General features: G+C 40.7%; 3 protein-coding genes, 1 long non-coding RNA gene and 1 pseudogene across 6 annotated transcripts; 3 read left to right on the top strand and 2 right to left on the bottom strand.

Annotated features, from left to right (window-relative positions):
• Positions 1-15,972: 15,972 nt before the first annotated feature.
• Positions 15,973-17,029, bottom strand: LOC140527899 (uncharacterized). Its single transcript, XR_011974965.1, has 2 exons — positions 16,865-17,029; positions 15,973-16,248 (listed from the first exon to the last, which is right to left on the bottom strand). It is a non-coding gene; the product is annotated as an uncharacterized lncRNA (long non-coding RNA).
• A 7,041-nt stretch (positions 17,030-24,070) lies between these two features.
• On the top strand, positions 24,071-25,303 carry LOC140527903 (vacuolar protein-sorting-associated protein 36-like; annotated as a pseudogene).
• Positions 25,304-38,448: 13,145 nt separating this feature from the next.
• SNRNP200 (small nuclear ribonucleoprotein U5 subunit 200) lies at positions 38,449-79,108 on the top strand. Its single transcript, XM_072634776.1, has 45 exons — positions 38,449-39,531; positions 40,158-40,321; positions 43,514-43,685; positions 44,192-44,384; positions 46,416-46,471; positions 50,312-50,410; positions 50,790-50,942; positions 51,626-51,725; positions 51,900-52,036; positions 52,453-52,536; positions 52,642-52,815; positions 53,239-53,376; positions 53,823-53,978; positions 54,798-54,968; positions 55,961-56,154; positions 57,300-57,423; positions 57,903-58,052; positions 58,393-58,503; positions 60,771-60,902; positions 61,065-61,253; positions 61,508-61,705; positions 62,109-62,261; positions 62,381-62,461; positions 62,724-62,807; positions 63,441-63,547; positions 63,854-63,972; positions 64,308-64,462; positions 65,147-65,336; positions 65,577-65,750; positions 66,937-67,097; positions 67,549-67,776; positions 68,410-68,601; positions 68,699-68,877; positions 69,170-69,321; positions 69,810-69,918; positions 71,236-71,344; positions 71,784-71,973; positions 73,576-73,740; positions 73,933-74,054; positions 74,272-74,415; positions 74,502-74,678; positions 75,031-75,191; positions 75,326-75,407; positions 78,450-78,542; positions 78,665-79,108. Exons 1-45 carry the CDS (start codon positions 39,487-39,489, stop codon positions 78,806-78,808), a joined length of 6,411 nt encoding a protein of 2,136 aa, XP_072490877.1. The 5' UTR covers positions 38,449-39,486; the 3' UTR covers positions 78,809-79,108.
• A 1,180-nt stretch (positions 79,109-80,288) lies between these two features.
• On the bottom strand, positions 80,289-83,973 carry CIAO1 (cytosolic iron-sulfur assembly component 1). The gene is made up of 7 exons (XM_072634778.1): positions 83,565-83,973; positions 82,980-83,128; positions 82,535-82,646; positions 82,335-82,423; positions 81,645-81,846; positions 81,426-81,513; positions 80,289-80,778 (listed from the first exon to the last, which is right to left on the bottom strand). The coding sequence occupies exons 1-7, from the start codon at positions 83,701-83,703 to the stop codon at positions 80,538-80,540; spliced, it is 1,020 nt and encodes a 339-aa protein (XP_072490879.1). The 5' UTR covers positions 83,704-83,973; the 3' UTR covers positions 80,289-80,537.
• A 105-nt stretch (positions 83,974-84,078) lies between these two features.
• TMEM127 (transmembrane protein 127) lies at positions 84,079-99,819 on the top strand. Of its 3 annotated transcripts, none has more exons than XM_072634779.1 (4): positions 84,079-84,328; positions 84,531-84,860; positions 97,087-97,251; positions 97,536-99,819. In XM_072634779.1, exons 2-4 carry the CDS (start codon positions 84,617-84,619, stop codon positions 97,841-97,843), a joined length of 717 nt encoding a protein of 238 aa, XP_072490880.1. In that variant the 5' UTR covers positions 84,079-84,328; positions 84,531-84,616; the 3' UTR covers positions 97,844-99,819. The 3 variants fall into 3 exon arrangements, with proteins under 3 accessions (XP_072490880.1, XP_072490882.1, XP_072490881.1); XM_072634781.1 differs by having other exon boundaries at positions 84,168-84,321; XM_072634780.1 differs by lacking the exons at positions 84,079-84,328; positions 84,531-84,860 and adding an exon at positions 96,733-96,923 and having other exon boundaries at positions 97,536-98,125.
• Positions 99,820-107,350: the final 7,531 nt, after the last annotated feature.

Below are 107,350 nucleotides of genomic sequence, written 5' to 3'. Positions count from 1 at the left end.
CAGTTCAGACTTTCCCTACAGGCATCAAGTTTGAAAGTATCAAAGGTACAGCATGGTACCTAACTCATTAGGCCTATTTCCTCAGGCAAAATCTTCAAGTTCTCTTGGTTGCTGTTCTGTCATTCATGGACATTTGCAATGAGCATAGTTATGAACTTTAAAATAATATTTAATTTTTAGAAGTTTGAGATTGGGTTTGTAGTGCATTACCCATTTCAAGTTTACTTCTCAGGAAGAGTGTAGAGAAACATTTTGGTGAACATTCAAAGGATCTTCTCTTACATATTCACAAGGCAATATGAAATGTGAAAGAGTTTTGGAGGCAAAATATGAGGCAGATAGTGAAGAGTTTTTGTATCCTTTGAATTTTCCTTGCCTTAAAATAGTATAAATGACTCCTTAGAAAATGATTATTTGGTTGAAATGACATTAATTTTCAAAACTCCCTGTAATCCAAAGTTTTGTGTATTTTTAGGTTTGTGTATATTTTAAAATAATTTTTCTATAAATGACATTGTATGCTACAAGGTATCCCAGAAGTCTTAGTTCTGTTTTTAAGCTATTAAAATTTATTTTTACTTTAGTAAGTAAAGCCCAAGTTATTAAAGGTTAAAACTGAACTAAGACTTCGGGGATTCCCTGTATATTTGAATTCTACTTAAATACATTTTTAAACCATAAACCTATTATTGACAAGATAAAATTGTTCACCATAATGTAAACATATGATTTTACATACATGAAGCCGCCTTCATTTCCTGAGTTGTTAGATCTTCATCCTTTATTGTTCATCATGGGTGATGTCTTGACTTAAGTTGGATTGAAATAAGGCAGAATTGCACAGTCATCAACTTTACTCTCTCTTCCAGAGTCATCTAAGTCCAGTGACAAGACAAAAATCAAGATGACTGACAATGGCCTGGGATGCAGTGGAGGATGTTGGCATCTTTGATGTCTGATTAAGCTCTGAGTGCTTCACAGAGTCTGCTTCAGTCACCTTCATGGGTATTGGAATAAATTGTTCTTCCCTGACCTTTCTGCTGGAAGAATCTTGTCTTTACATGCTTGGGGTAGACATCCCCCTAACTCACAGATGGATTTGAGGCCTGTCAGTTATCCTCAACCTGCTTTAGCTCATCTGCCAACACAAATTTTACCAGCGTGTTGCCGTTATACATGCTCCAGCTTCTTGGAGTCACAGGTGAGAGTTGGAGGACAGGTAGATGAACAGCCCTGAAAAGGGCTTGGCCATCCCTCACACCAGAGGTGCTAGTCCTCCCTGAATACCCCATATACTCCCGTCAAAGTAGTAAGTCCCAGGATTCCTGAAGGGGCTAAAGGGCTGGATCAAAATGCCTGAGGTCACGTTCCCCTCTCCTTTTGAAAGGAAAGGCTTACTAAAGCCAGTATAGCCAAGTGTTGGTGCTTTTTAAAGTTCATGTGATGGTTATACTCCAAAGCTCCAAAAGATGGGAGATTTGGTACCAAATTAATAAAGTGGTTTTAATACAGCCAAATAAATGAATTATTTGTACCTTGTCCATATTTAGGATCATAGATTTAGAACAGAAACTGATCTTAGAGGTCATATAGTTTTAGCATCTCATTTAAAAAAATTTTTTCCTTTTAATTTTGAACTTAATAGTCATTAACAAACACAAACATTTCCATTTACAAAGAATAAAAGACATTATATCTGAAAAGATGAATTTCTATGACATACAGTATTTTAACATGTTAAATTTAATGAAGAATTAATAAAATGGCCCTTTTTTGTATCCCCTTCTGCACTTTTTTTGCTTTCTTTGGCATACTTTTTCAATGTTTTTGTTTTCTTTTAAAAAACTTTATTATGAACACAATTAAACATAAGCATTTTGATACGTACAAAGAAGAAAAGAAGGTTATTAATTAAATATGAAACCCTGTGTTCCTGTTAAATTGTTTTTTAAATTGTATACTTAATTTTAACAAAGTAATAACAAAGTTGTCTTATTTGTATCCCTTCTAAACTTATTTTTGTTTTCTTCTGGGTATTTTTTAAATGTTGATTGATTCTCTTTCCCTTCTTATTTTTGCATGTCTACTAATCAATCAACAAGTATTTATTTATTAAGTATCAACTATGTATCAGGCATTCTGCTAGGAACTGGGGTTAAAGATGCATTCAGAAAGAAAGCCAGTTTAGGGGACTCTACGGAGCAGAGCGATGGGCAGTGAGTCTGGAAAAAGAGACGGAAGCAAGATTGTGAAGAGTTTTAAAATTGAGACAAAGCTAAACAGAGGTGTTCAGATTCATCTGGGAAGCAACAGGAAGCCATTGCAGTTGGCTGAGTAGGGGGAGACACATGGTCAGATTTATGTCAAATGTATTACTTTGGCAAGAGTGTAGAATATAGGCTATACTGGGGAGAGATTTGAGGCAAGGAGACCAATCTAGGAGTCCACTGAAATCATCTAGGTGAGAGGTGATGAAGGAGGGCCTGGAGTAGAGAGAAAGAGTCAGATAAGAGGTATGCTATGAAGGTAGAAAGATTTGATAACTAATTGGATCTATGGGGTAAAGAGAGAGTGAGGAGCTAGTGTCGGAGGCCAGATGAGGAATATGAGTCTTCCTGACTTTAGGCCTGGTCTTCTCTCCACTATGCCACCTAGCTGCCCAGCAAATAAGTAGAATCAGGCAAAATAGATTTTTTTAAATCTTAAATCTAAAACTTAAAACAAGTTTCATTCAACACTTTCAATCCTCCATCTGTTGGCCAAGAGGCAGGAGTCACTCATCATTATTAGTCTCCTTAAGTTATATTTGATCACATCATTGATCAGAGTTCTAAAATCGTTTAAAGTGGTATTGTTACATTGTTATCATCACTGTGTAAATTGTTCTCTTGATTCTGCTTATTGTATTTTGTATCTGTTCATACAAGTCTTCCGAAGATTCTCTAAATCTTTCATATTCATCATTTCTTATGACATAACATCCCATCGGTTCATATGCCTTATTTGTTCTGCCACTCCCCAACTACTCCAGCAGAACTGCTGCTACAAATTTTTTTGCATATGTATCCTTTCCCTCTAGCTTTGAAATATTTTGGGGTATATGACTATTATCTCTCATTATACAGATAATAGAACAGGAAAAAAAAACATTCCTTACTCAAGGCCACATAGGTAATAATTTGCAGAGCTAGGATCTAAATCCAGAGCTTGTGAATCCAAATCCAGGATACTTTTTCATTGCTTACCTATCTACATATTATACCTTGATGATGAAATAATGGCAATAGTTAACATTTATTTAGACTTTTAAGACTGTAAAGTGTTTTTCATACTTATCTAGCTTGATTAGGGACTATCTCCTTGTCTTGTCTTTGGGTACCTACTTTGGGTACAACAGTGCTTTGTATGCAGTAGGTGCTTAAATGTCAGTTAAATTGAATAGGTCTGAATATTTCATTCACTCTGGTGGTAGATGGCTGATGATCCCTTCTGAATCTCATTCTTTTGTTCACTGTTCGTCCTTAATTTTTGAAAAGAATCATTGACCTTATAGTGTGATGTCTTGACTTGCACATGAATTGGATTTAAGTGACACACAGTTGCATAAAGTCATCAGCCTCACTCTCCCAGAGTCATCCAAGTCCTGTGGCAGGACAAAAGTCAAGATGCCTGGCAATGACCAGGGATGCAATGGATGACCTTGGTGTCTTTGATGCCTGATGAAGCTCTAAGCACTCTAAGCACTCATCCTCTTTCACGGCCATTGGAACACTCTCTTCTCATCCATTCATTCCAACAGGAGGAAGTCTTCACATATTTGGGGTAGACATCCCCCTAACTCACCAGTCGGTTAACCTCAATCTGGTTTAGTCCATCTGCAGAGAACATTTATGGGGTGTAGCTGTTGTGCATGATACAGCATCTTGGAGCCACAGGTGAGAGTTGGATGAAGGTGGACACCAAAGGTGGATGAGCACCCCTGAAAAGGGCTCAGCAAACCTTTGCAACAAAGGTGCTACTCCTCCATACACCCCTCTGAAGCTATTCATAAATAAATAGCTGATAAAATCTTTTTTTTTAATCCAAGTTTGTATGTACAGACCTGTGTGTGGCAGAGGAAAATCCCTCTGCCAAATCAGATTGTGTTCTCTTCTGCAGCTTCTAATCTCATAGGTTTACCTGAATCACAACAGCCAGTATGCATCACAGGCAATACTTGAAACCAGGTTTTTCTGGTTTCCCAATCAGGCTCTTTCTACACTATGCCAAGCTACTTTACTGTTAAGGTAAAAATTTTTCAACCAAAAGAAGGAATCACCAATAGTAGAAATTTAAGTATATACAGCAAGTTTTGAAGATCATAATCCTTTGGTCAGGGGCCCTCCTTGGCAGCCCTCACAACATATCCCATCCCTAGGCATACCTAGGCTTCAGATCAGTCTTGCTCACAAGAAAACAATACCGCTCCACCCAATAGATTTAAATCTTGTTCCTGCTCTGTAGATCTGGCCACATTCTTTCTGGCCTTTCAGATCTTTTCTTTGGATATGAAGAATTTAGAAAGGGGCAAGCATCTTGAGGAAAATGAAAAAGGTATTTCCTTCTCTCCTTGTTCATGTTCTTTCCCTTTTACCTCTGGAAGTAAGTTAGGCGCCCATTGGTACCTTCATCATCAAATAATTACTATTAAAGAAGCTGCCTGGTGCTGTAGCAATATTGAACAAATGCCCTCCAGGAGCTATAAGACAGTCAACGCTGATAACAGTTGTATATCAACAAGTACAAACAGTCCTGGTTTAAGAATAGATTGTGTTTTTAAAACTCCTATTTAAGTTGGTTATTTGGAACTCTTAAGGACATTCCCCCTACTGAAACAATTTTATAGACAGTTAATACGTTTCCAGAAAAAAGAGACTGTGGTTTAGGAGAAAAAACCCTTGTCATGAAATCAGAAGACCCGGATTCGTTTCAGAAGAGCCAAAGAAACAGTAAGGAGAAACTCAGGCCCTACTCTGAGTTGAGTCCTAGTTTCAACATTCATTAGAAGTATAGCATTTACCCACTCCCCTTCTACCTTCCCCCCATTCCAAAATTGCCCAATTCTCCTCCTTCCAAAAAGCTTCCATTTTTCTAGAAGTTAGAAGGAAAACAGACTTGCTTCAAATAATCCACACTAAAAACTAAGGTTTGAATGATTGAGACCTCTGGGAAGAATAAGAAGTCCCTTGCATTTGTAAAAGAGGATTCTTGTTAACCCAAATAAACTTTGGAATTGTAAAATTTTAGGAAGTATGCCAAAGTAAAATTTTGAGAAGGTGTCTGCATACCTCTTACTTCTGATGCCAACACTTCTCTAAAAGCACATATTTGGTTTATTGGGTTTTTTTTTAACATTTCATTTTTTTTTTAACACCTCCCATGGCAGTAGTGGAGGTCATAGTATCATAGATTTAGAATTGCAAGGGACCTTAGGAGTCATCTAATACACTCCCCTCATTTCATAGATATCTACCAGAGAAGTTAAGTGATTTGCCTAAGGTCATACAGGGAATTAGTCGAGGGAATGGGCTGCAACAGATGTGAATGTTTGGATCAGTGACTGGTTTGTGGTGGACTGTTTACATATATGGAACAAGCATAAGACCCACAGCAGCCTGAGCAGATAACAGAATTTAGAACTAAGCTCAAGAATTAGATAAACAAACATGTTTATGGGGGAAAACAAGTATTCCTGGTTTTTATGCCAAGGTATTACTAAGGTAGTAGAATAATATGTAACTGAGATGTGCCAAAGAGCAGAATGACTGCACAACACATTTTTTTAAATGGCAAATCTCAATCTCTCTCTCTCTTTCTCTCTCTCTCTCTCTCTCTCTCTCTCTCTCTCTCTCTCTTTCTCACACACATACGCACACGCACCGCACACACACACACACACACACTTTCTCATCAAGGCGGGATTTTAACCAAACCAATACAGGAATCTCAACAAACTTGTCTTATGTGAATTCTGTATTGTGATATTGTGACTGAGGCTCTGTAGAATACATTTGTGGCTTTGTGCATCACGTCTGCTTATGCAAGCAAGAGAAAGAGAAAACATTGCCTCTTTTCTACTGAGACAAGGAAAGTTTCATGAAAGTGCTGGGGTTTTAAAAGGTTCTTGGGGGACAGGTAATTTAAATAGCAAGAGCAGCTCTAGAGCAGCAAGAGGCACAAAGGGGAAAGGTAGGACAAATACTTGAAGAGAACAGAGGAGGATTGAATGGGCAGAACAGAAAGCAGGACTATGGGAGGAAGAGAAAGAGTTATTCTGCAAACCCTGATGACTCACCTGCTGTGGGGTAGATGCTGAAGGAAATATAAAACGAAGAAAATATAAAAATAGCAGGCCTTCAGGAAACTTACAGTCTAGTAGTAGGGAAATAAGATGTGTACAGAAATAAATATGAAGAAGAATGCAGCAGTGCCTTTTCTTACGTAGCTTTGCACCAAAGGATTACTTACTCTTATTATAGAATGTGACAGGGTTCTTCCTGAAAAGAGGAGTTGTGGTTAAAATGAAGAGAGAAAGATGAGTTGCCCTATCTGGTCAACAAGGCATCGAACTATCTACAGTGGAGTAATGTTGGTGCCCCATTCTTGCCCCCTCCTAATCTCCCAAGGACTGTCGATTCACATAGAGATCTAGTCTGATCCTAGGGACTGACACTCAAAAAAGTCACTTTCTCTTTTTGACTCTTTGCCCTCTATTGGAATTAATCCAGAATCATCTCAAAATAAACACTAGGTTTCATTTTCTTGAATGTGGGTAACATGGTTCCCAACTCCCAAACAGTCATTCAATGTATAATATGAGTTTGGAGCATAGAACAGCCTTTATTTCACCCCACAGAAAATGCATAAGACATTAAGAACTAATAGGAACCTATGAACAGAAACATTAATCAATTAATTAGCCTACTTTTCTTAAGCATTTGTTATGTGAAAGGCACTGTTAGATACTAGCAATAAAACAACCAAAATGAAATTGACCCTGCCCTCCCATTACTATTATCAAGAAAGAATGCCAGAAGTAGCATGGTTTGGTACAGTGGTATCAAACTCAAGTAGAAACAAGACCCACCAGACCATATATAAGGAACCCTATTGACTTAGAGAACCACATATTAATATTATCTATGTTCTCTTGTATTTTGCTTATTTTGTTAAATATTTCTGGATTTCTTTTTAATCCAGTTCAGGTTTGCACTGATGAGTGTTGCAAGTTGTGTATTTGACACCTCAAGTGTAGTGGATAACATGCTTGACCTGAAGTTGGGGAAATCTAGGTTCATATCTAGTCTCTGATATTTACTGGTTGTGTGACCCTGGGCACATCACTTAAACAGAATCTCAGTTTCCTTATCTGTTAAATGGGGTTGGACTAGATTGCCTCTAAAGTCCCTTCCAGCTCCAAATCTATAATCCTATGTACACATATAAGTATATATAAGGTTTGGGCTAGTTGTTTTGTTTTTAATTTGGGGGAGGGGTTGGAGACAAGGAGAAGGAAAACATCCAAATAATTGCTTGGAAGGGAATTGAACTTGGGGTTGCTGTTAGGGCATTTCTCTGTCATTCCAATAAGTGTTTTCCCCACAGAGTTCTGCAGAGTCTCCCCTAGATGCATAGTACCCTGCTGTGGTTTACACACCTTCCTAAAAAAGTAAATCTCTTTTCATTAGTCAACAAGAATTTACAGTATTAAATACCTGCTGTTTTCTGCTTGTGTGGAAGCATAAGAAATGTTATCTGACATGAACTTTGATGGTAACTAAGAATTTGACAAGGCAGAGATGAGATGGGTGTGCATTCCACTCAGAGAGAACAAACAACCTGTATAAATGTATGGGTGGGATGGTGAAGCCCACTATGCTGGAGGACATAACTCCTCCCCCCCAAGGAGACTGACTCAAAGAATGAATGGATTGGGACTATGTTTAAAATGAGAGTTCTAAACCACTTTTGTGGCAAGGATCACTTTGGCAGAGCCTGGTAAAGTTTATGGCCCCTTCTCAGAATAATGTTTTAAAATACATGAAGTACAATCCATAGGATGACAAAGAAAATCAATTTAGAGCCAAGATGATAGAGTAAAAAAAAAAATATTTGGCAGAGTTCTTCCAACATTCCCCTCCAAACAACTTTAAAATAATGTCTTAAATCAAATTCTAAAGTAGCAGAGTGAACACAAGGTCATAAAGAGGAACAATTCGGAACTATGCCCAAAGGGCCATAAAACTGTGCATACCCTTTGATCCAGTAATACCAGGTCTATATCCCAAAAGGTATAGAGACAAGGAGAAGGAAAGCATCCAGATAATTGGTCTATATCCCAAAGAGATCATATAAATGGGAAAAGAATCCACATATATAAAAATATTCGTAGCAGCTCTTTTTGTGTGGTGGCAAAGAATTGGAAATTGAGGGGGTATCCATCAATTGGGGAATGGCTGAACAAGTTGTGGTATATGAATGCAATGGAATACTATTGTTCCATAAGAAATGGTGAATAGGTAGGTTTCAGAAAAACCTGGAAAAAATATTGTAAAAAAAATTTTTATATGTAAATTGGGAAATATTTTTAAAAATTAATAAAAATCTATATAAAATTTATATTGAAATATAATTATCAAAATATTTTTTTAAAACACAATTTTATAGACCCCAGGTCCAAAATCTTCTAATCTCTCAATATTAGAAGCTTGTATAAGATTAGTGGCTCTCTCAAGCCATTATTAGTCACCATCACTGCTCTGGGGAAAAGCAAAGAAAAGAACCCATGGGGTGTGGGGAGGGATGAGTACTCTAATAGTAGGGATAAGGCAAAAGGGACAAGAGAATGATACAAAATTTGACCAGTTTGTTTTTACGTGCCCTGAGTCTTGAGCCAGTCAATTACTTAGTAATTTCCTGTGCCCTTCAGTTGCTTCCAAACAATGGTCCATATCCAGGAAAATTGGGAAATCCGGGTTGACTGGGAACTCCCCTGTTGCTCTCCCTAACACTGCCACTTTACATTGGTTATAGGGATAGAGAGTGCTAACAACCTAGAGTGGAAAGGCTCCAGGCTTGAAGTAGTGTAATGGTAATTTAAAGTTAATGGGGGGGGGAGGGGGGGCCAGGAAGAGTTAAACATCTTCCCCACCCATTAATAGGCCTCAATGCCTTTTGTTAATTTCTATTGAGGCACTGGGTCAGAGGGTCCTATCCTTGGCTCTGAAAAGTGTATAAATACTCTAAGATGAGAGTGTTTTGGGGCTTAGTTTTTGGAAGAAGTTTATGTGCTAGATAAGACTCTGGGAAGCTGCTAAGGAGTCCCTCTGCCTTGAAAACTCAGATGTTGGTGCTTCTTTCTCTGGTAACTATGTATGTGTGGTCAGGCAGTTGGATCTGTCTGTTGAGCTGTGATGTATATATTCCTTATAGTCAGACAGTTGGAAGCCCTGTCTGTTGATCTCTATTTCTCTGAAGCTCAGAGTGTTGACTTTTTCCTCCTGAACTAAGTGAATGATATATATGTGCCTGATTAAAGTAGCTTGTTGACCCCTCAAAAGTTGCTTTCTTTTTAGAAAAGCAGGTCTAATAACCTGTACGGCAGGCCCTCCTGTGTATATTGGGGTCCTTGCTGTTACAAGTAGGCGTTTGGTTTGGCAGGAGAAAGGATGGATCAGGTAGAAACAATATTATAAAGAAGAAAGCAGCAGCATTTGGAGGTAAAGGAGAGAAGAAAAGGCAGTTGAAAAGTGCTCCAAGGCCACTTCTGAGACTCAAAATCTGTTCTGCTCTTCAATCTATAGGCATCTCATCAGCTGCCATGAATGGGTTGAAAAACCAATCCCTGGAGGACTTAACCCTTCTATAGCCTGGGCTGGCCTTTCCTCCTTCCACCCCGCCTTGATTGGTGGCTGCCTCCTAGCTCCAGGTCCCTTCACTGATCTCCCTTCCAACTCCTCCCCTACCCTCAGTTCTCTTCACCAGCTGCCAAGCCATCATACACTTGACCTGTTCTATTCTACCCCTTTCTAGTTCCAGAGCAATAATGAAATCAACTTTATCATTGCTTCTGGAAAGTGTCCTTGTTGTTGGTCCTTCGTTCTTGAAGAGGACCAATGACATCACCAGAGTGATATCTTGACTTACTCATGAGTTGGATACAAGTAAGGCAGAGCTGTGCAAAGTCAGCATCAGCCAGCAAGCATTTATTAAGAATATGTGCCAGACGCTGTGCAGGGGGGATTCAAAGCAGAGCAAAAAACTGCTCCCTGCCCTTAAGGAGCTCATAGTACAACAATGGAGACAACATAGCTGCAGCCCTACAGTGTAAATGGAAGGCAATCTCAGATGGAAGATGCTAGCAGTGGAAGAGAGTATGAAAAACCTCTAGTAGAAGGTGGGCTTTGAGCTGAGTCTTAGAGAAAGCTAGGAGGTAGAGGTGAAGAAGAATATTCTAGGCATGGGGGACAGCCAGGAGAAAGGCAGAGAAGGATGGAGGGTCCTGTGCCAGGAACATTAAGGAGGACAGTATCTCTGCATCACAGAGTATAAGAAGAAAAGTGGGGCCAGTTTATGAGGACTTTAAAAATCAAACAGGGGATTTTATATTTTATCTTGATGTAATAGAAAATTTAATAAACTGGAATTTACTGAGTAAGGTGATGACAGAGTCAGACACAGTTTTCGGAAATAACAGAGATACTTAAGACAAAGGGACCAAATCAGGGTAGGGATAGAGGGAGCTCTCTAGAATTGGCTCAATTTTCTTAGTGGAATCAAGTCAAGTCAACAACATTTATTAAGTACTTTCTATGTGTCAGGTAGTGGCAGCTAGGTGGCACAGTGGATAGAGTGTCAGGCCTGAAGTCAGGAAGACTTGAGTTCAAATCCTTCCTAAGATACTTACCAGTTGTGTGACCCTGAGCAAGTCACTTCACCCTGTTTGCCTCAGTTTCTCATCTGTAAAACAAACTGGAAAAGGAAATGACAAATCACTCCAATACCTTTGGCAAGAAAATCCCAAATAGGGTCACAAAAAATCAGACACTGCTGAAAAGACTGAACAATAAACATGTGCTAGGCATATGGCAAGCAAAGAAAAAAAAAAAAGACAATCTTTGACCTCAAGGACCTTACATTCTAAGGTAGCTGAAAAGGGGAGAAGTACCTGGTGTACAAGGTGTACAAGGACATTGTAAAGAAAGTCCAGGAGTGTCAGGAGTATAGTCTGGAGAAGCATGACTACCTGGCTGTCCTGGGCCTCCTCCTTAAAGGTGGTTCTGGGAGGAACCAGTCTATTAGAGGGAAAGGCCACAGGAATAGAAGGTACTTCCAACACGTGAAGTCCAGGGAATGGAGTAAGCTTTTAGGAGGAAGAGGTTCCTGGAGATTGTAGAGAAAGACCAGGAGAGTCAGGAATGTAGCCTGGGGAGGAATGAAAGCAGGAGGGAGGGGAAGGAAGGAACTAGCATTTATGAAGTACACACTACATGCCAGGCACTCTGATTAACACTTCATGCTAAGTCATTTTTCGGTCATGTCCAACTCTTCGTGACCCCACTTGAGGTGTTCTTGGCAAAGATACTGGAGTGGCTTGCCTTCTCCAGCTCATTTTACAGATAAGGAAACAGAGACAAACAGGGTTAAATGACTTATCCAGGTACGTGAGGCCAGATTTGAACACAGGAAGCTGTCTTCCTAACTTCAGTCCAGGCACCTAGCTGCCCCTAAATACCTCATAATATCATTTAATTTGATCCTCACAACAACTCAGGTTGCTGTTACTATTCCCATTTTACAGCTGAGAGAGACAAAGGTTAAGTGACTTGCTCAGGGCCACAAAATTGGTAAGTGTCCATGACCAGGTTATAATCAGGTTTCCTCACTCTAGGTCCTGCAACCCTAGCTGCCTCTAGGCAAGGTCTTCAGCTGATAAAGTAGGAAAAGGTGATGCCTTAGGAAGTTTGAACAGGGACCACAAGGTTTGGAAATAGTTACTATAGTGAGTGGGATAGTGAATCAGATTAGGAAGATATAAAGGGACTGACTTGCTTCAGTGAGGGCTAAATTAAGATCATATTAACATAAGGTTGTAGTAGACCAACGCAAGACAGTTTCCTGATTTTCTCTAGCTCTGTTTAGCAGCATACAAAAAAGAATGATGGGAGTAATCCAAGTAAAATAAAGCAAATGAAGGGAGTAATCCAATGTCAGAGCTTGGCAAGGCATGATCTTTAATAGGATAAGGGACCAAGGGACTTATTTATAAAGAATAATGTCGAGTTTCACTGATTCACCAAAGGGTAAAGAAAGGGACAGCAGTGTAGACAGTACAGGGATGATGGCCTGGGAAAGAACTATTGGGATTGTAGGTCACAGGGAGGAAAAAAGAACAGGGTGAGGGGTTATAAGGTAAAAGGGAAGATGGAATTTTAAAATGTTATTTTAAAAGGTAATTTCAGTTTGTGACCATGGATGTAAAACACTTGTATGTGTGTGTGGGGGAAGCACGAACCCCCCCTTACTCAAACTGACTGCTCAGAGGCATCTCAAGGTTAAAACAGAAAATCTCCTTTATTCCGCTCTTTCAAGAAACTGGGCGGTCTCTTCACCAGTAAAGCTGGAGTAGGGAGGCGCCTTACAGAAGAAGAATGGCAATTTATATAGACCCTGACTCAGAAATTCCCCCTCCCACCACTGACCATTATTCTCATTGGCTGAGAAGCGCAGTCTTACATTCTAAGTGCGAAATCTAACCAATTCCTTTTGAAACCCGGTTCAAATTTCCTGTTCCTGGACGTTACAAAGCCCGCGAAAATACACGTCATTATATGCAAATTAGACATTGAAAATATACGCAAATGAAGCATTGATGGCTCATGCAAATTGGGCATTGAGAATGTAAGCAAATCGGTGGACCTGTGTGAGGACTGCAGACTGCGTGCGCATATGCAAATTAGGTATTGAGGAGTTAGTGAGTCATATCCAATCATTGATCCTAAAGCAATACATAGCCTTATATGGAAATCACCCGACTTTGGAGGAATGGAAACCTAAGGTCTCTTCCACTCCAGGGAGAAGACTCCATATTCCTGAGAAGTCTTCACTAAATCTGTTCCCATTCATATGTGATGGTAAGATCAAGAGCATGCGTGTCTGAGTGCAGCTGAGATGGAATAGAGGACTAGGTCATGAGAACTGAGTAAAATAAGGAACTAGGAAATTAAGATTTTTACAGGTTTATGTATATTTGAATTCCCCGAAAGGAGAGCAAGAGTTAGGTGGAAAGACTTAACCAGGCAACAAACTCATTGAAAAAGGAAAGAGAGTGTTCTGGGGGTCAGTACTTAACAGCTGCTAGAATCTTGACTGGGTGGTAAATTTGGAATTGAATGAACCTCAAAGGAGGAGGAATTAGAGGGGTGTACTGAAGCCAGCTCATAGTTGTTTGGTTTATGAATTGTTAAATTTCAGCATTTCTGCCTCTGAAAATGACAACTCTGGGCTTAGATTATTGTTTTGGTTGTCTAGACTTAAAGTGTTGGAGAAAATGTTAATAATTCAGATTGAACTTAAAAATGTGGTGGTGTATGTGTGTGTGTGTGTGTGTGTGTGTGTGTGTGTGTGTGTGTGTGTGTGTGTGTGTGTGTGTGTGTGTGTATGTGTACTGACAGCTGACTATTAAACATTTACAAAACACCCCTTACTCAGTGATGGTGATTGTGTCAATGGGGAATAAGGAGAACTCTGTCTCCTCCAACACAACCAGTGAATTGAGGGGTATTACTGAAAGTACAACTGATGGAGTTCAGACTCTGGGAACCTCCCTGAACTCCCCTTGAATTTCCCCCCCTGGCCTTTCGTACTCAAATCTATAGCCAAGTCCTCTTGAATCTTCCCACTTAATCTAGTCTTTCATATTCAAACCTGTTGCCCTTGGCCTAGTCTGGTCTTCCATTGTCTGTTACCTCTGGATTGCCCCACTTGCTTCCCACCCAAACCCTCCATTGTCTGATATCTCTTGACTGCCTCCAGCTGTTTCCAGCCCTTGACCTGTCACCCCAATCCCACTGAGGGCCTCCTTGGATTTCTCCTCCAGACCCTCCCTAAACCCCTCTTCCCATCACCCTAGACTACCACACCACCCCCAGATCCCTCCTACAGTCTTTTCTGTATTTAAGTTCCATCTTGCCTCTATGAAGGCACTCAGATTCAATCCAACTCAGACTCTGTCTAGCTGAGATTCTATCTGACCTGCTTGTGAATACAAGCATTACAAATGCTTAGGCTCCTTAAGAGTCAACCCAATATGGCGAATCTTTAATAAATTTTGTTTTTCTTTGGCTTTAAGAAGACTTGAGTCGAATTCATTTGAGCAGGACTTGGTGTGTTGGTATTTTGGGATCCCCAGCACCCCTGTACCTCAGCACAACCAGTACTAGAAAGGGTGGCTAGGGATGCTGAGTCTTCAGATGAGAATAAGGTCTCAGCAAGAGCCAGAAGATGGAAAGAGTGGGAAAGAAAAAGGTTTGAAATGAAAGCAAGTTTATTAACTATGGAGCAGACATTCCAGGGAACACATTATAAGGGGTGAGTAAATCTGCAGTGGGACATTTCGGGAATAGGGGGAAAGGGGGAAAGGAGCAGAAAATGAGGGTGGAATGTGGGGCTTGTATAGTGGAAGTTCCATATTACTAGGATGGGGAAAGTATTACAGGAGAGGAGTATGCTAACCATTGAGGATGCAGCTAGGTGGTACAGTTGCTAGAGCACTAGACTTGGAGTCAGGAAGACCTGAGTTCAAATTTGACCTCAGAACCTTATTAGCTGTGTGACCCTGAGCAAGTCATTTCACCCTGTTTGCCTCAGTTTCCTCATCTGTAAAATGAGCTAAGGAAGGAAATGGCAAACCACTCCAGTACCATTGCCAAGAAAACCCCAAATGGGGTCACAAAAAGTGGGACAGAACTGAAATGACTGAAACAATTGCTGCCACCAGCACAGTCCAGCAGGTCCGGGGCGGTTACGGGGCTCACAGAGCCAGGATAAAAAAGCAGGCAGGACACAGCAGTCTGAACAAGCTGAGTTTATTCTAGACATACTGAGCCAATAAATTAGGGGGTCAGGGTGCTTAAATAGTAAAAAACCATAGGGGTAGCAACTGAGGCATGAAACAGAACAGATTGTGATAAGGTAGGCCTCAAGGCCTCTTTATCAGAATGTATCCTGTATAGCAGGGGGCCTGATTCCTGGAATTTCAACACCCGAATTCAAGGACGTGCACCTGAGAACAATATATTATTTAACTTCTCAAGTCAGCTACTCTCCCTTGGAGGAGGGGAACTCTTTATAAGGGGCTCTTTCAAATCCCTCAAGGTTCTCTACAAACTATCATTGAGCAATGAGTCCAGGGAGAGCTTCAGTGGCTGAAGAGAGTCCTACTGAGGAAGGCAGATGATTAGACTGTTCAGGGTCCTCCTTTAAGGTCCATGCTTGTAAGCTAATACTTCATTCTACTCTAGTCACCATCTCTTTAACTTTCCAAACCAAAATAGCCTTTCTTGGACACAATTCCTATACATGTATTGTCTCCCACCATTAATTAGCATGTGAACTCTTTGAGATCAGGCACTGTTTTCAATTTTGTTTTTCTAAGTTCCTTATCAACTCTTACCAGGTGTGCCATGTTTAAGCCAATTTCCAGAATACTACAGTAATCACTCCATTGAAGGTCAAGTATATTATATTTCCCTTCTCCATCAGCGTTCTCCAGTACCCTTAAGGGAATTGGTGGTTGTCTAAACTCTCTGCAAATGACTCTAGTCCCCATCAATATTGTTGCGTTAATTGTAGAGGGAGGTTGCCTGCACCCCGTTCCATTTAGCCACTCACAGTCTGGATTAGTTTTTATGAGGAAATACTTACTCAAAGGTATATAATCACAAATATGTAAATTTATTCCCCCAACATTTTGGAGGCATAATCCTCACCCCCTTGAATCACTTCAAGCTCTGGGGAGGCGAAGGGGATCTAGTTTGTAGCTTAGTTAAGTTCCTATAGAACACAGTCCCAGTTCCAAGTCCAAAATTTCTCTCTGGCTCAAATCCCAGGCAGCCTGGCTTGTTGGCTGCACCATCCCACGTAGAATTTTGGCTCAAAGATCACCAGGGCTCCAATTTCCAGTCTAGAAGGGATCATCACCATAGGCACCTAAAAGTGAGAACAAACAAAACAGAACCAAAAGAGATACATTTCTTAAGTCTAAGTGAGAGTCAGAGAGAGAGAGAGAGGAGGAAATACTTCCCTTCTCACCAGTTCAATTCATGGTGCCCCTACTATGAGTGAACTGTGATCTTCACCCTTGAGCCAGAAAAAGACAGCAGAAAGAGCGACTAAAAAAGCAACCTTTGTAGCCTTGCCAGTTTTAAAGACAAAGGCAACTGCACTTGCCCATTTGAGTAGGACATGATGGCCTTCATGTTGGACTATCTAGACATGCCCCAAAGGTCTCTCAGGGTGCCTCCAATTTAGGCAAACTAGGCATGCTCAGACAAGCATGCTTTATATAGATTCCCTACTAAAGAGTTCTCAAGGTATGCTCTGGAGATTACTGGGGGCACCTGATTCTCTTTCAGGAAAATCACTTGGATTTTGCGAAGTCAAAACCATTTTAATAATACTAAGATGTTATTTGTTCATTAAAGGGCTATGCCTATTAAAATACTCATCACTTTTCTAACTATATCCTTTGCAACATCCCTTAAATATGCCCCCTTTGTCCTGTGACACTGCCACCACTGTGGAGCAGGCTTTCCTTACCACATACCTGGATTATTGCAGTAGCCTGCTGGTGGGTCTGCCTGCTTCAAGTCTCTCCTCACTTCAATTCATCTTTCATTCAGTCACCAAAATGATTTTCTTAAAGCTCAGGTCCATTCATGCCATCTCCCTACTCCATAAACTCCATCAGCTCCCTATTGCCTGCAGGATCAAATACAAACCCCTTTGTTTGGCATTCAAAGTCCACCCTCCCCCACCTTTTCAGGCTCCTTAAACCTTACTCCCTACCACATATTCTTTGATCCAGTGACACTAGCTTCCTGGCTGTTTCACAAACAAGACACCGCATCACAAAGGTCTAGGCATTTTTTCTGACTGTGCCTCATACTTGGAATGTTCTTCCCTTACCATCTCCACCTACTCTTTCCTGGCTTCCTCTGAATACCAACTAAAACCCTATCTTTTACAGGAGGCCTTTCCCAACCCCTCCTAGTGACTCTCCTCTCTTACTTATTTCCTATCTGTCCTGTGTATAGCTTGTTTGTACATATTTCTTTTCTTGTTATCTCTTCAATTAGATTGTGAAGGCAGAGACTTTCTTTTGCTTCTTTTTGTAACCCTGGGACTTAATAAAGTATTTCACACATTAAGTAGGAACTTAATAATTGTTTATTAACTGTTTGTTGGTTGACATACTTCAATTAAAGTAACTTATTACAATAGATAGTATACAGAAGCAGATATGAGAATGCAGTTATTTTCTATTAAATCCAACATCAAAGAGATTTGAAAAATACTTAAAACGATGTCTCTTCTCACTTAATTTTGTTTTAGAAAATATTGTAATTTTTCTGAAAAAATACTATTTATGTTAACATCCAATGGATATTTATTATTGTTATTTTAATGAATTAACATATACTTTAAAATTTTATCAATTTTAGATAATCATTAAATATCAATAGATATAACCCTCATAAACAAAAACTCTTTGGGGTTCTCAATAAATTTTAAGAGCATAAAGGAATCCTGAGACCAAAAAGTTTGAGAACCACTGACAGGTTAGGCATTAGCTAGGGACTACTGAACAAAAATGCAAACATTGGAAACAGTCCATACTTAAAAGGAGCTTGAATTTGGTGGGGTTGTGGGAGAGGAGATGGTGGGGAAGAGTGCTATAAAGTAATATGTTACAGATAAGCATATATCAAATATATACAAAGTGATTGGATGATACTTAAACTCCTGAGCCTAGAAAAAAGCTAGGGTCTCTAAGGCAAAGAAAAGAGAGTCCATGCCTTGCATGGGAGACAGCCTGGGGGTCAAGGGTGAGGAATCTGTGGCCTCAAGGCCACATGTGGCCTTCTAGGTCCTTGAGTGAGGTCTTTTGACTGAGTCCAAGTTTTACAGAATAAAACCTTTTATTAAGGGAATTTGTCCTGGGAGATTGAGATTTAGTCAAAGAGCTACACTTGAAGACTTAGAGGACCACATGTGGCCTTGAGGCTGCAGGTTCCCCACCCCCGGCTGGGCAAATGCATAGCACAAGGAATGCCTTATATGAGAACAGCAAGTAGACCAATTTGACTGGAACATAAAGAGCACGAAGAGGAATAATGTGCAATAATCCTGGAAAGGTCAGATAGGATCACATTGTAAGGGACTTTAAATGACAGAGGAGTTTGTGTTCTATCTACAGACCATAAGGTCTAGAGCTTCTTGAGCAGGGAAATGAAATGGCACAAGGTCAGACCTGTGCTTTAGGAATATCAGTTTGGCATCTGTGAGGAGAATGTATTAGACAAGAGAGAGAAGTGGGGCAGGTAAACCAGTTAGGAAGGTATTATAACAGTTAAAGTCAGAAGTGAGAAGAATGTGAACAAGGACAGTGGGTATGTGAGTGGAGAGAAATGAGTGCCAGAAATGTTAGAACTGACAAAATTTGGCAATTTGGATGGATATAGGGAGAAAGGGAGACAGAGAGAGAGACAGAGAGACAGAGATTGAGACAGAGAGACAGAGAGAGAGAAGAAACAGAGAGACAGAGATTGAGACAGAGAAACCAGAAAAATGGTGGTGCCTTCAAAAGAAATAGGAAAATTAGAAAGAAGGATGAGTACATTGTGACATCACTTTTAGTAACAGAGAGGTTGACCTGGCTGGTGGGGGCAGGGAGAGAAGTGATTTAGGAGACTGACAAGAGTCCTACCTATCTCAAATTCCTTTTGAGGTGATAATAGAATAATCTAATCAGACAACCTTAGATAAATGAATCGGCTGGCCAATGTTTATTGGCACTGAAGAGAAAAAAATCATGAGGGTGAATGGTAAAGAAGAAATCTAAATGGTAAAGGAAACTTGGGGAAATTCTCCCCCTCTGTGTTTTGCATCTCAGATCTTTTGGGATTTTTCCCTCTAAAGTACTCAAACATTTAAAAATACCAGTAATTTGAATATAGTCCTTCATTCTTCCCATTGTCTATAACAGGAGTTATAACATTGTCTATAACAGGGTGACACAATTTGCTTATTTTTCTACTCCTTTTACAAGTCAGACAATTTTAATAAATTGAATTGCTATACAAGACCAACAGTAATATATTTCCCCCATATGCTTCCTGATGCTGAGTAATAATAACTTACTTCAACGCCCTGCCTTCTGACATCTCAAAAAGTAACCTTCCAGCAACAGAATGTCAAGTGGGAATGTGGGACAAAGGTGGGACATTAACTGGAAGGAAGCAGTAATTCCACCCTAGGCCTAACAGAGCTCTTATTTGGTGCCACATTTCCCAAACACTTAGCTATATCTGACCTGGTATTTGAAATTGTGAATCCTGGATCCACATTCAATGGATTTTCTAGGTTTTTCTATTTTGTGCATTTAAATTAGACTATAAGCTCCATAAGAACAAAGATTGTGCCTTTCGTTTCTTTGGTAGCCCTCTCAATGGTGCATGGTGCAGTGCTCAATCCATGGCGAGCATTTAATACTGTCCCATGATAATCTGAAGTGAGGTTGTTCTAGAACAAAGGCTGGGAGTCTTTTTTCTTAGGGAAAAAAAGAGTTAAATTTTACATTATCTAATCCCAAGGATTCAATTATTTTTATGTAGATAACTCCAAAATCTATATCCAGACTGTGCTCATCTCCTGAACTCTGGTCCTGCATTACTAATTGCTTGCTGAACACGAGAGATGCATTTCAAAGTCAGTATGTTCAAAATAGAGCTCATTATATTTCTTCCCCTACTCCTAATCCTTACCTCCTCCAATTTTTCCCATTTCTATCAATGATACCACTATGCCAGCTATCCAGATTCTCTTTTTTAAAAAAAAATAGTATTTTTCCAATTACATGTAAAGACAACTTTTAACATTATATTTTTAAAAATTGAGTTCCAAATTTTCTCTCTCCCTCTCTCACCTCCCCCTTCCTAAAATAGTAAGTAATTTGATATAGGCTATGAATGAGTCATCCAGATTTTCAATCTGGAAGTTAACCTTGATTCTTTCTTCTCTCTCAACCTCCATATTCATTCAACTGTTGATTCTAACTTTACATCTTCTCTAGTTTCTGTCCCCTTGTCTCCACTCACATAACCACCACCTTAATTCAGGCCCTAATGTATCTCTAGTCTATATTATTGTAATAATCCTTCCTGCATAGTCTACCAATTCTCCAATCTGTCCTCTACATAGCTGCCAAACTGAAATTTCTTTTTAAAAAATTGATTTAATTTTAGTTTTCAACATTCACTTCTATAAGATTTTGAGTTCCAAATTTTCTCCCCATCCCTCACCTCCCCCCACCCCAACACAGCATGCAGTCCGATATAGGCTCTACATATACATTCATTTTAAGCCTATTTTCACATTAGTCATGTTGTAAAGAACAATTAGAATCAATGGGAGAAACCATGAGAAAGAAGATGCAAACAAAAAAAGAAAAAAAAGAGAGAGAGCAAATAATATACTTAGATCTTCATTCAGACTCCATAGTTCTGTCTCTGGATGTGGACAGCATTGTCCATCCTGAGTCTTTTGGAGATGTCTTAGATCCCTGCATTGCTAAGAAGAGCTAAGTCTGTCAAAGTTAGTCATCACACAATGTGGCTGTTACTGTGTACAATGTTCTCCTGGCTCTGCTCACTTCACTCAGCACCAGTTCATATAAATCTTTCGAAGTTTTTCTGAAGTCTGCGTGCTCATCATTTCTTATAACACGATAATATTCTATTACATTCATATGCCATAACTTGTTCAGCCATTCCCTAATGGATGGGCATCCTCTCAATTTCCAATTCTTGGCCACCAAAAGATGAACTGCTCTAAATATTTTTGTATGTGTGGGTCCTTTTCCCATTTGTATGATCTCTTTGGGATACAGACCTAGTGGTGGTTATTGCTGGGTCAAAAGGTATGCACATTTTTATAGCCCTTTGGGCATAGTTCCAAATTGCTCTCCAGAGTGGTTGGATAAGTTCACAACACCCCCAACAATGCATTAGTGTTCCAATTTTCCCACCTCTTCTGCAGCATTTATCATTATCCTGAGAAAGGATATATCTCTTAGTTTATCAGTGACTGTCAGCTAATAGTCATATTGATAAAAATATGTCTCTAATGAATTGGCTAAAACTTAAAAGTAGATTGTTTTTCTTCCACATTGGTCATTTGTACTCATGTCCACCCATTGGTAGCATAAAAATCTGTGAGAAAGCATCTTCATATTGCAGGACATGTGTGAGAGAGAGATCCTTTCATATCACTTTGTTTTGCTATGCCATCTGATTAAATGTCTAACTGTGAGCAAATGTGTCCACTGGCTGGCTTGTAAAAGTAAACATATCAATGAGTATTTGGGAGCCACAGTTTTGAGAAATACTGACCCACAGAATATCTTAAAACTAGGACACAATTTCTGGGGGTGACCCTACATGCTACCTTTTGAGGGCTCAATTAAGATCTCTATCCTTAGATTTCCTCACACTACAGGGAATAGATTTCTTTGCTGTCTTCATGCCATACAATGGGTACGTACTATGTACCCTTCTCTCCTACCTGTCTCCTCCCACCTCCATACCTGCTCTCTCTTTCCAACTTTGGCTCTGAGAACTGTAACCAGATCAACAATACCATTCCTAGAAAGGATCAATCATTTCCCTTAGAATACCAATCACCATCCCTATGACTTCCCTTTCCAAAACAATTCTCCCTGATTACTGCTCCTCCGTGTGTGTGTGTGTATGTGTGTGTGTGTGTGTGTGTGTGGTCATCCCTTATTAGAATGTCAACTTTTTAAGAGCAAGAACCATCTTGCTTGCTTGCCTTTCTATCCTGAGTGCTTAGCCCAATTCCTGGCACACTGTTACTGTTTTTCAGTTGTGCCCAACTCTACATGACTCCATGGACTTTTTGTCTATGGGGTATTTTTTGGCAAAGATACTGGACTAGTTTGCCACTTCCTTCTCCTGTGTGCTTCCATTTTACAGATAAGGAACTGGGGAAAATAAGGGTTAAGTGATTTGCTAAGGGTCACACAGCTAGTAAGTGTCTGAGGCTAAATTTGAACTCAGATTTTCCTGACTGCAAGCCTGGTGCTCTATCCACTGCATCACTTAGTTACCTACCTGGCATATAGTAAGTACTTAATAAATGCCCTTTCATTAATTCACTCAAGAATTTTCTTTCCTTTTATGTTTTTTATTATTTTTTTCTTTCATAGGCTACGATTGGAGCACAAGATTTTCTGATGCAACTTTTATAAGCCAGACTAGCTGTTCTACTGCAACTATTATATGATTATGCGACCAATATTCACATTTTTTGCATTCCTGTGTTCAACTTGAAAAAGAGATTAGCAAAATGGGTGTTATATCAGTAAGTAACTGTCAACTAGCAGCAGGCTTGGAGCCTCACAATGGACTCAGTTTTAGGGGTGTCCACTGATGAGGACAAAAACATTGAGAATAACATGGTGGAGTTATGAACAATTTAAAGGAGGCATGAAGAGTTTACTCAAGTGTACAAAGAAATAGGTAAAGCCCTGTCTATGTTCTACAAATTAGTTGATCCATCGACATATGCTAGCATTTCTAGAGAGACAGAAATGGAAGATGATATCTAGAAAATGATCACTACAATTTTCATTGAATATGGGTAGTTCTAAAAGGATTTGAAACCCTCAAGATCAGAGAGACTAATTGCCTGTAGACAAACTGCTTGTGGGGAAGGGGAAGAGATTGACATTTGTGCCGAAAGCAACTAAAATTGGAATTTATACTATATTTCTACCAGTGAATGCACCTCACTACCTCAAGCGAAGAAACTTCTTGGGTAACACACATGCCCCATTGTGGAGGAATCATTTGAGTCTGAAGTACTGCATACTACTACCACATCACAGCAATGATCAGGAATGGACATGGAGAAATATGGAGAAATATAGAGGTTCAATATTCAATCTCATTCTCCGCATAGAATTACTGGACCTCTGTATGAGGTCACAGTAATGCAACACTCCAAAGGTTAGAAAGATAATTTGGTAGAGCAGCGAGTCTAGGTCCAATTCATCGACATCTACCTGCATGAAGGGCTTTGTGCTACAAGTGGATAAACTGCTTCAGGTAGTCAAAGGATCAATGAAGATGGAAGAAGTGGATGTTGTCAAAAGTGGGCAGTACATGTAAATTTGTCCAATGTGGACACGGTCATGAAGTGAGCAAAATGTTCTGCTTATGAGAATCTGTCAGTATACCTGGCCATTCATGAAAGGGGACAGAAGGCAGGAGGGATATGGTCAGTTACTACAGAGAAGTTATTCAAGGAAAAAGTCCCAGGATAAGAAGAGAGGTCTGTAACAGGAAAAATTGACTTCAGCTGGCTTTAGCATATCTTCTCATGCAAAGGCCACAGAAAGAAGATAAGTGACGGCCATTGATCACCCAGATTTAAAGACAGGAGCTCATGCAAAGTCTATTGAGAAACAGAATGATGGGAAGAAATTATTCTCCTGGAAATGCAAAGGATCATAGGACCAGAGGTTACAGAAGCCCGATGCCACACACAGAGGACTGGTAGAAAAGCAGAAATATATTCTGTTGAAACCATAGTCTAGAGGGACATGGGCATGATGAATGTATTCAAGAAGCAAAGGAAGACTTGGCAGAAGTTTCTGATAACCACCAAACCAGCATCAGGAAATGGCAACATGGTATAGGGGCAAGGACTGACCCAGACCCCAAGGAACTTAAGTAGTGCAACGACCATTCCTGTCAGGTCTTGCACCAAGATGGAAGAGTATTTCCCAAAGATGGTGAGGATCCTATTTGATGTAGATGATCCTATTTGAGAATGATATTGTGCTAATTGTGTGGATGAATGGCCTCCTGGAGATCAACAAGATGCTGGTGATCTAGCAGCTGCAGGTCTACATCTACAAAGGGTGAGAAGACAAAATTTGATGCTGGAGTTCTTCTCCTTAGTACACACCACCTTGTCTGGAGAGATCAGAAAAGTCATGAATGTTGCATTGCCAGTCCTCTTTCCCAAACTGTATTCATTGAATAGCAACAGCTAGTAATGGAAAAAGTGCCAATATAGTGATTCATCTTCACACAGCTTCTTCCAATAGAGCCTGGCCCTTTCCAAAGCAGCAAGAGCTCCTACATCAAACTTTCTTTCTTAGCGCATGGCCAGATTGAGTTTTATAGGTGTTTATCAGAAGAAATGACTCAGAAGATGGGATAATATGCCAGTGTCCCAATTAATGCTAAAGAAGAGTGGACAAGAGCCAGGAAAAAATAAGAGCCATAGGAATTGTAGGAATTGAAAGGAAGCCAGAAGAAAAAAGAAACTGACAAAAACATTTCTAAGGCTTCTGAAGACCTCAACAAGCTCATGGTCAAGGCAAAGGAAGTGATTGAATTATCCAAATATATAGTTAATAAAATTAAGGATAAACAAGGTGACATCACAGAAGATGAAACTATCAGGTTTAAATCCTACTTGCTGAGCATGGGTAGAGCTAATCCAGTTACCAGAGAAACACCTGGCTCAGTCATCATTACCATATGCAGCTGGCAAAACAACTAGCTGGGATACTGCTGGTGCCTTTAGAGGAACGAGGGGGAATAATGCCTCTCACAGAGGTGTACTGTTTAGTGAACCAAGCTTGAGGAATGGAACTCCTTTCACCAGAGGACTTGGTAAATGCTTATAAGATGTTGGAAGCACTGAAATTACCTCTCAGGTTCCAAATTTTGACAGTGGTGTCATGGTCATTTAGGTTCAATATCAGGAAAGGGATCTCTCACACCTGAAGAATTTGCCAAATCTGTAGGAATGTCTGCTCTTTTAGCCAAAGAAAGGTTGCTTCTTGCTGAAAACATGGACCATCTTTACAGAGATGATTCAGTGGAAGGCTTGAGATTTTATCCAAATTTGTTCATGATCCAGAGTTAAATATTTTGGAATTGTAATATTCTTTACCCATATCCTTTCATCATTCAATGACCGAATGACAGACAACTACGAAATAAACCTTTATTCAATTAGCAATTTTGTAGAATACTGATACAGGGCAGCTTTTTTTTAATGTTTTCCCCCTAAATTTTATGTCATAGGAAAGCTTAGTTAGTATTAATATGAAAAGATACTAAAGAAAAAAATCAGCTGTCATAAAAATTAAATCAGGTTATGTTTATGTTGACCCTTCCCCTTCCCAGGTCAATGTAAAATAAGAATTTCTAACTGAATCCCTTAGTTTACCTACTTTGAAAGAAGGGAGTTTAGTTGCATGAGAATAAATCTGGATTAATCCAGGTAATAGTTATGTTGATAATATAACTGAAATGGATTGAATCACAGTAGGATTCATGTCCATGTCAAACGTTTACCCTTTGGGGATATCTGAAATATGCCATATCTTCAGTGATAAAACTACACCACCATTGGAACATGAGATATTGGATGATGCTGTGTTAGAACCTCCTCTGAGGGCATTTCAGAAGCAGTAATAGGCTGTCTCCTCCAGAGGCCAGACCAAGTATCTTTTTTAGTATTTTATTTGGCTTACTTATGTAGAGACCTGCTACAGTAATTTATTTATTTATTTTTTTACTAAGTGGTGAATTCATGACTGGCATTTAAAGAATGCACCTATGTCATTTTACTTTTAAAATGCATTGGATTTTGAAATTGAATTAAAAAGGTGTTTAGACATGTTGAGAGAGATGATTCCAAATTTGGGAATTAGCCACTCTGGGGATTTTTTAACTCTGCTGTAGAAAACCTTGAACCAGTTATCATGAACCTGGAAACTTGATTATCTGTTTGTTTTTTTGAAGTGGCAAAAGAGAAAAGTTAGAAACACACACACACACACACACACACATCTCAATTCTTTCCTCCTTTTTTTAAAGGATTTCAACAATGCACAATTCTGGTGCATTACTAGTAATTCTTTGTACCATATTCCAGCAATATTTTTTTACTTTTGTTTGCCCTGATTTACTTAATCACATACAAAAAAAGCCTGCTTCTTGGCATTATTGCTCTGTTCAGAAAACTATTACTGAGAAAAATAAAAGTAGATTATCTTAAGACCAAAAAAAATGCTGCCACTAATAAAAATAGTTAGATTCCAGTTTTACAGTTGCACATTGTACCATATAATGGCATAACTTAAAATTCAAGGCATATGCGTATGGTCAGGATGGGGCCCCATCCCCTGCAATAGTTAGCCAAGGAGTTATGGAGTAGGAGAGTCTTCATAGTATGTGTACACCATTTTACAAGAAGATCAGTACCCATACTCCAAGAATCAACATTAGTCACTATATTAGTCAACCTAAGAGGAATCCTCAAGTTTATACTTGAGTATAAGGAACTTCTGAGATGTGTGGCATCCATCTGTGTATCACTGCTAGTTGCCATTCCAGGACCATTGTGTGAAGATCTCAAGGAATTTCCAACCTCACCCTCAGAGTCTATATCCTTCATTTTCAAACATGATGAAAAGTGATGACAACTTGCACTTGACTCTGTTTTGAGTGAGGGAGGGCTATGCAAGGTCACCAACCTCATTTTCTCCTCCTGAGACATTTGGGTCCAGTGACCAGGTATTCATCAATGCATCAGGATGACTGGAGATGGCCCAGGATGCAATGGGAGATACCTCTTGCTAGGCCAGCTAGTCGCTCAGTTTACATAGCTGTCAGTTCCTGGGTATCAGCATTAGCTACTTCATATGGGTAGAGTGCCAGCAGAAGGGCTGACTCTAGAGAACCTTGTTCTAGGCACTGTTCTGCTGACCCACTTTGTTCTGCTAACAGTTCACTGATAAGTGGACTCTCTGTTCTGTCTCCATCATTCAAACCCTTAAGTTTATTCCTAGGCATCTCTGTAGTTTTTGGATCTTGAAAGATGCAAAGGATGCTTTTATACATGACACTCAGAAAGTTTCATTTGTCAAGTTTTTTTTTTTTAGAATTACAATTGTGTCAACTCTGTTCTCTCTTACTGTTGAATAGTAAGCTGTTCCATAGGTTGTAGCTGTACTAGGCAGTGGTTCAATTTAGATCAGTCACAACAAATTAATGTGATTCAGCTATTATGTTTACCTTCATATGACAGCAGCAAAACGTAAATGGGATACCCATAACTAGCAACAAAGTGAAGGAAACTGGAAAAAGAAAGAGGAGAAATCACATATGGTCACTCTTCTGGAGGTAGATCATTTTTTAAAACTCAGCGTCTAGATACTTTAGGAATTGTTGTTTTGCATTATTTTTAAAAGGACACATTATCACTATTTCTTGCCTTTACTTTTTATAACTTTGGACTGTCTCATGGGGGCATCATTTGGGTCTTGCTCTGGGGCTTACGTTGAAATAATAACTATTGGACTCTGACTCCCACCCAAAATGCTGTCTTGGTGCTTTTCATAATTGATATATTTATTATTTAGTGCTTTCATGATTTACCTCTTAGGAGCATTAAGACACAGACTTGTATCCTTAGCTTTACTATAATGGCACTTCTTGAGCCACTTCTTGTCAAGACAGAACTTTATACTTTATGTATGTAAAGATCTTTTCAGGGCTAAATTAAGTGATATATAATATATATTAATAAATCATCATCATAAAAAGAAATTTTTCCTTAAAAAAAAAGAGAATGGCCTAATCTACAGTGATAAGTAGACAAAGATTAGGACTTGTTTAGATCACAACATGCATTTGGATGACCAGCTCATTGAATTATTATATCAATAAATATATTTGGGACCAGGCACTGAAGGTGAACCATGAATTTGTCCCATGAATTAGAGGAAAAGAGCAGATTGGATTACATTTGAGAAATTTTACAGTGGTTTTAATGATCCCAAGGCATTCCCCAGTACAAAGACCCATTTGTTCTATACAACTTCTATCAATGCTCTGTGGTTGTATATCTTGGAACACTACAGTTTCAAAGGAATTAAAGCTATGAGTAAGCTAAAGAACAATGAAGACAGAGCCATACTAAGAATGTGACATGAATCACACCCTCATCTGGGAGGCAAATATGGGATCCTTCTCCTATTGCATGAAGACAGAGGCTGGGACATTGGCCTGAGGCTGAATCTAAGGAGGTTGTGAGGGTGTGGATTGGGGATGGGGCAAAGAATTGACCCATAGGAACTGAGCTTCCTATTTTAACTAGTTGCTTTTACAAACTAGGTAATAAGCTCTGTTGTTTCCATATTGCTAAAGGCTGCAAGTTTTGAGTATCCTCTAAATTGAATCTTCTCCCCAGTTATAGCTCTGGAGTGATACATGGAGAGTTCAAGTTAAGCTACAGCATGTTTATACTATACCATACCATACCAAGAGGTAGCATAAAGGATATCACTGAGGAAATGTATAGGATTTGAAAAATAGATGGGTTGGTCATGGGATACAAGCAACAGATTGCAAAGATCTCTGGTGATAACCTTGAGTTAGAAAAAGATGTAGGGACAGGCCTCCAGCTTGTTGGGTGAATTGTCTGTGGGGATTCTAGGGAAGAATATGGATGAGAATAGCACGTAAGAAGGCATGATGGGTTTCAATCCATACTGATGGAGGAAATGTCTACTTTGATCACAGGAAGGTATCTAAGGCATAGAAAATAGTACAAAACTCAAAAATATGAGCATTCACAAATTCAAAAGCTCTACATCATTTCAATATTTAACTTTTTCTGCATGTTTTAATAGAAGAGGCAACATAACATGTGTATATGCCGATAGATCAATAGATAGATGGATGGATAGGTGGATAGATAGATGTGATAGAACTAACCTTGGAATTAGGATATGAGTTTAAGTTTCCACTTCTGACTTATACTGGCTACACAGATGGAACTCTGGGCATGTAACTTAATATCTTCATACTCTAGGGGCAATTCTCTCAGGTTAAAAGGTACCTGCATAGGTAGATATCTGGAAGTTTCCTATATCAATTAATTTCCAGCTCCATTTCCTAGCCTATGAATTGAAACTCCTTGCCACCCTGTCTTAATTTTTTAAAATTTACTATAAATTTCTATGAGAAATTGAAATTAAATTTACTGGCCTGTAGTTTGAAATGTTTCCCTTTCCATTTTTGAAGATTTTGCCTTTCCCTAGCCCCAAGATACCTCTGCCACTTGGGATGATTCCTCAGAGATCACAGACTTTAGTTCAACAATCATATCTGCAAGTTCTTTCAAAACTCAGAGATGTAATTAGTCTAGGCCAATCTAGAACTCAATCAGGGCTTCTTACTTATTGGGATTCTTTTATCTTTCCTATTCTGGTAGAAAAGACTCATTGAAGAAAAAAAAGAAATGAAATAAAAATTAAGCAGTTCATCGCTTTTCTTGCCATCTACTACAAGGTAAGGATCTTATCATTTCTTGATTCTTCTTGTCTCCCATATAACCCAAAAAAGCTATTTTGGTATCCTAGAGCTTATCACAATCCTCATTATACTGGCCTTTAGCCTTCCTGACACTAATCTTTGTGGACCTTGCCACTCTTATTTTCTTCTACTGTTACCAGCCTCTGCTTTCATCTCTTACATGTATGTCCCTTTAAAAACAATTCATTTTTAAAGGTTTGCAGTGTTTTTCTCAAAACAATCCTATGAGGTAGGTAGAGTAAGTATTTTTATTCCCATTTTGCAGACAAAGAAACTGAGGCTTAGAGGAAGCTATTGTTTGTTCAAGGTCATATAGCTAGCTATTAGTAAATAAACATTAAAGCACTTCATAGATACTAGAAACTGTGCTAGGCATTGGGGATAGAAAGAGGAACATAAAAGTCACTGCCCTTGTTACAATCTATCAAGGAGCCAACATTTTCATATGTACACAAAGATACCCAAAAAAGCTATGAAGCAGTTAAACCATTTTGGAATGTAATTTGGAATTACATAAATACGGTGATTATAATGTCCATACCCTTTGACCCAGAGATTCTATGACTAGTGACTTTATACCAAAAGGAGACCACAGACAAGAAGAAAGTGCCTATATGTACCAAAATATTTATAACAGCATTTTTTGTGATAGCAAAGAATTAGAAACAAAGTAGATGTCCATCAGTTGGGGAATGGCTAAACAAATTATGGTATATGAATGCAAAGGAGTATTACTACGCTAGAAGTGATGAGGTTAATGGTGAGGGGAACCCCAAAATACCGTATTTATGTAATTCTAAGTAAAGTACTACATGTTTGCTATCATTATTGTTGTTAATTATTGTTGTTGTTATTGTAAAGACTTGTAGAAGTAAGAATCCTCTTCTTTATATTGGCACTAAAGTGGAAAAGGTCTAAGGAAGGTAATGCTTATGAACTTAGGACTCCCTTGGACACAGCCCTCAGTCACAAGGGACAATAAACATGAACCCTTCAGCAAGAAGTCACAGCAACATGTCCACTGGAAGAGACCAAGCCAGAGGACCCAACTCCCTACATGTTTCATAAGAAGTGCTCCAATCCAAATTTCCATTAAATAAATAAATCCCAAGTAAGTAATTAATAAAGTAATTTCTGGGGGTAGGAAACTGGTTTAACACGATGGCAATTTGTTAACAAAACAGGTGTTCTGGAAGGCACAATGGAAAAGTAGGGAGGAATTGAATGGGACATCAGAGGGATAAGGTTGACATATGGGGATAAGGAAACAAGGAGTGGTGGCAGAGGATTACAGATAGAGAGGTGAATACTTTGTACTCTTTTTTTAAAGACTACCAACTGAGTCTCAGTGTCCAACCTCTTTGGAATCTGATTCTCCTGCAACTGAAACCTGTCCATGTGAATCCAGAAAAGGAGCCCCTTTCTAGGGTTTCATGAGGCTGAAATGTGATTTTTATATGTGTACATATTGTTTCTCTCAATCAAATATAAGATTCTTGAGTCCAGGAGCCATTTCACTTTGTCTTTGTGTCCCAGGTACCTAGCACAATGTTTGGCCCAGAGTAGGAACTTAGTAAAAGCTTATTGAATTGAATTGACTTATACCTCTCAAGTTCCAAAGTAAAGCAACTCAACACAGAATTCCAGGGAAAAGCAACTTTAAAGTTTGAAGGGTGTTGACCTAAAAACTTGGTTAGAGAAAAGGCAACATGGCTAAATGCATACATTTTATGATTTAATTAATTAATTGATCAATTCCCTATAAAGAAAACAGTTACATAGCGCTATGGAGTCAGAGGTGACTCTGACTATCTAGTACAGAAATCATCTGTCTCAAGTACATTTTGCCATGAGAAAGAAACTCTCCTAATTAAGCAAATCATAAATTCAGTAAGACAGGACAATTAACAAAGCAATGTTAGTCAGGCCTTGGGATTTCAGGCTGGGTAAGCATATGTCTCGGTGATAAGGAAAGAAACCCCACCACTAGTAAGTGGCAGGCTTCCTCCCCTAAACAGATAATTGACATAGGAAAGGGTAAACAATGTTCAATAGAAATTACGACCTAAGATGTCTATATTTTCTTTACCATTAATATGCCATAACATAGTACATGTCTGTAGATAATAAGATTCAAAGGAAAGTCTCATTATTCAAGATATAGTGTCTTAGGTTAAAGGTCTCCTTAAGGAGTGTAGAGTCGGCCTTGGCTGGCTTTTGCTGACATAGGAAGAGGCACTCTCTGAGTTTACTTCAGAGAGAACGAAGAGATTATTCCAAAATTTTATATTAAACATTATCAAGGGGAAGAGGAAAGCTGTTTTCTGGTAGAGAAGCATTGTTTTGTAAACATCTGGAGAAGTGATTAACATTGCCAAGGGTAGCAACAGCTTATTCTGTGCCTATACCCAAAGTTCCCACTTAAGTGTGACAAGAATTATTTAATTCGCACTCTGATATTTCACATTTGCTTCAGAATCTGCTAAGCTTCACTCTGCCTGGCCCTCCTACTCTTCTCTCTTCCATCTCTCATTCTGTTTCTTTAGATTTTGACCTCCCTGTTTTAGTCTTATTCTCCCTTTTTTCTTGCTCTCTCCTTGTTTTTTTTAAACTATCAGCAATTGTAATGACACTAAAGAACATCAGGATACATACTTATAGAGATTGAGAATTAGAAACTAGTAGTGTTGCTGAAAACAAAGGATGGTACAGATACAGAAATGGGCTAACCTTGAGACTGGATCCACAATATCATGGTAAAGGCATGAACATGGAAGAACTGATTGGATCTTTCCTAAGCCTTCTTTTCTATATTCTCTACACTCTCATTTGATAAAGATGGCCAAGTAAGCCATCTTTAATGGGAACATGGCTAACTATCTATTGATCACAATAAAATGTGACAAGTCCTAAAAGAGATGGGGATACCAGACCATCCTACTTGTTCACCTACTTGAGTTCATCCCACCTGATCACCCAACCTTTATATGGGTCAAAAACAACTGTTAGAACTGAACATGGAAGAACTGAACGCTTTAAGATTGGGAAAGTAGTACAACAGGGCTATATAATGCCACCTTATTTATTTAACCAATATGTAGGGTACATCATATGAAATGTCAGGCTGGATGAATCAAAAACCAGAATTAAGGTTGCCCACAGAAAAACAATCTCAGATATGCAGATGATACCATTCTGATGGCAGAAAGTGAAGAAGAATTCAGAAGCCTAGTCGCGAGGATGAAAGAAAAGAGTGTAAAAGTTGGCTTGAAGCTTAACATTAAAAACAAACAAACAAACAAAAACCATGATCATGATAACAAGTACCATCACTTTCTGGCAAATAGAGGGAAAAGAAATGGAAGCAGTATCAGATTTTATATTCCTAGACTCAAAGATCACTGCAGATAATGTCTGCAGACATGAAATGAAAGACACTTGCTCCTTGGAAGAAAAGCTATGCCAAATCTGGACAGCAGACGAAAAAGCAGAGATATCACCGTGTCATCAAAGGTCCATATAGTCAAAGCTATGGTTTTTCTAGTAGTAATTTATGACTGTGAGAGTCAGACTATAAGAAAAGCTAAGCACCACAGAATGGATGCTTTCAAATTGTGGTGCTTTAGAAGACTTTTGAGAGCCCCTTAGACAGCAAGAAGATTAAATCAGTCAATACCTAAAGAAATTAATTCAGACTACTCATGGGAAGAACAGATACTGGAGCTGAAACTAAAATTCTTTGGCTATATAATGTGAAAACAGGAAAAGACACTGATGTCGGGAAAGATTAAAGGCAAAAGGAGAGGCAGAGGAAGAGATGGATAGATAGTATCATGGAAGCAAAGAACATGGTCTTGGATAGACTTTGGGAGATGGTGGAGTATAGAAGGGTTCTATGGTCCATGGGGAAACAGAGTCAGACACGACTAAACAACTGAATAACAAATTTGATACTTGTGAGATCTATATGTATGTGTACACATATGTATGTAAATTTCAACATTCTTCAGCTAATTTTGTAAGGGACTACAAAATTTCTGACCCCAAGGAAAAATGTAACCTGCTTTTTGGACCCACTGAGGCTTTAATACTGAAGACTTGAAGAGTGAGGAATCTTCCAGGTATCGAGGAGTGGTATTTACCCAATTTCCCCAAGTTCCTGGAGTCAAGCCCCTGACTTTGAACCTTAATGAACTTCTTAGAGAAGCCATAGTAGGTGGCAACACAAGGGGAAGCCATTGAGGCCATCTTGCCAAACTATAAAGAATAGATAGTAATCTCAAATGCTTCTGGAGGATCAGGGTTGAGAAACTAAGATGGTCCAATGGAGATCACACATGAGTTGAGGACAGCATGAGCACAAGCATGTAAAAATGGTAGATCCAGACTGGTGAGATGTAAAGCCTGAGCCATAATGCTTCCCTTCTTCTTCTCATTCACAGAGGACATATATACGGGGGGAGGGGAAAACCTATTTCCCATTTACTTCCTGTTTCCATTGTTCCTTTCTAGGCTCTTTTTCCATAGCTTATGTGTGTGTGTGTGTGTGTGTGTGTGTGTGTGTGTGTTTCCCCCTAAATGTTTAATTTGATTTGTAAGTCATTTTAGTTATGATAAATTTGTTTGGCCAGCAAACTCAAGCTATGTGCTGTAGTTATTGAATAAATTACAAAAGAAAGGGAGAGTTCCATTTCTTAAAGATGGGAAATACTTTTTTTGTTAAGTGAAATTGGGGGAGGATGGGGGGAAAGAAAGGGAAGGGAACAGAGAGAGAGAGGGAGAGAGAGAGAGAGGGAGAGGGAGGGAGGGAGAGACACAGAGAAAGAGAGATAGAGAGACAGAGAGAGAGACAGAGTGCACACCATATTGGAGTTCCACAGACTAATAAAGGTACCAGAAATAAAAAACTCAGAAAGTCCATGGATTGGAAAAGAATAGCTGTTTTTAGTCTGAGAGGCTTTGAGTGGCTAGTTCCCTTCTTACATCTCAATATCCCCTTCCCCACCCCCAGTTAAAGCCAAAATTTCTAGTTCCAGGGAAGAAAGGTGAGGATATCCAACTCATATCCTCAGGTGGAGTTGTATTTGTGTCAACTCTACCTGACTGTTAGCTCCTGGGTAGGAGGATACCTATCTTCACTCACAAGCTCCACCTTGTGGTGAGATATATTCTCTCTCAAATCTTTAACTTCCTCCTAGTTACTGGCTCTTAACTTAATGAACTCAAACATGCCCAAGTCTCCCTCCATCCTAAAAACCTTCATGGAACACTACTATTTTCTCAAGATACTACCTTCTATCTCTCATCCCTTTCTTGGTCCAGGTCCAGATCCTCTGTATAAAATGCTGCTTCTACTTCTCTCACCCTAAGCGCTCCACATTACCTGTTTCATCTGTCTTCATGGCCATTGGAACAAATTGCTCTCATCCACACATTCCACCAAAGGAAGTCTTCACATGCTTGGGGTAGACACCCCCCTAACTCACCAATGGGTTTGAGAACCCTTGGTTACCCTCAACCTGGTTTGGCTTGTCTGCCAAAATGGTTTACCAGGGTGTGGCCACTGCATGCTGCAACTTAGAGCCACAGGTGAGAGTTGAGTGGAACAGGTTGACACCAAAGGTGGAAAGAGCCCTGGAAAGGGCTCGGCAGCCATCACACCAAAGGCACTGTTCCTGTAGTGTACTTTACAGGGATATTCACATTGACAATGAGGTTGATGTACTCATTGCCAGAGCTAGCTCAGTATTTGGGAGGCTCCAAAGAAAAGTCTGGGAGAGAAGAGGTATTTGACTACCAAACTGAAGGTCTACAGAGCCGCTGTGCTGACCTCATTGTTGTATGCCTATGAAACATGGAGAGTCTACCAGTGCCATGCCAGGAAACTGAATCACTTCCATTTGAACTGTCTTAGGAAGATTCTGAGGATCACCTGACAGGATAAGGTACCAGACACTGAAGTCCTTGCTTGAGCTGAATTGTCAAGCATTCAAACTATGCTTCAGAGAGCGCAATTCCAATGGGCTGGCCACATTGTTCAAATGCAAAATGTATGCTTGCCAAAAAGACTATTTTATGGAGAACTCACATGGGGCAGGTGATCGCATGGTGTTCAGAAGTGATACAAGGACACTCTCAAGTCTCTCTCAAGAACTTTGAATTTGACTGTGCAACATGGGAGACACTAGCACAGGACCACTCAGCATGGTGTGCCTACATCATAAAGGGTGCTGTGCTCCATGAACAAAGCAGAATTGAGACAGCACAAAATAAACATAGAATGAGCAAATTGGAGCATCCACCCTAAATATTCACATGGACTATCTGTGCCCAACCTGTGGTAGAGCATTCCAAGTTCGCATTTTCTTACAATAACTTAGAGGTGTTCCATTATTAGTCTCTTAGATAAAGATTTAATATTGTTTTTATATCTTCTATTAATCACCTACCATGATTATAGAAATTTGTCATAAAAGGAAAAAGAGGGACATAGCCATAGTAAAGGGGAAAATTCTCCCCTAGCTTGATGTAAATTCCAGGCTAGAGTCATATAGGCCGCCAACTGCATTAATAGAATGTCACAGCCAGGCTCAGAATTAGCCTGGTGGGAAATTTTTCAATTCAAGAGGAAATGTCATACATTCAGGAGAGTCCTACCTTAACTCACATCAAAAGTCACTCTCCTGACTTTTCCCTGAGATAGAACTCCACCAGTGGTAAGTCCCAGATGTCACTCCCATAGGGTAGCTGAAATTATGAATCATTGGCTCAATGACATTTTCTGATTATTATACCTGGAATCAGATTCAGACTACCAATTACAGTCCCATAAGATTCAACTTTAATAGAAAATTTCATTAATCATTGCTTCGGGCTGCATTCAGTTATAATCACTCTCATGTTACTGAGAATAAATATTGTAGACTGACCTCTTAATAAAGACTCTAAGACTACAGACTGTTAAAACTAGGTCAATTCAAGATGTAATTTCAATATATACCACTCCAGGTATAATTTCATAATCACAAATCATCTCACAAACTTTGTAAAAGGATGTTAGTAATACATGAGATCTCATTTTCTCAACAACCATATTCCAGAGTTTCATAGCCTTGTTTGTCTTTCAGTTTTTCAAAGAGGACTGATAGCAACAAAGGCAGAGTTGCATAAAGTCATTAACCACACTCTCTTCCAGAGTCATAGAAGTCCAGTGGTAAGACATAAGTCAAGAAGACTGGGAGTGCCTGGGATGGAGTGGATGGCCTTGGAGTCTTTGATGCCTAAGCTCTAAGCACTCCACAATGCCTACTTCAGCTGTCTTCATGGCCATTGGAACAAGTTATTTTCACTTGCCTGTTTCCGTGGGAGAAGTCTTCACATGTTAGACATCCCTCTAATGCACCAATGGATTTGAGACCTGTCAACCTAGTTTAGGCCATGTGCGGAAACAATTTTACTAATATGTGGCTACTGTGCATACTACAGCTTCTTGAAGACACAGACAGGTGAAGGTGGACACTCAAGATGGATAAACAGCCCTGAAAAGGGCTCAGTAAGTCCTTAAATCAGTAGTGCTACTCCCTCCTGAACAACCCATACACCTGGATTGACTAGAAAACAAAAGCCATTTTAATCAGGCTCTCCCTATTTGTTTTCCCCTTTGATGAAAGAAAAAAGCAAGGATAAGAAATCTGTCCCACTTAGAAGAGGTCCAGTCTAAGCTGGCTAATGAGTAGATAACTTAGGGGCCGGGAATGATCATATTACTTGATCATAGCCCTTTAGGAACTGCTTGGTGAGCTTAAACTGAAACAACTGGGGTCTGACCAAATAGGAAATGGGATGGATTTCAGATTAATATGATACAGAATGATATTAATTTTCCTCAATAGTGACACATGTTTTTTAAGGTGATGTGATCATAGACTGAGAGCTGAAAGGGCTCTTAGAGGCTACTTAATCCAGATTTAAATCCTACAACCCCAAGTCTAGGTTTATTCCTTGTTGGCATTCTATAGGCTATGAAACATATCAGCCCTGGAGCTTCCAGTGTGACTCACCAAGGTCTCTCCTATGCTCTGCATTGATCTACTGAAAGTCTTTTGGAAGCTCACACCACCTCTGGAATATTTTTCCCATTGGAATACCCTCCTACCCTTGCAAGTCTACCTCCCTATTTGGCTGTTTCCTCCCAGATCTTCCATTTTAAAGAGGAGGCCCAGGCCCATCAATCTTTATTCCTCTCCAGGATGTGTTCCTGTTCATTTGCACAGGACTTTCTCTACAAAAGCAACACTTCACTCCTCTTTCCCTTCCCCCTTGTCTTTCTCCATTAGACTATAAACTCCTTGAGGAAGGAGCTTTCTGTCTGTTTATATTTGTACTTCAGGGGCTTGGTGTGGTGCCTGAACACTTAATAAATAACTGAGGGAGCAATGTCCAGGATCCCCCGGGAGAGAGCCATAGCATCTCCATGAGGTGTAGTACAGGTCAGAAAGCTAGCTTGCTTCCTCCCTTCCTTCCACGGCCCAAACTCCACGTGAAGGCTCCTGGGTGATCATCCACAGTAACTGTAGCTCTTTCCCTCCCAGCTGGATTCACTTATTTTTTTCTTTTGCTCATTAAAGGGGACATCCCTGCTTACTTCCTAAAGAGGCCTACTCACTCCTCGGGCCTTCCCTCCCCCTAAGTGAGCACCTGCAGAGACCTAGGCCTAAAGGGCCCCAGGCCTCCCAGTGCATCCTGGGCCGTGGCCAGTCATCCTGGATCCAGACGGCCCAGGGGGGAAGCGAGGCTGGTGAGCTGCACAGCCCTCCCGCCCTCAAATCAAAGTCCAGCGCAAGTCACGTCATCATTTCTCCCGTCATGGTCCTCTGAAAACGAAGGACGAACGCAGATAGAGGACAGTGGAGGCAGGCACAGATACAAAAAGGGCGTCTCCCAGCAAAATCGCTCCAGCGTCATCACCTCCCTGACACGTGACACGCCGCGGGCACTCAGGCCTTTGTGGGCTAACGGGGGGCACACATAGCTTACGAGAATAACAGCCAATAGTTACACAGCTATCCACTTTAGAGAGAAGACTGTCGCAGAGAAGCGGTCACTTGCCCTGGGTCCCGCAGTCATTGTTTTAAGAAATCTAATTTTAATTTTGAGAACATTAAGAACCCGAATTTTAAGAATATTAAGAATTCGAACTGAAGTCTTCCTGATTCCCTATCTAACCATTATGTTGTCCCAGTCATGGCAAAATTGACGATATCGGTCTTGTATAAGGAACGACCCGTTTTATTGATACTTTTATATTTGCCTCTAAGGAGGAAGAAGAGAGAGCAACACTTCACATAGTTCAAACTACTCGGACCTGTCCGCGATTGCTGTTGCACATGCGTACTAGCACGCTGTCGGTCCCGGCGCAAACGAGGCGACCGCGCAGGACGTAACTACCGACAGTAACGTCACGCCGGACGCGCGACTCTCGCGTTGAATAAAAGGAAGCCGGCTTTCTGAGACTTGGGGATTTGTGCACATGCGCATTTCCTTTCCCTCCCCTCAATTGAGGAGGTCGAGTAACCTGGAACCGGAAGTGAGGCGTTTTCAGCTCTTTCCTTCCTTCCTTCCATCGTTGCTTCTATCTAACGTTTCTGTGGTGTGTGCGTAGTACTGGAAGAGTAGATAGAAGGAAAGAAGGGCTTTGAGGAGATAGATTCGACCCCGGGGCACTTGAGCAGGCGCAGCCATGGCGGATGTGACTGCCCGGAGCCTGCAGTATGAGTACAAGGCCGTGAGTGTCGGGCCCGACTCGGCGCGGGGCCGGGGGAGGGGGCGGGAGGAGGGAGGAGTAGAAAGTGGACAGAGGGGTTTAGAGGCGACCACATTCCAAGGAGTCGTGAAGGGCAGCCGCTGAAACAGAGTCCGAGCGCGGAGACCACTAGAGCCCCCCGGGAATCCTGAAGAATGCGCCCGAGAGACCGGGCTGGGAATACGTTGTCTCCCGCCGTCAGGCACCCCTGGTTCATAGACTCCGAGTTGTGTACTTGCTGTGGGTGCTGTTTTCAGGAGGCATCCCCGGGAGTGGGGCATCCTCTTATTACAAGAGTTTGGGCCGCATCTACGTGTATTGTTAGGAAGTGCCCGCTCCTAAGCGCACAACTACGCACTTCATTCTCTCTTTAAGAGATGTTTTACTTATTTTAACATTCATTTTAAAAACTATTTTTGAGTAACAAATTCACTTCCTCCCTATCCTCCCCTCGAAAGGGAAGCATTGCAGTACTCATGTGTACGCGTGAAACCAGGCCCTATTGTCAAGAATTATCATCTAAGTAAGGGGAAACATTTGCAGGAATTGAGTTGCCTGCATTCAGTCCTGCTGTCGTTGTAGCTCTGTTCATATTGTGATTATTCCAGAACTCCAACCTTGTCCTCCAAGCTGACCGTTCTCTGATTGACCGAACACGGCGTGATGAGCCGACAGGGGAGGTCCTTTCACTGGTGGGGAAACTGGAGGGCACTCGAATGGGTGATAAGGCACAAAGGACCAAACCCCAGATGCAGGAGGAGAGAAGAGCCAAGTGAGTATATGGAGAATTCTCTCCTCTTCCTTGAAAATGAAAGTATTGAAGTCCATCCGACATCTGGTTTTCACCTATGTTCTGTTGAAATGCTTGAAGCTTGAGCATAGAACTACTTGACTGGAAATCCCTTTAGGATTTTAGAGATCCTTCTAAACTTAAGGTCACATATGGATACTTTCATAAATGTTGTTTTACGAATGAATGCTGGTACTAAAAGATGTATTAGAGATGTCTACCCTCCTTCATTACACAGAATCAGTTGATAAGCTTTTATTGCCTATTGTAGGACAGGCACTGTTCTGCAGGTGCTGTACCTCTAGCTACTGAAGACCCATAAAAGAAAGTTATTGCCACCAAAGTTCTTGTCAAATGACTTAACAGCTGAAACTGTTATAATTTTATTGGTAGAAATAACATTAAAGAGGAAGCATTAGTTAGGTGCTTTGCTCCTGTACCCAAAAGACCGTGGAACCTTTCTATTTGACTTGAAGCTGAAACTTTTTATGTTTTGTTTCTCTTATCAAAATGAGTTCTTTAAGAGCAAGGACTACCTTTTCTATTTGTATCCCCAGGACTTTATGTAGTACTTCGCACATAGTAAAGCCCTTAATAAATACTACTTAAAATTTACTTACTCATTCACTGGGGACTTAAATTTTAAAAAATAAACTCTACTTAAGTATATATATGAGTATATACAGAATAAATATAAAACTAATAAATAGGAAATAGTTAAATAAAAAGTAGCCTGGGAGGGAAGACAGTGATTAGGAGCTCAGGAAAGGCTTCATGTAGAAAGTGGGACTTGAGCTACATCTTGAAGAAAGAGAAAAATTTTGTGAGGTCAGGAAGGGGTGCATTCTAGGGAGGGGAACAGCAGGTACCAAGGTAGAGACATGCAATGTCTCTTGTGTGAGGAACAGAGAAAAGATGAGTTTGACAGGCTCTCAGAATTCAGAAGAGGGAGTAAAGCCTAGTGAGGTTAAAAAGATAGGTTTAGGCCACTTTGTGAAAGGCTTTAAAAGCTAAACAGAAGTCTTTATGTTTGAAGCTAGAGGCAGTGGGTAACTACTGGAGATGGTTGAGTAGGTGAGTTACATGGTCAGATTTGTGCTGAAGGAAAATCACCTTTCCAGCAGTTAGAGGGTGGACTGCATTTGGGAGAGGTTTTAATCTAGGTGAGGTGATGAGGGCAAATGAAGATGATAACTGAGTGAGTAGAGAGAAGGGCTCATATGCAAAAGGTGTTAAGGAGCGGGAAATGTCAAGATTTGACAACTGATTGGATTTGTGGAGTGATAAAGAGTGAGTAGTCCAGGATTATACCTATTATAAACCTGGGAGACTGGAAGAATGGTGGTGTCTTCAACAAAAACAGGAAAGTTTGGAAGAGGGAAGCATTGAGGAGAAGATAGGTTCCATTTTGGACATGTTGATTATGACATGTCTCCAGGATATAAACTTTGTAACATCCACCAGGTACTGTGAGACTGATGCTCAGAGGAAAGACTACATCTGAACATATAAAGAGAAGAGAAAAGAAGGCCCAGGACAGAGCCTTGACATCCTCAGTTAAGGGCAGTGATGTGGATGATGAGCCAGTGAAGAAGACTTAGACTTAGAATAAATGATTAGACAATAAGAAAATGAGGAGTCGTTTCACAAAAACCCAGAAGAGAGAGTATCCCTCTGGGTAACAGTGTTAGACACAGTAGAGAGGTTGAGAAGGATCAAGACTGGAAAAGGACTGTTAAATTTGGCAATTAAGAGATTGATGGTAACTTTGGAGGGAGCAGTTTCAGTTGAGTGATTAGATCAAAAGTCAAATTGCAGTGATTGAAAAGAGGAAGTAGAAGTATAGGGAGTATGTAGAACTTTTTTATTTACTGGGGGGAAGAGGGAGACTGAAAAGCTTGTCTAAGAAGGGAGGCAATACATTGGATGATAGCTTGAGGGGGTAGTAGGGTCTCGCAAAGATTTTTTAAGGATAGTAGAAACTTAGGACTGTTTGAAAGCAGTAAGGAAAGAACCTGTAGATAAAAAGAGATCGAAGACTGGAAAGATTGGGTATATGATTGAGATTACAGTCTGTTGGAGAAGATGGGAAGGAATGGGATCAAGAGCAAATCTAGAGGGGTTGGTGTTGCCCAGGAGAGGGATCATCTTACTCTCAAACTCGGGGAAAGGAGTAGAGAATTAGGGATGATATCAGAGGGCTTTGAAAAGGAGAGAAATAGGAACTTAAGTCAAATGGCCTCAGTTTTCTTAGTAAAATGATGGAAGGCTCCTCGTCTTGGAGCAGGGGAGGAGGCAACATGGGGGTGTGAGAAGAGAATAGTTGGAGTAGTTTCTAATGATGAATGAAATAGGAACCAGTTAGAGAAGAATAGAAAGATTACCTTGCTGTAATGAGGGCCCATTTCGAATTGGATAACACAAATTTATAAATATACTGTGCTTGTCTATGTGACTTCCTAAGCTTCTTTTCCTTTCAGCTTATCTTCCTCTCAGAAGATTTAACTGATATAGTGACATGCTTATAGAGAGGGAATACTTAATGACAGAGCTGATATGAGAGCCTATATCTTTATCTCTGCTGCTTTGTATTTGGCAGTGAAATGATTTATTGAAAGTGAAGACAAAATAGTTCCCTCCTGTAGCAAATGTTCCTACAACAAACAGTAACCATTAAATTTTTAAAAAATATTAGTATGTTTCTTTTGCAGAACTGGTTCTTTTTTTTCAACACAGTGCCTTCAGATTTTTCTCCTTCCCAAAGAGACTTAAAAGATCATTTACTTAATTTTCTTTTGCTCTCAAGTTCTTTGATTATAAAAAAGAAATTTCTCACATATAGAAAAAAGTGATCCAAATAAGATTACCCCATAACACTGAGAAAAGGGACCAGAAAATATGAGTCATAATCAGGTTTTGAATTCTTAAAATTTTAAAGCATTTGATGAAAAGCTGACATGGGAATTTTCTGGCTGACATTACCATAACAGGATGATTCCTGAAGTGAAGTGAGCCCAGTTTGATTCACTTTGGGAAAACAAATTCCATTGTTTTGTTTCCATAAAAAGAAGCTGAAAGGGAGAAGGGTGTGTTTTTTATTTAGTCTTATTATATGGGTGAGAAGTGCCAGGGATAGGTCTTGATCAACTTACTTTCTTGGTTTACCCCACTCAGACGAAGAAAGCGTGATGAGGACAGGCATGACATCAATAAGATGAAAGGCTATACACTTCTGTCAGAAGGTATTGATGAGATGGTGGGTATCATCTATAAACCCAAAACCAAGGAGACTCGTGAAACCTATGAGGTGCTACTCAGCTTTATCCAGGCAGCACTGGGGGATCAGGTAAGTTTTTAGACAAAGCATCTGAGGGAAGGTGCCATGTTTTTGATGATTGAGTCAAGGCACCTAAAATTCTGTTTTCTGATATAACTTTTTTCTGTATCAAACTGTCCCAAATTAACTGTTAAGATTGGGGGGGGTGGTCCTCATACTTCTTTAAGACAATGCCTTGGAGCAGATGATAAAGTAGTTGCTAATAAGAACTTTGGAGTTTTCTGGGGATTGAGTGTACTTAATCCACTGGGATAAATTGGTTAGGGGAAGCTTCTGTCCAACTTGCCAAGACATTTATCTTTTCCTTTTTAGAAACAGTTTGTGCTTGTCAGAAAGAGCGGTATTCATTTTAGAACTGTGTGTTTATCTTTAACCAAAAGAACCATAACTACTTTATATCCTATGAAGTATAGTTTAATAGAGAAATTAAAAGATGTTGATGTTAAGTTTGTTGTAGCTTGATGACTAATTTAAATATTGTGACTCTAAAATAACGTTTCTTTTTCTTCCATCAGCCACGGGACATTCTTTGTGGTGCGGCAGATGAGGTCTTAGCTGTCTTGAAAAATGAGAAACTCCGGGACAAGGAAAGAAGAAAAGAGATTGATCTGCTCCTGGGCCAGACAGATGATACCCGATACCATGTGTTGGTGAATTTGGGCAAAAAGATCACAGATTATGGTGGAGACAAGGAAATCCAGAATATGGGTAACATAGCTCTTTAAAACTCATGTTCCAGTCTTGTTAGTTGGTTTGCTTGCTAACCCGTGGTAACTGCATTTCTGTGGTCACATATTTTCCTGGGATCTAGTGATGATTCTTTCATCTGGTTGTTCTTGTGATTCCTCTGTATTACAAAATCATTGACTTGTTTATTGTCCCAGAAGTTTTAATGTGATTAAGATGTCAAATATAGTCCAAGTAGTTAGGAAAACTGAGCTTAAAAGCAATTCCACAGCATCGCTATTGTGTGGTTGGAATATAAATGTTTGGGCATAAAAGAAGGCTTGCTTAAGTAAACTGCTATAGCTGTCTTCAAGTATTTGGAGCATTGTTATATGAAAGACTTGTTTTGCTGGATCCTAGAACAGAGGTTCCCAAACTAATTTGGCCTACCACTCCCTTTAAAAAAAAAAAATTACTCAGCACCTCCCTAGACATCTACTTTCTTGAAACCTTTAATGATTCTTTGAAATTGCACTATTTCAAAAAAATACAAAATATTTTCTTTTTAAACGATGCATCTTAAATTTAATAATTTATTATATACTTGTGGGGTTTTTTCCTGACATTGAAATTTTGATGATGCGTTATTGCATATAGTATTATATTGTAAACAAGTCATTACACATATATATTCCTTGAATGTGGACTTCCCAACAATGCTTACCTGCCAACACTTGTTAAGACCTGTTGGCAGATTTGACCACTGATCAGTTATAATTTGTATTTTATGTGTTTATTTGGAAAATAATATAATCACTATGACTTTAACTCTGTTACACAACAGATGAAACATGTACAGTTTTTCCAGATTTTGTTCTCTTCTTTCCTTATACTTCCCCTGTCCTTCTTTTTATTCAATTTACCTCCCCCCTCCCCCCATTGCACCTGATGCTATTACCCCTTCCCTGGATCATTCCATCGTCCCCTGGAGGCAGTTTCACTCACTTTGGGAGCCTCCACCAGGTAGAACTAGGAACACTGTGTAGCAACTGTAGAAAGGCAAATTTCACCCGGATGTAAGAAAAACATTTCTTGATTAAGAATTAGTGCTACCCAAAAGTAAAATGACTGCCTGCAAGGTCATGAATTCTTCTTCATTAGACATCTTCAGGAAAGGTAGTGTAACTTCTTGTTGAGTCGGTTGTATAGAGTATTCTTACTCAAGTGTGGGTGAGACTAACTGATCTTTTACGTCTCTTTAAACCAGCAGTTCTTAGCCTTTCTTGTGTCCTGGACCCTTTTGGCAGACAGATGAAGCATTCTCAGAATAATGTTTTGAAGGCATAAAATAATATACATAGCATTACAAAAGAAACCAATTATATAAAATACATTATTAAAATATTTTTAAAGGCAAATTACTGGATTGCAGGTTAAGAATCCCTGGTTTAAACTCTTAGAGAGGGTGTAGTGTAGGGGTGGGGAACCTGTCGCCTCAAGGCTATGTGTGGCCTTCTAGGTCCTCAAGTGTGATACTTTGACGGAATCCAAGCTGCACAGAACAAATCCCCTTAATAAAAGGATTTGTTCTGCAAAACTTGGACTCAATCAAAAGGCTGCACACACCCAAGGACTTAGAAGGCCACGTATGGCCTTGAGGCTGCAGGTTCCCTACCCCTCGTGTAATGGGAGAAACATGGGAAGGAGTTAGTAAAAGCAAGTCACCTAACCTCTTGAAGCGTGTTTCCTTATCCACAAAATCGAGACAGTATAGCTGTAGTTTTTGTCTGAGTACTTGTGAAAGTTAAATGAGGTAATGTATGTAAGGTATTTTAGAAACTTTAAGCTGTATGTAAAATTGTTGTTAATAACATTTGTGACATTTTGTGACTTTTTTCTTTCTGGTATCTGTAGGGTTGAAGTGTTTACCTTGAAGGTGATACATAGTGATGAATTCCCAAGCCTTGTTCTAGCATTACTGAAGATAATTAGGGGTGCTAGGGAAAGCAGACACTTACTGCCTTAACTCCCTATTTTTCCTTACACTCTTATTTCCTTCATTTTCCTTTTTAGATGATAACATTGATGAGACATATGGTGTGAATGTACAATTTGAGTCAGATGAAGAGGTAAGTGATAAGCTATGAAACTAATAATAATTGCGCACTTTTCTGTCTTTGATAGTATTGGCCTAATGAGGTGGCTAGGTAGTATAGTAGCTAGAGCACTGAATTCAAATTCAGCCTCTGTCTCAATTTTGTCATCAGCAAATGGAGATAAAATTAGCACTTACCTCCCAAAGTTGTGAGAATAAAGTGAGACCATATTTGTAAATTGCTTTGCAAAGCTTAAAGTGCTATATAAATCCTAGCTATTGTTATTACTGCTGCTATTATTAGTATTAGTATTATTAGCTTCCAGTTTTAAGGGAGTCTCCTGCCATGGAATTCTTCTTAAAATTTCAAGCCTACAAACATCTCTTCACCCATCCTCAAAAGACCTCACTTGATCATCTCTATCTTCCCTGTCTCAGGTCTCCCCATTCCAATTCCTCCTTTGACAGTTCATCTGTCAAATTGATCTTCCTCACCATGCCCCATTCAGTAAATCCCATTAGGTCCCTTCGGAGTTTTTTATAATTTGGCCCCTTCCCATGTTTCCACTTTTTTTTAGACTTTACTCCCCCAATGTACTCTGCAGTCCTGTAGCATTTGCCTTTTTGCTCTTCCTTGCTCATGACCCTGCATCTTCCATCTCTGTACATTTTCACTGGCTGTTCCTCATGCCTGTCACTCTTCATTTCTGCCTATTGGTTTCCCTGGCTTCCTTTAAATGCCAACTAAAACCTCACTTTGTGCAAGGAGCCTTTCTTGATCTCCCTTAATGCTAATGCCTTCCCTCTGCTGATTATATCCAGTTTATCCTGCATATATCTTTTTTGTATATAGTAGTTTGCATGTTGTCCCTCATTAGATAGTGAGCTTCTTGAGAGTAGGGATTGTCTTTTGCCTTTGTTTGTATCCCCCAGTACTTAGCACAATGTAGGCACTTAGTAGTTGCTTAATAAATGTTTTTTTGTGTTGGTAATAACTTGCTGCCTATATTCACACTCACATATCTTAACATTGCCTTTTGATTTATTTGAAATTTTGAGTCCTGAGATCATGTTGCCCCATGATTCACAGCCCCAGGACAAATGCTACTGTTAAAAAAGATTGGCTTTTGTGGAATGTAGCAGCTTGGAATCAGTGAAGCATTGTGCTATTGACTGGCTGACTTTCCCAAATGCAGTCCATCTCCCAACTCTTCTATCCCTATCCAGCTTGTTCTTTGGGAGTACTTGTCCAAGATACATTTTTTAATAGGATAATTCAGGGTGCTACCTATTCAACCACATTATCATCTGGACAATATGTTCTTCCACGGATTGCAAAACCATTGTCTTTTGAATGATCATGAATCTCACTAAAGGACGCTGTAGTGTTCTAGGATTCAATGCAACTAGCATATTGTCATCTGCAAAAAAGAATATTAGGTGACTCACCATTTATAAGAAATCTTCTATTTTGTACTTTGTACTGGAAATGTTCCATGACATTCACACCTACTTTTGACAAAAATATACCTCTTGCTTGGTGGTAGTGCTCAGGCTCTTCAAACAAAGTTTTCTCTGTATTATAGACACAGGAAATAATGCATTGGATGAACAGTTGTGTGACTGAGGGTGTCATCTGCTGTAGCAAAGCTTCAGTGAGAACTTGCTGGTTCCTTTTCCCATTGTTTGATGAAGTTTAAACTCAGTGTGTGCATAAAACATTTCCATAAAATTTCATAGTAGTAAGAATGTAGATATATATTAATAGTTGCTGGGGATTTCTTGTTTTTTTGCCAGTAATACTTTGCACAACCCTATCCCATTCTTTTGAAATCATTTCTTTTTTAGACTTTTGAAAATTGATCCGTGTGTTGCCTCTGGCCAGGTTATTTTTCCTCTTCCTCTTTGGTCAGATCTAACTGCTCTTCCTGAGTTAATCTTTAGTGTCATTTTCACTTATTCACACTACCTGGGTTCTACATCTATTTGTTCTTTCCAGTTTTATATATAAAACCTGTCAGAATTGATCTCTAGCTTAGTGGGTTCTCACTTCAAGCTTTATATGGCTTTGCTTTTGTCTCCTCTTTTTTGTCTGTTTTATGAGGCAGTACCACTTATAATCTTCCATCCTCCTTTATAATATTTTGTTTTAGCTTTTATTGCAAACTGGTATTATTCTTGACTGTTATAACTCTCCTTGATGTAGCACCTCATGTCATTAAATGAGGTGACACATTGTGTAGTTCAAGAAACCTATAATTTTGAGCTTGGGGATCTGCTTCCTACTGAACATTGTGTGGGGCAGCAACCCAAAGACCTTCTCTTGGCTTCAGTTTCCTTAACCATACAATGAAGGAATTGAAGCACATAATCTCTAATGTTTATTTCAACTGTAAAATTTTATGATTTTAAGATGAATTAGACCAAAGAATGCCATTGAATTCTAGTGCACATTACTGTCACTGATTTTTTAAGAGATGCCCATCAATAGGGGAATGACTGAAGAAGTTGTGATATATGAATGGAATACTATTGTCCTATAAAAAATGATGAACAGGCAGACTTCAGGAAAACCTGGAAAGACTTATATGAACTGATGCTCAGTGAAATGAGCAGAACCAGAAGAACATTGTACACAGTAGCTGCCATATTATTCAATGACTAACTTTAATAGACTTAACTTTTCTCAGCAAGGCAAGTATCTAAGACTGCTCCAAAAGACTCATGATGGATAGTGCTATCCACATCCAGAGAAAGAACTATGGAGTTTGAATGCAGATGGAAGCATACTAGTTGCTCTCTTTTCTGTTGTTTTGTTTCTTCTTTCTCATGGTTCCTTCCATTAATTCTAATTCCTTTTTACAACACAACTAATGTGAAAATATGTTTCATTTGAATGTATATGTAGGGCCTATATCAGATTGCACTCTGTCTTGGGGAGGGAAGGGGAGAAAAATTAAAACTCAGAATCTTATGGATATAAATGTTGAAAACTGTAAATTAATAAATATTTTAACATTTTTATTAAGTTTTGAGTTCAAAATTCTATCCCTTTCCTCCCCCCTTCCTGAGATAGTAAGCAATCAGATATAGGTTATATATGTGCAGTTATGTGAAACACTTCCATGTTAGTTATTTTGTATAAGGAGACTCAAAAAAAGAAAGTAATCAAATAGCATGCTTCAGTCTGTATTAAGACAATATCAGTTCTTTCTTTGGAGGCAGATAATATGCTTCATCATTAGTACTTTGGGATTGTCTTGGATCATTTATTGCTGAGAATAACTAACTTCTTCACTTAACAGTATTACTGTTACTGTGTACAATGTTCTCCTGGTTTTGTTCACTTCACTATGCTTCAGTTGATATGTCTTTCCAGGTTTTTCTGAAATCCTGCTTGTCATTTCTTATAGCACAGTAATTTTCCACCACAATCATATACCAGTTAGCCATTCCCCAGTTAATAGGCATCCCTCTGATTTCCTAGTCCTTTTCCCCCTTTTTGGATGACTTTGGGATATAGACGTAGTAGTCATTGATTGTTTTGCTCTTCCAAGTGTATTACTGTATGATTTTCATCTCATTTTACCTGCTTATTCTTAAAAGCTTCATTAGTCCAAAATTTTAATATTGGAAGCCCAGACTTTTAGGGACTTTGTTTTTTTCTTCATATTACCCCTTTGAGAAATTAAGAAATTACACCCTATGGATTAAGTCTTAAGTGACCCTGTCTTTTGTGCTTAATATAGTTTTGTTGTTTCAGTATTTTCATTCTAAGTATTCTGTTTTAAAAAATTGATTTTGATTGATTTAGGACTGACATACTTTTATAGAACCACCAGTATTTTCTCTGACTCATTAAATATATCTACAGGAAGGTGATGAGGATGTGTATGGGGAGGTGCGAGAAGAAGCATCTGATGATGATATGGAGGGGGATGAAGCAGTTGTGCGTTGCACCCTCTCAGCCAATGTGAGTACAGCCTTTCTACCCTTTTCACAATCCATGGAATAGATAAGTGAAAGTAGCACTTTTGACCAGTGTATTTCTTGGTGTAGCATGCTGTTTTCACCCCTTAGGTTATAGAGGTAAACTTGTAATGATACTTCTTTGAGGGTGAATCCAAAAGTGAGCAGCTAATCCCTTGATTCTTATAAATTTTCAGGAAAGGGGAAAAAAAAGTGCCTAGAGCCTGGGATTGATGCACTCTTACTTCAGTTGGTCAATGGGGAAAATTACATAACTGTTTTTGAAAAGATGTCAAAGGCAAAGTTGGCTTTGTGGTTGGGAATATGGCTTGATTTCAAACATTGGAGAAGTGTTGAGTTAATGATCAAAGTTATTTTTATAGCTTGTAGCATCAGGTGAGCTGATGAGCTCCAAGAAAAAGGATTTGCATCCTCGGGACATTGATGCCTTTTGGCTACAGCGACAACTTAGCCGTTTCTACGATGATGCCATCGTATCTCAGAAGAAGGCAGATGAAGTGCTAGAGATCTTGAAGGTATTTTGGAGATAGTTGAAGGATAGTGCCATTCCTTTAAACAAGTGGCTGCCAGTCAATAATGCTTTTTATTTGGTGGCATGACTACCTAGGGAAAGTGTATGGGATGTTCAGGGAAGATTAGCACCTCTGGTGTGAAGGCTCACCAAGTCCTTTTCAGGGCTGTTCATCTACCTGATTCACCCAACTCTTACATATGGCTCCAAGAAGCTGTAACATGATCAGCGGCCATGCCTGGGTGAAACAGTCTTGGCAGGTGGGCTAAACCAGGTTGAGGGTATACAAACCTCAAACCCATTGGTGAGTTGGGGGTGTCTGTCTCAAGCATGTGAAGACCTCATCCATTGGAATAAGTGGATGAGAACAGTTTGTTTCAGTGGCCATGAAGATGACTGAAGCTGGTGCTATGGAGCACTTAAAGGTTGGTCATGTATTGAAGGTACTACATCCCAGGCCATTGCCAGTCTGCTACTGGACTTGGATGGCTCTGGAAGAAAGAATGAGGCTGACAACTTGATGCAGCTCTGCCTCCCTTCAATCCTGGTCACGTGCAAGTCAAGGCATCACCCATGATGTCATTGGTTCTCTTCAAAAAGACAAAAGCCAAAACAAGAACCTAGGGAAAGTCATGTGGTATGAAGCAAACTCCTGTGTTGATTCTAATTATACCTCTGTCTGTGTAGACAGCCAGTGATGATCGAGAGTGTGAGAATCAGCTGGTTCTGCTCCTGGGTTTCAACACATTCGATTTTATTAAAGTGCTGAGACAACATAGGATGATGAGTAAGTATGTACAGGGCTCTGTCTCTTCATTTTGTATGTATGTTTGAAGGTATTGTTTTCACCTCTGTGGTTCCTATAACATAGTAACTTGGATTCCCCATTATCCTCTTATTCCTTCTCTACCCTACTTATTTATGGTTTATGTCTCATCTTTTTTTCTTTTCTCTTTGTCAGTCTTATATTGTACTTTGCTGGCAAGTGCACAAAGTGAAGCTGAAAAGGAAAGGATCATGGGAAAGATGGAGTCTGATCCAGAGCTCTCCAAGTTCCTCTACCAACTCCATGAAACTGAGAAGGAGGATCTGATCCGGGTAAGGTTTGGACTATAATTTTTCATCTGCTTTCTGATTTCAATGATTGTCTTTGAAAGAATTAGATCATGAAATGGTTTCTAGAGTGCTGAAATATGGAGTAGAATGTTATTCTGGCCACTTTGAGTACATGTTCATAGGTTCATATTAGAGGTGGTAAGTTAAATAAGCCATAGGAAAAAACCATAAGTGCTTTACTGGCACTATATGACTGCTTTTACTCCAGACTGCCATACTGGCTAGACTGTCCACATGCTCTGATTCTTTTATGGGCACACTATGGCAGGTGTCTGAAATGAGGATATTTGTATTTTGAATTGTTCAGGTTGACCCTTTCCAAGCTAAGTTTGGCTTAAATAGGTGCATTATAAAGTGCCTAAAGTTGAAAGGTGATATTTGTCTTTTATCCACTCTAGGAAGAGCGGTCCCGGAGGGAACGTGTACGTCAGTCCCGAATGGACACAGATCTGGAAACCATGGATCTAGATCAGAGTGGGGAGGTATGTCAGCAAGGCTGTTTGAAATAGCTGACACAATGCAAGTGTTAAAATTTAAGAGAGGGAAAGAAACTTTCTGGTGAGTTGTGCTTTCTTTAATCCTCCCAGGCCCTGGCCCCAAGGCAGGTTCTAGACTTGGAGGATCTGGTCTTCACCCAGGGGAGCCATTTTATGGCTAATAAACGCTGTCAACTTCCTGATGGATCCTTCCGCCGCCAGCGCAAGGGCTATGAAGAGGTACATGTACCTGCTCTAAAGCCCAAACCCTTTGGTGCCGAAGAGGTGAGTTCCTTTATTGTTACCTTAGGCCAACCTCACATTTATTTTTCAGTTTGAATGTTTGGGTCCTTTCTGGGATCTGGGGGTTTTCTCTTAGTTTTGTACCCGAGTTGAAAACTCTGACCCTCTCTCATTTGTATTCTGATCAGCAGACTATGAACTGAGGACACTATTGGGACACTGCATTTTATATGCTTAAGCTCATTAATGTTTATGTTTTGATAGTAATAAAGTCATTTGAAATTTAAACAGTAAATGCCGTATCTGGTGTATTTGCCATTTCTACAATTTTAATATCATCTTTCTGGGATTCAGTGGTTCAAGGAAATTCTGGCATTCTGCAGAGTAAGATTCTCTTTAGCAAGGTAGACTACCAAGTGTTTCAGACTTTTTCAATGTGATGTATATGCCATTTTGTCTTTCTAGCAATTACTACCAGTGGAGAAGCTACAAAAATATGCCCAGGCTGGATTTGAGGGATTTAAAACACTCAATCGGATACAGAGCAAACTCTATCGTGCTGCCTTGGATACTGATGAGAATCTGTTGCTGTGTGCTCCCACGGTATGAACCTCACAGATTCTTCCTCTTCTTTTGAGATCAGCTCTACAGTTTGATCAAGGTGTATTATATTTTATTGGAGAGATTTAGAACCAAAAAAGAATAAGGGCACTTAGGTGGTGCAGTGGCTAGTGCTCTAGGCTTGGAGGCAGGAAAACCTCAGTTCAAATCCAGCCTCATACACTTATTAGCTATGTGATCCTGGGCAAGTCACTTAATCCTATTTGCCTCAGTTTCCTCATTTATAAAACGATCAGAGAAAAAAATGGCAAACCACACCAGTTTCTTTACCAAGAAAGCCCCAAATGGTGTCGTGAATTGTCAGACAGGACTGAAACAACTGAACAACAACAAAATTGAAAGTAGAATACCTCAGATGAGGACAAGGAATGAATTGAGCTTACTTTGCACTCTTACCTCACCTCATCTTTTTTTGCCATTTGTCCTAGGGTGCTGGCAAAACTAATGTGGCATTGATGTGTATGCTCCGGGAGATTGGGAAGCACATCAATGTGGACGGTACCATCAATGTGGATAACTTCAAGATCATCTACATTGCTCCCATGCGTTCGCTGGTGCAGGAGATGGTGGGCAGCTTTGGAAAGGTAGTAGTATAGAGCCTTATAAGAAATTAACTCTGCTCCAGACTCCCCCAAGGCCATTATTGTTAACCTTCAGAGTTACCTTCTCATTCTTTCATTTACTAGCAGTAAGATGTGACTTAGCATTGTTGGCCCTGTCTCAGTCATTGGTGTCAGGGCTGATAGAAATTAGATTCTTGTTTGTGATTTTACGACTGCATCACGAGCTTAGTGTTCTGTGGTATGGATCCTCTCTTGGAAATTTTTGAATGTGAACAATGAAAATTGCTTTTATGACTGATTTTTGCCAAGATTTTTCCCACTTTTCCATACTTAGTCCTGTTTTTCTTTACTAGTTGATTTATTTTCATTACCATAATATTTGTTAAATGCTCATATCACAGAACAGTGAAATAAATGTTATCTAAGCTGTTTATAGGTCCTCAGTTTTTCTCCCCTTTTGATTGAACTGTATATAATGCTTTCAAAGGTTCTACCTTAGTTTTAAATTTGCCATATATAGACTTAGATTTAATAGTGTGAGGGTGTGAGTAGGGTCAGGAAAACTGAGTTCATGCCTTATCTTTATGACAGTGGACAATTCACTTAACCTTGAATTGCTGATCTGTATTGGTGTAGGGAATTTCCATGCCAGGAGTACCTATACTGGTCTGGGCCAAAAATTTAGAGTTAATCTGCTTTTGCTGATAGCTTAGTCAATGGATTAATTAAGTAAGCTGCCTATATCCCAAAGCAAGATTTGCTCTGGGTCATGAAGTACGTAATTATAGATCACCTCTAGATTTTCCTCTCTGCAATTCTTCTTGATTCTTAATTCTTCAGCGTCTTGCAACATATGGTATTAATGTGGCTGAGCTGACAGGTGATCACCAACTGTGCAAAGAAGAAATTAATGCCACTCAGATCATTGTGTGCACCCCCGAGAAGTGGGACATCATTACCCGAAAGGGTGGGGAACGTACCTACACCCAGCTGGTACGCCTCATCATCTTGGTGAGTAGTGAGCCCCTTCTGGGTTTGCGTAGGTTCACGCTTATTTTTTTTGAAGGAATAAGAAACATTCTTTAGTCAGAGAAGATGTGTCTAATATTGTAGCTGATGCAAGCTTTATGCTCTTAGTGCTATTATTAGGAGACTAGGGCTGATAGAAAATCTTGAGCTAAAAGGAGAGCTTTATAGATGTTCAAATTCAGGATACCTCAGAAAATGACAGGGAGAATCAGGAAAAGAGCTCAAAGTGAGGGTGAATGAATTAGAATCGAACCCTTTGACAAGTCCATCCCTGAACCAGAATCTCTTCTTTAGCTTCTCATGACAAGTGGCCTTTCAGCCTTTGCTTAGAGAGTTCCAGAGTAAAGAAAGCTACTTCCTCCAGAGAAAAGTTCTTCTGGACATCAGGTCTAAAACTACTTTTCTGTAGCTTCCCCCTCCCTTTGTCCTCTAGATCATGGAAACCTTTTGTTTCTGATGAGTAGGCATGTTTACCTTTGAAAATACTAACTCCAGGAGTGGAAACATTTGGAGAAACAATATAAAATTTGACATAAAATTGCTTGATTCCCATATCTCCAGTTAAGAAATTTACCTCTTTAAATAAAATAACCTGTTGCCAAGGATATTATCTTACCTCCTGGGAAGTTTGCTTTCTTATAAATAAATGGTAACTTTATCCATGCCTCTCCTAACTTTTGCTGCTCTTTTTGGTTCAGCAAATGTATGTGAAGTACGGATTATGTGCAAGACATTGTGCCATCTACTGTGTACATTTTTTTCTCTTGATAAAAGTTCAAGATTCCCTCTGATGTTACAGAATGATTGATGTCTTTGCTCTTTAGTGAGAGATTGAATAAGATGCCTCTTTTCTCAATACAGGCATTATAAACAATTAGTTGGTAGGTATAATATGTTTATTAAAAAGGAAAAATATAAATCCAAGTGATTATTTTTCTTGTAATGAAGTTAACTGGTTTGCATCTCATCTCTAGGATGAAATCCATCTTCTCCATGATGACAGAGGTCCTGTCCTGGAAGCTTTGGTAGCCAGAGCTATCCGAAACATTGAGATGACCCAAGAACGTGTTCGGCTCATTGGACTCAGTGCTACCCTCCCAAACTATGAGGATGTTGCAACTTTCCTTCGTGTAGACCCTGCCAAAGGCCTTTTTTACTTTGACAATAGGTATGGGATTGGAGAAGATCATGAAGCTGTTAGCCAAGATTTTTCCTTCTACTATTTCCTATACAATTAGGTATTTGAACTGGAGATCTCCTGGATTGGGTCAAGGAGAAACTTTGAGGGGAATTGTGGCATAAATATGGAAGTCATTTTAGGAAGCAAAGTTTTACATTTGTTTTCTGAGAATGAGGGAAAAGACTTCATTTCTCCCCACTCCCCCCCAAAAAACAAAACACTTATGTCACTATTACTTTTTTTGGTTACATTTTAAGTTCCTGTCTCCCTCCCTCCCTTCCTATCCTGCACTAGAGAAGGCCACCATCTAACACAGGAGTGTGTGTGTGTATATAAAACCATACTATGTTTATTTATATTTACCAGTTCTTTCTGTGAACATCTTCATGAGTCGTTTGAAGTTGATTTGGGTATTTATAATACTTATAATAACTTGGTCATTCACAGTTGTTCTATGAACAGTATTGCCATTACTATATACAGCATTCTCTTGTTTCTGCTCATTTCACTCTTCATTGTTTCATGCAAGTCTTTACCAGTTCATCATTGGTGAAAGCAAAGTAATATTCTATCACGAACATATACCCCAACTTATTCCCCAGTTGATGGGGATTCCCATCAATTTCCAGTTCTTTGCTACCACAAAGAGAGCTGCTATAAATCTTACAGATTCTTTTCCTTTATACCTGATCACCTTGTGAAACAGATCTGACAGTGATATTACTTGGTCAAAGGGTGTACACAGTTTTATAATTCTTGGACTTTAATTCCAGATTGCTCTCCAAAATAGTTGGATCAGTTCACAGTTCCATCAACAGTGTTTCAGTGATAAAATTTTTCCATATCCTCTCCAGCATGTCATTTTCCCCTTCTATCTTTTAGCCAATCTAATAGGTGTGAGAAGATATCTCAAAGATGTTTTAAATTGCATTTCTCTAATATTAATGATTTAGAACATTTTTTAATATGACTATCTATAGTTTGATTTCTTCATAGAAAAGCTACCTGTTCAAATTCTTTGACCGTTTATCAATTGAGGAATGACTAATAATCTTATAAATTTGACAAAGTTCTCTCTATATTTGAGATACAAGGCCATTGTCTAAAAAACTGTGTACACTCTTGTTTTTAAGCTTTCGTCCAGTGCCTCTTGAACAGACGTATGTGGGGATCACAGAGAAGAAGGCAATCAAACGTTTCCAGATCATGAATGAGATAGTTTATGAGAAGATCATGGAGCATGCTGGGAAAAACCAGGTCAGTTTCATGTTCCTTTTTAAATCATGTTTGATTTCAGGTGTCTTAAGCATCTTGAGTCCTTTGGGTTTTCTGCAGACCTGTTAATAATTGTAGAGGACTGAGCTGCATTTAATCTTCCTAATTCCTAGATTTTCTGACTCTTCCACATTCTAGGGGCAATTGAATTTCAGTTGACTTCATCTGAGAAGATGCCAGGATAGTAAAAGACAACTGAAACACAGTGGACAGAATGCCAAGTCTGGACTCAGGAAGACCTGAGTTCAAATCAGGCCTCAGACACTTACTAGTTGTTCTCAGATAACTAAGATTATTGCTTTCTCCTTAGCTAGTCCTTGTCAGAAAGCCTTGATTTCTTGTCCTTTTACAGTATTGGGTACTCGATGCTGACTGTGCTACTCAGTAAACTTTCTGGAGGTGGTAAAGGTGGCCCTTGGCACTGCATCTCTTGACATTGACATTATGTAATTTCCTTGTAGGTGCTAGTATTTGTCCATTCTCGAAAGGAAACAGGAAAGACAGCCAGGGCCATTCGGGATATGTGTCTAGAGAAGGATACACTGGGCCTGTTTCTTCGAGAGGGCTCTGCCTCCACTGAGGTTCTTCGGACAGAAGCTGAGCAGTGCAAGGTGAGAAGGGGAAGACAGGCTTCGCTCATGGCTTGTAGGCTTCTGGGCCAGAGCCTGGCTTCCAACAGGCATGTCAGCAGTGTCAGCAGCTATTTCATGTTGTGCTCTAAGAAATTGTGGAGGTGGTGACCTACTTTACTTGTGCTTGGGATCTTGCCCTGAGTGTTGTTCTTTCCAAATGTGGAGTTATTGTGTAGATGGGATCATGAAAACTCAGTAGTCAACTTTGCCTTCATCTCTGTGCAGTGTGTGTTTGGATGTTGCAGAGACAATTTGGTGACATGGAGAACCAGGACAAGAAGATAGGGCTTACCTACTGAGTGTCTTTTTTGTGCCATAGAATTTGGAATTGAAGGACCTCTTACCTTATGGCTTTGCCATTCATCATGCTGGTATGACCAGAGTTGACCGAACACTTGTGGAAGATCTTTTTGCTGACAAACACATTCAGGTGAGAGAAAATATGGCTGACATATATATTTTAGTGGTGACCCAGCCAATTACTTTGTAAAACCCTGTCCTGTTGGACGCGGGGAGGGGAAAGAGAGGTTAGAGTCACTTTTTTAAAGTATCTCACAACCTCATTTTTTTAAAAAAAATTTTTTTATTTTTAACACAGTTTATAACAGATAAAGCAATTCCAACTTTTGGTCAGGTAATACTTCTTTTTAAAGCATTTACAGTATGGACCACAAAAGAAATTTTTTTTTTAAACATTAACCAACTGAGACACAAATAATATTTATGTTGCTAACTTCACAAGCTCTTGACCTAATTGTCTCTACAGTATTACTAAGAATTAAAGGACCCTAACTTATTGTTGTTGGTCTAAAGTCCTATGTCTAATAGCTTAATTTTAGACATCCTCGGATGTTCTTCTACCCATAATCTATCATTGAATAGATCTGGTATTAAGCTTACAAACCTTATGACTATAGGAAATTGCCACCCATAGTAAGGACATTGCAGGGATACAATATCACCCCAACTTCATGTCAGTTCCAGGCAGTATTAGATTATCCACTTGCATTCAGTCATGCTTGAAGTTTGCCAGGTATTAGTGGGGAAATTGAGTCAGGAGAATCCCACCTCAGCCCATGCTGAACAGCCGCTCTCCCACCCTTCCCTTGGGATCACCTATGCAGTTCATACCAGCATCTCATCAGCTTACTGGCATCATGTATTGGAGGCTCAGATTGCCTTTCTTGCTACCCATACCTGAAGTTAGACTCAGAAGAACAGCCACTTAATAGTCCCATAGCATCTAAAAATGGCAAGTGCCAATAACCAGGTTTCAAATATGATTATAGTTTCACTTTGGCTAAGGAACATCTTTTGAGGCACGTCTTAAGTGGCTTATATGCCTTTCTGTACATGTTCTAGTTCCTGATTAAATGGCAATCATAAAATCAAATTTACCCTTAAAACCTTGACTTTTCCATCAATGCCAAATTTTACCTCAGGTTATCTTCCTCTAGGAAATTTAGACTGAAATTCTTTTCTTCAAACTAAAGATGTCATTGATTTATTCTCGGTAATTAATTCAGTCTATTGTTTTAATACTAATTGCTTTTACCTCACTTTGTAACATGTCCAATTTTTCTCTCCATCACTCCCCTCCCCCAGCTTCCTAATACCTTGCATTCTGATTACTCCTTCCCTCAGTGTACCCTCCCCTCCATCACACCCCACCCCTCTTCTATCTCCATCTTCTCTCTTTTCTTGCAGGGCAAAATAAATTTCCATACCCCTATCCCTGTAGTTCTTATTTCCCGATTATATGCAATAAAAATTCTCAACATTCGTTTCTGATATTTTGGATTCCAACTTCTCTCCCTCTCTCCCCTCCCCAGCCCTACTGAAAAGGCAAGCAATTCAATACAGACTAAATATGTGTTGTTTTGCAAAAGACTTCCATAGTAATCATGTTATGTAATACTAATTATATTGCCCTCTGACCTATACTATCCCCCCTTATTTTCCCCCCTACAATTGACCTTGTCCCTTCTCGAAAGTGTTTATTTCTAGTGACTCCCTTCACCCATTTGCCCTCCCTTCTAACATTCCTCTTGCTCCACTTGTCGCCTCCTCTCCTACTTTCCTGTGGTGTATATAAATTTTTATATCAAATTTAGTGAGCATGTTATTCCCTCCTTCAGCCACAAGTGGGGAGAGTAGCTTTATTTTTCCCCCTCTCCCCTTCTCCTTTATCTCCTTCATTGAATAAGATTTTTCTTATCTCTCACAACATCATTTTAACTAGAGACCTGATTGCTCTGGTTCCAGAAGCTATCCATTGCCTGGATATTGTAGGGTGTGTGAGATATGAGAAAAGGATTTCTTCATACTTTTCTCTGGCATCATCCAGGCACATGTTGAAACCTGGCCTGCCTTAAACAGTACAAAGCTCTGTTCCGTCACTTACTAGCTGGTTGATCAAAGGCAAGTTGCTTAACTTCTTTGGGCCTCAGTTTCTTCATGAGTAAAATAGTGGTAGCACTTGTTTTACCTCATAGGAATGTTGTGGAGAAAGTGCTTTGTAAACCACAAAACACTATGTAAATATGACCCTGACGTGTAAGTTACTGTGGTCACTCCTTTCCTAGGACCAGTTCCCAGATATCTAGAGAAGTAAGAGCTGCTGCCTATCTGGTGTTGTTGCTGGTTACTAATAGGACAGCCTTTGATTATCTTTAAAACCTTATCTTGCCCCTGCAGGTTCTTGTCTCTACAGCAACTTTGGCTTGGGGTGTGAACCTCCCTGCGCATACAGTCATCATTAAAGGCACACAGGTGTATAGCCCAGAAAAGGGGCGCTGGACAGAATTGGGAGCATTGGACATTCTGCAGGTACTGGGCCTTCAACTTAGGAGTATTTCTGTTAGAAGAAAAATACTTTGTGCATGGGTGCTAAGAGGATGCCGGGATAGTAAAAGCCCAGAATTTTGAAACCCTTAAGCCAAGCAAGTTTTCTTCCATTCTCAACTCAATTTCTTTTTCTGATTGGTCTAGATGCTGGGTCGTGCTGGACGACCACAGTATGATACAAAAGGAGAAGGCATTCTCATTACATCTCATGGGGAGCTGCAGTACTATTTGTCCCTACTCAATCAGCAGCTACCTATTGAGAGCCAGATGGTATCAAAGCTGCCTGATATGCTCAATGCTGAGATTGTTCTGGGAAATGTCCAGAATGCAAAGGTAGGAGTTGCTCTGCCCACTGGGTTTGACTTTCTCATGTCTATCCTGAACTCAAAATAAAGGGTCAGAAGAATGAGCTAGTAGTACCTTTAATCTTGACCCTGCTGCCCATTTAGCATCCAGTGATGCTTTCTCCTTAACCTCTCTTTTTTTTGTAAGTGCTCATTTAGAAGATTTTGAGGCTGCCAATTCCCTTCATACCTTGGGGATTGGCAACTACTTCTCTTCCTAAGATCATGCTCTTCTGTCTGCAGGATGCAGTAAATTGGCTGGGTTATGCCTACTTATATATCCGAATGCTCCGTTCTCCGACCCTCTACGGCATTTCACATGATGACCTTAAGGGGGATCCCCTACTGGATCAACGCCGGCTAGATTTGGTGCACACTGCAGCTCTCATGCTGGATAAGAACAATTTGGTCAAATATGATAAAAAGACTGGCAACTTCCAAGTGAGTAGGATGGTTCTTAGGTTTGATGGCTTGGGGAGAGGTTCCAGACCCAGGGAAATTTTACTTTATTCAGTATGGATTTTGGGTTGTACAAAATTCCTATACAAAAATACAGAAAGTATGGTAAAGTACAGAAGAGTATTTCAGTAGTGTAGTTGATTCATTGAACTCAGAACCTGATCTCGTGATGACTCCTGAAAATCTTTCCTTTTATATCAGTTGAGGAGATAGGGAGAATTTGTCTTTTCATTGTGGGTACTAGTAATGTGTTTACTTCAATGAGCTAGCTCATGCATGCTGGTGAACTCGCTCTCTGTGCCTGTGGCCCTCTCTGAAAATTAACCTGCCACTAAAAGGGATTTGCACTGTTTACCAACATTAAATTAAACTTTCCTTTTCATAGGTGACAGAGCTGGGCCGTATTGCCAGTCACTATTATATCACCAATGATACGGTGCAGACTTATAACCAGCTATTGAAACCAACTCTGAGTGAAATTGAGCTCTTTAGAGTCTTCTCACTCTCTTCAGAATTCAAAAACATCACAGTGAGAGAGGTGAGTCTGGAAGTCAGTCTGAAAATGATTGGGATTTGGTGCTCTGTACATTGGGACCTAGAAGATTACTTTCTGTGAACATTAGTCTTCTTTCTGATTCATTTTCTGTCCTGTAACAGGAAGAGAAGCTAGAGCTTCAGAAATTACTAGAGAGGGTTCCTATTCCTGTGAAGGAGAGCATTGAGGAACCCAGTGCAAAGGTAAGCCTCTTAACACTTTAACTAGGGCACTTGCCCAACAGATGAGGATCACATGGTTTTCATAGCTTCCAAGAAATATTAAGATATAGGATAACTGTATTGGTAACCTACTGAACTCTAATACCTTCTATCTGTCCCTTTCGTACAAAGTAACTACTATCTAATATTGGGAAGGATGCCCAGAATAGGACTGTAATTCCCTTGATACTGTATATCAGACCACAGGGGTTATACTGCTTTCCTCTGTTTTTTCCTTTTATAGATCAATGTGCTTCTCCAGGCCTTCATTTCACAGCTAAAGCTTGAGGGTTTTGCACTGATGGCAGACATGGTATATGTTACACAGGTGAGTTCAGAGTTGTGCTTTGGTTGTAACAGGTAGAATCAAGCAATTTCTAATTTCCTGGATCTCCTCTGTTGTGGGGTGGGGGTTGTCAGAACTTCCTGGTTGTGGTTCATTGTTGCTGTGATAGCCTAGTTTCTTATGCTTTATTGACCCTGAGCATCATGAAAGGGTGAGGCTGCTGGAGGTGGTGGAAGTGGTAGAGAAAGGCAGAGCGGCAGTCATGTAGCTTTGCCTCTTGAGTTGAGGGCAGTTCCTTCTTGCTAACGTCACAGCATTTATTAATGATCAAAGGATGACCAAAAACCTCTCCAGTTTTATTGTTCCCATCTGTTAAAGTCACTCAGTAGCCTCGGGCTACTGGCAAGAGACATCTTTGCCATATCGAACAGTGAACCTTTGAATTAAGCTACTTAAAGTTTTTATGGATCAGCTTTCACTGAGATCTGTCCTTAATAAGGACCTCAGTAAGCATGGAAAAGGAGTAAGAACTATCTTATAACACAGAGGAGAGAAGTGAGATTTTTTTGTGAGCAGATAAGGGTGGTTGGATCAGAGGATGAGCTCATCCTCACATAAGCCAGCCAAATAGGTCTGGTGCACTGGTAGGAACTAACCACAATTTTCTTTTCCTAGTCTGCTGGTCGGTTAATGCGTGCCATCTTTGAAATTGTCTTAAATCGAGGTTGGGCACAGCTGACAGACAAGACTCTGAATCTCTGCAAGATGATTGACAAACGCATGTAAGGAGCTGGTGGGCTGGAAAATTAGTCATCATAGGTTGTAGTATAGAGTCTGAGGGTACCAGCTGTGATTTCAGTCTATGAATCTGGTATGTGTTGGTTGGAATGGATATGAAACTACACAGTCTCCACCATCTTTGGCTTCTCTGGGCTCATTGGAGCCTGTGGAATTAGGTTTGACTGTTGGGTAGCAAGTGTATTTGGTAGACCTTAGATTTCTTTTGTTAGTTTCTATATATGTCTTCCATAACCTTGCCTTGTCTTTTGGGAATGTGACCCAATGGCTTTCATTTCCTTCCTGGATAGGTGGCAGTCCATGTGTCCCCTGCGTCAGTTCCGGAAGCTCCCTGAGGAGGTGGTAAAGAAGATTGAAAAGAAAAACTTCCCTTTTGAGCGGCTGTATGACCTGAATCACAATGAGATAGGTTTGTAAAATCCTGGTCTTTTTTGCTACATTGGCAGTAAGTATGAATTGAAATGGAAAGTACATTCTTATATCTAAGCCTATCCTAACTCAGACCTCATTTCCTGTACTCTCACCTAACTCTGTCCCTATTTTCTACCTCCCACGTTACTGCTGGGGCTTTGTCTCTGAGCTTTTAAGTGATTAAAGTGCAAATTTGCATTGTGATCAAAAGAACTCAGCCAAGCAACACTTAAGCTATTGAAAATCTACTGTAGTCCTTTGCTCCCTACTTATGTAGTGCATCAGGTTGACTAGGCCTTCAGCCACTGAGCAACTTCTTGCCTCTTTTTATAGGTGAGCTTATCCGCATGCCTAAGATGGGCAAGACCATTCACAAATATGTCCACCTGTTCCCCAAATTGGAACTCTCAGTGCATTTGCAGCCCATCACTCGTTCTACCTTGAAAGTAGAGCTGACCATAACCCCTGATTTTCAGTGGGATGAAAAGGTGAGGTTTTACTTTTGTGTGAGTGATTGTTCCCAGAGTGATTATGAAGAGATTGAATGAATACAAAAACATTTGTTAAGTACCTACTATGTGCCAGTCACTTTGCTAGACTCTAGAAATATAGGGTATCCCAAAAGTTCTAGTGCAGCTACTAAAAGCTTAGAACTGCACTAGGACTTTGGGGATGCCTTGTGTAGCTACAAGTGAGTCAGTCCCTGCCCTTGTGGTTAGAGCTTACATTGTACAGGAGCGGAAAAGACATTAGAGGAGAGAGATGTGGACCAGGAAACCAAATTTTGATCTGGAGAGTCACAGGCTTTGTGAGTGGAGCCCTAGAGCAGTCAGTTGCTATGCTCTTTGCAGTAGTAGTGTTACTGTTGATTTGATTAGTATAGTTGGTGCAAGAGGCTAGAAAAAAGGGTGTGTGTGTGTGCGTGTGTGCATGCATGTGCACACATGTGTACATGTACACAAGCAATGGCAGGGCATATGGCATAGTTTCCGGTCAAGTCAGTAAACATTTGTGTTAAGCAATGGGGATACGAAGGTCAAGGCAGTATCTGCTCTCAAGGAGCTCAGAATCTAAAGGGAGATTACAGTTTCCTGGAGTGGTGACTGGATGGGATACCAGCCAGTGAGTGTAGGGCATTGCCCTCTGCTGACTCTGTATTCCTCTGCTTGAAGGTTCATGGTTCATCCGAGGCATTCTGGATTCTGGTAGAAGATGTCGACAGTGAAGTGATCCTACACCACGAGTATTTCCTGCTCAAGGCCAAATATGCACAGGACGAGCATCTTATCACATTCTTTGTTCCTGTGTTTGAGCCACTTCCTCCACAATATTTTATTCGTGTGGTGTCAGACCGCTGGTTATGTGAGTACTGCTTTCTCCTGAAAGCCAGCTCCTTCAACAAGACTGTCCCCTTATGGCTACTGATCTCACAAGAGTTTTGGGGTTTTTTTTACTGCTCTGGGGAGGATGTGGTATAACATTGTAATAGTACAGAATTACAGACCTGGAGTTTCCTCTGCTGACTACTGGCTTTGAAGGGGGTATGTATTAGAGATTGATAAGATTAATAGAAATTCTAACTTCTGATTTCTCACGTGGTAGCTTGTGAGACCCAGTTGCCTGTCTCCTTCCGTCACTTAATCTTACCTGAGAAGTATCCGCCTCCCACAGAACTTTTAGACTTACAGCCATTGCCTGTGTCTGCCCTAAGGAACAGTGCCTTTGAAAGTCTCTACCAGGATAAATTCCCATTCTTCAATCCTATCCAGACTCAAGGTGGGTATCACATCACTAGACAGTACTTCCCCATTTGTATCCTCTCTTAAGATTAATGCCAAAATAAACCTGGTCTTTTTTTGCCCAAGATAGAAGGCACATTTCTCTTGAAACTTATTATTCAGGAAAGCTAGCTATTGGGAAGATCCAGTAAATTTTCCTTCATGGCAACACTTGAATCCAACATCAAAACTTTTAGTTTCAAAAGCTTTGCCATCTCATTAACTGGAAAACCCTCAAACTTTTGTTGCTTTCTGGATCCAGCTTCAAATGCTTTGTTATTTCTTTGGTTCTCATAGCTAATGCCAAAGACATATGTAACATTCATCATATCTAGTACTTGACCACATGACCAGGGTGCTTGAATGGTTGATCTTGACTGAGGGTTCCTTACCTCCCTATCCAGTGATCCCCAGAACCATTATAAATGGCCCAGGGGCTTAGAAATATAATGATTAGAGCTAGGGATGCAACTTCAAACAGTTGTCCCCTTTTCAGTTAGTAATCTGAGCTAAAGACTGTCAGAAAGGCAGGGTAGAAAAAAGTTTGGTTTTTTTACTTGTGGGGTTCATTGTTAAAATGTCAGAAGCTGTCTTTGGATCTTAAAACTATTTCTCATTCTTGTCCATTGTGTCTCTGGTTACCTGAGTTTTCTCCTCTTTTTCATTAACAATAGCAGCAAAAAAAATGATAGCTAACAGTTATATGGCTCTTTAAGGTTTGCAGAGCACTCTCCATATGTTTTCTCATTTGGCCCTATGAAGTACTTGCTATTATTAGTCTCATTTTACAGATGAGGAAACTGAGGTACCAAAAAGAAGACATGTGACTTTCCCAGTGTAACACAGCTAAAGTGTCTAAGGCATAATTCAAATTCAGGTCTTCCTGAGTTCAGCACTGTATACACTATATCTCCTACCTGCCTAGAGGGGGACAAAAGATGAGAAAAAATGGGGGTGAAGTAAAATGAGTTGATTATTTTTAGTTTAGTACACCATTACCACCTGACACTGAGATTTCTAGCCTATCAATATTGGCAGTGTGCTCCCCCTAGTTTGTGTGTGCAATGAGAACTTAGTAACTTCTCGTTTAGTGAATGAAACAACTTGTCTCATGGGGGCATTAGTCTGCCTGGTGCTCCCTTCTCCTCTCTTGGCCTTGACATTGCCATTCTTTTGGTTTGTAGTGTTTAATACCGTGTACAATAGTGATGACAATGTATTTGTGGGGGCCCCCACGGGCAGCGGGAAGACCATCTGTGCTGAATTTGCCATTTTAAGGATGCTGTTGCAGAACTCGGAAGGTCGCTGTGTCTATATCACCCCCATGGAGGCACTAGCAGAACAGGTAAAAGTATTGCCAACCTTTCTCTGGTCATACCCTCCCCAGAAGCTATTCATAGGATCAGAGAATGACTCTAGAGACCCCTGAGCCTTATTGTGGATAGATGATTAGACATGACTGGCTTGCAGGTATCAAGGATGGGTTTGAAAGTAGATCTTCAGACTCCAAATCCAATATTTCTGTTACTCTGTGGTTTTTCCCTTGTTAATCCACATGAAGGTTCCTTTACTTCTGAAACCATCAACTGATAGTTTCCCCCTTTTATGCTTCATTTTCTTCATTTGTGCACTGTGGGAGAAGGGGTTCTAAAGTGAATTGATGAAGGTTTGTAAAGTACTTGGATATCTGTAGCTAAAAATGTAGTCTTGTGACCTGTTTGTCTTTTGAACTTTGTCTCAGAAGGATTGAAGTGATGGCTTAAAGAGGTTTATTTCTTCTGCTCTTCCCCTGCTAGGTGTATATGGATTGGTATGAAAAGTTCCAGGAGCGACTCAACAAGAAGGTAGTACTGCTGACAGGAGAGACTAGTACAGACCTGAAGCTTTTGGGCAAAGGCAATATCATTATCAGCACCCCTGAAAAGTGGGACATCCTCTCTCGCCGCTGGAAGCAGCGCAAGAACGTCCAGAATGTCAACCTCTTTGTGGTGGATGAGGTCCACCTCATTGGGGGTGAGAATGGGGTATGTACATGGTCTGTTAACAAAAATGAAGGCCGTCTCACTAGGACATTATGGTTTTGGGATATGTATCCCACACAGGCACGGTGATAGTTTCATCTGATTATCTTACTTAGGAGAGTGTTATCTGCCATTTGCTGTTTTAAAAATTCAGTGGAGAGGAGGGGACTTAAATGCTTTTTTGTAGAGGTCATGGAAGATGACCAAGAGCATTTACCTAGTGAAGGATGACTTCTTTTGGGGGATAAATAGTGGAAGACACCCTTAGCTTTGAAGAAATGATTAATAGTAATTGTAGCATACATTTACTTATAAGCTTTGTGTCTACATAAAGCACTTTACATATTCATTCAGACTTGTGATTAACATCATTTAGGTACTGGTAGACTTGTTTTGCAGATGGGAGAATGGGGCTTGGGTTATAGTTTGCTCCAGGTTGTATAGTGAGTAAGTGATGGAGGCAGGGCTGAAATCTAGGTTTTTGCAGCTCTCAGAGCCACTGCTTTGTTTCCCATTTTTTTTCCGTTATGGATGGATTTGAAGCTGTTGTAAATGAAAAGTTGGGTTTCTAGCAAATTGATTAGGGTTGTAAGTTGAAAGCCCTTTCCTGACTTCATTCCCTTGTTTCTCTTACAGCCTGTACTTGAAGTGATCTGCTCTCGTATGCGCTACATCTCCTCCCAGATAGAGCGGCCCATCCGCATTGTGGCACTTAGTTCTTCCCTTTCTAATGCTAAGGATGTTGCCCATTGGTTAGGCTGTAGTGCCACTTCCACCTTTAATTTTCACCCCAATGTACGTCCTGTCCCCTTGGAACTGCATATTCAGGTGAGAACTTCTCCCATCATTCCCACCTGCTCTTACATGTCCAGGGAACAGCAGACTTTATGACATCCGTCTTTTCCCTTTTCCTTTTGGTTCTTAGGGCTTCAACATTAGCCATACACAGACTCGCCTGCTGTCTATGGCTAAACCAGTATACCACGCCATTACAAAGCATTCGCCCAAGAAGCCTGTCATTGTTTTTGTCCCATCACGCAAGCAGACTCGCTTGACTGCTATTGATATCCTCACCACCTGTGCAGCAGACATCCAGCGGCAGAGGTATGCTTCTTAATTGGCAGAGCTCTTGTGGGCAGAGGTTACTTCTACCACCTTGCTTGGGGCCAGCTCTCCATTCCCATCTTGGTACAATGATGTCAAGTTCTACAGAACTCCCAAATTCCCAGGAAGTTTCTATGTCCCTAGAGGTGTGGTAGAGGTGTAGTCAGTCCTTGTATTCCTTTACTGGTGTTGGGCAAAACAACACGTATACTGACCCACTACCAGAGGCAGAGAATGTGAGATTTCATGTCTGAGACATCTTTTGCTTTTTTCCCATTGCTCCTGTGGGCAGGTTTTTGCATTGCACAGAGAAGGATCTAATCCCATATCTGGAGAAGCTGAGTGACAGCACCCTCAAGGAGACACTACTGAATGGCGTGGGCTACCTGCATGAGGGGCTCAGCCCTGCAGAGCGGCGCCTGGTGGAGCAGCTCTTCAGCTCAGGTACGGAACAGGAAGAAATCACCACAGCAACCATCTTGGGACTTGATCAGCCTCACCTTAACCTTGTCTTTGTTCACTTGGTAGTTCGTTGCTGGCTTTGGTTTGACATTTGCTTTTCTTGTTTCTCTATTTAAGTTACTTATTATTTTTTCTTCACAATAGTCCTTGTGGCCTTTTAGGAAGCAGCCTGTTAACTATTCCTTTTTCTTGTCCTTAGAGTCTATTGCTGGCCTCCATTATTTAGTTATGAGATTTCTTCCTTTTCATTCTTCTTCCCCTCCATCAAACCAGGGCAAGGGTGCCTTTGAATTAAATTTCTGTAGTGCTGGGCATATTGCCCTCAAACAGTGGTCAGTTTGTCAAAGAATAATATGTGGCAGGTCTGCCTTGGCATCTGTAGATCCTGGATGTCTTAACCTAGCATGGAAGTCACAAGTACTGCCTCAAGGGACTCCTTGGACTCATCTCTGCTTCTCTCTACTGCTCAGGTGCCATCCAAGTGGTTGTGGCCTCTAGAAGCCTGTGCTGGGGCATGAATGTGGCTGCCCATCTGGTGATCATCATGGACACACAGTACTATAATGGCAAGATTCATGCGTGAGTATAGCACTTCTCCGTATACATGGGTTTTATCTCCCTGCAAAGCAAAGAGAATACAAAATCTATGGATACATACAGATTATGGAAGAAATGTAATTAGTGAAGTGAAAATGCAGCCCATTTAGTATTCATTTTAGTCAAGTTTGAGTGATAATTGTCTCTGTCATTATTTACCCTAAGGGTTGCTTTTATGATAATAGTCACCTCTATTGTGTTCTGAGAAATTGTGGACAAAATTACAAAGGATCAAGACAAAGAAATACTGAGAAGTAGAAATAATATAAACCTTTTTTTAAAAAAGATAGGAAAAATAGAACAGAGAATGTGAGGGAACAATTTTTTTTCTCTAGTTTTGGGGAAATCTGAACACACTTGTAGACTAATATGGACCCAGGGAAAGAGAGATTGAAAATGGATCACTTTTCAGTTCAACTGATAAAATGGTACAAGACAGAAAAGGGGATGATGGCGTAACCAAGATCTCAGAGGAGTCAAGAAGGGAATAGGATTTAAGAGTATGGGCAGAAAAAGGATTAGCTTCAGCAAGGATTAAGAATATCTTATCTTTTGAGACCAGAGAGGAGAGGACAGTTGAACTTTTTGTGGATATTGGAAGTTGAGCAAGCTTTTTTTAGATAGCTTCTATCTTTTGAGTCAAATAGGATTACTTGTTTTGGGAGAGAAGGGTAGTCTCTAAGGGGAAAGACTGTAAGATAGTTACTGTAAGGAATGAGATAGGGAGTTAATGAGATGGCTGAATTCACACCATAGGCATTTTCATTTGCATGTAAAATGGATTAAATAGCACAGTTTTTGTAACTTGTTCCAAAGATCTGTAGCATCCCAGGAATAGAAATGGAGAAAATGGATGATAGGGATTTCTCTAGTGTTTTGAAGTTCTTGGGAATGGAAAAGAATCATGGTATAAAGGATGCTGGGATGGTGTCTAGTGAGTTCTTAAAAATGGCTATCCAAAGGGCCTGGACTGATTGTGAAGTCCTTTAAAGGGAGTTTTGTGACTTTTGGTTTGGAGTAATTTTTGCAACTTTGGTTGAACTCCCTGGGGGCCCTAAGCCATGAAACATTAAACATTTTATCCTTAAGTTGAAAATTGGTAACATAAATTACATGCAGATAAAAGAAACTATAAACTCACAAATAATAGCAGTTTTACCTGTAACTCTCACCCTACTATGGGAACATTTTAAACTCAACTTGGAAATTCAAGGGAGAATGATCAGGATATATTCTTTTTCACATTATCTCTATATTTACACATTATCTTATTTCCCTTCTTGCTTTCTATCCTGTTAGTTATGTGGATTATCCCATCTACGATGTGCTACAAATGGTGGGTCATGCCAATCGACCTCTCCAGGATGATGAGGGACGCTGTGTCATCATGTGTCAGGGCTCCAAAAAAGTAAGTCCTGGGGATATGAAGAACTCTGGACAGAGGTCTCAGAGCATCCAGTCTCTTCTGGGTGATGACTTTAGTCACATCCCAGATATCTCTGGCATTGCCTACTCTCCAAACTAATTGAGTTCAGTTCCGTGAAATCAGAGCAAGATGTTGGATTCTTGCATCTCATGTTTTCTGCTGCTGTTCAGTGCTCTCTCATATTTGACTCTTAGCTCTAGTTGGTTCTGGCTGGTTCTATCCCTCATCATCTGTTTCTCAGTGCCTTGAATGATGCTGCCTTCTCCTTCCCTAAGAAGGAGATGGTTGAGTCAGAGATTGCTTCTTGCAATTTTAGTTTCTTCTGGTCTCCCTTATCACTGTCTCACCAGCAGAGTCTGTGCCATACATATCAGCCCAGTAGGGTTCTTACTTTTTATTCTACTGTTGCTTTTCCTCATAGGACTTCTTTAAGAAATTTCTATATGAGCCATTGCCAGTAGAGTCTCATCTGGACCACTGCATGCATGACCACTTCAATGCTGAGATTGTCACCAAGACCATTGAGAACAAGCAGGATGCAGTAGATTACCTTACCTGGACATTCCTGTACCGGCGCATGACCCAGAACCCCAACTACTACAACCTACAGGGTGAGCTCAGTGTTTTGAAGCTATCTTCACCATGATATTTCTAGCTTTAGTTCTGGGCATTTAGCTCTTTAGCCCTTCTACACATCTTTTTTTTTCTACTTGACATATCTTTTGTTTTTATATTACCTAAGTTTTCCCTGATAATGGTCCGTGTCCTGTTCCTCCCCCACAAAAAAATAGAATTTAAAAAGAGAAATTCAAGAGAACTGATCGGTACATTGAAAAAAATCTGACATCATATGCAATATTCCATACCTGTGATGTCATTCTTCTCCTCACCCCACCCCCTCCCCACCACAATTTCTACAGAGGGGAGGAGTATCTTATCATACCTCTTCTTTAGGGCCAAGCATGTTCTTTATAATTTTGTAGTAATCATTTTAAATTTTTCATTGATATCTTTTGTTATTCTTACTTCACCATAAATTCCCCCACTATCCCTCCTGTTCCCCCTCCCAGAGTGCCATCTAGATCACAAATAATGTTTTTAAAAGAAAAAAAGGTAAAGAAGAGGAAAATTACTGTAACTGATGAGTATTTTTAAAAAAACTTGGGCATCTCCCGCCTCTTCAGAAATCAGAATATCTTTTTATATTTCTTTGAGCCACACTTGTTCTTTAAAATTTTGCCTCATTTACTTTTGATTTGTGTATGTGTGTTTGTTCTTTCTGTTAACATTGTAGGCATGCATATTATTTTCTTGGCCCTGCTTGTTTGACTCTGCGGATCAGTTCATGTTTCTCTGTATTCATCACTTCTGAAAAAAATTCATCATTTCTTTTATAGCAAAATAATATTCCATTCCATTCCTTTACCACAGTTTGTTTAACTGTACCCTGATCAGTGTGTATATGCTTTGTTTCTAATTCTTTGCTATTACAAAAAGTGCTGTTGTAAATATTTTGGTTTACATGGGGGCTTTATTTATATGACCTCCTTGGAGTAAAGCCTGGGAGTAGAATCTCTTTGGTAAGTGCGAGGTGAAACCTCAAAAATTGTTTTGATTTACATCTCTTATTAGTTTTTTGGGACATTTGTTCATGTGGTTGTTAGTAACTCAGTTCTTTTGAGAGCTTTCTATTCATATCTTTTGACCACTTAACTAAACTATAGTATTCCATTTCTATTGTTTTACAATTATTTTTTTCTATTTACATTGTTGTAGTCATAGTGTGTATTATTTTTCTGTCTCTACTCACTTCATTTCGCATGAGTTCATTTTAACTCTTTCCATGCTTTTCTGTGGTCATCATTTCCTACAGCAGAGTAATATTCATGTTCTACAATTTGTTTAGCCATTCTCCAGTTGGTGGGCCTCTGATTTGTTCCCAGTTCTTTGCTACTGCCAAAGAAAAATGCTACTATAAATACTTTGCTGTTTGTGGTGTCCTTTTTTTTTTTAATAGTAATCTTGAGGTATATACCTAGCAGTGAAATTTCTTTTCAAAGGGTGTAAATCTTTTCTGCCATTTTATTTATATAATTCCAGTTGCTTTCTGGAATGACTTTACCTATACATAGCTCCACCAGCAATGTGTTAGTATAATGTTGTTCAACACAATGCCTCCAGCATTGACTCCAACTGATCTCTTAAATCTGTAGGCATCTCCCATCGTCACTTGTCAGATCACTTGTCAGAACTGGTAGAACAGACATTAAGTGACCTGGAGCAGTCTAAATGTATCAGTATTGAGGATGAGATGGATGTGGCACCCCTGAACTTGGGCATGATTGCTGCTTACTACTACATCAACTATACTACCATTGGTAAGGAAACCTAGAGTCATCTGAGGGACAATTGTGCAGGAAAAACCTTACATAAGGAAAACAGGTGGCCACAGGTGCCTTTCCCTAGACCTTTAGGTGTGATAAATTATGTGAAATATCATTGTAGTTCCAGGGTGTTGGGCTTTTCTCTTCTATTCCCTTTGACTTTCTACCGACCTCTTCTCTCCCCAGAGCTCTTCAGTATGTCTTTGAATGCTAAGACCAAGGTGCGTGGGCTCATTGAGATCATCTCCAATGCAGCAGAGTATGAGAACATTCCCATCCGACATCATGAAGACAACCTGCTACGGCAGGTGAGGATATAGAGGACACTAGTCATAGCTCTGAGGGTGTTCAGACCAAGCACTTGAAGTCCATAATAACCTATCATAGAAAAATTCTATTTCTCGTTATTAATATAAATGTGAGGCTTCAACATTTAACCATAGGGCTGAATGTTTCTATGTGGCTACTTTGAGTAAGGAGCAGTGACACTTAAACCTCACAGTATTTCTTTTTTCCTCTTACCAGTTGGCTCAGAAGGTGCCTCATAAGCTGAACAACCCCAAGTTCAATGACCCCCATGTTAAGACCAACCTGTTGCTCCAGGCCCATTTGTCCCGTATGCAGCTAAGTGCTGAATTGCAATCTGACACTGAGGAGATCCTTAGTAAGGTACTGTGTGATTGGAGGGTGTGGGGAGTGGAGGGAAGTAAGGCACCAGTTCTTTGTCTGATGTGCTTTTGTTTGTCCTTCTGTAGGCAATCCGGCTCATTCAAGCCTGTGTTGATGTCCTCTCTAGCAATGGCTGGCTGAGCCCTGCTCTGGCAGCCATGGAACTGGCTCAGATGGTGACCCAAGCCATGTGGTCCAAAGACTCCTATCTGAAGCAGCTGCCACACTTCACCTCTGACCATATCAAACGGTGCACAGACAAGGTAATCTGAGTCTCAGACTGGAAGCATCAGGGAGATGCCTGAGGAGGGAAGCACCTGACATCCTAGCTAAATTTTCTGGACTTAAGCCTTATCTAAGGGCCGAGAGAACCCAGCTGTAATCTGAGAAAACCTCTGATCATCACTTAGCAATGAAAGGGTCACATATTAAGATCTCAGACGAGGAGAGGTAACATATCTACCTCCCAACTGTGGGCAGTGTTTCCTCTGGTTAAGGAGTTAGAGTTGGTGCTGTTAGTGAAATTAATGAGTTCCTACGGCAAGTTTTCCTTTTCATTGGTATTTTTCCTTCTTTCCTCCTGGATCTCTCTGAACTATCATTGTTCTGTTACAGGGAGTGGAGAGTGTCTTTGACATTATGGAGATGGAAGATGAAGAGCGCAACACACTGCTTCAACTGTCAGACAACCAGATTGCTGATGTAGCCCGCTTTTGTAATCGCTATCCCAATATTGAATTGTCTTATGAGGTGGTGGAGAAAGAGAGCATCCGCAGGTGAGCTGGGAGGGTCTAACCCCTGACCCCAGAAATGCTAAGAAAGAATACACAGTCCAGATGGGTGGGAGGCATCCTTTGCATTTTCTCTGAGCGCACTGCCTGGGTGGTGATGTCCTGTTTCTTTCTTGCAGCGGTGGGCCGGTTGTTGTGCTGGTGCAACTGGAACGAGAAGAGGAAGTCACAGGCCCTGTCATTGCTCCTCTTTTCCCACAGGTAAGCTTTTCAGGTTTTGCTAACATACAGGTTTGAATCCTTTTTTAACTAGCTAGAGTCATTGAGAAAGAGGATATTTAGACTTAGTTATATTGCTCTAAGAAGCAAGACTACCTAGTGTTTAGAGAACCATCCCTTAAGCCAATATGTCATTTTGGGTTCAGGTCTCACCTTTCACATATACTGTGTCGACCTTGAGTAAGTCACATAACCTTAGCTTTTCTAAAACTTTAAGTTAGAGAATAGATACCAGTCTGTGTTGGCAGAGGTATTTTCTTACCAGGAATGCAAGACAAATACAGATTTATGGTGCTAGAAGTCCTGTGGGGCCATTGTAAGCCACCCCATGGCATTATTCTGCCTCTTGCAGCTAGGACTGGTCTGGGGAGAAATGAGAAGGGAGTTCCATTTTCTTCTATCTTTCCTTCAGCCACATTTCTAGAGCTGGTTTCAGGACCAAATTCTGAGTGGTTGACTGATTGATTGTACAATTGCAAAGTGCCACAGGAACCAGATTAAGATATGACTGGGATGTGTTTAGCAAAAATGAAAATACAACACAATATAGACCCTGTTAGTGTGTGGTTTTGTAGGTCATTATATAGGAACATATTTCTGTTTGAATTTGATACCCTGGCTCAACATGACAGTTTGCCTCATCAGGAAGCTTTTTCTTGTATCTGATTTAATATCTTCCTGTAGTTTATGTTCATTTTTTAAGTCGATATGGAAAGTAGGTAGATGATTCCTGTTTTCTTCGCTAATACTTCAATTACCTGGCAATGTTAGAAACTAAAATATTCTGGATTCACGAATGTCTGAATAACTGAATTAAATAAATTCAGTTCAAACATTAAATTTTTCAAGACACTGTGCTAGATATTGGGGTTCTCTCTTTTAGGCAACAAAAACTATTTTAATGGTTTTTGATGAAAGTTTGAAAGTGATTTAAAAAAAGGAGGGGGTTGCACACTTTACTGCCTTGAACACTTGCATTAACTGTAAATGTTATCATACTTTAATATACATGGATACTTTGGAGCTATTAAGATATCTTGAATCTCAGCCTCTTCATACCTTATTAAGAGTCTTTGAGTTTTTGTGGCCAAAGCAACTCTTCATCTGGCAACCACACTACTCAATAAACCTCTCTGAACTTTAGCTAGCCCTTAGACTATACACCCAGTCCATTGTTAGACCCCTATCTAAAACCATTTTCACCTTCAGTGCCATTTTCTTCACCTTTGAGAACCCAGTCATCTCCATCCCATTGATTCACTAGAGTAGAACTTGAGTGGAGGACTATAATAGTAGATTTCTATACCCAACTGAGTGTGTATGTTATTCCCTGGTTGAGCTAAATCTGATGAGAATACGATTCAAACAATGCTCTCCCCACTGTCCTTTCCCTCAACTGTAATAGGTCTTTTGTGCCTCTTCATGTGATATAATTTATCCTATTCTGTCTCTCTTCTCTTTTCTCCCAGTGCTGTCCTCTTTTCTCACCCCTTAACTTTTTTTTATGTATATTCTTTCTAACTGCCCTAATAGAGATACAGTTCTTAAGAGTTACAAGTATCATCTTCCCATGTAGGGATTTAAAGTTTAACCTTATTGAATAACTTAGGTTGTTTATTTCCTTTTTATGCTTCTCTTGAGTCTTGTATTTAAAAATCACATTTTCTTTTCAGCTCTGGTCTTTTCATTAGCAATGTTTGAAAGTCCTGTATTTCATTGAATTTCCATTTTTTTTTCCCCTGAAAGATTATGCTCATTTTTTCTTGGTGGTTGATTCTTGGTTATAATCCAAGCTCTTTTGCCTTCTGGAATTTCTTATTTCAAGCCCTCCAATTCTTGAATGTAGGTGGTGTTAAATCCTGTGAAATCCTGACTTCTTGATATTTAAATTGTTTCTTTCTGACTGCTTACAGCATTCTCTTTGATCTGCTGGAATTTTGCTCTAATATTCCTGGGAGTTTTCATTTTGGGATCTTTCAGAAGGTGATTTTTTTGAATTACTAACTCTGAGTCTAGGATATCAGGACAGTTTTCTTTGATAATTTCTTGAAAGATGCTGTCCAGGCTCTTTTTTTGATCATGGCTTTCAGGTAGTACAGTAATTCTTAAATTACCTCTTTTGGATCTCTTGTATCAGGTCAGTTATTTGTCCAATGAGATATTTTACATTTTCTTCTATTTTTCATTATTTTGATTGATTCTTGGTATCTCTTGATTAGCTCCCATTTGCCCAATTTTAACTTTTAAGGAATTATTTTCTTCAGTTACCTTTTTGTACCTCCTTTTCCATTTGTCCAATTCTACTTTTTAAAGGGAGATGTTTTCTTCAGTGAATTTTTCTCCATTTTTTTTTCATTTTTTTTGTTTACTTAATCAAGCTGCATGATTCTCTTGCATAACTCTCATTACTTGAACCAATTTTTCTGCTAACTCTTACTTGATTTTTTAAAAATCTTTTTTTGAGCATTTCTAAGAGGACTTTTTGGGCCTGAGACCAATTCATATTTCTCTTATGAGGTGTTGCATATAGGTCTGTTGACATTGTTGCCCTCTTACGAGTTTGTGTTTTGATCTTCACTGTCACCATAGTAGCTCACTGTGTGGTGGAGGGGAGGGGATTGGGCTAGCAGCTCACCTGCTGGTCCTAGAGGCCTCACAGCTGGCCTGCTGAACCCCAGGAGGCTCCAGAATTCATTTTGAGGTTTGATTTAAAGTTGTATTGAGGGAAACTGGGGATAGCTTAGGCAACTTCCTGCCTTTTCTCTGACACACTCAGTTGCCCTCATTTATATGTCACTTTAAAGAGCTATGTAAGTCTTCCTTTTAACAAACTTGTGAGGTGAGTGGTACAAGTATTATCTCTTTCGTAGAAAAACTGAGATTTAAAAGACATGAAGTGCCTCATCTAGTTATGGTTAGTAGATATAAAGAGATGGGATTCAAACTCCATGTTTCTTTCCATTACAGTGGTGAATACTGAATTATCTTTGTTTATTAAGGTCCTTATTTTGTTCACTTTTATAGAAACGTGAGGAGGGCTGGTGGGTGGTGATTGGAGACTCCAAATCCAATAGCCTCATCTCCATCAAAAGATTGACACTACAGCAGAAAGCCAAGGTGAGTGAATTGTTCAGGCATTACCTGGTGGGGAAGGAGCAGTACTGGAGGGAGGTGGAGAGAAAGGGCAGGTTCTCTAAATCCTAGAACTGCTCATCTTCATTCTTTCTTTCCTTCTCTAGGTGAAGCTTGATTTTGTGGCTCCAGCCACTGGTGCCCATAATTACACTCTCTACTTTATGAGTGATGCCTACATGGGATGTGACCAGGAATACAAATTCAGTGTGGATGTGAAGGAAGCAGAAAGTGATAGTGATTCTGACTGAGTCCCAGGGAATTCATTTAGTCTCACAGAAAACTAGGATTTAAAATGTGTAGTTGTCTCAATCCCTGGATTTTCAAAGATCTGATATGTGAGGGAATCATGCTAGTGTTGGCTTAGCTGTCATGATTTTCATCCTTTATATTTTGTTTAGCCCTAAATCCCCTTAGTAATATGAAATGTCTACTGGTTTTTGTTGGCTATGCTGAAGAATGGAACTTGTACAGTTTTTTTTAATGTGGTTCTTTGTAGGTCTTTTTTTGAGTTTTGAATATTCTAGTAAAATTATTTGAAGACTCCCTGACTTGACTATCTTTACTTTTTGAAAGGGTTCTGTTTAGTAGTAAAGGTTCATGGACAGCCCCTTGCCTAAGGTAGGTATTCCATCCTGCTCCATTGGCCAGATGTAACTCCTCAGTACAAGTAAATGCATTATGAGGCCAATTGCTATTCTCAGGTAACCACTCCAGAATTTTTGGTCAGGGTTCAAGTTCTCACTTATTACCTTCCTCATTAACTGAAATGAGGTCAGGTCAGAAACTGGGTTTGTGGTTTAGGGGATGACAGGGGTGGCTAATTCAAATCAGGGTAACATGTTGGCCACTAGTACCCTAGCTTCCTTGGAACAGCCATCCTACAGGCTGGTCAGCATTATGAAGTCCTGCAGTTTCCAAGCACCAGGGGGCAGCATAAATTGCCCAGTGAGCCATATAGTACAGTCATATTATATTATTACATAGAGCTTTACACACAGCTTTCTTCACTTCTTTTCAGCTCATATGCACAGTATTATTTTAAGTAGATGATCCAGGCAGGTTTGAGAAGCCAAAGTTGGATGTGCTAAATCTGTGGATTTCCTTGAATTGCTATCTTCCGCAACTTCTTCGAAAGCATGTGGAGCTGGAAAACATGCTAAATTTGATCTGAAGGAGACTTGAACATTTTTGGTAGTGAGTTATTCCTGGGTTCCATTCAAAACAGGTTGTGGAGTGCAAGGCACACTTGAGTTCTGGCCCTGCTTGCCTTCTGCAAGAAGCCTTTCCTGGTCCCCGATGTTAGTACCTTCTGAGATTATTTCCTAAATTTATCCTTTATATAACTTGTTATATAGATAAATGGACAAGAAGGTGCTAATAAGAATATGAGCCACTCTTATTCCTAAATCTGAGCAGAACCAGCTCTACTGAGCTGGTCCACTCCCAGCTTCCCTGTAGTCGCTGGAAATTTTTCTATGGGTCATGAATACTTACAGTGGTCATAAGGCTGGCAAAAATGGCTTGGGAAACTGAGATACAGAGCTGAAGAGAAGTGATTAAAGGTGTACTGAAAGGTATTTCTAGCATCCAGTACTGTCACTCTCTTTTAAATAGTCAATTTATTCACTTTGGTGGGAATTTCCCAAAATGAAATTGGACATATACATAGTATAGATATTTAAGTAATTAATACTCCATACCCACCTGAATGCAAACAAAAGCTGAGGATAAGATTTTTAAAACATTTTATTTTACACGATTGAACTAGGGGGCAGGCCCCAAGTTGCAGGATGGAAAAATTAGTGATTCTAGCGCAGGGGATTAAGTTCAAACATGAAGAGAGTGAAGTGGGCACTGTGCTTCTTCAGGCTTTTTATGTAGACTGGGAAAACTGATTCTCATTTTTTTCCCCTCTGGGAAAAGTCAATATTATCCCTCTGCTAAAAGTTTCAGAGGATGTGGGTGGCGAAAAGGGCCTTAGAGACCTTCTGGTTGCTGGTATTTCCAGAAGGCCATCTCACCATCATCACTGCAAGAGGCCAGTAGCCCTGGCTCCTTGGGGTTCCAAGCTACGCAGTTCACATCCTGGGAGTGGGCCTGGGGTAGGTGAGCTGTTAGGGAAAATGATGGCTGCTGAGGGTCTGAGCTGGGGTCTTCTTCAAATACCCGGATGGCATCATCACCACAGGCTGTGGCCAGGGCCCCTGTTAGGTGACACCTAGGAAGAAAGATGTTGCTTTTCAATGCATAGGTCAATTCTAAGCAGAAGTGGAATCGTGATGTTGGGGAAGTGGAATCGTGATGTTGGGGGAGGTACTAGTTTTCCCAACCTGGACTCTCAATTCCAGTCTCCCTTAGAATTCAGCCACAAGTTTTACTCACGGTCTTCCTTGAGCAGAATAGAAATCAACCCATATAATCCTAACTTTTCTAAACCTCTATGAACATTATTATATGCAATTTTAGAGGTAGTTTTAGCTTGGCAGAGATTGAAGGAAAGGTCCCCTAAGCTATTTTCAATACAGAGGTCTAGAACTCAACCAGAATTTGTGCTGAAACTACTTTCCAGTCTTTCTTAATATATCATAAGGGAAATAACACCATATACTCCAGACACAGAGGCACTCATTTTTTGATAGTTATAATGACTGAGAAATAGTATTCATATCATCATAGCCCAAATCAAGGTGATCTCCAGGCCTACACACCTTCTTTCTAAATACTCCCAGACTAGAGACTACTGTGCACTTGTTATATCAGGCCAGTACTGGCCACATCTGGCAAAATCAACAATCTGGCTCAATCCCAATGAGCAGAAGGCAGTGCAGCATATGCATGTACCAGCTTTATGAATGAGTGACTTACCAAGAGACATCATAGATGGTTCTAGAATGGAAGCCAGATAAGGTACAGATACACTTCCAGGTAGGGTCAGAGCCATTGCAGACCACTCCTGTTAAAAAAAAAAGTCTCCAATTAGTTTGAAAAACATCCAAGTTACTTCTTGTAGCAGATGTTCTCCAGAGGACTCTAATCCAAGTCTTAAGAGAAACCATTCTCTGCCTTAAGTTTCTGGCAACTCACCCTGCTCATTGCCTGGTAGGTACTGGCGCCAAATGCGCACAGTGCGGTCATCACTGCAAGATGCCAGGCGCTGGCCACTGGGGTCAAAGGACAAGCTCCATACTGTGGACTCATGGCCCTCCAGGGTAGCATAGCATACCCAGTCATCCTCTTCCTCCCGGTATAGCTTTATCGTGTCATCATAGCTGGCTGATGCCAACAGCTAGAAGGAGCATACACAGGACATATCAACATTGCTAGGGATGTTAGAATAGCATCTGTATAGTGCTTTCAGATTTGCAAACATCACAGGTGTCACATTTACACATCTCTCTTGATCTTGACAGGTATCGTCACTCCTGTTTTACAGATGAGAAAATTAAGGCAGATCACAAAGCTAGTAAAGGTCTGAGACAGCTTTGAACTCAAGTCTTCTGACTCCAAATTTATCCACTGTACCATCTAAGCAGCCTATGTTAAGGAGTTATGGAATGACCACTATCTCTTCCCACTATTTCCCACAGACTTTTACAGCTTGGAGGGGCTTTATTAAGGCCATTTCTAAGAGTAGCTTCAAGGTTTCAGTTTGCAACACAACAGAGTCCAAGTTCAGGAGGGATAGAATTAAGACTGTTTAACATGAGAGCATCTCAGCAGTCCCATATTCAGATACTTTTTGTGCCAAGAGATGCCCCTACCCCAGACTCTTACCTCTTGGTTAGGGTGCCATATCACATGTTTAACATCCTGTGTATGTGAATTCAAAACACTGACACATTCATATTCATCCTCTTCATCAACTGTAGGAGGTAAGGACACTGTAAGCCCAACAGCCAAACCCATCAAGGCAACATTTAACAAGGAGGCAATCCACCCCCTTTCTTAACTCTCCCCCAAGCCATGCTACTCACCTTCCCAGACCCAGACACTCTTGTCCCGGCTGCAGGTAGCCAAAAGGCTACCAGATGGGGCCCAAGCAACTGACTTTACTTCATTTTCATGTCCTTCAAGGGTGGTTACACACTGGAAAGTATAGTGGGTGAAAGTCAATGAAAGGAGAGGGTCCAGGAAGGCCTTTCTTGATCCTCCCAATCACTGCCTTTTCCCTTCCTCCATCTTAGATAATTATTTGTATACATTTTGCATTTATCTGTATTTGCATGCTGTGTTACAGCCCCAGCCTCCCCTCCTACAAAGTGCCTAGCACTCAGGGAATAAGTAATAATGAATACTATATTAAACGCTCAATTGAAATGAATGAAGAATGCCCAGCACAGGCGGGCTCTGCCAGGAAGCTGGAAGAACCTGTCCGTGGTACTCACGCCTGCTCTCCAGCCTGCTCTCCAGCCTAGTTACCTCGAACTCGTCCTGGTTCCTCTTCCAGATACAGGTGGTGGCATCAAAGCTTGCCGACGCCAGGTAGCTCCCACAGGGGGACCAGGCCACCTTCCTCACGGTGCGCTGGTGACCCTCGGCCAGAACAGACTTACACACCCAGCTGTCCCCTGGGGAGAAAGGATGCGGGGACAGCCTCAGCCAGGAGCGGGGCGTGCGGAGGAGGGGCTCACCTCAGAGCACCGCGGGGACCTCACACTTTTCTTTTGGGGGGCGGTGGAGGGACGTGACTGGCGGGATGGGGGAGGGGAGGAATCTGGGGAACAATTCCAGGATGGTGGGGGGAGGCAGGTAGCGTGACGTGCAAAAGCTCGGAGCCGGGAAGACCTGGGTTCGAATTCTGCTGACAGTAGGAATCAAGGGCGTGTTATCAGAACCTCTCGGAGACGAGGATCACCCCGTAATCTTCCCTCACTCGACTAGGGAGCGCCCAGAGCTTCGGGAACTGAAGCGCTGGTGCGTGCTATCACTACGCCCGATTTGGGGGCGGGGGGCAGGGGAGGCCGAGGGCCCCGAAGGGAGGGGGGCGGGGAGACAGAGCCTTACCCTCCTTGCCCCAGATGCGAATGCTGCGGTCACCGCCGCACGAGGCCAGCAGGGTCCCGGCAGGATTCCAGGCCAGGAACCAGCAGCGGGAGTCTGGGTGGGCTGGCACGCGGGCCAGGAGAACCAGGGAGTCCTTCATGGCGGAGCTCCGGCTCGGCTGCACTCCGACGCCCCCCGCCCCGTAGGAGGCCGAGTCAAGGTCCGGTCGGAACTCTAGCAGTAACTCGCCTGCAGACTCCCGCGGCGACCCCCAGGGTCCCGCCACTTCCGCTCTTGGGCCCCAAAGTCTCCTGGGAACTGTAGTGCCCGCAGGGTCCGGCTGCCGTACTGCCTTCTGGGAGTTGTAGTTGTCGCCTGGGGCCTCGGAAGCACGATCGGCTCTTCTGCTGCCTCACGAGCCGCGGCCGGCTGGCACTCCGTTCGCAGCTAAGCGGACTCTTCCCAGAACAGGATCCGGCGGAGCCCGAATAGTCCCTGGATGCAATACCGGAGCAGCAGAGACGGGGTGGGGGGAGGGGAGGAAAGGGGAGGAGGCTTACGAAACACGCACGCGGCGTCATGACGAGTGGGCCGGGGAAAGGAGGGGTGGGGGCGGGGAGCGGGGTGCGGAGGGAGGAAGCCGGAAGTGGACCGGGCTCTGGCCGAGTCCGGGCGTTGCGGTTTAGGGCTCCGGGATCGCTCGGCCGGGGAACCTGGCGGGCGGACCCGGGGCGGGGAGCGGAGGTGACGGGCCCGGAGCTGCGTGTCGCGACCCCCGGTAAGAGGTGAGCGGAAGGATGGGTAGATGGATGGATGGGCCGGGGGATGGGGGCTGTCCTGGGATTGCCGGTTGTACCCCCCTCCCCCAGCTGGAGTGACGGGCTCGGGCCCCCCTCTCCGCCGAGCGCCGGGACTCCGCCCCCCCGCTGTGCCAGGGTGCGAGCCGGGCCGCCCCCCACAGCACCCTCCTTTTCTCTCCTCACCCAGGCTTTCGGTCAGCTGAGGCTCGGCAGCGGGCGAGCAGCGAGCGATCAGTCCCCAAGGATCGGGCCCAGCCCGGCGGGCTCCCCGGCATGTACGCCCCGGGAGGCGCAGGGCTGCCCGGTGGGCGCCGGCGGAGAGGCCCAGGGGGCAGCGCCCTGCCCAAGCAGCCCGAGCGGAGCCTGGCCTCCGCGCTGCCGGGGGCCTTGTCCATCACTGCCCTGTGCACGGCGCTGGCCGAGCCGGCCTGGCTGCACATCCATGGGGGCACCTGCTCCCGGCAGGAGCTGGGAGTGGCCGACGTGCTGGGCTATGTGGACCCAGACCTGCTCAAAGGTAAGGATGCTCCCGACGTCCTGGGTGGGGGAGGGGCCGGGGGATGGACGGAGCCGAGCCGGAGCCGGAGCCTGTGGGGGCAGCCGTCCTTCCCGTGCTGGTGCCCACCAGGTGGCTCTGTCTGAGGCGACCCAGTTCATTAATTTTCATTCTATTTAGACAACCTCTATGGCATACTCCATAGCTGGAACATGCGGATTTTGACAGCATCCAAGGAAACCCTTACCATTTCAGAATTGTCATTATTACTGTCAGAAAGCGAATCGGGCCGCTTTAGTGGCTTCTTCATCCCTGGAGGGCTCCACAGAGTGGTCGGGTGACCGACCACTTGTCCAGGCTTCTGTAGATGGGGCTTAGACGAGGTGACCTCTGAGGACTCTTCAGCTCCAAGATTCTGGTTGATTGGGATTCTTCCTAAAAGAAAGAGAATAAGTAAAAGGGAGCCAATTAGGAAATTACCAGGGTACAGGAAGGATTCCTGATGGTTATCTGATAGTGAGGTAGGACTTTCAGTAGTGCTTAAGGTATCTTGTACTTCACTTATTGGCCTCTCTGAATGAAATGTCATTTTCCTCTTTTCTATGTAAATTCGGTCAAATGTTGCGGTTATTGGAAATGTTACATTGTACCTAACAAGCTCAGTTGATTGATTCCTTTTACCTCTTTACCTTTCTTGTGAGATAGAAGAAAACAGATTATCCTCCTTTCTTTGTTCATAGAAGAAAACCAAGGCCCACAAGAGGGTGTTTGTGTCTGTGGTGCATATGCCTGTGATTTGTGTGTTCCTGTGGTGGAGTCGTGAATGGAATTTGGGCATTCTGCTTTTCACTCAAATACTTTTAGAAGCCAGATCTGTTTTAGTGACTCATTGACAGTAGCAGTCTACAGTTTTCAGGACAGCCAGTTTTCCTCATAACCCTTACAAAAGTGTCCTTGTACACTATAAGACTATAACAGATGTTATATCGGATTATGCTAGCATTCTGTTTTGACCGTCATTGTCTCTGACAGTGGCATTAAGGAATGTTTGGTTTGGAAGCATAGACATCCTTCCTTTGACTTTAATCTAAAAAGTTATCTATGATCCTCAATATCCCCAGCTTTTAACACGTTATAGACATGATGTCAATGTATTTTTAGGCCAGTCTTAAACTTTCTCATATTTATATTTATCCCATAACACTTAAGGAATCTGACTCTTTCAAACTCAAGGGATTGTTTCTCCTATTTTGAGAAATATATAAACAAGTTTCTCTGCTGACCGTTGCATATCTTTGTATGTTGCCCTGCCCTTCCCTTCTTATCAAGCTGAAAAATCTCATCTTTTTCACCACCTTTCAATTCTCTTGATTGCTTTAGTTGTCTTTAGATCCTTCCCCAACTTGATGATATGTTTATTTAGGAAGCCCAGGCTTCACGCAGCTGTCGAGATGTAGACGTACTATGATTTTCTACGTATACTGTGTAACAAATTCAGTTTTTCTCCCTGGTGATACACAGTACTACATTGGCCCATTGGGTTGATCTGTTCAGGGAACGGTTTTGGGACAGCACTTAGATCTCTTTCCTGGTACATATCTGATAGCTCAGATCACAAACTAAGTATGTAATGTAAGTATGTTTGTAAGTATGGTTTGTATAATTGTTCCACATTAAAAGTCATATGCCATTTTTCTAACTTTGTGATGTTTTCCTATAGTTTATTGTTTTGTATTTCATCAATTGGGAGAGCTTAGCATCTGGCTATCAGGAAATTTTACTTTCTGTGCCCTGTATACCATCATTCATGGGAGAATTGTGGAATAAAATTTTAACATTGGAAGTGTTATTGGATAAAAGTGAAGTGAATACTTTAATCCTGACTTCTCATTCTACAGCTGAAGAAACTTGGACCAAAAGTAATTGTAACTTGCCTAACGTCACACTCCTAATTAGAACAAGAATAGAGTCCCTAGGTCTTTTGACTCCAGTATTTATTCTAGTATGGTACCCTATACCCTCTTTTTTACATTTCTTAATCCATTTTTCATTTCCCTATTAAGATTGCCCCTTGTCAAAAACAAAGCTTTCCCATTGCCAGCAATTCCGTTAATTCAGTTTGGTTGTGGATCCTTGTCACAGGCATTTTGAAGATCCACTATATAAATTAGGTATATAGGATTTCCCTTGTTTATGTGTTTGTCTCTTCCAAAAAAAGTATATAATACAGTATGATTTCATAAAAAGGAGGTGATTCACTCATGTCCTGATAATGAGAAATCATAAATGGAGAGCCCCAAGGCTTCACTGATCCCTGCAGAATGTTAAGAGAGAGGCCTCTCATACTTTGGGTAGATCTTCTATGGAAGATGTCTGTGAGGTCATGAATGCCAGTAACACAGGATAAAAGGTGTGTGGATGTATTGCCTCCTGCAGCATTAACGTTACAAGTCTATTGAAACATTAAAGACAAATTAAGTATTGAATATGTTTAAAAATTGGATCATATTGAATAGGAATATTAAAGACCAGTGCAGTGAACTTTTCCTTTATTATAGTTTCTTTACATAATAACTTGGTAAATAGGACCACCTCTTTTATCTTCTTCATGCTAGAATCATACAAGGCCTGTTGGTGAATAAATTTGACATTGGGAATGATATCCAGTTATCCACTCACAGACATTAGAAAAAATAAAGCAGTAGGAGAGAGCCAGAAGGGACGAGTATCTGGTAGTGTATCTTACTTACTTTATACTTACTTTCCTTTTCCTTTTTATGCTGAAGCCCATAGGAGTTTTGTAGCCCATAAGAGAACCAGATTAATGAACATATAGCCTAGTCTTGGTTCCAGCTCTTTGGGGGACTCTGAAAGATTGTCCTAGTGCGTCATAGAAATCCAGGATTTCTCCTATCCCTGAACATACCAACAAAAGGGAAGGTTATTAAAGCCTCCGGTTGAAAATCTGTTTTCATTTAATTAGTTCCTGAAGGAGGAAGAAACCCTGGGAAATCTTTGTAGATGATTGGGGAAAGATGGACAGTTAGCCTTGGACTGAATCAGAAGGGAATTCTTCTTCATTAAATTAGAGCTATCCAGGGTTTTTCTTTTTCAAGTTTAGTATCTTCCAAAGCCAGTCAAGGCTGTCGTCCTTATCTTCTTGGCTACTTTGATGTTGAGGCTTAGTGTTTTACAGGGAGAAATATTTAGCTTTAAGCAATGATTCAGGAAGCTTTGGAGACTGGCAAATACAGGCTAGTTTGATCTCATTCGGGTCATCCTAAATTGCTTCAAATCCCCTAATCGAAGGCCTGCCTTGTATAGAGAAATCAGGGTTAGGACCAGCTCAAAGGATATCTTCAGCTTTCCTGTGCTCCAAAGAGGTTAGGGTATCCTTCAAAGAAAGACTAAAGTGATGATGACTCTCAAATGGAAAAGCTTTCTTTAATTCCCAGGTCTGTTTGCTGGGTGGTGTATTGGATACAGCTTCAGGAGTAACATCTTTTAGGAATGCGGAAGGTTGAGATTTGTTGCTTGATGAATCATTGTTGATGATCAGCCATTGGAATTTCAAGTATCTTCCAGGGATTTGACAGTACATCTGAGGTTTAGTTGGCATATGTGTAGCTAGATCCTTCCAGGTGCCTTTAGTTCATTCAAGACCAGATTTATATATTTCCTTTTGACTTTTTGGTTACTATGGTGACAGACTCCCTCAGAAGACTATTAGGATCAAGTGTCAGCTCCCTGTCTTGGATTCAGTCAAATCAAGGTGGAGAAAAAAAGACTAAACAGGTGGGTCTTCTTAGTGCTAAGAGGAACTGAGTCCATCAGAGGTTTTTCCCATCTGTCAGGCAGTAACCTGAAGTTGACAGGGGCGCCAGTAAGACAGAGGGAAGAAGAAAAGGGAGCTACTCTGAAGCAAAGTTAGGCATTTCGCCTGCAGTCTGTCTGAGTAAGGCAGTGACTGGAGTGATGAACAGGCAGACAGGAAGAGCCAGAGCTTTCAAAACAAGACCAGATTGGTGACTCACCAGTGACCTTGGGCAAAGTCAATTCCCCAGGATCCTGTTACAGATGACAACAGACCTTTTTGTGTGGCCAGAGGTGGCAGTCTCGTTATGCCCACCAGCTTAAAGAACTCAAGAACAAAATCTGATGACATCCACTAGGGACTTGTCTTCATGTCAGAGTAGAATAGAATAGAACAATTGGTTTAAATTAAAATAAAGAAGCTTCTTTCAATCCCCACTGCTTTCTTTTTATTTTTTAAAAATTAAATTTTTATCTCTCTTCTCCTTTCTTCCCCCTGCCCCAAAGTAATCATTTGTTCTAATTTTGTCCTTTCCTGAGAGGACCAGATTTTATAATAACATACCATCTTATATTTATATAGTCATTTCAAGTTTTTATAATATTTTCATATTCATGAACTCATTTCAGTTCCAAACAACCACCCTTTACATTTTTTTTCTGAATTTAACCTATGCCAAAAAAAGAATATTTCCATATACTAAATAGAAAGAAAAGGAGAGTTATGTGTAAAAATGCAAATATCTATTATGTACAGCTTGTTCTTTAAAAGTATATAGTAAAATGGTCAAAGGATATGAATAAGCAGTTTTCAGAGGAAGAAGTAAAGCAATCAGTAGCCATATGAAAAAATGCTCTAAATCACTAACAATTAGAGAAATAAAAATTAAAACCTTACACCCATCAGGTTGGCTGTTTGTTGTTGTTCAGTCCTATCTGACTATTTGTGACCCCACTTTGTATTTTTTTGGCAAAAAGATACTGGAGTGGTTTGGCATTTCCTTCTCCAGCTCATTTTACAGATGAGGAAACATGAGGCAAAGATGGTTAAGTGACTTGCCCAAGGTCACACAGCTAGTAAGTGTTAGAGACTGGATTTGAAGTTAGGACTTCCAGACTCCAGGTCAGGTGCTTTATCCACTTCACCGCCTATCTATATATTGGCTTTGCTTGACTGGCTAAGAGGACAAAGAAAAATGACAAATTCTGGAGGGGTTGTGGGAAAACAGGTATACTAATGCACTGTCTTCTTATTGAGTGGGGGAGGATGAAAAAGAAAATTTGGAATTAAAGATAGAATTGAGTTGTAAAAAAATTTTAAGTATATAATGAAGTCATATTATTTTCAAAGCCATGCTGATTATCTGTTTCCTTCTGAACTTCCTTCATTTCTTTTCTGTGCATTTTAAGAATAATGACCCATAATTTTTTTTTTTGGCACTCTTAGAAATAGTTCCTTTTCTCCTCTCCTACATTATATCCCAACCATAAAAAAAAAAAAAGAAAACACAATCCTTGTATAAAATAAACATAGACAAGTAAAATAAATATATAATTTGCTCTTTCAAAAAATATGTCTACTTCTACACCCTTAAATCTGTCACCCCTCTGTCAGGAAGTGGGTAATGACTTCTTTGCCTATCTTTGGAATCATGGTTGGTCGAAGTTGTTTTTCTTTATTACGTTGTTATTGTATAAATAATTTTGTATCAATTCATACAAATCTTCCCAGCATTCTCCAAAACTATAATATCGTATTAGATTCATACACCATATTTTGGTAAACTATTCTCCAGTTGCTAGGCACCTACTTTGTTTTCAGTTCTTTGCTGCAACAAAAAGAGCTGCCATAAATATTTTCATACATTTGAGTCTTTTTCCTTTTTGATCTCTTTGGGCTATAGAGTTGTAGCTGGGCCAAAGGGTATACATAGTACAAATGTGCATTTGGGGGCATAGTTCTAAATAACTTTTCAGAATGGTTGGAGCACTCTGGTACATGAACAGTGCATTAGCATATCTGTTTCCCCAAAGACCCTCTAACAATTGTTATTTTCCTTTGCCATCTTCAATGCCAGTCTGATAGGTATGAGCTGGAACCTCAAAGTTGTTATAATTTGTATTTCTTTAATTATTAGGGAGTTGCAGCATTTTTTTTATATGGATGTTGATAGCTTGGATTTTTTCTTTAAAGAACTGATTGTTCATATGCTTTGATCATGTATCTTTTGAGGAACAGCTGTCATTCTGATATATTTGAATTAGTTCCTTATGGATCTTTGATTTCTCTTTATCAGAGAAACTTGTTGCAAAGAATTTTTTTTTCCAATTAACTATTCTCTTTCAAAATGTAACTAAATTGATTTTGTTTGTTGTATCACTAATAGTGGGATAGGGATTCTGAGGAAAGTGTACCTGAGAGAGGTTAAGTGATTTGTCCAAAGTCACAAAGCTTTTAAAAAGCAGAACTTTTCTTCTTTTGAAGGTCATTCAATCCAGATTTATCATTCAGTCCAGATTCAAGTGGCTGTTACCTACTAGTCCCAAGGACATTTTCCCTCCCTTCTACGTTAATTCAGTTCCAGACTCACTGTCTTCCTGTCTGCCTCAACTCTTTCCCCCGTTCTAGAGGACTTCAGCATCCTTGTTAATGTTTCCTCAGATACCCTCACTTCCCAGTTTTTCAGACCACTCAGCTCCTATTCCACTTGACCTGAGCTATACATAGCATCATCCCCTTGACATTGATTATCCACAGTTCTTCTCCTTCCATGTCAAGTAACTATATCTCCTTAATCTGATCCTCTTTTATTTTTCCAGCTCTCTCTATACTTTAGCCCTCCTACCATGACATCCAGTTGCACTCCATCCCAGCTCACTTCTCCTACTCTGGCTACATGGTCCTCCTTTCCCAGTCTGGACCCCTTAGTGAACCAGTTTAACTTTATCCTCTGCTCTTGCATCTCTAGCTCCCTAGTCCTTTTGCCAGTCGCTCCCTGCCAGACCTGAACCTTGGATCACTTAATCCCATTGTCTGTCTCTTCTGTATCTATTCATTTGGGTCCGTTATAAATTTATGCTAGCTGATCTCAACTGGGACCTCAAGTTACAGGAAGCCAGTCTTTTCCTCTTCCTTAGATGTTTCCCTGTTCTACTCACCACAATTTTTTCTTCTCAAACTTCTCACACCACTGCCTCTTGACTCCCTTCTCTGCTGAGGTCCTCACCTCATACTTTAACCAAAAGAATCAGGACATTTCACTGAGGCCACCCTCTTCTCCCTTCCCTCTTATCCCTCTGACATGGTTCCCCACTATCTCCTCTTTCACTCCAATCTTTGATGAGCCAGTCCATCTACCTGCACCTTTGATTCCATCCCTTACTGTATTCTCCAGCTCCCACCATTATCCCCTAATCATCATTCTCTCTCTATCTACTGACTTCTTCCCTGCCACCTAGAAACCTGCCCAAGGCTCTCCCATCCTTGAAAAATTCTCACTTGATGCTATCATGCCTGCCAACCATAATTCTATATTTCTTCCCCTTTGTGGATGAACTTGAGAAAACCTATGTAATCGGTGTCTCCACTTCCTCTCTTGTCATTCTCTTTGAAATGCTTTGCAAGTTTGGCTTCCAGCCTCATTGTTCAACTGAAACTGCTCTTTTCAAAGTTATCAGTGATTTCTTAGTTGTCAAATCTAATCGCCTCTATTCAGTCTTTATTCTTCTTGAGTTCTGCATCATTTGACTCTTCTTCAGCAGCATCTTCTGAATCCTCTCTCTTCTCTGGATGTTTGGGACTCTGGTGTCTCTTTGTTCTTCTCCAACAAGTCTCACTGTCCCTTCTCATTCTCTTTTGCCAGATCTTCATTGATGTTACACCCAGTAACCTTGTGTTTCTTCCAAGGTGTGTTCTGGGTCCTCTTCTCTTTCCTCCCTAGCCTCTCATTTGATGACTTCATCAGCTCTCATGGGCTCAGTGATGTTTTCTCTGCAGGTCTATTTATCCAGCCCTAGACTCTTTCCTGAGCTCCAGTCCTGCATCATCAATTGCCTGTTAGTTATTTCAAAATAGATGTCCCATAGGAATCTTAAATGCAGCATGTTCAAAACAGAACTCAGGAGCTTTCCCATCAAACTATTTCCCTTCTCCTGAGCTTCCCTATTGCTGTCAAGGGAACCACTGTCTTTCCAGTTACTGAGACTTAAAACACAAGTGTTTTCCTCAGCCCCTGACTATGTATGCCCCCTGCCCAATCCAATCAATTGTCAACTGTCATTTATATCTTCTTAACATCTCTCATATATTCTCCTTTCTTTCCTCTGCCACTGTCACCACCCTGGTGTACAGGGCTTTATCATCTCACAGCTGCAGTAGTACTTCTTCTGGTTCCTCTCCCATGCCTCATATCTCTCCACCCTTCAGTCCATCCCCCACTGAGATGTAATTTTCTGAAAGTACAAGCACAGGTCTGAGACACACACACACACACACACACACACACACACACACACACACACACACACGCCCTCTCTATTCAGTACACTCCACTGGCTCCCTGTCACCTACAGGATCAAAAATACAATTCTCTGTTTGCCTTTTAAAACCTTTCCTAATCTGGTCCCTTTCTGCCTGTCTAGTCGTCTTACATGTATGCCACTCTGTGTACTCTGTACTCCAGCGACCTGGTCTCTACCATCCCTTGATTCTGAGCATTTCCTCTGGCTATCTCTCATGCCTGGGATGTCCCCTTGTTCCCCTCCACCACTTTCCCTGCCTTTCTTCAAGTTCAAGCTAAGCTGAGGCTCCTGTAAGAAGCCTTTTTCAGTCTTCCTTAATTTTCACGTCTTCCCTTTGAGGCCACTCCTAGTTTATGCTGTCTGGAGTTGTCTAGTACAGAGTTGTTTGCTTTTGTCTCCTCCTTTAAACTGTTTGCTCTTTGAGAGGAGACACTGGTGTGGTTTTTTTTTTTTGGGTGAGGGGGTGCATATTTCTGCCTTTCTTTATATCCCCAGCACTGAGCACATAGTAAGGATTTAATATTCCCTAGATTGCTGATTGACTGACAAACAAAAGTGTTCTGAGCTCTTGTTAAAAATATTTGGTCTAGGAAATGAATTTTTTTCTCTTCAGCAGCAACAGAAGTTACATATATTTGCCCTTGCAACAATTTAGCCTCCCCAAACCCTCCTGAAAACAAATCTTCCTCATTCTGTATTCTTAAAGATTTTTCTCTCCAGCTGCCCGGTTGAGGAAGTTTCATTAAAGCAAGGAAGTCAGCTCCACACAATATGTTCCTATAACCCTGTAAACAAGTTCATTCTCCTTTTGGAATTTGAATTGTAGTCACCATAATAGAAGGTCATGTTAACCTGAACAGAATAAATTGCATGCAGCCATCCTGGATGATAATAGTAATTATTATTATTATATTAAATAATAGCTAACATTTATATAGCAATTCTCATGTGATAGACACTGTGGTAAGCACTTTACAATTATTATCTTATTTGATCCTCACAACAACCCTGGGAGGTAGGTGCTATTATTATCTCCATTTTACAGATGAGGAAACTGAGGCAGAGGTAAAATGACTTGCTCAGGGTCACATAGCTAGTAAGCATCTGAGGCTGGATTTGAACTGAGGTCTAGGCCCAGCACTCATCAACTACACCACTTAGCTGCTTCCAGCTGGATTAAAGTGTAACCACTCCAGGTCTTAACCAGCTTCTCAGAACTAGCCCTTTATAAGGAAGTGATACTGTAAAAGGGGGGTCAGCCAACTTCAGCCTGAGATCCAAGTCTGCCCTACTGCCTGTTTTTGTACAGCTGAAACAAAGTGGTTTGGGGTCTTGGTTTTTCTTTTGCATTTTAAAATACAATTTAAATACAAATTTAAATGCAAAAAACCATTCTTAGCTCAATGGAAGGTCACCAACCTCACATTTGGTCCATGGCAGGGGTCCTGCTTTAAGGAAAGTTGATTCAAAGTTTGAATTTACAAATTAGATCTATTCCGAAGTAATTAGTCACTTTATAAAAAGGGTAAGAATTTTATCCAGAGATTGTGGTGCTTTCCAACTACTCTCCGTTGTTACCCATATTTCCTCTCTATTAGTAATTATTTGACAGAGAATGGACAATAAAACTTAACTAAAGCATTAAGAGCCACTGATAAAGATTGTTGCCATTTTAAAAAATTCTTTTCTGTAGTTATAAAGTAAGTTAGTTGGAAAATGGATTCAATCTACAAATGTGAATTGTGTGAATTTCACACTTTTCAAGAATACATCTGTTCTGAAAGCAAAGTCACACCTAGGTCTTTAATTGGAATGAAAGATTTTGCTGATTTGGAGAACCTTGGTGTTCAGATAACTGATTGCTGGGTCTGCTGGGTGGTGCCTGCTTGTAGTAGAATACCCTCATCTGAAAAGATCACATGTATTTCAGGTTGGGGAGACTTAGACTGCTTATTACTTTAAAGATTCTCCACTGGAATATTTAGACTAGGCTTATTAGAAAGGGAAGTAGTTGTTAGGAACTTTGGTTTCTCGTTGATATTGATTGACCTTTGTCCTCTATATCTTGGGCAGAGCCTGAGAACTTCTTGTTTGGACCAGAGCTAGGGGCAGAGTTCTCTCTGTTTAGCCTGGAGAAAAGATTTAGGAGCAATTAAACTATAGCTCTAAGCATCTGACAGGCTATCCTATGAGAGAGATGAGAGACAACTAGGACAATTCAAATTGATATTCCCAAACCAATCTGACTCATTGTTGTCAAGGATAAAATTAAAAAGCTTTCGGGCTGGCATTTAAAGCTTTCCACAATCAGGCTTCCATCTACCTTTTCAGTCTTGTCTCGTTTTTCTTTCTGTCTTGTATTCTTTCCATTCCAGCTAGCTGTCCATTGGTGATGACATTCCAAAGATCAAGCCTTAAACTCAGTTCACTCTGGACTTCACAAACTGGACAAGACCCCACTTACCTGGAACAGAGTGAATGTAATTACTAAATAGTAATTGTTTCTCTTTTACCCAGGAACCCTGAGGGTCTTCTCCCTGTTTGACTTTTTTTTTTTTTATTAAATGGGCCATCCCTTGAGTAACTACTTAAAGAAGCCCACTCATTGAATGGGTGTATCTCACTCAAAGTGTGAAGGTGATAAGACCTTAGCCTGAAAGGGCCAGGGTCTCCCATTGCATCCTGGGCCATCTCCAGTCATCCTGATGAATATCAGGCCACTGGACCCAGATGGCTCAGGAGAAGAAAGTGAAGCTGGTGACTTTGAACAGCGTTCTCTCACTCAAATCAAAGTCAACTGCAAGTCATGTCATCATCTTGATGTCATGGTCCTCTTAGAGAATGAAGGACAAACAACAACCATCCAGCCTTTATCTTTGCACAGGGGTCCCCCGTGTTGTGTCTGAAGTGTATTCCCTTCTCCCCTCTTCCCTGTAGAATGCCTGGCTCAAAGCCCAGCTCAGGTGTGTTAAATCAACAAGGATTTATTAAGCATTTATTATGTGCCGGGCACTGTACTGAGCATTGGGAATACAACTAGAAGCAGAAAGGACAGCCGTTGCCCTCCACCAGAAGTTGAAGGTACCAATCCTGAGGCCTTCTAGGGGTAGAGGCCTGGAAAGCACTGGACATTCTTAAAGGGAAGGTTCTCAGAGGAGGAGAGCATAGGCAGATATAGGGTAGAGGGACTTTCCCACTTTTTTCACTCTCTTCCTCTTGAAGTTAACTTTATATACATCATAATTATATGCTTGTACATGGCTATCAGCTCTGCTGCTTACTACTTATGTGCATGACTTTGGGTAAGTCATTTCCCTGCTCTGGACCTCCATTTCTTCATGTGTAAAAGGAGAAGTTGATGGGCAAAGAATGATCAGAAGATCCTCTAGGAAATCTAAGCTACCTCACACCTGTCAGGTTATAATGATATAAGAAATAACAAAAGGGATAGTTCCAGAGAAACCTGGAGAGACTTGTATTGTTCATCTTGATTCAATTGATACACATCAGGTGAGCAGAACCAGGAAAATGATTGAGATTCAGAGAGTCAGTCAACATGTATTAATTACCTACTGTATGCCAGGCACTGTGATAAGCCCTCTGGATACAAAGAGAGGCAAAAGGAGCTTACAATCTGATGAGGAGACAACATGCAAACAGCAGTGTACAGACAAGCTGTGGACCAGAGAAATTGGAAATCTTCAACAAAAGGAAGGATTAAGAAGGATCAAAAAAGAATTACTGTAGAAGGTGGGATTTTAACTAGAACTTGAATGAAGCCGGGAGGTGGAGAAAAGGAAGGGTGCGCAGGCATGTCATAAGGAAAAACCATTTTGAAAGTCTTCATAGAGAGTCTGAGGAGGAAGTCTAGACAGAAGGGTCTGATTCTCAAATCACTTTTCTCCCCAAATAGATTTCTGCATGAATCCCCAAACGGTGCTACTACTCCGTGTCATTGCTGCCTTTTGCTTCTTGGGGATCCTGTGTAGCCTCTCTGCCTTTCTACTTGATGTCTTTGGGCCCAAGCACCCTGCTCTGAAGATCACCCGCCGCTATGCCTTTGCCCACATCCTCACAGGTAACTCTGTTTGCCTAACAGGAGACAATCAGAGAGCTAACAGAAATTGAGCAAAGAAATGTATCCTGCACACTGAATGGTGCCTGGAGTGACTGACTGACAGATCAAGGGCTTTCCCTACCTACTACCTCTCATCTTAATGAGTGAATGCCAGTCCTGGCCACCTTTCCCATACTATACCATCTTCTCACAGTGTATTATTGTTAGTCAGCAGCTCAGATCTCAGGTGTTAACAGCTCCACAATGGGCATTAATCTCATTTTTTCTTTTCTCTTCCTGCCTAGTCCTTCAGTGTGCCACAGTGATTGGCTTCTGCTATTGGGCTTCAGAGCTCATCCTGGCTCAGCAACAGCAGCACAAGAAGTACCATGGCTCCCAGGTCTATGTCACCTTTGCCGTCAGCTTCTACTTGGTAGCAGGAGCAGGAGGGGCCTCCATCCTGGCCACAGCTGCCAACCTTCTGCGCCATTATCCCACTGAAGAAGAGGAGCAGGCCCTGGAGCTGCTATCAGAGATGGAAGAGAATGAGCCATATCCAGCGGAGTATGAGGTCATCAATCAGTTCCAACCACCCCCTGCCTATACACCATAATATGGCTGGCAGGGGTTCTCAGTCCAGCACCCTATTCCACGATCCTATATCTTTACTCCCCCTTAAGCAGAGGAGCTCCCTTCTTATAGCACTTAGTTCTGATGTCCCAAGAGTCTTCACCAACTCCTCTACATGAGAGATACTACATCTAAGACTTTTCATCTATCTCTTCTCTTAAAAAAGGAAACCCATTCATTTAAAATCTTGTCCTCTTTCTCCCCTCCCCCTCCAACTCTAAGTCTTCTCTACTCACCATAGCCACTACCACTGGGGTGATCATACTATTTTTCTCTCCTTTTGGGTCACGTTTTTAGAGCTGCGATATTTCTTATGTGGCTCACAGTACTTGCCCCTCTAGGATAAAGATGGCAATATCTGTGAAAAGAGATAAGATGTTGAGTAGCCCCTGGGCAAAGGTGAATGCATTCTACAGACTTGCTCATTAGAGATACTTTTTTCCCCACCCCACACAGCTGTAGCTTTGGGGTCAACTGTATCTGTCAGCCCACCCAAACCTGTTCCTTCTTTTGATCCACCCCAATCTATGATGCACACTATGATGGAAATCTTTGCACTTTAGTCTTTGGGTTTCCTCCTCCTTTTTGGCTGCATTTGGTGGGGAAGGTGAGACACTGGTAGGAAACATAGGAGTCTCTCTCTTTCTGTACCCCTTGGTACAGAGGTGGCAGGAGCTAACCAGATAAGAACAGAATCAGTGAAAGGACTGGTGGAGCCTGCCCCTTGTGAAAGAGAGCCAATTGGACAAAGTCTCTCCTACCTTTCACCTTTTAAAATGTGGTGATTTTTAAGTGGGGAGCGGGGAAACTGTCTTTTTAAGTAGGGACAAGAAAGTTGTAATTTTTCAGATTTTTATTCTGGTCCCTTTGCCCTCAACAGTATTTCAGGCACCATCCCCTTATAAGTTCACCTTCCTTTTTCCTATAATCTTTCACATCAAAACCCATCCTTCTAACCCTCTCTGTTATTGTTTCACCTATTTTGAGGAGGTTGAGTTATTATTAGATGATACAAGATACTCTGCCTTCCTCATGGGGTGCCAAGGACTAAGCAGCTGCAGGGACCTGGCCATCATGGTGCTCCTCGTGACTCTGAGGTTTAACTCAGACTCACATCAGGAACAATGACATCAGAAGGCCACAAGAACCCACTACCACCACTTTATACATAGGAACTGAAACCAGGGGGAGACCAGAAAGTGAGATTTCAGAACTACCTTGTTGGAGAACAGTTCCACGAAGGAGCTGAGAGCTAAAATCCTTCAGAGTCAGACATGGTTACCGGAACTGCGACTTGGGGTGGAGGCACTACAGCTTGCTGCATGCCCACTCTTCACCCCTTCTTGAATGTACCACTAGTTTTGCATTATACAACTGGTTCTTTCTTGCCCTGCCCCTTACCTTTGGCCACTGCCGGTCATACACATGTCTTTGGCTTTGGCTGAATTTTATATCCAGAAATCCAAAGCATTAAGTGGGAAAAACTCAAGAATTTCTTCCTTGCAGCCCATTTGTCAGGAAGATAATGAAGGCAGCTTTCAGAGTGGATTACCAAGCTGTTATGGGCACCTTTGAAATCTGTCCAGATACCGACCTAGAAGAGAAACATTCAGATTGCCTGCCTGCCTGCCCACCTCTTCATTGCCCAAGGCTTGGATAGTTCAGAGCAAAGGTTTTGGGGACCATCTAGCTCTACTGGGTGTTTGGTTGCAAAAGAAATGTCAGCCTGTTCCAGCATCAGGCATCCCTTCAGCCTGGAATGAACAGGTCAGGCTAATCAGAACTTGTTTTGATGGTGAAGATCATGTCCTGCACCCAGGTTTTCTAGCTGCCTAGAGTTCCTTACTCTGGTGTTCAATTGTAATTTCAGTGGTGACTCTCACACTCCATTGGACTTTTTTTTCTTATGAAAGAAAAAGTTAAATATAAATAGCCTGTGCATAAAACAGAGGAACTGTATTAAGTGTTGTGTTTCTGTCAAGTACTTTCATTGTTGTTGGCACATTTCTGGAGTGTGACCAACTTTCTGTGACCATCCATTTTAGAGAAGGCAGCCTGGGAAGCCTGGCATGGATAGTATCGGTACACCTAAGGACCCTGGGCATGAACCTCTTGGACTCTTCCCTGCGGTCCACTTTTTATTCATTTTCCATACATTCTCATTCTTCTTACTCTGATGCCCAGTACTGATGATTTGCCATGTAAATTCCCTAGGTGTTTTTTTTTTTCTAAAGAAAAATAAAAAAAAAAATCATACAAACAGGAATGTAAAAAGCTACCCCCCATATTCTTATGATTTGTTTTCTAGATTCGGTCTGTGTGTTCCTCAACTGTGAAGAATCTGTAAGTCACTGATAGGAGTCAAAAGAGCCCCATGTGAAGCTGGATACAAATAAGCTTTAGGCTTATGGGACAGACAGGCACCTTTTCCTTGTGCTTTGTTGGAGAAGTCTCATTTTCTTTTGAAACCACAAGGTGGGGCACCCACTAGGAGAGGTTGAGTGCACATCAGAATTGAATGTAATCTCAGTGAGCAGGCCTAGCATGGTGGTCCTTAGCTGGAAGAGAGTTCAGAGTGAGTGCTAAGACTTGCTGTTTGATGTTAGGCCAGAAAGCCTATTCTGAATTGTGGAAGCAGCCCCAAACAGTGCCAGTTTTTCTCTTGAGGAGTCAAAATCATTGGATTTAAAGCAGGATCAGCCCCAGATATCCAAGCCCCATATTTTATAGATGAGGAAACTGAGGCCTAGAGAGCTTATGACTTGGCCAAAATTAGACCAGTAAGGAGTAAGCAGAGCCAGTAATCAAACCCAGGTCTTCTGACTCTTTTCCTACTGTATCACCACAGCCTAGAGGCTGGAGATTTGTGGCGTGTAGTCCTGTGCAGGCCAGTTTTTTTTAAGATACCTAACTGTTGAGAAATAATGTTTTCAGCTAATGCTACCCACAGAATGTCTGTCTCCAGGATTATGCCTACATGCATGCATATTTATGAACTCTTGAACTAGGTCTAGAGCATTTTACAGGTTTCTGAAATGAGGTATTAAGAATATGATATTCAATATACTTCATGGCCCCAATCTCCCACTTCTTTCTATGCTTCAGGTCTGAGTTTGAGGTGGAATGCCTGCTTATTGCATACTTACCTATAATTAGAAAAACTTTTGGCAGAGAATTAATCTGGAAATGGGCACCAGAATCTTACCCCTCAGACCAGTTTTCTTACGCCAACATTTTGCGTTGTAAATTATCTATTCTGTTACCCTACATATATAGCAAGAGCATGCATTTATTTATTTTAAGGTTTACAAATGGCTTTACATGTTTTGTCTTTTTTGATCCTGACAACAACCTTGGAAGGGAAGTGCTGTTATTATGTTCATTTTGCAGATGAGGAAACAAGCTAGGAGATGCTTAAGTGAAATGCTGAAGCAGGGCCAAAAATCAGGTTTTCTGGCTGCAAACCCCGCCTTCCCCATGCCTCCTAACTGGTCTTCTCACTAATAACTTGGGGAAGTCAAGTTTGCTGACCTTGTCTCATTTGGCATAACATCATGACAGTACACGATGAAGCTTTTGGAAAGTTAAATTTCTTCAAACAATGGAACAGGTTCTTTTTCTATGCTTACAATCAGTCCACTGCTGTTAGATAGGAATCTTATCGCCCAAAGTAAACAAATGAACTGAACCATTTGGAACTTGGTAGTATCAGATAATACTTTTGTTTTTTAAAGTCCAAATCATTCCTCACATCAGTTCCTTCCTTCCTAGGGAATAGGCCTCACACTTCAGCTTTCAGCCACCAGCATTCTTTGCAACCACAGCAGGTCCAGACTCACATCCACTTCCTCTTTAACCTGCTGACATGAGAATGCAAGCCCCTTCCCAGTAAAATAGCAGTTTGCGAGAGTAACGGAACAAATCATTTTTGAGCAAAGGAGTAGCATAATCAGATGTATACATGAGAAAGATTATTCCAGAAGGAAGCAGGAGACAGTAGAGAATGGTAGGACTCATAACAAAAGTCTAGGCGAGTGATATGATGAAGGCCTGCCCTAAGGAGCTGGCAATAGGGATAGAGATGTAGATGAATATGAGAGATGTTGCAGTTGTTCTTGATAAGTCGACTGGATACTAGTGGTAAGAGAGAAGGAATAGTCAAAAATAACCCCAGTTTTTTAGATGGGAGAATCTGGGTGACTGATGGCATATTGATAATATAGAAACTGTTTAGTTAGGAGAAGGAGCAGCTTTAGTGGGAAGTGAAATAAGATGTTGAGATGTTGGTGGAACATCCAGGTAGAGATGTCCTACAGGCAGTTGTAGATCTAGAGGGGAGGGGTCCTAAAAATAAAGATTTGGGGTTTGGCCCCCAGCCTATGCCTTTATATAATGATGGAGTCTGATGAGGTCAATAATGATAATCGTTTATCCCACTTGATCCTTAAAATAGTCCGTTGAGGTGGGCAAGTCAAGTTTAATTACCCCATTTCAGAGATAAAAGGAAGCCTAGAGCTGTTAAGTGACTTTCCCAAAGTCACATAGCTAATAATTAGCAGAACAGGGATCCCAACCCAGATCTTTATAAATGGTCTTTTAAAGGCCAAAGACAGGGCAATGGCCCTCATTTATTTAGGAACTCCAATTGCCCCATCTTACATGTCATACCTGAGAAGGCAGTTGGGTCTAATGAAATTCGATACTGTTCAATGTCACCCAATACATTATTCCATGAAGTTTGTAATTTTTTCTGCCTCAGGAACTGAAACTATGTAATCTGCTTAAAAATAGTACCATTGTAGTAGTCCACACCTTTAGGTATATGTATGTAGAGAATTTAAAGCACAAAAAAGAGCATCAGTAAGTGATGTAAGGGTTGGCCAGATCTCTGAGGAACTGCTTAAGGTACTTGTTTACAGAAGATTGAGATAAGATGGCATGGAAGTCCTTCTGTCTACAAAGGGAGAATGAACTAGATTGCCACTATCCTGCCATGTGTCCTCATCTGCAAAATAAAGGAGTTGAACTAGAAGATCTCTAAGGTCCTGTCCTACTCAAACAGTCTGATTCTTTGATCATAAAGCTCATCTTCATTTCCACTAGAGAGAGAATGAGGATGTTTGAAGCAATTCAACAAACATTTATTCATGTTAGTGTTCAGAGCACTGGAAAATTTAAGATAAATTACAAGGAAGATTTGAAATCATATTTGATGATTTAAAAAAAAAAAACAACATCTTTTGGAGATAAGGTTAGACATAGCCCTGGCTGGAGGCAGAGGCATGAATTCAGGAGTGGGGAACCTGCGGCCTCAAGGCCACGTATGATCTCTAGGTCTTCAGGCCCTTTGTGAAGTTTGGATTCAGTCAAAGGGTTGCACTTGAGGACCTAGAGGACCACATGAGGCCTTGAGGCTCCAGGTTCCCCACCCCTGAATCAAATGATCTCTGAAAATGGTAGAGATCTGTGAATGGTACTAGAGAGAATCATGAGTTGATTGGTACTAATCTTAAACAGATGATGCCAAACCCCACTTCAAGTTGCTGAAGGAAGACTTCTTCCCAGAGTCGTTTCCTTCAGCAAGCTCAAATGGCGTTTGGCAGGTACATCTTTCTCTAAGGAAGCCAGAAGTACCAGAGGGAAGAGACTGCAGAGAACTGAAGAGATTGGAGCTCTCCTTTCTTCAAATCTCACCAACTCCTCCCTGTCTTGCCCTTCATGCAAGTGTGGAGCATTGATCACCAATGAGAAGAGTCCTAAGCCAGTGGACTTTCAGGCTTGGATTACATAAAAAATAGGGATGGTAATTGCCAATTGGGAATTTAGGGAGGATTTTTATCATAAGAGGTAAGCACAGACTGAACATTTAACAAATTTTTGTTGAATGATTGAATCATGACTTTGGATAAGAATAGGAAATTTAATAAGTAGTAAGAGTTACTTAAGGAGTATTTTTCTCACATCACATACCAAGCAAGGATCAGCAGTCTGGGTCCTAGGACTGCACATAGCTTTTTACATGTAGAGTACTTGAAGCAAGTGTATGTATAAGAAAGAAACAAAAAAGCCCTAGCCATTACAAACAGTGTTGATGTCAGGGGAAAGTGGAGTCTCACACCCAAACTGCAATGGAATGAAAGCAGAATTTGTTGCCAAAGGACTTGGATTCAAATTCTGACTCCACCACTTCATGAATCTTCTTGGGGCCTCGGTTTCCTCACATGTAAAATGAGGGTGTTAAACTAAATGACTCCTGATATCCCAGTTCTAAATATGAAATGGATTAATAATGTGTCAGTTCTGTTTGATATGATAATTAGATGTTTATTACTAAGATGTCATCGAACTTGTTATCTCCTTCATGTGGGTACTGCCTCCAAAGATGCACATCCTGTGTGACGTTTACCCATATTGTCTCATAAAACCACCAAAGAGGGTCCATCCAGTGAGCTCAGGGCCTTCATGTTGTTCTCTTATGTGCATACTGGTGGACTGTGTGTGTCATCCATCAGTTATCCACTGCTCTTTCTGAATGATTAGCCTGGGTATAGATAGGATATATAGATATGGCATGTAATTGAATGAGGTATTAATATTTTTTAAATTGATGATTGTGGCCCCCTGATGATCCTGATGAATTCTGGCTCTGCCTCTTACTCAGGTTGGTCAGCTTTGTTATGAGAAACAATATTATGTAATGAAAAGAACACTGAATTTGGCATCAGAATGAATGAATGAATAAATGAGTATGTTTGTATGACTAAAAAAAAACCATTTATTAAGCAAGTAAAGCACTGGGAATACAAAGAGAAAAGCAAGACAGACCTGGCTCTCACAAAGCTCACATTTGGGTAGCAGGAGAACACGTAAGGTTTCATTCGTTCTGCTCTGAAAGTCACATGGGATGATGCCATGGTTCTGAAGGTACAGCAGCAAAGTAAGTGGTCATGCATCTTCTTTTAACATCATTTCCATTAATAAAATTATAATGGTCTGTGATATTGAACCATTTGACAGTGCCAAGGACTTGAGTGGTGAGGAGTTTCTTTCCCAGCCTTCAGCAGACATGGCTGCTGAGGAAGTGGGGCCCACAGTGCCTGCAGAAACATTTTCCAGGTGGTGACTCTTCAAGGTAGTTACTCTTCCCTGGGGGATGGACTGGAAGCAGGCCTGATGGTCTGGGAGACCCAGAACTTGGGTTTACCTGCCCATCATCTGCACTTGGTCGGTAATTGGTGTTGATGGTGGTGGGTCCCTTCTCCACAAGGTCTACTCCTCATGATGATAGCTGCAAGAACCAGGTTGGAAGAGAACCAGTGGAAGATGGAGTCATTTCTTTTCCTGGGACTCTGACTCAGAGTCCTAGGCCATCTGCAGCAAGCTCTGAGGGGTGATGGCGGTCAAAGCAGTTTGACTCACTTGCAACATGTTACCTCCTGTCTTTCCTTCACGGTGCCCTGGTGCTTCTGCTATACCTGCATTGGTAGTGGTAGGTGGGGGGAGGCAGTGGAAGGAATGATGAGCCCCTTCTCCACAAGGTTTGCTTCTCTAGACTGTGGCTATGGGGTCCAGGCTAGGTTTGAATCTGGTTATACTTCTTAAGAACTATGTGGCATTGAATCAGTTATTTAGCCTGTTTTAGTCTCACAGCATCATAGATTTAGAGCTAGAATGGATCTCTGAGAGCCTCTAGTCCAAAATATTTTATAGATGAGAAATCTAGACCTAGACAGGTGGAAAGTGACTCACCTGTGGTCACACTCAGGCCATCTGACTATACAGCTCCAGGTCTCTTTCCACTACATCATGCTGTCCAAACGCCTTAGACCGACATTTAAATCTTTGCAGCATCTGGCCCTCTCCTATTTTCCCAGCCTTTTCCTCTCCAGCCAAATTGGAGTAAAGTACTTATGTATCGCCCTCTTCCTCTCAATCCCTTTTCCCTCACCAGCTGTCCTCTCCTCTTTCTCTCTGTCTAAATCCCACCCATTCTTTAAGGCCAAGTTCAAGTCCAACCTTCCAAAAACCTTCCCAGGTCAAAGCAAGTCTCACCTTCACCTGAGATCCTGTAGCATTTACCCTTTATTTGCTAATCATATGCTTCCTTATATTATTATTGGAAATTTTTCAAATATGAGCATCTTGAATCCCCAAACTAACTGTAAATTCCTTGAGAGCATGGGACCTGCCTTTGTAGCTCCAACCCAAGCTTTGTAGCTTGCATATGGTACCTATTTAAATATTTCAAAATTAGGTCTAGACTAACTTCTACCTGAACAAGAATTCTCTCTTCAACATAGCTGACTAGTAAGTAGTCTTTCACCTTCCACTTAAAGATCTCTAGTGATGGAAAACCCAATACTTGCTGAGGCTGCCTTTTCTGCTTTTTGATAGCTCTAATTATTAGAATATTTTTCTTTAGATTGAGCTGAAATCTACTCCTGCATCTTTCATCCAGTGCTCTTAAGGTTAACCCTAGAAGTTGGACTTTAAAACAGGTCTAATTTAACACCCACTCACATTTATATCCCTTTAGGAAATGTTTTTGTTGTTTAGTCAATTTCAGTCGTGTCCAACTCTTCATGACCTCTTTTGGAATTTTCTTGGCAAAAATACTGGAGTGGTTTACCATTTCCTTCTCCAGCTCATTTTACAGTCAAGGAAACTGAGGCAAACAGGGTTAAGTGACTTGCTCAGGGTCACTCAGGTGTCTGAGGCAGGATATGAACTTAGGTCTTGACTCTAGACCCAGTGCTCTGTCCACTGTGCCACCTAGCTGTCCCTTTAGAAAATGACAGATCTTTATATACTTGAGGTTGACTATTGATTGATTGATACATTGTGTTGTAACAAAGGGGCAGACAGGATCAACTTAATGTTCTGGGTCATTATTTTCTTTTCAGCTAAAATAGAATGCTGGACTTGGAATCAGGAAGTCTTGAGTTCAAACCTGGCCTCAGACATGTATTAGCTATGTGACCATGAGCAAGTCACAATCTCTGCCTCAGTTTATTCATTCCTAAAATCAATATGATAATTTGATAAATATGGTAATATGATAACCCTACCTCCCAGGGTTGTTGTGAAGAGAAAATGAGGTATTTTAAAGTGTTTTGAAAACTGTAAAGTGCTCTAAAATTTCCATCTATTATCGTTGTTATTACATGCCCCAAACCTTCCACCATAGTTCTGTTCACAAGAATGGCATTTGGAGTTATTCCGGCTCTGTGGAGAAAGGGCTGGGTTTATTGTCAGCAGATATCAAATGCCCCAAATATTTAATAGCTATGTGATCTTGGGTAACCCTCCCAGAAGTTGCTTCATTTGTTAAATGGAAATAATGCCTCACAGTTTTTATCAGGATCAAATGAGATGGATGTGTGTTGCAAAGCATTATACAAACACTAGTTATCTTTACATTTGGTAAACATGTCTGTCAAGCACCTATCACTGATATTATTCACAAAATCCATGACCTTTCTTCAAATAT

Source organism: Notamacropus eugenii, chromosome 1, assembly GCF_028372415.1.
Source record: "Notamacropus eugenii isolate mMacEug1 chromosome 1, mMacEug1.pri_v2, whole genome shotgun sequence".
Classification (NCBI taxonomy): Eukaryota; Metazoa; Chordata; class Mammalia; order Diprotodontia; family Macropodidae; genus Notamacropus; species Notamacropus eugenii.
Note: the sequence above shows the minus strand (reverse complement) of the source record. Positions and strands in the feature narration are given on the sequence as shown.

Coding starts and splice junctions, on each gene's coding strand:
- CIAO1 (XM_072634778.1), bottom strand. CDS start 83,703: ATGAAGGACTCCCTGGTTCTCCTGGCCCGCGTGCCAGCCCACCCAGAC. Junction 82,647..82,979: donor GGAACCAGGACGAGTTCGAG/GTAACTAGGCTG, acceptor TATACTTTCCAG/TGTGTAACCACCCTTGAAGG. Junction 82,424..82,534: donor GAGTGTCTGGGTCTGGGAAG/GTGAGTAGCATG, acceptor TACCTCCTACAG/TTGATGAAGAGGATGAATAT.
- SNRNP200 (XM_072634776.1), top strand. CDS start 39,487: ATGGCGGATGTGACTGCCCGGAGCCTGCAGTATGAGTACAAGGCC. Junction 46,472..50,311: donor AATTTGAGTCAGATGAAGAG/GTAAGTGATAAG, acceptor ATATATCTACAG/GAAGGTGATGAGGATGTGTA. Junction 52,537..52,641: donor ATCTAGATCAGAGTGGGGAG/GTATGTCAGCAA, acceptor TAATCCTCCCAG/GCCCTGGCCCCAAGGCAGGT.
- TMEM127 (XM_072634779.1), top strand. CDS start 84,617: ATGTACGCCCCGGGAGGCGCAGGGCTGCCCGGTGGGCGCCGGCGGAGA. Junction 84,861..97,086: donor GGACCCAGACCTGCTCAAAG/GTAAGGATGCTC, acceptor CTCCCCAAATAG/ATTTCTGCATGAATCCCCAA. Junction 97,252..97,535: donor CTTTGCCCACATCCTCACAG/GTAACTCTGTTT, acceptor CTTCCTGCCTAG/TCCTTCAGTGTGCCACAGTG.